Source organism: Galleria mellonella, unplaced genomic scaffold, assembly GCF_026898425.1.
Source record: "Galleria mellonella isolate WM207_F2 unplaced genomic scaffold, CSIRO_AGI_GalMel_v1 utg132, whole genome shotgun sequence".
NCBI lineage: Eukaryota > Metazoa > Arthropoda > Insecta > Lepidoptera > Pyralidae > Galleria > Galleria mellonella.
The window spans coordinates 4,764,256-4,877,299 of NW_026441989.1; the positions used below are offsets into that span (position 1 = coordinate 4,764,256).

The following is a 113,044-nucleotide window of genomic DNA, read 5'->3' on the forward strand; positions in this document are numbered from 1 at the left end:
GGCGCTTGAATGGGCGGCGGCGCGGCTGCGCGCCCGCGGCGCCTCCGCCAGTCCGCACACCGGCGGCTCCGCTGCCCCACGGTCGGCCGCACTCCGCTGAACAACAATGCTCAAAAACACGCCGTGACTCGAAGAACATACCCGCGGCGCTGCCGGCGATGCTCGTGAATCGGACGGCACTCGTGGCCGTCGGCGAGCGGTCGTGAAGAAAGTTCGATTTATGAAAACCATTAAAGGATTGAATTTTAAACCGATCATATTTGATAGATCCGAATAGGCGGGAGTGCGGCGTAGGGAGGCGGGGGTCGGTGTCGCGCGGGTCGGGGCGGGTGATGGCGCGGCGCGGCGGGGCGGCGGCGGCGGCGGCGGCGGCGCGCGGGGCGGCGGCGTCGCGGCGCTGACATGGGGTGGCGGGCGCGCCGCTCGCTGTTGGCGGCGCCCGCGGGCCTGCTGCTGCTTCTGGGCCTGCTGTGGCCGAGGGGTAAGCACCATACCATATAGCTGCAAGACTTAAAAATGTAACCACCATCCCAATGTCTCGGCAAATAAAAAAAAAAACAAAAAACTTATATTCACCAAGTGAATATGTAATATAGACATGACCATATAAGAAAAGTCTTTTTAAATCAAATCTTGGTTATAATAAGGATTTGACAATCAATCCGTAATAAATGGTCGAATGTATACGGGTGAACGGTAGAAATTATTTCTGTTGTGGCTTCTAACAATAAAGACTCAGTTCATGTCTTTAGATTTTTCACAATTTAGTTTTATATATTTATAGACATAATTTTTTCTCTATAAGTCTACTAAAAACAAACTATTTCATTTGTAATACAAAAAGGAAATAATCTCAAGTATATAATCAAACTTATTCTATAGCAATAAATAAAAAAATCAATATCCACTTTAAATATGTATTTTGACCCCCTAAAGACAAGGAAGATAAGGAACTATGCCCCGATTTGGGTCTTTGTACATTACCTATAAAAATATATTTTACAAACAAACATTAAAAATTGTAATAAAAATTTTGCTATCTTACGTTAAAGAATAAACAGCTTAAAAATGTTAAAAAAGCAACTTATAAATAATGTACTAACCATTATATAATCTACTTAAAAAAAGCTTACGTCAAAATAAATTTTGAATAGTTCTTAATTTTTCACACACATTTTGTGAAACGTTAATTAAAATATTTAAAATAAATAAAACACAGAAGCTAAATTACCGTCATAAAGTTAAATACATAAAAAATTACTTCTTTGTACTCTACTCGCACAGATAATGTAATGTTTGTAAAACAAAGATTTCTAAATTAATAATCAAGTATTATTAAAATATTACGTATTTTTTGTACGTGTTATGTAACCACAAAAGTAACAATTCTATCTCCACATGAGCAGTTGAGCTCCTATTTTTCCTGAAATGTGCTTAGTCACAAATAATATCAAAGAATTTCATGCTGTCGGAACAAGCAAAAATTTTACCACAAAAGAATACTCCACTCGGCTAACAGTGACACTCGATCGATCAAGATATACTTGAAGAGCATTTAACAGACAAGCGACAAAGTGTTTTTTGAAAAGAGAATAAGCATCTGATAACATAGACCGAAATTTAGGGCGACAATCTGATATATAGGCCTTTTGAAATATAGTTCTGAAATCATTGTTCTCACGAGCAAATTATTGTTCCCATTTATTATAAAGTATTTAATATCTTATCGGTTCTATCTTTTTAAAATACTATCAGAGTTTTATAGGTATACTAGTTCAATAATTAATTGTAATTGTTAATTATAGAAAAATACCTACACGCCTTGGCTTCGTACTAATAAATATAAAGGAAATTTGTATTTTATATTAGCTTTAAAAGGCACTAAACCTTAAGTTACATTATTATAATTTACATAGGCATCTCTGTTTTTTTAATAATAATATATGGCCTGTATTACTCGTTGATCATGTAGCTTTCTATAAATGAAAGAATTTTTAAATCAATTTGGTAGCTCTTGAGTTTATCCATTACAAACAAACACAAATACAAACAAATAAATCTTTCCTCTTTAAAATATCAGTACAGGAAAATTTCATAAAGAATTCATTCACTTTTATGATGGTTATTAGTATTTTTTTTAAATTGTGGGGTATTCGTTTCCCTTCCAAAGTACTTTTAATTAAATTTTATAATACCCTAAACTTTTTTTAATCTCTGCATGAGTCGGACAATTTATAAGGTTTTAGTATCGTTAGATATAATTTGATGGTTATATCTTTTTCATGTGACTTATACACATGTTAAAAAATTGGGGTTCAAATTTTATAAGAAAATAACTTCAAGTAATGTGTAACCAGATAGAAAATAGTTATTATTATTATTGGAATATGGTAGTTATATCTTAATAATAGTTCTATTACGATTTGTGAGTAATAAAGTGCCAAATGTCTAATCGTAAATAAATGTTTAAAAAATAATCATTGTGATTGGGCAAGATTTATGGATGATTTTGTATGAAATATAAAAATAAGTTTACACTCAAATTAAGAACCTCTTGGAATCAATTGAAAATATCAAATGGTGAATGCGCAGGAGCACGCGGCGGCTACCACGAAAAGCGGCTGCTGCACCACCTGCTGGATCACTACAACGTGCTAGAGCGGCCCGTGGTCAACGAGAGCGACCCGCTGCAGCTCTCTTTCGGCCTCACGCTCATGCAGATCATTGACGTGGTAAGGTTTTTTTCTCGAATTTGTTATATGACATACGCAGTTTTTGTTTCTAATGTGCAAAATCAATGTATAAGTGAAGTCTTACTATGTGCCAATATGTTCACGCTGGTGTAGCAGGGGACAGTTCTCGCTATTGAATTTGTATATGTGCTTCTCTTTGATACGGTTAGCATATCGTAACGAACGTATCGTTTACACTTGTACTTTAATCTTACTTTATCAAGGTTGTGCCTCGTTACTGGAAACATTACTGGATCGACCTCCACGCAATTTCCCTGGAAAGAATCGTGGTACATTCGTAGTGAATTACATTACATTAGATCAACTGGCCTGACTTCATTATCCTTTATCATCTCTCACTGATACTCCGCCAACATAAACTACTACAGCGAAGTTAAGATTCCTTTTTTCATTCAACATACATGGGGTACAACATTTGTGTGTGTGAAATGTATTTTGGTAGAAACGGCTGTCTTGATATCTCTACAATCAAAATAATGTTTTATACACAGCATATTTAAAACTTGATATAAAAGCTCTACATGAATAATATATAATAAATGTCTGATAGAAGCACAGTGTCAGGCAAAAACATATTTATAGAGTTTAGATTGCATTTAAATAGACGTGGCAATTGATTGCATCTATTTCACGTGGAAATTGTTTGCACAAAGTAGATATCTATGGTCAGAAGAATTTACTTTATAAGATTAAAGTCAAAAATAGAGAAACACATAATGGCCACAAAAATTTGCTAATTTACACACCCCTGGAATAAGAAGTTTTAAACTTAGTGTGGTTCTTCGGAGTGGGATATGAGAGGGAAAGATATCAATCATAGAAACCGCAGATTTATTTTTATTATATGTATTTTTATTGTATGTATTTTGTCATTATTAATTTGTGGAATCCTAATAACATTATGAAGTGTTGCACAAGTAGTATTTCGCAGTTAATAATTCTGAAAAATATACGAATAGGTAGTACATTCATAAATATTAATTCTTTATATTAAAATTAGGAACTGTTATTTCAGTTCCAATTATATATTTATATGTGACCCAGCACAGAATTAACCACCTCTCCCTTTTCTCTTCCTTTTAAGCGTCGAGAAATGGGCAGCAGCGTCTTTCTTAAAACATCATCAAAGCCTAACTGCAATTGCCAACCCACCTACCAAGTGTGGTAACTACTGGCAAATCCCTTCTTATGGGGGAGGCCTATGTTCAGCATCGGACAGTTAACGGCTGATATGATGATAATGATGATATATATTTCCGTACAAACAACTTGTACAGTTGTAAATAAGATATTTTGTGTCATTGACCTTATAAAAAAAACATAAAAGCTCTTAAAGAAATGAATAAATTAGAAGTTTTGTTCACAGGACGAGAAGAACCAGCTATTAATAACAAACATCTGGCTTAAACTAGTAAGTATATATTGAATTAATTAAATTCTAAAAGAAATTTATATTTCCCAATTCTTAAATTACCTATATTTTTAGCATTAATAACACTGGATCTACATTACTAAGTCCAGTCAACTATCTAACTGCAGCTTCTATTTTCTTATAATTACATATTACTTTATAAGATTGAAAAAAAACTTATTATACCATGTTCGACTACATATAGTGAGCAAATACACAACAACATTATTATGACCTTATTATTGTCACTTATAATTAAAAAAAATATAATTTTCTCCGCAAAAAAAAAATAACAACTTCGGTCTTTACAAAATTAGTATGGGACAAACACTTGAACAAACCCTATCGATCCCAATATCGTAATTGATTGCGTTGACAATAATATCGCCAAACATACAAAAAATACAGACGATCTAAAATGAATTTCCTTTATAAAGTCGCTTTTAAATTATGACAGAACTTATTGTAAGAAAAAGAGTACAGTAATAAACATACATGTATTTGTGATATAAAATAATAAGTTTAGTGAAAAAACACAAGACACGTTTTATGAAAACCTGACACAGGACAAACCAAAAAATAATACATTGTTCTAAAAAACCTCAGTGTCAACAGCCAGTATTAAAACTAACAGAACTAGCAGTGATCTGTCACCTAATATTTAAAGTTTATCAATATCTAATAACATTAGTGAATTGAGCAAAACAGGAAGTATCTCTAATATAAAATAGATACCGTGTTTGGAACAAACATACATGTGTCGATTCGTCTATTGATTTAAACTATAGGCATAGTATACAGTATCGTCCATTAGTATGGATTGAATGTAATTCATTACCAACAAAACAATTTTGTAATGACAAACAGTTATCATAACCTTCTTCAATTTCAGTTTGTACGCGATGAGTATTAATCAATATATTTTTGAGTTATTATTCAAAATAGGATATTGTGAAGAAAACAAATTAATATAAATTATTTTAAATAATTTGTTTTTATTTAACTAATAATCAGACAAAATATAAAATATTGATATGCTGACAACTAACATAAGTAACGAAAAATTAATTAAAATAAATTTATATGATTAAAACTGAGATATATTTTATTTTATTATACTTGTTGTTTTTCATACAGGAATGGAATGATATGAACCTGAGGTGGAACACTTCGGATTTCGGCGGAGTCAAAGATTTACGAGTACCGCCTCACAGGCTATGGAAACCGGATGTCCTTATGTACAACAGGTAGATTAACAACATTTATTAAAAAAAATCTTTGTAATGTAAAGATTATATTAGACCCTATTATTTTGTGAACAAAATAATGGAATTATTTTAATGCAATGTTGTGTTTAAAGCGCGGATGAAGGATTCGACAGCACATATCCAACGAACGTGGTGGTACGAAACAACGGCTCATGTTTGTATGTACCACCAGGCATTTTCAAAAGCACTTGCAAGATTGACATCACCTGGTTCCCTTTTGACGACCAGCGGTGCGAAATGAAGTTTGGCAGTTGGACTTATGACGGATATCAAGTAAACAGTTTCATTTTTAAAGTTCTACATAAAATTTAACAACTTTAACTTTGACTAAATAATGACACCCACTAATTACTTTTGTTATAGTTGGACCTTCAATTACAAGATGAGGCAGGTGGAGATATAAGTAGTTTTGTTACAAATGGCGAATGGGAACTCATAGGTTTGTCTCACACTGTACTCTTTAAGTAACTTGTACTATCAATTAATGACGAAATTGTAAAAAGTCATCATTTTATTTCTAACAGAATTCCAGAATATTACTTATATGCCTTATACAGAAAGCAAATGTTAAATCTATTAAAACACAACAAAATTCCTAATAGTATAAAGTCTTTCTTTACTACTTTTTCTACTACTGATGTCTGTAATATTATCCTAATACATACTTACTTATATTTGAATAAAATTTATCCTAATTCACGTGGGATATTTCGTGAAAAGATCAGTTCTAACAGACGGTAGGAGAGCCATGAATTTCTATACCAACCTCAGTGTAATAAATAATAAAATAATTACTTTGTAGTACCTACCTACAATGTAATATGTAGGTATTAAAAATAAAACAGTGTAATAAATAGTTGATTACTCAATGAGGTTTTTCTAACAGGTGTACCAGGCAAACGCAACGAAATATACTATAATTGCTGCCCGGAGCCATATATTGATATCACATTCGCAGTGGTAATCCGACGGAAAACACTCTACTATTTCTTCAATCTGATTGTGCCATGTGTCCTCATTGCGTCTATGGCGCTACTGGGTTTTACATTACCACCAGACTCCGGCGAAAAATTATCTTTAGGTAGGTGTTTAATATTAGTTTTCTTGTAAACACATGTTTTGTTTCCATTTTACAAGATTTTTTATTACACTGTCAAATGTGCAGAATCATAATATAAATTTATCAGTCCGAAATATATAGTGAAGACAATAAAAGATCACATTATTTATTAGTAAAAAAAATACATTATATTATTATAAAACTTTGATTTTGATATTTAAAAGCATAGAAAAATTATTTTTCTTCATCTAGATACGATCATATGTTTGACATGACAATACCTTGTAATATACGAGTATATACAAAAAATTATATATTTTCAACTAACATCGAAAAAGGGAGGTTTTACTCCAGCTGTATTCTTTTATATGAAACATGATAATTTCATCAATTTTAATATATATATATATATATATATATATATATATATATATATATATGTACTCTTTATTGCACTAAAACATACAGTAACAACAATAAGTTAATAACAATGTTAGCAATGACCTTTTTTTAATCAAAACAGTACACTCTCTTGGTAATTCCATATTAATTATATCGAATTCTTAATTATAATTGTCGAGTTTTTTTTTTGTATAATTCAGCAATAATTTAGGCTTATTACTAATAATCCCCTATGACATTTGTATTTTATCTAATACAGGTGTTACAATTTTACTGTCACTGACGGTGTTCCTGAACATGGTAGCTGAGACCATGCCGGCGACCTCTGATGCGGTCCCGTTACTGGGCACGTATTTTAATTGCATCATGTTTATGGTGGCATCTTCTGTCGTCTCTACTATACTTATCCTCAACTACCACCACCGGCATGCAGATACACATGAAATGAGCGACTGGGTTGGTATTTATATGTTTTGTACGATTGGATCATCTTCCGATAACCATTTAAATCTATATATTTACCTATCTAATAACAAGAGAAACAGACTGACTGAAACTGTTGTACAATGCACAGCAGAATTATGGAGTTTGCTCAAAGATACCATATATAAAATAAGTGATCACGTAAATAAATATTTTTCTAATTATTATCACTAAGAAAAGATTTCTCATAATTACTATGTAAACTAGAAAATTAGAGAGTAGCTGGCTTATAATAAACTTACATTTTAATATATAAATATTGTTGAACATATTTATACCTTTTATTACCTTTTTGACCTATCAACTGTACTATAAAATCTTATTCGATTGCCAATTAAATTTTTACTCAAATAATTTAACATTAATAATTAATTAAACAATCTTTAAAAAAATATAAATAATCATATATTTAATTTCTATACAACAAATACTTTTTTTAACAAAACAGGCTTAGCTTACTGTAGATAAATGATAAAATTTTGTGCTTATACTCGTACAAACATACCTTGATAATAATTTCCTTTTTTCTTTACTTACTAAGTTGTTCACTTTTAGATTCGCTGTGTATTCCTGTATTGGCTGCCATGGATCCTACGCATGTCGCGGCCGGGCTCGGCGGCGACGCCGCCCCCGGCGCGGGCGCCGCCGCCACCCGACCTGGAGCTGCGCGAGCGCTCCTCCAAGTCGCTGCTGGCCAACGTGCTCGACATCGACGACGACTTCCGGCACGCGCACGCGCAGCAGCCGCCCTGCTGCCGATACTACAGGTCCCTCGACGATCTACACGAACACTACTCGCCGTAAATAGCACGGTTAAAGTACTACAACCCCGCCTCGAACGATCCGCAGTAAACCCGACCCTAACAGCTTAATTAACGATAGTTTACATTACTCACTGTCATTTTATAATCATCTAAAGCTTTCTCTTGGGTCTTGGGTCTTTTCAAATTACATCTCTGAACATAATCTCTGAGCATAAATCCCGTAGTACCCTTCGTTCCTCAGCTCTACCAGTAGATAGACCGTAAGTATGAACGGCGGCTACAGAGCCCTGTCTGTTACAGGGGGGGCGAAGAAAACGGCGCAGGGTTGGCTGCGCACAGCTGTTTCGGTGTCGACTACGAGCTCTCGCTCATACTCAAAGAGCTTCGAGTCATCACAGATCAGGCAATTAGCACATTTTATTATCATATGTAATGTGAATAAGTATAAGTTTCATAAATATAATGAACACAAATGTCTATCTTAATCTCAAATTTAAGAATTGAACATTATCGAGATCATTCTATTTCAGATGCGCAAAGATGACGAAGATGCGGACATTTCGCGCGACTGGAAGTTTGCCGCCATGGTCGTGGACAGACTGTGCCTTATTATCTTTACCCTGTTCACAATCATCGCCACGCTAGCCGTGCTGCTGTCCGCGCCACACATCATGGTGTCGTAGCGACCCGCCCGCCTGCGGCTGCGCATGCGTAACGTTCTGTGATACCGCGAATACTTGTTAAGTTGTGATGTGCGAAACGGCGCGGGCGCTGACGCCGCGGTGCCGAAGTTGCCGCCGCCTGCCTCGACGCCCGCGCCCCCTGTAGATATAAGTTACCGCTGACTGCCATCCCCTGCGCTCAAACGAACCTCTACTACTACTACCTTCCTGAATTCTCTATTATCGTCTGACCTATCCCACTCAAATTGAGGTACTCCTTTCCAAAATATTACAAGTGGTCGTCGTTGAACCTAAGAAAATCAAGGTAAATATCAGAGATACGTAAGGACTAGCAAGTCAGTAAATGCTTGTTAATAAAATGAGTGGTTTTCAGTTGGCACTGTAATCAGTTGAATTCGTGTCCAGCGTCTACTGTGTAACGGTTTGACGAGGAGCCGACATTCCGGAAATGCTTTAAAAGGTCATACCTATATTAGAGTAGTCGCCGAGAGGTCTTCATCCATGACTGCGGCAGAAACTGAAAATTTTAGCACAAAAACGTCTTCCTTCATACCATTGAACGACCTGATCGCATTTAAAATTTAAACTTTGTTAAAACTTTCTTGATTCTTAAAATCTATTGTACAGTTTAGGGTTTGGGCGGTAATGCAAAGGCCCTTTGTTTCCTTCTTATTCGATTCCGTGAATCGTGGTTATGATCCCTAACTTTATTTTCGGATGTATTGTGTCAGTAGCTAGTATAGAACTTTACAAACAATGTTGATTCAATTGGTACAGGTTGTGATATGCCTCGTTGTGAACGGGTCGATATTGTTATAAATGGTAAAATATCCATGGCTATATAGCTTAATAAAACGTTCGTTAAAAGTTGTAGTTAAACAAAGTATTATTTTAATAAAGTCATACCTGAATCTTTCGGAACGACTTATACAAAATAATTAAATAAATTACATAATATTCACGTTTATACTTCTTTCCATACAGTTACAGTTATTAATATGCTGAGATAATATTAGCTTTAATGCAAATTTTCTTCGTATCAAAGTCTTGATTGTGGTTAAAATCATACTTTCAGGTAAACATTTAAGATTTAATTCACACATTTCTTCACAATCTTCCCAATAATTAGATATATTTTTATTTTATCGTCTTATTAATGTGAATACAAATATAATGCTGAAAGTACAGGTATGAATGTTGTTGACAATTGTATGTTAACGAGTACGTGTACTGCCATCTCAAACAGCTATCACTCATTTGTGATTAGGTTGGATCAGACCTGTTACACATAAAGAAAAATCCTAATCATTGTCTAATTATAGGTCCGTATAAAACTATATTATTTTTAGAAAACATTGTCAACCTCTTAAGAGGAAAACGTCGAATCGATAGAGCGATTGCGTTGATACTCAAACGTTAACAGTATCCACGCAAGGCTCCTACTATGTTTTCCTCATCTGAGGTACATTACCAATAATTGTAGACGGTCCTTTGGAAGTTGCGGAGCGACTATGATTATGACCCAATGTTTTCAGTCACCCTATTTATTTATTGTTGTTTAATCTGTCTCATCAACCACTCGATAACGGTTGTACGACGACTCATGACCCGGGCAAAGGACGTCGCGTACCGGGCGAACGTACACTGCTGCATTTTGTACCGCATCTTACGTAAGGTTTACACTTCGGTGCGCCACGTCCTTTCGTCAGCATTGGGACGACCTGCTGTCTCCAAGATTTGTTCAATTGTTAGGGTTAATACTCTGAATTGCATTTTGTTTATTAAATATAAACGAAGGAAAAATGTATTTTATTTATACTTCTATCATATTCCTTATTCAGAAAACAAAACTGTTAGTACAATGAATCTATTCAAGAATAAAATAACTAAATTGTCATATAACCAAAGCTACCTTATTTATTAAGGTACTATTAAACGTATCATCATTATATCGGCCTTTAACTGTCCACTGCTGAACATAAGACTCCCCTTTGGGGGATTTTGCCAGTAATTGCCACGCTTGGCAGGCAGATTGTCAACTATTACTACTTACAAAATCTATGTCAATTTTATAAAATCTAATGTTTACATTTATTTTTGAAATAGAATATTACTCTTCATGAGATGAAAAATATTACAATAGTATACATAAATATACATATTAAAAATATTTTAGAATACAACATTTGATCATATTTTATGAAGATTTCAAGTCATAAAATGTACGTTTAAAATAAAATATGAAAATCAAATATAGGGTATATTCCTATTGTATAAATTTACTTCTATTCACACGACACGATAAGAATATCAATTTTGAGCGAGACCTTGACCTAAATATAAATGTACTCAATTTCCTGGAGCTGTAGTGCCGAGCCGAATGCCTGTGAACAATCGATGCTATCCCATGGGATAACTGCACATGCGCAATATCGTCAAACGAACACTCCTCAAACACTTTAACAATTATGAGGACTGTAGAAAATTAAAAAATGTAATTTATATTCCTTATAATTTAATTAATGCCATACCATGTACTAATATAAGCAATAGATAATTTTTCTTGTTATATTGATAGAAAAATATTAATAGAAGTACAAGACAACTGTACTAGCTATATATTTAGGTATTATTAAATCAAATCAAAGACATAAATTAGGTACTCCACGGTAACAGTAAAATAATAAAATTAATATAAATCGTTTTCATATAAAACAGTATTATGTTGTTATTATTATATACTCAAATTTTAATCACTTTCATCAATATTTTCATTTATATTTAAGGGGTTTTAATCAATTATATAAATTATACTATAGAATTAATTAGAGAAACGGTTTGGGCGGGCAGTTAGGCATGCAAGAAAGTGCAGGGCGCGGATTGCAGGCGGCGCGGCAGCCCGGTGCGTGCGGCAGTGCGCGCCGCCATGAGGGGAGGATCGCGCGTGTGCCTCCTAGCAGCTGGAATCCTTACTTTGCTTTATTCAGGTACTTTAACACTTAAATTAATATCAATCTTAGATTAATATTAACCTTAATCGTTTCACTCCATACATACTCCGTAACATTATTCCCGCTTCAAAAACCAGTAATAACTAAACCAGTAAAAACTAAGCGATATTTGCATCTTCAGTAATGTTTAAATTAACGTAAAGTGAACTGTTATAAAGTAAATATATAATTAAATTTCAGATATATTTCCAAAAACACCTAATAATTAAATAATATTGTTATAATTATGTGTGTATTTTATTTAAATATAAATACTATTAAATATAACGTTATTTAATTAACTATTCGTCAAACATATAGGTTTATAAATTTAATTTAATTTAATTTTTATAAATACATTATATAAACACAGATGTGTACACTTGTCTTTAGATAGGTACGCTTCTTATTGATCTGTCGCCGCAGCATCACGAGTTACATCTAATGCCAATTAAAAAAACTATCAACTATGTAAGATTAGTTATATATCTAATATAATATATTCTGAATATAATATATAAGTATAGTATAATAGTCTATTCTGAATACAATAGAAGCAGTTTGCAAAACTAATAACAAAGGTCTATATAAAAATCTACAAATATCCCTTCTGTCGTTATTTGCGTTATTTTAATAATATAAATTATACAGTACGAGCACATTATTAAACACTCGCATATTACAATATTTCAGGATGGTGTTCGGAGGACGAGGAGCGGCTTGTGCGCGATCTTTTCCGTGGTTACAACAAGCTTATCCGGCCTGTACAAAACATGACCCAAAAAGTCGATGTTCGTTTTGGCCTCGCCTTCGTCCAACTCATCAATGTCGTAAGTTCCTAATTATATATAGAATAATTCGTATTTAATTCCTAATAAGATTCCTTCTCAAATAAAGACGTAATTCAACATTATTTATTTTTTATATTAATAAATAAATAATGTTGATTTCTCAGCATTTATAGAATAACAATGATGAACTATTTAGTAATAATTGATCAAAGTTTACTCTACTTCAAATTTTAATAAAATTTAATGAAATTTAAACCAAGTTTTCTTGAAATTATTACAATATACAAAAACACTATTTGAATCGAAAATTTCAATCAATTTGTCAGATTTTTTTTATTTGTATTATGTATCGTAATCAATTATTTACTTAATTTATAATATTTATGAGCAATACTTTTTGTAAACTTTTTAGATGAAACTTAATTCATATATAACTTAATAATATATAATACCAACAATTGATATACAAATATTAAATTATATTTTTATAACAAACAGAACGAAAAGAATCAAATCATGAAATCAAACGTATGGCTACGTTTAGTATGGATGGATTATCAATTAATGTGGGATGAAGCAGACTACGGCGGCATCGGCGTTCTCCGGCTACCCCCCGACAAAGTATGGAAACCGGATATAGTACTTTTCAACAAGTCAGTATTCATATCTTCTGTATTTTGTAATAAGGTCTCTTAACATGGACCATTTTCTAATATTACTAATATTTTACAGTGCTGATGGAAACTACGAGGTGCGATACAAATCTAACGTTTTGATATATCCAAATGGTGAAGTGCTTTGGGTTCCTCCAGCTATCTACCAGGTATATTCTCCATTAAAACAAAATCTTAGTTTAATAATTCACAAATAATAATAATAATAACATCTCTCTTCTTTTCAGAGTTCCTGCACTATTGATGTAACATATTTTCCTTTCGATCAACAAACATGTATCATGAAATTTGGTTCTTGGACATTCAATGGGGATCAAGTATCACTTGCTTTGTACAATAACAAAAATTTCGTTGACCTCTCAGATTACTGGAAATCTGGTACATGGGACATCATCGAAGTACCAGCATATTTGAATATTTATGAGGGAAACCACCCCACAGAGACCGATATCACGTTCTACATAATAATAAGACGGAAAACCTTATTTTACACTGTCAACTTAATCCTACCTACAGTATTGATCTCCTTTCTTTGCGTACTAGTCTTTTATTTGCCCGCCGAAGCTGGTGAAAAGGTAAGCATATTTTATTATAAAAATTCTGTGTCAAAAAATATGTATTATATCTCCCTACTGACTGAACGAACGAACTGAACTGAATAACTAATTAACTAATATTGGATTCTACTGCGTCATATCTAAAAACCATACCTTTTTGCAATTACATTATATTATGTCGGTCTGAAAATTGATCTCAGTTACAAGTGACAGAACATCATATTGTGCACAAGAAAAGCAAATCATGAGGAATATGTATCATGAGCTGCATACCACATACTTTATTATCTATTTTCGAGTGAGTAGTAGAATAATGAAATAATAACTTTTCAAAAAGGCTTAAGTTTATATGATTAAAAAACATTGTTAATGTTAGTGATGATTACCATTCAGTTTCAGACAGAAAACCGTCAGTTTATATACCATTTCCAGAATTATAAAAAGTATTGATAAGATCACAATAAAACTGTAATGGGAAAAGTTTATTACATTGGTAATAAATTCTCCATATTGACAGATTCAAAACTGTTTTTTGCTTTGGGTGGTTTACTTGTTGATTACATGGTATATTATCTTAATTTCTTTGCTTAATCAAAGTTATTCTAATGTATTAAAACACAAACATTTAGAAAATGCCTTTTTTCCAGGTTACATTAGGTATCAGCATTTTGCTGTCACTGGTTGTGTTCCTGCTATTGGTTTCAAAAATTCTACCGCCTACTTCTTTGGTGCTGCCGCTTATCGCTAAATATCTCCTGTTTACTTTCATTATGAACACAGTCAGTATTCTTGTTACGGTCATCATTATTAACTGGAATTTCCGAGGTCCAAGAACACACAGGTAATCTACAATATCCATTTAAATACTTTTCAACCGACTTAAATTTGTATGCATAAAAACCTGTTTACATAAGTGTCTCTATTCACAGTGTGGTGACAGAGTAAATTTACTATTCAAGTCACCATTTTTTTACAATCCTTAGAGACAGCTAGAAAATAAATCACAATACCATAACTGAAATAAATATACCATGGACAAGTCCATATCCATGAAATAAAACGGGACGTTAACAATTTTTATAATAATAATATAGTGTAATATAAAATAAATATTATCTCCAATAGAATGCCTCTATGGATCCGGAGCGTCTTCCTACACTATCTGCCGGCAGCTTTACTGATGCGCCGTCCTCGCAAAACGCGCTTGCGTTGGATGATGGAAATGCCCGGCATGGGTGCTCCGCCTCACGCTGCTGCTCCACACGACTTGCCTAAGCATATCAGGTATATTATATTGCTGTTTGATAAAGTTTCAGAAACCACTGTATCCCGAAAAAATCGAAAAGAACTATCAACTGATGAGGTCGAAAGGATAATTATATTACTATGTTAATATTAAATTAAATATATAAATAAAATGTTTCTAACTAAAACAGTTGTCGAAAAATTACTAATAAAACTTTTAGAAATAAACATAATAATGCGATCCAGTTTTTAACCACAATTATAACACTAAGTAAGGAAATCCTTAACGCAATAGAAGCAATAAGCAATTATTAATAGATTACCTATTACATATAAGCAACACAATAACACATTCCACAAGACCAATTTAATTAATTTTTCATACAAAAATAAAATATCAATTTTTATCTAAAAATCCTACTTAGTTACAAATGTGTATGGAACCCTAAGTTTACATGAGTAGCGGGATTATTTATATTAAGATATCTAGCAGACCTTAATAATTACATTTTAGTATACAAAATCGCATTTAACTTTTACAGTGCAATAGGAGCAAAACAAAGTAAAATGGAAGCAATGGAGTTATCCGATCTGCACCATCCGAACTGTAAAATAAACCGCGCGGCTGGCGGTGGTGGTGAAGTGGGTGCATTAAGTGGCCTCGGCGCTTTAGGAGGCCTAGGCCTAGGAGGTGAGCGAAGGGAATCAGAAAGCTCTGACTCTCTACTATTGTCACCTGAAGCTGCCAAAGCCACAGAAGCTGTCGAATTTATTGCAGAACACTTGCGCAACGAAGATCTATACATTCAGGTGAAAATTTTTATTAAGTCTATTTTTGTTATCTATTAATTTTAAAACATCTAGAGAATAGATCGCAGTCGCGTGTCCAGCCAAGTTCAAAGAAAAAGGAACTGACGATGCAACACTCGAGTGTAATATTACACGAATCATTTCAAACTATTTTTGACCCCCTCACAACTCGAAACCTATTTAACCTACGCACATGGAAATGGCACAATTATGAAAGACTCTTAGCTTATCTAGAATCCATAATATTATAAATGTTGCTCAAATAGTTGTTGATATATTAACATTTAAAAACCAGCATTTTTATGATTGATTCACTGACAGATCAAAAACCTAACGCACTTCCAAATGACCTAAAACCTTGATATTTGGCATCAAGATATATACTATTAAGCTTATAAAATGAAAAAAATATGAACACTGAAAATTATTAATAATAAGTAACCAAAAAGATATATTCATCGTATCTCTTTTGGTATTTATTTCACTTGGGAGGTAATTTAAGGTCAAGATTTAGCTTAGCTAGTTTATTAGTAATGCATTGTGTAATAAAATTTATTAATTTATAATACCTATTTAAAAACAAACATTGTAGCAGCAGCAAAAACAATAACTTATTATATAAATTCATTTTATAATGTTGCATTTTCTTGTAACGTGTAAATTTTAAAAGATTTTTTACACAGAACTTGGCACGCATATAAATCTTAATTCTTTTCGGTGGATTCGAAACGACGTATATTCGTAATATTTTGAATCTCACTTCACATTTATATTTTTATATGCTTTTGATGAGATATATTTATACATGGTCGCGTACAACGCGGTTTCAAAGATGTTTTTTCCAACGAACGCTGAGGTTATGAAATAAGCTCCCTGTTGAAGTTTTTCAAGAGACTATAGCGTGGTCCTCCTCAAAAGGGGGAGTAAAGAAGTTTTTTCAGAGTCGGCAACGCGCGCGTAGTACCCCTGGTATTGTAGCCGTTCATAGGCAGTACAGTAAACGCCTACCATCAAGTAGGCCATTTGCTTATTTGCCACCTCAGTGATATAAAAAGATCAAAATGATGACAAACAAGTATCTGAACTGTGTAATGGAGACGGTTAACGTAAGCTATAGACGCCTGTAACACCAAGGTGTCACACCCTGTCCATCTTTTCACAAAACTTCATATTTTACTCTCTCTATAGTCTAGAAAAAACTTCGACAGGAAGCCCATACAACAATTTGAACGTTCGTCAAAGGTAACTCCACTGAAACTGCACTATCATTTGCTAATTCTATTTCAAAGGTGTGAGGATGAACCTTAGCAATCTATTGAAGAATCTGTTGCCTATTATAACCCTTAAATTTTGAAATATTCTCGTTATTTTTATTTCAGACTCGTGAGGACTGGAAATATGTTGCGATGGTAATTGACAGATTACAACTGTATATCTTTTTCATTGTAACTACGGCAGGGACCGTTGGTATTTTAATGGACGCACCGCATATCTTCGAATATGTAGATCAAGATCGAATAATAGAAATATATCGAGGAAAATAGATATTAATATCCACATTAAATAAGTATTTAATTATCTTCCAACAGTAGGCAAATTCTTTTAAACTGTTATAGGCTTCCATTGCTATTTTATTCTTCCAATCAATTTACAGCATAAAGTTAACTGTTTTGTGTACGTATTTAATTAATAAATAAATAAACAACAAAGAAAAATGTAACTATAAATTAATAATATAAAAAGTTTTATCAGAAAACTTCGTATGAAAGTCGTCTAGTTAGGTCCCTCTGTCCCACTCGTGTTTCTGTCGTCAAGTGGCTGAGTTTGCATAGTTGTTGCAACTGGATGAATGGGATATAATAGTCAAATTACAGGGTACGGAAGAATAATCTTAGTCCTGAAAAATGGCAACGCGTGAGTGGTACCATGAACACTATATGATATCCATGGCACTGTTCATGTCTATAAGGGGTTAATTCTTTGGAGTAAACCATCAGCTTGCCATTTCAAGTTGCATAAAAAATTCTTTTGCACAGATAAAGCAACAAGTGGTTAGTTTATTGGCATTTTATCTAGAAAAGTACCTATATAGATTCCATTTAAATATATGATGTATTTTGTTGGCTCAAATAGGTACATCGAATTTGTTTTGCTACATATGTAGGTAACTGTTATACTCATTATTCTATTAGTTATAGGTCTAGTATATAGGTCTAGTATTAGTATACCTAGCTTCAAATGGAAGTATTAATAAAATGGCTGTGTTCGAATCTTAAAAAGCAACAATAGGTACAGATAATTTTACATAAGTTTGTATTTTTATCAACGCAGTGTAATTGTAATACTTAGATAATAATAAATAAGTAAGTACCTATTTATCTTAAAACATTAAACTTATTTGAAATAATATTGTTCTATTTCTTATACTTATTATGTGTATCTCAAACATATTGTTAAAAATATATATTAATTATTTAGGTTCTGAATAACTGTATTTAGATCAAAAAAGGCCAATAACCGCCTAATGCATTTCTAGTGATGAAATACAAATAGTCCCAAAATGGTCATCACTTGCTTAGTCCCATCATAAGTACTTTATGCATAATCTTAAACACTGGATATAATTTATTTAAATAAACTTGTTTACGACTATTCTAATCATTTTTTGTCATGATTCTACTGTATGATTACGGACGTTTATTATCTATCGTATGGAAAAATACGAATCATACGAAACTCAATTTTTTAAAATTAGTCAATGTTTATATATTTATAAAACATTGAATTAGGTAGATATATAATTAGAAAAAAATATATGACCAACAAACGCCAAACACGTTTGTCTTCTTAGTACCTAATCGTTAAGTGAGTTTACTATTCGCCAATACATTATGACTTTACAAAATTTTTTTTTATGGGTGATTGAATGATAATCGAGTCTGCGCTATCGGTGTACCGGTACTAGTAAGAAGTAATAGGTGAGAATGAAATCAGGTCATTAGGCCCATCGTGATAAATTCACCAAGAATTAACCACGGTTTCTAAGGGGATCGCTGTTAAATCGACCTGATATTACTGGCACCGCAAATCGCTATTCCCGATTACTAACAATTCCTTAAATGAATATATATTGTTCATTAACAAAATAACTAAATAAAAATAATTTTAAAATACTTATATCCAATAATAATAATAATAAACTTCGCCGTTTTATAAATCTTTTAAATGTTTCAAAATAAGATTTCACGTATTCGTGAATAATGCACTTATAATGTCTTTTATCGTAACGATTGTAAAATTTTGTCATAAACTGTTATTTGTCAAACGTACAAAATACGTACACAAATAGCCAAACAATATAAAACAAAATAACAAATACATGTACAATAACATTTTAAAATGGGTATGCAATGCACCTACTTACCTACATTGTAACTAAGATTGTAACTTATGTTCTTCAGGCAAATGTAATAATTTAAAATTATTATTAAGTATCAGTTTAAGGGATATTGTTCTTATAAGAAAATAAATTCTTTGAACCCAAAAGCGGTCCAGTCATAAAACTTTGTTTTATTATAATAAATATCAGTAATATTGGGTATCAAGTATCTAATTCTAAGCAAGATAATTATTGCCCTGAACAGTTCTTTCTATTTTTTTTTTAATTCTGCATCTGCTTAAAATCGTTGACTCGCAATGAATACTTTTACAGAAGAAGTAGCTTTCAAATAATATTCAAAAAGACAAAATATTCAAAAATTCTCATTATTTATAAGCCAACAGACAAGTGAATTCAAAGGAGTTGTTAGTAAGTAGAACGCTAATTCCAATTGCTAACAATATACCATGTAAGATCGACATCCACGCGGTCTCCCCTGGAAACCATGATAGGTAATTTTTATCATATTCACCACGATGGGCCAACTGACCTAATTTCATCTTTATCGTTTTATTCTTCACTGGCACCCAATCATTGTATACCATTACCATAGGCGATTGCATCATTCTATTTCAATCCGTTAATGAAAGCCAAACAACATTTAACCACCGATACTTTCTAATTGAATAGTTGTAAAAATGTTTGATATAACTTAATTATATATTTACATATTTCCTTTTTTATATTACCTAGAGAAAGAACTTTTACCTCAGTATGTTAATTTGTATTAACTACTTTTTAATTTCATTGTATTTAAAATAAAAATACAGAATTGGGATTTTTTATATCTCCTATAAAATTTTGCCCATATTATCTGTAAACACTTGAGGTGCCTTATACTATGCCTTAGAACATGCCGGGACTCTAAAAAATATTATTTATTTTACACTAGCTTCTGTTCAGGACTTCATATGTGTGAATTTTGGATATGAGTTATCTTTCTCTAGAAAGTCTGTTTTGTTGCGTAAGAAAAATAATTTAAACCCAGAGGGTATATCAAGATTAACATATCCTCACCATATTTTATGCTGGATCTCCAGGAACATAAAGTGACCAACTATTTTTGTTCAAAAAGAGTACACTTTGCAAGTTTTTCATTGGTTAAAAAAAAGAAGGAAAAACGATATATATATTTTTTTTTACAACACAGGGGGCAAATATGTTATATATGTTTAAAATAAACTTTTAAACATATTTAAAAGTTTATTTTCTTATAATTATGTTTTTAAAAGAAAATAAACTTTATTTTCTTTTAAAGACATATTTTTAGTGTCAGAGTTCAGAGTGGTTTTTTTTTTTTTGCTAAATAAGGATATTCGTCTAATAATGTAACCACATCAGAACAACTTTCATTTTGCATATTAAATTTGACTGTTAAGACTACATATGTTTTTACAAAAAGTTGCGACTTCTTACTGCTCCAATAATCATTCTCTAGTGAAAATACGCTTTCAAAAGCAGCATTAGTGCCTGGACAACATAAGGAAATTTCTATTAAAACTTTAAAATTTTCATGTGGGGTATGTTCTACTCTAAAATGATGAAAGATTTCTACCCATCTTTTGTCAAGTTCTATTTTCTCATCGTTCCATTTCTTCAATTTTTCATTTAAATATAAATTTACTATTCGAATTTCTTCAAAGAGAAAATTGTCAGTAAATATTTAATTAATAATATTATATTTTAATAAAATCTAAAAAAAATGTTTTAGAAATACAAATAAGTATAAAATCATACAAATCAATACTTTCAGAGTATAGGATTTGAAAAGAGAACGGTTTGCGAAAAAGGACTACAAAACTCAGTAAATGGTATAGTTGGTAACCTTAAGGAACATGACTATGAAAACCGGAATTTGATACAATAGTTTTTAGTTATGTTAATAACGCAGACAGACCGCCAAAAATTGTAAAATCTTTTGGCTTCTTTTACTCTTATATGAATATTTCTCAAATATTCTACATTCAAACATCGTCTAATTACAATTTTATTATATAGCCTTCACCTCTGATAAAATTAGATATGAAACAATATTGAAGTAAATATTTTATAATAAAAATTAACAGAATCAATTCGAAATCGACATAGTTTTTGTGTTACATAAGAGCACATGTCTCTCCACCGGCACCAACCACCACCGAGATAAACAAAATCGATTCGTAAAAAGGAACTTAGTATCACCTTTACTGACGTATTAATTTTGAGATTGTCTAAGAAGTTTCAAAAAATAAAGTTATATCAAATACGAAAAAATAAAAAACAATTATAATTATTTATATTTTAATTTCACTTCATAATAATTATAAGACAAATTTACTATAACCTAATTAAATCTAGCTTAAATTCTTTACCTCGATCTATCAAAAATAGGAATTATTCCAAATCCAAAATTATATGAACATTATACTCCTAATATTAACAAAGATAGTCACGTGTATATTAACTCTTATTATATAACAACATTAACTAAATATAATTATTTTAAAAATTAAGTAAATTGCAAAATATTTAATAGCATTTAAATCATTTTGAATCTCTTTCTAGGTAGAATATCGAATAATACAAGTCCCATTTTCCAACGTATTCATAACTAACGTAATGAAACTAAATACAATATTTTAAAAAAAGTATATAATATAATAAAAATGTAGGCGAGTTAATTGATACTTAATCGTCACTATCGTCGTAGACAGGTGAAGTCGGAGAATATGTAGGCGAATTGGGGGAGTATGTTGAGGGACCAGCGGAATTTGGAGAATACGCAGGAGATGAAGGTGAATAGTTAGGAGATGTTGGGGTATAAGTTAGGGATGTCGGCGAATACTTTGTCGATGATGGTGAATAGCCCGGCGATGACGGCGAATAATTCGGTGACGATGGAGAATAATTTGGTGAGGACGAATAACGCATACTTCCAGGGTGTTGCGGAGACGACGGTGAATATGCTGGACTAGTAGGAGAATACTGAGGACTTGTAGGTGAATATTGCGGGCTCGTAGGTGAATAAGTAGGACTGCCACCAGCAAGTGACGGCGATGTAGGTGAATAATTTGGTGACGTCGGTGTGTATTTTGGTGATGAAGGCGAATAATTTGGTGAAGTTGGAGAATATGCCGGAGATGTTGGTGAATAAGAAGGACTCGTTGGTGAATAAGCAGGGGATGTCGGGGTATAATTTGGTGAAGATGGTGAGTAACTGTGCGAAGCTGGACTATAAACTGGGCTTGTTGGAGAATAGCTAGGAGACGTGGGCGAGTAACCAGGGGATGTTGGAGAATATGATGGACTTGTTGGAGAATATGATGGACTAGTCGGCGAATATGACGGACTAGTTGGTGAGTAACTAGGTGATGTGGGTGAATAACTTGGGGAAGTTGGAGAATAAGCTGGACTAGTAGGTGAGTAACTAGGAGAAGTCGGTGAATAGCTAGGTGATGTTGGCGAGTAAGAAGGAGACGTGGGCGAATAACCAGGTGATGTGGGCGAATAACTTGGAGAAGTTGGCGAATATATAGGTGAAGTAGGAGAATAGTTCGGAGATGTAGGAGAGTATGAAGGACTGGTCGGAGGGTAATGTGACGATGTCGGTGTTAGACTGGGAGAAGCTGGCGCATATACAGGACTTGTAGGTGAATACGATGGAGACGCTCCTGCTGGAGATGCATAGGGCGACAGCGGCGGCCCAGGAGAGCCTGGAGATCCAGGTTGAGGAGACCATGCGCTGTATGCTGGCGACAATCCAGATGCATCTGATGCACCAGAAGGTGAGAATGATGGGCCACCAGGCGTCATACTGCTGCCAACTGCAATTAATAAATTATGGAATTATTTTATTAAATTGTAATGTCAATAGAAATTGTCGTGTCCTAGTGGCATAATACCCAAAATTCTAGACCCCAATAGTCATAAGTTCAAGTCTAGCCAATAGCAAAATCTAAGACAAATTAAATTTCCAACTAATTTCCCGGTGAGGAGAACACCGTTAACAAACAAAATTAATAATAATGCAAGCGGTAAATTTGCCACCGACCGTTATATATTCAAATATGCTGAGTGGTACATGTAGAAGTGTTACGTTAAGTATTATTATAACCATCAACAAATACTTCTGTCTCATCTAGAATTATACCTATGTTATTCTTAATTCTTGAAAGCGAGTAGACTTTATAATAAAAAAAAGTTATGTTATACCTTGACCTGGAGACCAGACACTACTGCCATATCCAGGTGTGTTCTGTGTAGACCATGGAGTCATAAGGGGTGTCATGGATGGTGTTCCAACACCAAAGTACATTCCACCACCAACTCCCATTCCAACTCCAAGTCCTCCCATCTCCATTCCGTGCTTGCATTTCTCAGCATCAAGTAGTAAATCGAAACATCCTGAATAGATAATTTATTTATAAATAAATAATAATAAACAATTACCAATAATATATCTACTAAGAAATTATATCTTACCAGTTCCCATTCTCGGCAATTGTCCCATAATAATGTTCTCTGATACACCTCTCATGGGATCGACTTCAGCATGGCCGGCTGCCTCCAACAACACGTCCACCGTTTCTTCGAAGGAACATCTCATCAAGGCTCCCGTATCTTGTCTATTAATGCCGTGACGTGTAATAGCCATGAGATGACCTTTTGCAGTCATAACGTCACAAAGCAAGGCAAGATGACGGTAGTTCACGTATAAACCATAGAATTGCAAAACCGCATTCATTTCCTTCTCTACTGATTTACGTACAGCTTCAATGCCTAATACTTGGAATATTTCACAAATGTCGTTACTGAAAGTTCTGATAGGATCAACATCACGTTCCGAGAGTACTTTCATTAATGAAGTACCATCAGTTTCAAGTAACCATTCAGCAATAGCCTTAAATTCTCCTTGTTCTGTAATAATAATTCGCTTTTTGGCTTCTGTTTGAGGCAAATGCATGTACACTTTTGCTATGGCCTCTATGCCTTGCAATGTCATATCCGATAACATGTTAGCTTCTATGCATCTCAAAAACATGTCGTCTTCCATTTTGTCTACTGTTTCTTCATCATTATCTTGGAATTTGTTTTCTTCATTATTCATAATTCTTATACGTAAAACAAGCTTTTCTGCATTGTCATCATTGAAAATACAATTTAAGTCATCTCCAAATCCAGCATTAATTTTTTCAGCTATTTGTTCCATAGTAAGTTTCTTATCAGTCATCCTCTTCCGATCTAATTCAATACGTAATAGCCATGGCGATATTTTAGTAGGATCAAAATCAGGCATTTCATAATACACGTTTACAAATTCTTGATCTTCAGCAATAACAGTATTTTGCGGCTCAGGATCATAGTAAATAGCCGTATTTGCTGTAACCTTTCGCAATGTTGTGTGCTCTAATCGACAAAGAACATTTTTAGCCTTTTCAGCATCTCTAGCAGCACCTCCTGTTAAGAATACAGTTAAAGACGGTGCTTTTGGTTTCTTAGAAATGTTAATAATTTCTTTTAGACGTGGCACACCAAGGGTTACATTTTTAGACGATACTCCAGCAAAATGGAAAGTGTTCAATGTCATCTGAGTAGCAGGCTCACCAAGAGACTGAGCAGCCAATGCACCAACCATTTCACCAGGATTTACTTGGGCTTGTTGGAAACGGGTTTCTATTTCTCCTATTAGCCACTCAAAAGCTTCGCTAGACAATCTATATTCTTCAGATACAAATTTAGTGCATAAGGTAGACCTGACCAAACATTGAAACAACAATGTTGCATTCTCATTAGCTTGTTTAGATAAACGGTCTTCTCCTGCCACAATCACACACTTTTTAAGAAGGTCTTTTACACCTTGTATAACTTTTATTGGACTTAAATCTGTTGGCATTCTTTTGTTTATGTGGAAAATCTTTTGTACATTCCAGATCATTCGTTTAAAATTACAAGGCAACACAACTTTTGACTCCCCACTGGGGAAAATTTGGCGAAGAATTTCTCTGTCTTTAGATAATTGTTCCCATTCACTTTCTAGGTCAGCAATAACATAACCTGACTCTGTTAATTCTTTAATAATATCTTCATTGAAAATCCTCTTGAGATATCTCTCATTTGAAGGATCAAATTTGAATTTCTTTTCAAATGCCTTGTTAGACAATTTCACAGTAGGAAGATTTTGGAATTCTACTGTTTCACCAGCCAATCCGTCCTCACCATATCTTAACTGAATAAGTTGGCCAACAGAATTACGAACTGTCCCATCGTAATGTACCATTACGGACTCCATAGCCTTTATAAGACGACGCTGAATATACCCTGTTTCGGCAGTTTTGACAGCTGTATCAATGAGACCCTCACGACCTCCCATAGCGTGGAAATAAAACTCGGATGGCGTTAACCCAGCAAGATAAGAATTTTCTACAAATCCTCTGGATTCTGGACCATAGTCATCTTTAATAAAGTGCGGCAAAGTTCTCTTCCGAAATCCAAATGGAATTCGTTTACCTTCAACGTTTTGTTGACCCACACAAGCAATAACTTGAGAAATATTAATATTTGAACCTTTAGAACCAGCTACTACCATAGCCTTCAGATTGTTATATTCTGTCAAGGATTTTTTAGCTGAACCACCAGTTTTGTCACGAGCGTCATTCAAAATACGATTTACTTGATTTTCGAATGTTTGTCTGAGAGTATTACCAGGTGTAGGCTCTAATTCCATGTTGTGAGCTTTCTGAATAACTTCTATGACATCATCTTTGGCCTTCACAATAGCACGCTGAATCTCTTGATATGTCTGTGGATCAGCAATAGTGTCACCGATACCAATAGAATGACCCTCCAATAAAAGCCAGTTATTAATTACTGTTTGAATATTTCCATAAAATCGTCCTGCTACTTCATGGCCTAATTCTAACATGCAAATATGCAGCAAAGAACCAGCTGAAGCACCAAGTGACTTCTTACATAAGATTCCCATAAGAAGCTCTCCATGTTCCACCACTACTTTAGTGTCTCCTGGTGAAATCCATTTATATGGTCCATCATCTTCTTCATCAGGATGTGTAGAATGGGTTCTAATCATATTTACATTACCAGGAATAATAAGAGTAAATATTTGTTTTCCAGTCCATAAAGGTTGTGGTTTTAAAATGCAGGGTTGTGGAATTTTGCCATCCCATGTGGGAAGGAACATCAGTAGATTCATTACCTGTTCTTTTGTTAAAAAGACATCGCGTTTTGTCATTTTTCTTACAGCTGTCAAAGTATCCTGCACAATACCCATTACAGGTTTGTTAGCTTGTGGAGTAATAATCTGTCTTGGTGTAATGTGAATATTTTCAACCTCCGCACGAGTTTCCATAGACTGTGGTACATGCAAATTCATTTCATCTCCATCAAAATCAGCATTGTATGGGGACGTACAACTCAAATTCATACGAAATGTTGACCAAGGCAATACTTTGACCCTGTGACCCATCATACTCATTTTATGTAATGTAGGCTGTCGATTGAAAATAACGAGATCATCATCTCGTAAATGGCGTTCCACTTTATAACCATATTGTAAGTGCAAATCAGATGGTTTGGGATGAAATCTTAAATCTATTCTTTCACCATTGTCTCGTACTATATATTTAGCTCCAGGGTATTGTGCATTTCCTCTCCTAACAAGTTCCTGCATTCTGTCAATATTAAAAGGAGTCACTAATTCAGGGAATGTTAAATTTTGTGCAATTGATCGTGGTACACCAACTTGATCAATACGTAAATTTGGATCAGGTGTAATGACAGTACGAGCTGAAAAGTCCACACGTTTTCCCATAAGATTTCCTCTAATTCTGCCCTCTTTTCCTTTGAGACGTGCCTTTATAGCTTTCAAAGGTTTACCAGACTTCTGCATAGCTCTGTAAATCACATAAAGAAATTATAAAATTGAAAACACATTAATTTCAATAATTTTTTTGAACTTTTATAATATAAATTACTTACTTTGGCATACCAGGCATATCATTATCCACAAATGTGGCAACATGAAACTGTAACATTCTGATATTCACAGCAAGCACATGGGCCGCTGCTCCAGACTGTTCATTTCTCATTAATTCATTGTTTGCCTTTATTATGTCAGAAAGTTTGTGAGTCAGATCATCTTGATTTTTAGCAGCACCAAACATAACTACAGCAGGTCTTACTGACAATGGTGGAACAGGAAGTACTGTAACTATCATCCAGTCAGGTCTAGCAAATTTGGGATCCATGCCTAATATGAAAGATTCTTCGTCTGAAAAAAATAACTGTAATCACTACAAAAGACAGGAGAGATCAAAAGTGCCATTTACATTCATGATAATTATTATTATATTAAATAATCCACTTCTCATTTTGCTATATTTATTCTTTTAGTTACTTCCTATATTATTCTGAATATAACAAGTGGTAACACAATCTAGCTGCAATTTGGAAAAATTAAGTGAAAAGTAGCAACTATATATAAATGATAAAATAAACTGTAAAATCATTATTTTAAACATATTTCGGTTTTTACCTATACTAACAGCAATGTTATATATATGAATTAATGTGTATACTTTATTTTTTTATGGGTGAAAATGGTATGGTAACCCCACCTTCGCTAACGGGATACGCTAGCGGAGCACCAGTGAAGGGTGATTGATGAGAATGAAAACAGGTCAGTTAGCCAATCATGATGAATTCATCAGGAATTAACCATGATTGTATCCAGGGGGAACCGCGAGGAATGGGATTCTCAGTCTCCATTACTAACAATCCCTTTCCCCCTGTATACTTTATTTGTATTACACAATATAGGAAATAAATAACATGATTAATATGATGATACAATTGTATAAATAATATAGTAAGGCAGTCTTATTGCTGAAAGCAATTTTTTCAAGACAACTTTAGGGTAAAAGTCTAATTGTCCTACAAGTAGGTATGATAAAATTGTACAATTAAAGAAGTTTGAAATAACAGCTTAAACTTAAACATTAAGGAAAACAATTACAGTGGATTTCATTTATTACGACCTTAGTTGTAGCAACCATTTACCTATAGCGACGTTAAATTTAAATCCCTTGAATTTAAAGTATTTTTAGTACAAAATTAATGAGGCTATAGCGACTTTGGATGTAACGCCGAATTCGGGTGTAGCGACTGTTTCTAATGAATCATTTGTAACAAATTCCTAGAAATCCCATGCAGATATTGCGACCGAAGTAGGCCGCCGAAGAGACAACAAGATTTCTTTCTTTCACAAACATTTCTAACCTTTTGTTTACATTCATACAGATGGTCAGCAAGTATGGATACCTTTACCTATTGGTTATAACTATCAGCTACGTAGGTAGGGAAATGTGTACGTTTCGGAGTTGAATTTATGGTTCAGTTACAAAGTGATATTGAATAGCAACTGAGTTTAATAAACTTTTGGATAAGTATAACTGCCTCGACGCACATTCACTGTTAAAAAAAAAAGGCGAAAATCATTTCAAAATTGAAAACAATGCTGACTTGTACGAAGATACTATACATGTGTACATGTCTATATCTCTTTATCTTTGCCTATAACGACTTCCAGATATAGCGACGAAAATAGAGTGGTCCCTTTACCGGCGTTATACCCGAAATCTATATAACTACCTATTTTATATGTAACTTACAAGTGCAATAAAGAATATATATATATATATATATATATCTGTGCCTCTAGTGAGAAAGGGTATAACTCAAGTTATAGCCTTTTTCTTTTTTAGGCTACTTTAAATAAGCAAATTTTTCTCTTTCGAATGGTATAAGAATCGTTACGATATCTTTAAAAACAATAGAGATAGTAAACATGTAAAAGGCTACAATTAACAAAATATTTGTGGTAAAAAAGTCATAATTAGAAATAAAACTACAATATTTTACAAAAATTATTTTTGTAAAATGAAACAGTTCGATTTGAACCCTTTTACACCATTTAATAGCGATTATTTTTTTATATCGTAAAATACACATCATTGTTTTTCTTCAATACTTCAATAAAATAGTTTTAATTCAACTTAAAACTATTTTCACATCATAATTTTAATATTTTTGTTAAGTGTGATTAGGTATAATAGAATTATTTTTAAAACTATAGGTTTTACACAAAAACCGACAATTTCATAAGAAAGAGGAGAAAAAATTACTATAAATGCAATCATTGACTTGTTCAATTAGCAAATAATAAAAGCAGCAGAATTTTTTTTCTTTATTTAAAATAGTTTTTTGGCTCTCCTGAAAAGTGACCATTTTGAATTGAACCCTTTCTCACTAGAGGCACAGATATATATATATATATATATATATATATATATATATATATATAGCTGACTCGGTTTTACCATATACATTATTTTTAGAACTATACATGAAAATTTATTGTACTACAATTATTATATTGGACTACCATCTTGCAACCCTATTGCAGCATATAAAAATCGCGATTAAAAAACAGGAGTTGATCGTAAAACGGTGAAAATTTGAGGTTGTATGTATTTTTCAATGCTAAATCATAATAAAATAAAAATGGAAAAATTTGTCAAAAAAAAATTTTTTTTTGGGGAGGGTCACCCTTATTATTGAGGGGTATGAAAAATAGATGTTGGCCGATTCTCAGACCTACCCAATATACACACAAAATTTCATAAAAATCGGTAAAGCCATTTCGGAGGAGTTTGGTAACAAACACCGTGACATGAGAATTTTATATATAAGATATAATTACAGGCAAAATATTATTAACATAAAATAAGCTATTATATAAGTACATAAATAAAAAAAATTCAATTTGTCAAATGAAGAACCTGTCAGATAGAAAGAAGGTAATCTTTTACTTGTCGCCTGAAAGCTTTAATGGATTTTGCAGTTCTAATAGGAACTGGTAATAAATGTTATAACTTAACACTAGAAGCAGTAAAGCAATTATGAAAAAATTTAGTAAAATGAGGAGTCATAAGAGAAAGGGTTTCAGAAGAATGTAGTGTTAAAATATGAGTAGATTGAGAGATGAAGAGATGAATTTAATTAATTTATATATACATATATATTACCTGTGATATGTTTGAGAATTTCCCATACTCTTTCTGCTGTTATAGTAATTTTCTTTTCCTGAGTATCTTCATTAGCATGCTTCCATTCTGCTGTAAGGTCTAACCCTTGTCGCCTGATAGATGGCTGATAATGACCACACCCACCATGGCCTGATCCTCTTTTGCCTTCTTCTCCTTCTTTCCCTATATCCATATCTTCACCCCCTTCACATATATTTTTACCTTTACACAAGTCATATACATATGTCAATCTTTTACGTGGCTGTCCTTTTGATTTCATAACAACTTCCTTTATTTTTGGATTAGTCTACAATTAAAAAATACAAGTTAAAATATTTTCAGACAAGCTAATAGATAAATAAATCATTTATCTCTACAGCAAATACAAACAAGGAAAGTTAAAACAGTAAAAATATCAATTTCATAATAGGTAATAAATGTTAACAAAATATATCTTACCGGGCTCACTAGCAATTTTGAACAATAAAAACAAACGCATCTTAATATTTTTATTGTCTTTGTTATAAAACCTATGTGAAACACTGGCTTTGCCAGATCAATGTGTCCGAAATGTCCAGGACATTCTGTCATGTTTCCAGCACAAGTCTGGCATCTGGAACTCCTATCAATCACCCCTTGTCGAGGATCCATAAGTCCTCCAAGCTTGGGTCTTCCACCTTCCATTGTTTCGGGGAAGCGTATCCCCCCTTCTGTGACTGACATACGTCGCTAAAAATGATATTTCTTTTAATACACAAGATACACTTTAGACATAGATACTTGATATATACAGGTAGAGGAATCTACAGTGCTTCATTGTTCTTATTTTACACATATACTATTTCTAATATATTTCATATTAGCTGTATTCTACAGATTTGTTAGTGTAGATTAAAATTGTCATAATATGTGTTTACCCATTTTATTCAGGTACAAAATATAAATCATAGAAAAGGTGTCTACTTGAAACTTCTGATGCATTCATATACCTGCAACTAATCAGCTGTGCATGTATCACTGTTTTAATTTGTGTAGGGCATAAATATAAACTAAAATAAATTTATGTAGTACTTAGACATACTAATAATAAATAAACATTACTTGACTATGATACTATTCATATCTACAAGCAATTAAAAAGATAAACTAATGTATAAACATAATATTAAGTGTATATTAAACACAAACTGGTAGAAAACCATACGAGATATGCATGATGATATCAGCTCAATTCAAAGGGAAAAAGGCCTAAATAAACATTTCCTTTTTATTCAGTTTTGCTCTCCTTATCTTGTAGCCTTATTCGAGGCTTTACATACATCCGCTTTTACGTTCATGTTTAGATTTATGTACTACTACAGCTTGTGTTCTTTTATAATATTGTGCAACAAAAACATTCAAACATGCTTGTTCCATGTGAGTTTTTTCATATTACAAGATACTGGACTGATGAAGTATCTGTGATGACAATCATGAATGACAAAAACCATTAATTTCCTATATATTTATTTCATCACGTCAATACAAAGTTGGAATTACAAGCTGATAAGACATAACTTCATATTCATAATGGAAGATACTTATTCACTGGCATACACGTGTGTATGCCAGTGAATAAAATAAAACCAAAACCTAAAAAAAATTAATATCATTAAAATTAGAACTTACGATTTCATCTGGAGATAATATACCAAATTGTACTCTTTTTACTTGGCGCAATGGCGCCTTTGAGTCATTGGTCGTAGCCATTTTGTTGACTAAACTAAAGATACAGATTTGGTGATTTTACAGGTACTCACTACCATAGATATTTTTGTCTATGATCGTAAACTTCATACGATTTGACATTCATATTTTTTTTTGTTCTGTTTTTCCCGCACCGATATAATAAATCTGCTGTCATCAGTCAATTTCTGGTAATAAATTATTCTTGTTCCATTTTAGTAAATCCCATAGACTTCATATAATATACTTTAATACTAAGGTAAATGAGAGTTCTTCTAATGTTGAAATCTAAATAGAAGAGATGAATAATACTAAACGTTTTGTATGGTGATAAACTGTCGTTGCTAAAGATTTCGAAATAGAATACATGGAATGCTTAATTCACATTGTGTGTTGCTCGTTGTATTTATGACAATGCCAATGCGTTAGAGAGAGAAAAACACAACGGCCTTTTTTATAAGTTCGTAGACTAAGAACAAGGAATTACATAGAAGGAATGATAAAATAAAAACATAAATAATATAATTCCTCCTTTCTTTTTATGCAAATATAATTAGTAAAAAGAGGACAAAAGATACACCATCAGTTACTATTTGTCTCAATTCATAACAGGCTAGTGTATAAAAAATGTGTATGTAAAATGTTTGTTCATATTGATATTTATTTATCATTCTTTCTATGTAATTCCTTGTTCTTAGAATTGTTATAATATTGTATAAATTTAACTATTTCTTTTTCAGGTAAAAGAGCCACATGCTATAATAGGTACAGTAGCAATGTACGAATCCGAATGATTTTATTATTCAAATAATTAGTAATTACTAATTTTTTAATGCAATTACTATACTAGTAACATACTAACTCGAATATTACGAGTATTCGAATGATTTTACTAAATAAAAACTAATTGCAACAATATCCTTCATCTGTATTTACTACCACCAAGTCCATCCACTACTTATCATTATGTCGAAAATAACGACGAAAAAAACGGCAGTAAATACATTAATGTCATAATATAAGTAATAATAATTCCTTAATTACTTACTTTCCTGCTTATTTAAATAATAACTATTGCAATTTGGTATAAATATATTATATTTATACCAAATTGCAATAGTTATTATATATATATTATATATATTATAATAAATATTTTTCCTAAAATTTTATTTACTTTAATTACTTTTAGTAAAAATTTATATTTTTTTACTAAATTTAAATTGACAAAATCACACATGCCTAAGTTATGTTCGTGTCGATTTGTACATCAACGACTACTAATAAATATAAAATTAATAGTTGAATGCCCGACTAATATAATCGGACTATATTAGTATTTGGCTAACATTAGTAGTTGGATGAATAAAATTAGTAGTCGGATTAGTAGAATCGCGCATCTATGGCTATAAAAATTATATAATGGCTATAAAAATATACAATCATTTGCCAAATAATCTAAAAGAAGTGCCTAATAATAAATTCAAATTATTATTTAAAAAATGGCTACTTGAAAATGCTTTTTACAATTTGAATTAATTCTTTGCTCTTTGACATTTTTTTATATTGACATTATAAATAATTTAATTAATATATAAGATGATCATTAATATATTCTAATGGTGACCATGAGTTAGTTTGTGACTGCTGATTGACGTTCTTTATTTTATTTTCAATTTAATTAACGATTTTGTTGTGTGATTGTAAAATAGTTCATGTTATGTAATTAATTATATTGTATGCCCGATGTATGGATAGGCTGTTTTTCTTTAAGACGTTAATAACATCATACGAAAAATTTTAATGTACAGCTCACAATAAATATTTATTCTATTCTATTCATCGCTACTATACAGAAATACAGACATATAAATTTAATTGCTATTAATTTATTTTGTATTATCTAAAAGCAATTAGCGAATGGAGGTTGCTGCTGCCTCTACAAAACTAGGAGAACAAAATTTTGCCCATTACTTTACGAAAGTAAATTTCATAAATAGAAAAAAAAGACATAACAAATAAACCACTTATAGATAGCGAATCATAATAAAACAGACCAGATTTTTAAGTTAGACCATCAGGAATACAACACTGAAAACCACATTCAATTTAGTACCGTAGTTTTTGGGTGACGCCAGAAATAAAAAAAAAATATTTCGGCTTCTATTCCTCTTTTTTATATTATGGCTCCATCGGGGCTGTAAAGATTTTGCTATTGTCTAAGTTGGAAGAAACACTGCAATTTTATCGGCGATACGATAAGATTTTCTTGTCCATTGCGTCGTTGCGTATCTACACCAGGGATTTTTCAAATGGCATGGTTTTTATAGTTAAAAGGAGATATTATAATTGAGACCCGTCATTCAAATTTTTCTTATTATCTGCTATTGAGTCACACTAATTTTAACGATCACCACCTTATTACTGATGGCATTAAAAAAAATATGAAATCGTAATACATAACTAATTTTTACATTAAATAATCGTTTAAAAGTAATAGTGTAGTGCCTATTTATTAAATAGGTAATAATAACCTGTAAAAAGCGTAAAATCAGCGAGCGTTTAGAAATTTGGTGAAGGAAACATTGACGTCCATATAAGGATGATTTAATCTACATACAATGGTGGGACACCAATGATATGATATGCGAGGTTGAAAGCAGGTCAGTTAGCCCATTACGACGAATTCAACGATTTTTGGAGGTACCATGCACAGATCGAAATAAGAGGGAATATTGTATGGAATAGGATTGTTCATCCCTGTTACTAATACTTCCTTTCCCTCCTATGTAATCAAATCAGATGCCCCATCGTGATTAATTTAATAGGATTTAGCTACAATGACTTGACGGACGGACTTGAGGAGGAACGGGATAGAGGTTAACCTGGCAGGATCTATTGCTAGTAATGGGGTTATTAGTTTCCATTGCGAAAAAATCCTGTTCCCGTGTCTTTCTAATCTAATATTAAAAAACAAAAAATATGTATTATCTATTTTATTGCAAATTTATGTTAATGTAATAAATATACTTTGGCAGAACAAAAGATCTAGCTCTTACAAATACATATTACACAATGGTGTCACGCCACCCTTACTGTGTTACTAATTATTCAAATGCAAATAAGTTCATTTACACCTTAGTACTACTGGAGGCGTTATTTGTGTTAAATTCTAGAAAATCTTTTAATAATGTAGTGCGTCTTTTTTCTGCTATATCCATTTGATTTTCTAAATCACCACGATCTGTTGTCTCTGCTCTTTCCACTTTCCAGGACAAATTTTCGATTTCTGCTTCCAATTGAGCCTACAATGGAAAATACAGTATTATCATTAATTGGCTGACCCTTTACAACAATAAACTGGAGCTGAAATATTTACATAAATAGGTATAGCGGTCACCGCAAGCGGTCGCTACCTAAGAAAAAGTAAATACCTACTAAGGACCGACTATTAAGAACAATTTAAGATTTTATTCCATAAAAAATGGCGTACTTTAATTCCTGACAATAATATGGAACCGTTTTGTATCTATTTGTATATGGATTGGCGAAGATATCGCGTAACATACATACAGAAACAGTCAAATTGAGACTTCGTCGTTTAAAAATTATAAGTACGAGTATTATGCATATACGGTATTACTTAAGCAAAAATAATAGTTATGCACAAGCCAGATTTTGGAGAAACAATAGAAGTATATATAGAAATTTGTCTATTTCTTAAAATATTTACCGTGAATTATATTATTTATTAATCCCATTATTTATTATTATAAAATAATCATCATCATTATATCAGCCTTTAACTGTCCTATGCTGAACATAAGCCTCCTCCTTGAGAGGGTTTTGCCAGTAGTTGGCACGCTTAGCAGACGGATTGACAACCGCAGTTAGGCTTTGGAAATGTTTTAAAAGGGATGCTGCTGCCCATCCCTCGCCTTCCCTTAGTTGCTTATGACGACGCTTACTGGAAAGGAAGGGGTGGCCTATTCTATGCCTGAACCACAATGCAAATACATATATAAAGATAATTAGAGATCCAAGTTGATCAAATACAAATTAGGTAAGCAATAGCTGGGAGAGGATGATAATTTGAGAAACATTAATGGGAATTTAAACATTTATAAGTAGTTATGTAATTAATTAAATTATTTAGTTCATTTTTTATTTAATCTTTCGTCTTGGCTGATTTATCAATGCACATCCTAACCTTATTCATCCACTTAGTAACTTTACTAATGTTATTTTTTAGAAACTATAAAGAGCACCTAATTCCATGCACTAATTATTAGCAATATTGCTGTCGGTCTGTCTAAATAAATTAGTAGCTTCCATCTATATAAATTGTTTTGCTTGTAGTTTCAAAGTACAACTGTCATTTATCACAAGACAACCAACTGCACGCTGACAGGGAGTGACACAGTCCGAAGTTTTAAAATCATATCACCATTTATATACTGTTTTCAAAATTACTTCTAAATATTCAGGTATTCTATGCTCTAAATTGATTACATCGGAACATCTAGCTGAACCTAATATTTAAGAGATTGTTTCAAACTAATTTATAAAAACATAATTTAGCCCATTGAAGCGCCCTTTGCCGACTTAATAAATTTTATAAATTGCTTTTACACGAAAACTTAATTAATTTTCTAGTAAACATAAATTTAACTATTACTGTAAATCAATATCTAAGGTTATAAGGTCGCATATACAGATACCTAATTAACGTTTTTTGTCTATAGTTACCAATTATTTAGTTTCAATGTACAAATACACACATCTATGATCAAAACGCACGCAGATGATGAGTGGTCAACTAGTTCACCATCCTAATATTTATAAATACAGTTTTCAATATCATATTGTAACCGCGTGGTCTGTATGACATTCTATCGTAACATCTAATAATTCAACGACCTTGGCGCAGTGGCAGGCACGGTGTTTTAGGTAAATAAAATTTAGAGTCTCTAGATGCTCATCGCCCGATTTTTTACGACACAGGTGTTATCCTAGTTTGAGAAACAGGTAGTTGGTGTGTTTGTGTGACTCTTATTATTGTAAGCATTTTCATTCATTACAAAATTCCAATGTAAATATACAAAACAAGGAATAAGTAGAGTATGAGAAAGGGATAGGCCGCAATAAGATAGGAGTTAACTTATAACATAGAACCATAATGATCAAACATACATACCTGCTGATATTCAAATAGTTCTTTTCTAGGGCCCACTTCCATATAATAAGCATAGGGGTAAGTGTATTGAAGGGTATATCTACAGCGTTTTAAAAGTCTTGCCGCATCCCACAGATATTGCCAGTCTATCCAAGTTCCCTCACCAGCCATTACCTACAAATAAAATGTAATTGAATATAATATTTTTTTATGTAACTTAGGACGAACAATTTGACGGCGCCCCTCATGGAAAATGGTAGCAGTAACATGTTTTTAAACAGTACAGGCTTTAAAAGTCTAATTTGGGCGGTCCCCAGAAGTATCAAGATTCAAGGGAGGTCAGCGAAAACTTAGCATCAAACGGAACTTAGAATGTACAATACTAAATCACTGATAATTTTTTTTTCTTTATCTTCATCAAAGGAGGAGGCGCTGGGCTCAGTCAATATTTGGATCGGGGGCACCTGAGTAAATGTGGTGACCACGTTATTTTTTTTCGCCAACACTAAAAATCACTCAATGCGCCAGACCGGCCCTGTTTGTAAATACAAAGAAATTACAGGATAATCATATCAGGCGTTAACTATCCACTGCTAAATTTGGAGGGAAAGGGATTGTTAGTAATGGAGACTGAGAATCCCATTGCTACCAATATACCCAACCAGGTCGAACTCCTCGTAGTTCTCCCTGTTAAATATCATGGATAATTCCTGAGTTCATCATGATGAGCTAACTGGCCTGTTTTCATTCGTATCTATCACCCTTCACTGGTGCTCCACCGGCGTATCCCGTTGGCGCAGGGAGAGTTACCATACCATTTTCACCCATAAAAAAAAAACTATCCACTGCTGAACATAAGCCTCCCTGTAAAAGTTTTACTAGGGTGGCTCATTCTATGCCGGGACCACACAACAATTACAGAATGATGGTGTCTTGAAAGGCAATGCATAAGTTATTGTGCAGATGTAACAGTTATGATGTTATGGTACTGTTCACATCTATAAGTAATAGTTGTCACTTTCCATATTACCATTCCAATAAATACAGTATTAAAAGTGATATATATATAGTACCTTTTGATTTATACGACTCTTTAGACTGGCTAATGTTTGTTCCTCCAGTTTTAATGACCGAGCATGGTTCTCCCATCTTTCATAATAATGCAAATATTTCTTCAGAGCTTCTCTTGCCTAGAAATAAAAATAATTATTGGTCGAGACCTTGTAATAGGATAGCTTAATACCACTACCAGCCACATTTTTTATTTAAAAAAATAACACTTTCTTATAATGTTAATTCTATATAACTGAATTACAGCATATTTTTTAAAAAACAAAAAAAAAATACATAACAAAGATCCTAAATAGTTAGTGATAAAAGAGAAGTTTTAAAGACAAACAATTTATACAGAATATTATACTATTACTATTTCAAAAATGTTATTTATATAAAAATAACTGCTAAATATTCTCATTGAAAGTGTAAATGTATTAGTTATCCAGGTAATAATACATAATATTAAATATTTTATATAATATTAATAAATATATACAATTTTTTATTACACTATTATCTTATTATGATCAAAGTTTGATAGGTATGTAAACTTATATTATTCTCATACTATTTATCACAAAAATATTAATGTACTCTTAATACTATCTTTTTTCTTTCAATTACTCTATATGGAAGTATTTTAAAGGTATGAACATTTTTATAAATACAAATTTTAAATACCATGATTTATAATACTATTAGCTGTATCCTGTGGCTTCACCTGCATGAATTACTATATAAAGTATTCTTTGTGCAAAGTTAGTAATCTAACCTACATGTATATTAAAATTCATTCAAATCCATCCAGGTTTTACGTGATAGAGTAAAGAACATGCATCTATCTATACATCATTACAAACTTTAGCACTAGAACATTAATAGGATATATAGTACCTGTGCATGTTGACTATCATTAGCCAAATTTGGGTCCTCCTTGTACCGACTACATTCATAATACTCAGATCCATGCGTTTTCCAGTCACCTGAACAAACCCAACAAAAATCATGTCTGCATGCACCACATTGCATATGATTGCAACCTCCATTCTTTTCTATACAAATCTGACACTTCGGGCAATCCTGAAATTAAAAATATGTATTATATTTTATAGTATTTAAGTAATATTATCAATGACTGTACCGTGTGGTCCCAGCATAGAATAGGCCACCCCCTCCTTTCTCATAGGTGTCGTAAAAGGCGACTAAGGGAAGGCGAGGTAGGAGGGAGGAAGCAATGTCCCTCTAAAACATCTCCAAGTCCTAACTGCAGTTGCCAATTCCGCACGCCAAGCGTGGCAACTACTAGCAAAACTCCCCTTAGGGGAAACTTATGTTCAGCAGTGGATAATTAAAAGCTGATATGATGATGATAATCAATAACATTAATAATTTATATTAAAACTATAGATAAAATTGAAAAGGGAAACTTTTTCTATAGATCTGATATACCCACGTGATAAACTTTAGGTTAGACTTCATTATTATAAATATACACAAACCTTTGTATGAGCACTTATGTAGTTAGCAGTTTCTGAATCATCAGCACATTTAGTAAGCCAACGGCGAATGGTGGCACAGTCAGTGGGTGCATGGTGAGGTGCACCACACGAGAAACAAGTAAGAAGCTCGCAACCACGACACTCCACACGACGAGCCCCCTCGCGAGTCCAAGCTTGGAATATCCACTTGAAATATTTAAGTGTCATATTTATAACTAGCATATATAATATTAATATTTATAGACAAAGCAAATTAATTAAATGAAATTAAAAAATATTCTAAATATTCACCTGACAATTAGGCCCAGGACAAAATCGAAGTTGAGGGTGAGATTTGACATGGTCTTTAAACATGAATTGTTGATAGCGTTCCCTTAGAGTTGGTTTAGTAACATGTGATAACACAAAATCTTCAGGTGCTCTCACTTCACAATCTTGTGCCATACATTGTATAGTATTTGATACTCCTAAAATGGGATATTTTAATAAATTTGTTTATTATTGACTCATACATTGGTGTATAAATGAACAAACAAATAATATCATATATATTAAGTGCCACAAAGAAAATAGACTTCAGTTGTGACAATATAGTTATTTTGATTTGAAAATGTAAACTACTGAATCTATTTTATATATATAATTTCTATGGGACCAAACTGTAAGTATATTCTTTCAGATAAAAAAATAACAAATTTACCAAACTGATTTAGAATTGACAGAGTTAACAAACAAGTTAACATGAGGTAACAAACATAAAACAATACAACAGAATTGAGAAGTTCTTTCTTTTTAAAGTTAATGAAAATTATTGTTAATTTTGGAACTGAATTTTGAATAATTTAGTACTGAGCATTTTCTATACTATCCAGGACATTTACTATTACTGTGCTACTTACTACCTATGGAATAAATGACAACCATCCATCACATGGAATACTATAATCATCATATACAAATTTAGGCATTACATTAGGTAAATAAATTTGAATAAGGTGTATGGGATCCATTTTCAAGATAATAAAGTATAAGCCTATGTATGTCTTATACTTTTTCATTTACTAGCTATGTCCTGTAGCTTCACTTGCATGAATTAATATATAAAATATTCTATGTGCTAAGTTAGGATATCACCTTCCCATATACCAAATTTCAATCAAGCCAGCAGTTTTTGTGTAAATCAATAACAAATAAACAACCATCCATCCAGTCTATCCATTGTTACAAAACTTTCATATTTATAACTCAATAAGAATGAAAGTTAAAATTTGTTTCCTGTGTCCAAAACACAAACAAATCATATAGCAATTAGTGATATTAATTAATATACAATGGTGGTAATTAATAACATATGATAATGTCTAATTAAATAACCATCTGTCCTCTACTTAACAATATCTATTGTTCAAACTTTTTTATACTTATCCTAAATTCTATCATCCAAAACTTCCTTTACAAAAATGTATTTTCCTAAACTTTATTTTTAGCCAGTACACTCTATATCATACTAAATGTACAGCAATAGGATATGGCAAGAAATTACAGGATAAAGAAACATAACACCTTAGTCCTCAGGAATGCCAATGTATGATCATGAATTATGGATGACACAGAATACTCTGTTATATGCTATTATTCATGTCTATGGGTGATGGGTTACCACTTTGCATCAGACCATGAGCTTGTTTGCCATTCGGTTACATAAAAAAAATCATTCACAAAATATTTGCAACTGTTTAATAATAATTCGACTGGACTGTTGCTAGTTCAACACCTCTAATTGTATAATAAGAAATATAATAGTTTTTTTTTGTGATTTAGATTCCTTATTTTATTCTTTAATCCTTATGAATATTATAATTATAAAAATGAAATTTAGTATACACATATTATATGAGATGGAGAAGAACATAGGTTACTATTTATCCAAGTCAGTGAACACATTTTGGTCATGCAAACAGAGTTACAGGAAACAGCTAGTAATTAATAAAAAAATCAATCATTAGTCATGTCTTTTAACAGACTAGTACACTATGCATCAATGCAATATGTATTGTATTCAGACAGATTATAATGAAAAGATAATAAACCACTAGTAATACACTACTGAAATAAAAAAATGCAATGTGAATATTGATACTTCCTCTTCTCAATGTAAAATATTTCAATTATCTTTGAATTTACATTAAGTAAGCCTGGATGTAAAATTAATCTCAAAAACTTAATTCTGTTCATACCTTGCATTATTTGTACTTCAAAATGCATGGCCCAGCAATCATTGCAAAAGTAATGGCCACAAGCTAAAGCGCTGTATTTGTGTAGCAGTGGAGTATTTGCACAAACAGCACAATTTGTTCGGGAGCTATTCGCCTGGCCCACCGGTAGGCGGGGTTTTACGCGACTGTATACTAATACCTCGTTTGCATTCTCCCTATACTTATTTATGATTTCTTGAGCATTCCATCCATAGGCATGTAACATTACCTACAACAAATATAAATATATTCAATTTGCAATGTAGGAACAAATAAACAAATATAGGTAAGTGCACAAACCTTGGCGAGTGAAGGCGTTATTTGAAGGCTATTGCTGAGCAATTCAATCGATTCATTCAACAGTTTCTCTACTTCTTCCACTTTCAAGCAAGAATATAAAAAGAATTCCGGATCTGATTTACTTCGATCCACAGTTTCCATATCACAGTCATCTTGCTCGCCGTAGTAATCGTAATCATCACCATCGTTATCAGAATATTCCATATCAGATTCAGCAGACATTTTTCTAGGTAGTTGTTTCAAGGAGAAATTAAGAAATACATGCTAAAATGAGTATAATGGGTACCATGTAAAAATGTGCTTATGCAGTCCCTTACTGTAACAATTAAAATAATCTTACTTGTTTTGTAAATAATAAAATCCTAGGTACTTATGTATTTATACAATCAAGCAGGTAGCTAAGTGGAAAGAAAGTACATAAATACATACAAGTACATAGGTAACATAAATGGGGTGAATAGGGATCGGAGTATAAATAGGAACGAACCAGGAATGAGATTTGAAATAGAGAAAATAAATTTTATTGACTTCATTAACGTGGAATAATTTGTCAATCATGTTTAATCATAGTTAATAAGTTCTTCATAACGAACGAACTATCCTGGTTTCATCTCACCTATTATCCTTCACCTCTACTCCGCCAGTGTATACCCATAGTGTAAACGATGTCACTATTCCATTTAAAAAATGTAACACGCCCTTTTATATTAATATTTTTTTATTCCGCTCTTTTGTATTGTGCTCTTTTGTTTGTACTAAAACTACTATATCAATTCTGGAAAATGCTCTTTTAAAGATTGCTACTTTAATTTTTCTTTAAATTCGAAAGTAAGCCATGGTTCATATAATTATCCCTCATTTTTATAACTAGGATTTGCATATCTATCCGAGGAGGAGCAACTAAAACTTTTTCTTATCTGCATAAATCAGACTGTTCAACTTCTTGAAACATTTTTCCAAATGCAAAATGAAGTATGATTGATAAAAGTAATGCTGTACAACACCGGTTAGATCTTATATTTTAGATGAATGCACTAAAATTCCTTACATACTCGTACAACTCTATTAAACACATTCTGTAAGTCTAAAACACTACAGATAATCATATATTAATAATATATCAATCATATATATTAATAAATTGCCTAAAAACCTTTATTGTTAAATAACATAGGTACAATAATTTTGATAACTCTATGCTTTTTCCCATATTCACCCCTCTTCTGTTCTAGGTCACCCCTTATCTAGTATAAATCATAGACTTAGTATAATGTATTATGTACTAACATACAAACAAGATATGAATGAAACATGAAATGATAAAATAAGTAATAGTTCTTAGAATTTTTAAAAAATGTTATACATAAATTATACATAAATTGTGTCGAATATATAATCCAGTAATATAAAATTTGTTATTGATAAATAATTGATATATTAAACATTTTCTATAATGTTGGAGATACATAGAATACGTAAAAATGACAATTTGCTAACAAAATAAATATAAAGTAGAAAGGTCGAATTCGTGCCTGTTCACCCCTTTTTTATAATAATAGATACTTTATCTATTCCAAAAGCATATAAAAAAATAAATTTGATTGGATTACCTAAATAAATATAATTTATTTATTTCTTTAAGTATTAATATCAAAAATGTAATTAAGTAGGTATCTATCTGCCTAGGTATATCTTTGGAATTACATCATTACATCATATTGTCATAGAATAAGGAGCGTGGACCTATATTTATCCATAGATAGTACGTCTATGCACTTATTAACTAGTTGTTAAATTTGTCATTTCTGTTTGTCAAATGTCATGTTTTTGTCAATATTTATCATTTCTGACCTGACTTACAGGCAAAGGTCACCTTGATAAAGTGTGGGATAGGTTTAAATTCACTCAGTTTACTTATTCGGTATTTTCTAATTTATTGTGGTACGTAACAGACGTAATGTTTAAATAATTGCGGAGCGCTATGACATCTTAAAACGCTTAATTTTACAAAGAGGATATCAAACTGGTGCTGTGTTACATAAAAAATATTTGTGTTTATATCTTTCTAGTTATCCGGAAACTTTTTAGCCTCAAAATGGACGGAACTACACAGAAATTCATAGAAAGAGGTTCCCATAAAGGGAAAGGCCTCGCTGTATTTACTAGTGGTGGCGATTCCCAAGGGATGAATGCAGCAGTGCGTTCAGTAGTGCGAATGGGTATCTACCTTGGAGCCAAGGTGTACTTCATTAGGGAAGGTTATCAGGGCATGGTGGATGGTGGAGACAACATCGAAGAAGCAAATTGGTCTTCAGTGAGCTCTATCATTCATAAAGGTGGTACCATTATCGGATCGGCGCGGTGTATGGATTTCAAGTATGTTCATTAATTTAGTTATAAAATAATTATAAAAAAACTAGTGCTAGTGTATGGATAAATAAAAAACATATGATTTTCGCGAAACTATAACTCAAGTGTTGTTTATAATTTTTAATTATTTTTCTTTATAGCAATTTTATTTCTTTATATTATATCTTTTTATTATGTTAAAATGAAATTTATTTTTTTTAGACAAAGAGAAGGGCGTTTGAAAGCTGCATTTAACCTTATATCACGTGGTATTACTAATTTGGTAGTCATTGGTGGTGATGGTTCACTCACTGGTGCCAATCTTTTCCGGCAGGAATGGTCAAGCTTACTTGATGAGCTGCTTAAAACCAATAAAATTACTAAAGATCAAAGAGAAAAATATAAGTACTTGCATATTGCAGGAATGGTAAAGAAATATTATATACTTACAATATTAATATATATTTATCAAAAAACTATATAACTTAGGAGGTCAACAAATAATGAATGATTGAAATGATGTTGATAAACGAAAGAAGAAGTAGTTTTGCACCCTGGTGTTTCAGCATATATCATTAGTACTGGCCAGGTTACAATTACATTATCCATTAAAAAGAAAAACATTAAACTTATTTATTTATCATATAGGCCAGATTTGTTATAAAGTTTTGTTTCAAGTTTTCTATCTCTTACACTGGTGTATTCTACTTTATTTCTTTCTACACTTTGGACATGAAGAGAAGTAGTAACACATTGTATTCTTAATCTATCACTATAAGGATGCAAATATTTCAAAATCACAAGCAATTGTTATTTAGGTTACTACAGCTCGTTAATACAAGCTTGACACACCTCTATACAAGAATATAATCACATGTTATTTCACTGTAATACTTTGTATCTATAAAATAGATAATGTGACAAGATGGCACTATATCTACATATAATTATTACATGTAACACTTATGATTTAAAAACAAAAGTCATGAAATTTTGAATAAGATTTAGTTTTCATGGAATTTGACCAGATATTTCAAACAAATCACAAATTAATATTAACTATCCCAAATTTTTGGAGCAGTCTATTTTAGAAATGGCATTAATATAAGAATATTTTTTAATTTTATTTTATTAAATATCTGATGAAAATTTCTCACTTTCAGGTAGGATCTATTGACAATGATTTCTGTGGTACAGATATGACAATTGGAACTGATTCAGCTCTACATCGCATCATAGAAGCTATAGATGCTATTGTAAGCACTGCTTACTCTCATCAGAGGACTTTCATTATGGAGGTTATGGGAAGGCATTGCGGGTAAATATTTATATGTAATTAATTTCTTCAAAAATATATAAATATGCTTTTGTTTTGGACACCATGTAATCCTATTTTCTGTGTATTTTCTGACATTGTAATAGATATATATAGTAGAACTTCGATAGATAAAACTTCGATAGCTATTCAATATGTAATAAAAATATACAGTAGAACATAGATAACACAAACAATGTTAAATGGAAACCATCAGTAAGTGAAAAAATGTCCCTCTCTTTTGTAAATCCCTAAATATGTAATATGTCGAATTATTTAAACATTGTAACTTGAATGAAATAAAACTCTATGAGTAAATGTACTTAAATATTTTACTTAAAAATAGTACTTATTACTATTTACAATGTAACATTTTTTAGATCCCGAAATTTATTATTTATTATAAATTAAACTACGTCTTTACAACTCAAAAAATATAGTTATCATCTTTTTCAAAGTCCAATTTCTTGTTACCAAAATTGTGGAACTACTTAATTACTTGTTAAGTTGAAGTCTCATTAACTTGAAATTTTCAGTATTTTCCTTTAAATTTAAGTTATCGAGGTTCTATCATATTGGCAACATTGAATCATATTACTATCAGTAGAGGGAATAGGTGTATTTTAAGCCAATTCAGCAATAAATTTACTTAAAGCTAATGCACACTTATTTATTTAGATATCTTGCTGTGGTCACAGCCCTGGCATCTGAAGCGGATTTTGTTTTTATTCCTGAAGCACCACCTTCAGTTGACTGGAAAAATAAACTCTGTAATAAGTTAGAACAGGCAAGCTCAGTTATTTGTGGATGTTACTTTTCCCTTTTTGTATGTAAATAATTTGTCCATGCACGCCGCCTTCCACTCATATCTTCTATAATTCAAGTATCTTTTTAGTTTTCTTGCAGTTTACACCGCCTTGTGTACGGATGCTACTTATAGTTTTATTTGTGAAGATCCAGCGCCCCTCAATTGGGACCAAAAGTTGTGTGAAAAGTTAATTGAGGCAAGGAATTTACCTTTTCATATGGGAGCAGGATCACTAAATATCAACTTACCATTTCACCATCTTGAATTGGCAAATTCCGTTGGTTTTATACTTAGACGAAATTTTAAAATTTTGCGTGAAATTGTTTGTCATATGGCTACATCTTTCATAAACGCTTTAAACTAAATATGGGAGCGACATTTGCATGTTCCATTATGCGGGTACTGCTTGTTGCAGTTATCTGGCATTAGTGGCTGCTCTGGCGAGCGAAGCAGATGCAGTTTTTATTCCCGAGGACCCTGTTCCCTATAATTGGGTTGAAAAGCTATGTAAACGATTACACCAGGTATGAAGGGTTAATTGAGTGGCACTGTAATATAACACACAATTTATCTATTGCAGTGTAAAGATAAAGTTTAATAGGCCTCTAGATCACTTAATTACACTATTTAATTTTTAATGTATTTTAAATTGTTTATTATTCCTACACGTAATAATGTTACGATTTTGGATTGTTGGTGATAGTTTATATTAAACCCCATAGTCGTTGTGTGTTGTTTGAGTTATTTTCATTATTTTAACCATATACATTGTACTATTTTAAGAATTTTCTTAACTTCATTATTTTATGTGTTTCTTCTGTCTTATGTATATCTGTCTATATTCATACCTGGTCCTTTACAGTGTATTTAAGGAAAATCGAGTGCCCAAAGTATCTGTTCTTATATCTCTTTCTTTATCTACTTTTATAACTTATGCATGTAATATTTGAATTTTTCCCAAACATTCCATCATGTATCAAAGTAGACCTAGACTAATCTACCATGATCAGTAAATAGGTCAGTCTAGGTCTACTTTGATACTATTACATCCTTCTCTTTTCGCATTCATGTTTTCAATCCGATTTTTATACCTTCCCCATCTATAGATATGTATATATATTTATTTTCATTTATGCTATTTGCACTTTCAAATTAAACATGCTTTCACACTATATAACTCTTTCTCCACAGATTTTCCTTCTTACTCTCATTTCGTCCGCGTTTATTTCATTTTTATTCTAATACTTAATCTGTTCTCGATTTTGTATATGAGCGCGGAGATGATTATAAAGTTTCTGACTTCCGAATATCTTTCCACTTTTCTTTCTATGTTAGCGATGCTATTCCCCATGTTAGGAATGCATGCATGTCATGCATATTAGGAAGGCCGATGGCCCTACTAAGGCCTTCGGCCTTCCTAGCATGCTCCTTTTCATATAAATTGACTGCACAGCAGTAGTATGGCATTGATTCTAATGTTCGATAACATTTCCAAGTTATCTATTATATAATCTTTAGTTAATTACATTATATCTTATTTTTGTTCCATCAAAAAAAGGCATCAAAAAGGCAAATCATTGTTAGACAAAACATAATCCTTGCATGTTAAAATTCAAATGTAAATGCTTTTTTTTATTCGATTTTTATGAAAATCTATCAGTATCTCTTAATCTGTTTATATGTTATTTATATATGTCTTGATTATTTTTGAAAAACAAATAATTTTAATTTTGTTGATGTGCATGTTGCAATGTTGCAATTATTATCGCCTACTAATTGTTTTTAATAATGTTATTTAGGAGAGGAAATCTGGTCAACGGTTGAATATCATTATCGTGGCGGAAGGGGCTATCGATCGCGAAGGGAAGCCGATCACTGCTGAACTCGTGAAGAAGGTGGTCGTGGATAATCTGCAACAAGATACACGTATTACGGTCTTGGGTCATGTGCAGCGTGGAGGATCCCCCTCTGCTTTCGATAGAATTCTGGTATGTTTTTATAATTATTATTTTATCTCAATAAACAGTTTGTTAATTAATGAATTCCATTATTTCATATACACATCTTGTACCTACTGTGTACTGCCGTTTGTACATTTTCAGGTTGTTCTTTTTCTTTTAATAATTTTGTTTCTAATATTAATTCTTTCGATAAATTTGGTAATAAAGATTATTTTTAGGAAAAAAGAAAACAGTGAGACCCTATTAATGAATAGTAACATTAGTTCAATAGAATAGATTTCGTTAATTAACATACTGTATTTCCTCCCTAAAGTATGATTCATAATAAATTTTAACAGAGCACACATATAGTAAAGTATAATGTTGGCAGCTACATAGCATATAAGAGGTATTAGGATTCCCGTAAATGATATTCTGCAACACTTCTATGCACATGTGTCTCCATAGTTTTCTTTTGTGATGTCTATAAGCTATATGTACTTTCCATAAGACGAGACGTCAACTTGTTTATCAATACCTTTAGCTCCCTATCTGGGACTACCTACAGGTGACCTACATACAATAGATTATGCTCATTGCCCCTCTCCCTAGCAGACCTTACTTCTCTGTATATTAAATATGACCGTTCGTAATACGAACGTACAATTTCCCTTTAGTAGCAATGACAAGGATGGATCACGCTGTTTTTATATAAGAATGTGTGATTAAACATACCACTTGACATGGCCACATTGCGCCGAGCATATTTATCATTTACTTGTTAACATTTTATTGCACCAATATTGATAAATAAAGTACACAAAAAGAAAAAAGAATTTAAATCATATTTGCCTAATATACCAGGGGGCGAGTCTACCGCTACCTATCTTAGGATTAATTTTATTTTTTAACTGTAGTCGAGAAATTACCTGAATGACATTTTAATTAATGTACAAAATATTTGATATGACCAGATGAGAACATTTGAGAAGACCTATCAAGGGGTAGTCAACCACTTAATGTCTAGTTGACTATGTTGCATTGTCTAGAAACATATAATAATGTTTAAAAATAAGTAGAATAGCATTATAAAATAATGTGTTCCAACCAATTAACAAATGCCAGTTATTCATCATCATTCTAAGAGTTAAAAAGGAAATATAATTTTACTTTACCTACGTCACAGAAGGAACTTACTATTAAAATTCCGTATTATCTTCGATAGTGTGTTGGCTTTTACTACAATACATTATCAGTCATCCAATCGGACTTCACTGTTTATAATAAATAATAATGACAGAGTATAGATAATGACAATCTTTAAGTTAATTTATGTAAAAAAAAAGTTACATTGCCCGTAATTTGAACAGCATGTTAATAAAATAATTTGTCACCGGGGAAAATTTCCGTACAGAGTTCAAGCTTATCACTAGCTAAAAATTTATACCTATATTATTAGGGTTGACACATGCCACGAAATATATATTTTTTGTATCTTATAATTTTAATTATCTATGTAGCTTTTATCTAAACGTATATGTATACATTAAGATAAAAGTCCAAATCTCTTGATGTGAACATGTCGCTGAAAGATCACATGCACGCTGTTCCGCCGTGTGCTATGTTATGCATGTCATGTATTGCACCGTAGTTCTTTAAAACATGAACTTTACATATTTTTTCTTTGTGTGTATTAAAATGTCATATATACAAATGAAGAACATCTGAAAGAAATTAAATATACATTTAAACACATGTACCTACCAGACATAACAACATTTTTACAACTCTCATGTAATTATCTGAAAAACAGTACCTAATTAAATAAATTTGATAATAAGGTTATAAGGCCAACAAAATAAATTAACCCACTTTTATGTTTATGTAAATAATAAATAATATACATAATCGATCCATAAAATCGATTTTGAAATTAAGTACTTGTATATAATATATTTTTGCGTGCAATAAAATAAATATTATTACAAATTGAAATAGAGCGATAGCATTCGTGACATTTAAAAACTTTCCACAAGGATATGCAAAGCTGAATGTATAAGAATATTTTTCAACCTCACAATTAACACCAATTGATCAATTACGTGACCTAATTAGTATGAAATATTAAATATTGGATATTTATATATTGGATTTCAGCTAAACTTTATAGAGAACTAACTTTTAATGGCGACTTCGTCCACGTGGCCGGGGCAAAAAGTAGCTTATATAGTACGTGTATACCAAATTCCATAGCGATTAGTTAAGCCGTTAAAGCGCTATAATGTAACAAACAAACAGACAAATAAATTTTCTTTCACTTTTTATAATTTTAATAAAGATTATAAAATACGCCATTTCACTGATTTAATGCGAATGTTTTCTGTTGAAAATTACAAATAAAATTATAATGAAATAAAACTATACGTAAGTTTGATGATATTAATCGCGTCCGCAACCATTTAATATTGAATATACTTATTTTATGTTTACAACACAACCCTAGTAAAGTTGATATCATAGACATTTATAGATATCGTATAATTATTGTATCAATATTAATACTACAAACGTGAAAGTATTATAAGATCTGTTTTTGGTCTACTTTATTTACATGACTGAACGGCTGAACCAATATTTATGAAATTCAACATTGATTAATCTTTAGAACCTCAAGGAAGGGTTAGGCTATAATTTTAACACAGCTGGCCGAGTAATCTGTTGTAATTTTATCACTATTCTTTTATATATCTTTTATCAGTTTTTATTATATTTTGAAATTAATAAAAGTAAAATTTCATGTTATTGTTATTATTATGATATATTAATTTTTCTTAATCATAATATTGTACTTATATATTAACGGACTTACCGTTTGTAAAACTTTTAAACACATTCCCTTATATAACAACCCTCATTCATGCTCTGTAAAACTGCCTAATTATATTATTTTGATAATGAGGTTACAAGGCCAAGCAATAAAATTAATTGAACTTTGTATTCTTATTAATAATCTACCTTTATAATTGATGTATTAGATCGATAAATATTAAATTTATATATTTATTTATGGTATACCAATAGGGAATTCTAGTAATAATGGTATCGAAATTATGCATTTCTGTGTTTCAAATCTAAAATATAAATATTAATTGCTAACATTATTAATAAACCTAGTACTCATTTACCTTACAGTATGAAATTATTATTCAAAACTAATCCAGAGATCATATAACAAATATGACATTTAATTTAAAAACACGTCTTTTCCAAAACAACAAAAAAGTAATATTGTGTTATTATTTATTAATGATAATTATCAGTCGGTCAATGCGCTCTCGATAGGTCACCGTCGGCAAAGCATAAGATATTGCTCATAAAGCTAATGTGTGTAACTATATAGATACGTGAAAAACCTGATATTTGTTATTATTATTTATATATATTACAGAAAGAAAATAAAGAATCATGAAATATATATAATATTTCATGATTCTTTATTTTTTTTCTGTCTATCTCTGAAGCATTGCATGCTTTTATAACTTGTCGTAATGGAGTTTGTTAGGATTTTATCGTATTTATTTATTTGATTATACTTTTGCATACATTGAAAATGTCTACACGGCGGACTTAATGTCTGATGGCATTCTCTACCAGTCAACCGCCACGCCAAACAGAGAGAGCAAATGGCGGTGCACAGATTAAAAAAAATAGTAAATTAAATAAATATTGTATCGATGTTATTAAAAAGGTAAATGAATGCAATCGTGTAGATTTTATTAATTTTCCATTATGACAAAAATGAATGAAGATATTATAAATATTACTGATATAAAATTGTAACTAAATGATGTCTGTCAATTTAAGAATAAAACAATATAAGGGGTTATATAAGATATATACTTTTGAAATTTGTCGATATATCTGTCTGTGTTTTTATTCCGACATCATGCAAAAAACTTTTATATTTAATTAGATGTTATTATTACAGTTGTATTCTTGAAGGTCCTTAACTTAAAAGCTGATGTATATTTTATGTTGATATGCTATCTGGAAGGTCTATTTAATTAGTTTTTTTCGGAAATCGTAAACGCATACAAAGTAACGGGCAAGAACTATAAATATAATATCTTCGTACAATGTATGTCATGGTGATAAAGTATTGTTGCACTCCTTTTTTTCTAAGTTCTACATAAAATAGTTTTTGCTGATACCTAATAAAAAATCTACAGTTAAAAGTGTGAACTAATTAAAGTAAAATATTATCTAAATACTTTTCAAATTTTACTTTTACAAATGATAATGTCTACACATGTACATCCTTTATCAACCTGTCCTTTGTCACCGAATGAGTTTGTTGATCAGAGTAAAGGCTAGAATCTGCTATTTCTGCTATTTAAATCAGCATTAAATAGGCAAGAGAACTAGATAATACGAATACATCATATTGCCCGTTCTATAAGGACTTTTTTACTTCCTTGTTTTTATTAAAAAATCAAAAAATAATTAGTAATGACATAAATTAAAGTTGCCACAAAAAATGACATACTTAAATAAATAAGTACAGATAAGACATGCCATACAAAATGAAAATATTAAATCAGACAAAAAATACAGAAGAATAACAATCAACAAAATTTTTAAATCTAATCTAATTTTTTTTTTGTGTATGTGTAATGTTTGTATTTTTGTATTGTGTGTAATAACCTTATTATTTCTTGAATAGTCTAAGAACTTAAATGACAATTCAATAATATTATATATAATATGCATTGCTGGGAATCAGTGAATGCAGGTGGCTCAGAACCATTCCTTATGACAGTCTATGGGGGAGGTCTATGCTTAGCAGTGGACAATTAAATAATGAAATGTATAAAAGAATATCTATTATAATATTGTATAAAATTATGCTTACACTGCATTAACATTGTATACAGACATTTATGGTCTGGATTGGTTATCATACACTTTGTTAACAAACCTTTAGAGATATTGTAAGACGTAAATACCTGTTACAAATTTTTATTTTATCACAGGGTTGTCGTATGGGTGCTGAGGCAGTAATGGCTTTGATGGAAGCAACTCCGGAAACTGAACCCTGTGTGGTGTCCCTAGATGGCAACCAAGCCGTGCGGTTGCCTCTCATGGAGTGTGTGCGACGTACAAAAGCAGTCTCTCAGGTATCTAACCATTTTACAAAATATTATCAGATAGATAATTATTATTGTGTTATGGAATCACGCATAAGTGGATTACGACGAAATGTAGGTTATGAGACGTAATTGTCTTGCTTTGTAGCTGTTTTTGTAGGAAACATTGCTATGTCTATGGATGAAAGGTTTAAATTCTGCAATATCAGAAATATTACGCAGGAGAACCTGTTGCTAATATTCTGTTTATATTTAATACACTAATCAAGTATATTAAGTCTAAACATAAATATTAAATATAATTTCAGTGTTATAAAATATATGTATGTACACATATGATTAAGCATATCATTTTCAAGAATGTTAAAATTTTAATAGGCCATGGCAGATAAAAATTGGGACTTAGCAGTGCAACTGCGCGGGCGCAGTTTTGCTCGTAACTTAGAAACCTACAAGATGTTGACCCGCTTGAAGCCTCCTAAAGAAGCCTTCGACGAATCTGGGAAACCTGTCGTAAGTAATTAAATATATACCTTCATATCAGATTTATTGCAGGGTAGACACCTAAACTAAGTATTAAGAGTCTCGTTCTTTACATACGTATTCCGATTTCGAGGAATTATGACCAGTATCTTAATAATAATAATATACAGTCCATCTGATTATGATACGTTGTTTTATACCTGTGTTGATACCTGTACTGCATCCTTTCGCTTTCCCATAATCTGTTTTATCATCTTTACACCAGACATTTTTTTAGGTGCCTGCTACATCCCTTCAACACAACTGGCTCTCACAATACCATATCGGTCCATCAGCCCATTTCCTCAGATTATTATTGCTGGAATTTGACCAAGTTGAAAAGTGGTCTTTGGCTTAAATTTTGACTGCAAATTTCTTTCTCATATGCACTGTTCAATGTACTCGCGACATTTGTCTCTTTTAATATAAATAATTTCATTAAAAAATTGTAAATAAACGATAAGACAGTTATATCCGTATAAATTTTTATTCCGTTATATAAACTTCACTATTAAATGTAATTATCTCATTAAATAAATTGGTTGCTGTGTTTTTGTATAACTCGATCGACTAACATGACCTTTAGATAGAACAACAAAAAATGACATATAAACATAACCGTTGCAGACTTCCTGTACGTTATAAAGTGAACTCTTCTTAAATTAATGCGTAATGAATGTAGCATTTTTTTTTACTACGAATGAAATTATCTCCAGATTTGAATTTTCGTAATTTTGAATTTTTAGTTTTCAGTAGCAGTTAAAATAATAACATTATTATTATTAATGACTTGTAATATCACCTTTTTATCTTTTTATTATATGGCCCTACGTCGACTTAACGACGTTTGACTCAGAAGTTTGTGAATATAATGGCACACATGATTTTGTTTTATCTATAACTTTTTGTCACAACGATTTGAGACTGCTCGCAATAGTAACACGAAAGAATCATGAAAAGAACAATCCAGCTACTTATGAGGTCATTCATCCTTCTTTCATTATTATCATCAAATTAGCATTAACTGTCCACTGCTGAACATAAGCCTCCCCTTGGAGGGTTTTGCCAATAGTTGCCACGCTTCGCAGGCGGACTGGCAACCACACTAAGCCTTTAGCCTTTAGATGCTTTAAGAGGGACGCAGCTGCCCATCTCTCGCCCTCCCTTAGCCGGCTCTTACGACACCTACAGGAAAGAAAGGGGTGGCCTATTCTATACCGGGACCACGCGGCGGTCATCCTCCTTTATCTTAATCATTTTAGATTCTTATCATATCATAGCCTTTCCATACCCACCAGCTTTCAAAATATCTTATGTGATATAAAAATACAGTACATTGGTAGTATCTTGGCGAATTAAAAACTGATTTTAATAACTCTTCTTAATCGAAATACTCGAATAATCATATGTTATGTTATATTGATTTTTTCAACATCGGAGGCTATTTTGTAAAATTTAAAATTATACTTGGTATAATCATGGTGGTTACAGCAACAAAAGCCGCTTTATACGAATAGAAACAGGATTTGACTTAAATAATCCACCACGCCAAAACAATAGGTAACTATTTAATTAAAATTACGTCCTTAACTATGCCTATTCAATTAAGTAGATTATACAAAATTAATCTTATTATAATTAGAATTGAATTTTTTTTTTTAATATCCCAGGAAGGTTATACATTGGCGGTGATGCACGTGGGCGCCCCTGCTTGCGGTATGAACGCAGCTGTACGTTCCTTTGTGCGTAACTGCATCTACCGCGGCGACACCGTGCTCGGTATACATGATGGTATCGAGGGACTCGTCAGCGGCAACATTGTCAAGATGGAGTGGTAAACTTTATACTCCCTAATATTATAAACTACCTGTAAATAGCACAATAAGTATCCAGTGTTAATTCTGAAATAGAATCCATTTGTGTGCCAAATTTTATATATTCGAACATTCATGTGTAATAATTCACTTGTCGGGCTAAATGTGGGAAAAATTCGGATAAACTAATTAAGCATCCGAACAACCTTATACTTTACTTTTCACGTTTTATAAAAATAAAATCTGTGAGGCGTCGTTTAGTTTGCTAAAAGGATAATTTGTTAAAAGGATTATGCCCTTTAATAACATTACAGTCGTATTTTTATTTTTTTTATGGATGATAATAGAATGTCTTTTTAAACGTTATCTATTTTATCGGTCATTTTACATATCTATATTATCTATAAAGTGTTATAATAATAATCATGTTTAACATCATCAATACATTTTAATATGAAGATATTTGGTGGGGTCCCTGCGTTTTTTTATATATTCTTTATTGCATCAGAAATAGAGTAATAATAACTATTATTAGAATTAATATGAGCCGAGATGAATCTCTAAAAGAGGTACCTTCCAGTCAACCCATTACAGTGGTATAGGAAGTGTTGAGTTGGCATCAATAGTGCAAGGGAGAATTAAGTATTTTATAATTTTTTTAGAGGTCATAAGCAATGGTTAATAATTCAGGTCTGACGTCACCGGCTGGGTAGCTCAAGGCGGAGCGTTTCTAGGCACGAAAAGAACACTGCCAGGAGATAAAAAGAAGGAAATAGCTGCTCGACTCAAACAATTCAATATTCAAGGGCTTCTCATTATTGGTGGATTTGAGGTAGATTGCATTACATTGTTATTATATGATAATTATTTTTTAATAATACTATATAGGTAAATACCAGTTTAGTTTTTAATAAAGAAAGAAAATATCAATATTTGTATTATTGTTGATAGTTCTCTTAAAATTTAATCTTTTCAAAATACCTAGTAAAAATATATTTATTGACTTAAAAGTTGATTGATAATGAGTTATTTTTTTTTTTAATTTAGGCTTACCAAGCTGGATTAGAACTGTATGAGGGTCGTAGCGAGTACCCCGAGTTCTGTATTCCGCTGGTGATAATCCCCTCGACAATAAGCAACAATGTCCCCGGCACTGACTTCTCACTTGGCGCTGACACCGCCCTCAACGAGATCACTGAAATTTGCGACCGCATCCGACAATCTGCTCAGGTAATCTTCTCATTCAATATTCTTTATTGCAAAAAACATTTTTTAAGCAACTTAGAATGCAAGCACGGCCCACCTTACGGAAAGTGAACAGAATATACTGTTTCGCCAGTGATATCCCCCATGCGTTGCCATTCTTGAAGACTCGGGTAATATTCCTCTGTACCATGTAAATTCACTACCATATCCCACCCTTCAAACCGAAACACAGCTATGCAAACACAACTGCTTCGTGGTAGAAATACAGAGGTGCCCAAGCAAATGGCTTTTGTACAAAGTTTCCTGCAGGTAAATTATAAAGTAATAATAACATTTAGAAACAATGTAAGTAAAGGTGAACTTATCTCTAAAAGAGATCTCTTCTAGTTAACCTGACAGTTACATAGGAAGTAATGAGTGGGCAGCAGTAGTGCAAAACAGCAATCTAAATAACAATAACAAATCTTTACATTATTTACAAATTACTATATTTCAATTTGTAAATTGTAATTCTCATTCTTTGTTTCTAACACAGGGAACAAAACGTCGAGTTTTCGTTATTGAAACTATGGGAGGCTACTGCGGCTATTTGGCTACTTTGGCAGGTACATAATTTATCAGAAAATTTATATAATTATATAGAATATAATTGATTATACGGATACATCTACGTAAGTTATTATGAATGAAAATATTTTCTTATAAATCTTTGATTATTTATGGAAAAGTACAGGTATGTGCATGTATAATTTCACCACCTATGTATATATATGTGTTCAGGCTTGGCTGGTGGTGCTGACGCAGCATATATATATGAGGAGAAGTTTTCAATCAAAGATCTACAACAGGATGTGTATCACATGGCGTCGAAAATGACTGGCGGTATCCAACGAGGACTTATTCTAAGAAATGAGAAGGCCAATGATAATTACAATACAGACTTCATTTACCGCTTGTACGCTGAGGAGGGCAAAGGACTTTTCACTGCCAGAATGAATGTGCTCGGTAAGTGAAGAGTTAATTTTCACGGGAATTAAATGCTGATTACAGTAAATATCTAAAATACATGATATCGATAAAGTACCAACAAATAATAGGTTCATTATCATTTATCTCTATTATCGTAAAAGATAAAGTCATATTTTAGGGTTATAATCGCTTACATGCATAACTAGCAGATTAAAGAGTTAATCTGAGAGTTTAAGTAACAAATAAAAATATATTTATTTATGGCCGGCCGTCAATTATATTTTTATGCTCTGTTGTTTAATATTTGAATAAATATAAGTACCAATGAAATTGTTATTTATTTATTCTACGTTTTTATGTTTATCCAATTTTAGGTAGTGATTTTTATAGCCTTGAGTCTAATCTGTTCATTAATTTTTAGCATGTATATATTTAAATATTTTTGTTCATATTATAATGAGTGTTTTTTTCTTAGAAGAACACTGAAAGTAATAGAAATTAGTATAAAAATTGTGACTGAAAGGGATGTAAGATATTATGTTTTGATGAGCGAAAAGTTGAAGAGAGCAAATAAACTTGAAAGTTCCCATTTCTTTTGATATTCGGCCGCGACTTCCTGCATTACTATATTTACAAATATGTGTCTCACAATTCCAGGACACATGCAACAAGGTGGTTCACCGTCGCCCTTCGACCGCAATATGGGCACAAAACTGGCGGCAAAATGCCTGCACTGGCTTGTCGAAGCAATACAGAAGGGTCCAGCCAACACACCCGACTCCGCCTGCTTGCTGGGCGTTGTTAAGCGGCAATACAAATTTACACCTCTTGAAGAACTCAAGGCTCAAACCAACTTCTCGTATGTTGTCTTTATTATAATTACATAATTACGCACTATATCTTTTATCATCATCTCAGCCATTATTCATTCACTACTGAACGTAGACCTCCCCTATAGACTGCCATAAATAATGGTCCTAAACCACATTCATCCACTCCTTGCAATGTATTTGAGGTCGTCACTCCATCTAGTGGGGGTTCCCCTACACAGTATTTGCTCGTATGGGGTCGCCACTCAAGAACCTTTCTTTGTTTATCTCTTTATATTATTACTTAATAGCTTTTGCCTGCAACGTCGTATATGTAGATTTTAAAAGTAGAAGAATCAATGAAATATGATTATATATTATATCACTCCTAGATGGTATATCAGTATCATATCAAACTATATATATATATATATATATATATATAAAATCTATATAGCTATCTTTACTTTCCACACTAGACCTCTTTATATTGCATGCCCATTTTTTACAATAAAAAATAGGAAATCTAGACTTCAGTCTAGACCGATCCGAAATTTCTATGTACTTTTACTGTGTCACTTGTATATGTCAATAGTATATATTCCATTTTGCTTGGACAGTCCCATTCTAGGACTAATTAATGAGTATTTATCCATATCTCTCGATTCCCCAGTATCTATTCCTAATTCGTCCACAATTTGCTTTTATGTTTTTACTTATCAAGTTAATATGAACATTAATTAATTACCTATAAATTATTTTAATATAATAATATTTATTACAGACAAAGAATCGCTAAGCAACAATGGTGGATGAAGCTTCGTCCTCTGCTGCGTATTCTCGCCAAACACGACTCTATATACCAAGAGGAGGGCTTGTATATGACGGTCGAACAAGGCGAGATCGATTCAGACAATGTCATATAAATACTCAAATTGGATAATGATCTGTGACATACAATTAGAATATAATAGTCTAATTACATTTCACATGTTATAATCAGAGCAGTTTATTTCGAATAATTATGATGTTGCATGGGTGCTTGCATATATTGAACCAACTTTAGAACAATTTCATATTTCACCGTAAAAAAGAATGTATGAAATATATACAAATATACAGTTGATATCATTATTGTTTAGCTTTGACATGCATGTGAATTGATTAAAAAAAATTGTAAAGTAGTATTGACTAGTTATATTTTATGACATTAAATTATTAGCACCTTAGAATTAAGTACGTTGGGTAAAAAATTTACAAATAAAATTAATAAAAAAAATCTAGGGGGTTTAGAAATATGTATGTTTATAAAATTAAGTTAAACAAATAACATATTATCTACACTTCTCTTGTGAAACATGAATAATGTAATAATTATGTATTCAGGTCAGCTAATTAGACCTATTTGAATTGTATTAACTGATTCATTTATGTCGTAGGATTTTTATTCCATGTAGTGTTAAAACTAGATTTATTAAAATGATAATTCATATTATTTATTATGTTATTATTCAGATAACTAAAATATCTGTTTCATCCCAAAAACAAAAAAAAAAAAATACTACATGTAGATGTAGGCTCTAACATAATTATAAGTTTACTATAATAGTAAAATGAAATCGTTTATAAATATTGAAATTTTGTTTATTTAGTTCGTAATCTTTAGGTTAGATTTTTTATAAAATGATTTTTTTATTAATATATATTTCATATTTGCAAAAATAAATATGTTGACTTTATTTAATTACATTGTGAGGTTAGTTATGCACCCAATAGTTATGAGGGCCAGTAGAAAAATCTTAAATGATGCAACCTTAAGTTTTACATTGACACTTCTCTGGCGGCACTGATATCAATTAGCTGAACAGCTAACTCATTGTTTCCGATATTTGATAGGCCTTATATAACAATATAGACACCATCTTTATATTATGACTTGATTATATTTAAATCCTAAACAAAAACCTAATCGTATTTGTTCTATTTATGCTGATTTAGTTTCTGCTTTCTAAAGGTTTGAACGAAATAGAAATATGCAAGCATACTTGCTTGTATTAATATATTTCGCATGTTTCACTACAGTGGTGATACACAGTCATTACGCAAATTACGTAAAACCTTATATCATACTTATATATAATACTTGGTCCATCGTTAAACACCTGCTTTTTGTTTTATGCAATTCAGAATGGCAAAAAAGCTGACGGTCCACTGCCGGAGTCATGCAAACGTAACTGTTTCACGGTAGAAACACGAATGGGATAGAGGTGCCCAAGCAAACGACTTTTGTACACTCTGGTAACACCACTGAACTGATACCTATCTGTAATATTGCACCCTCTACTGCTCCTAAGGATACCCACAGATCGAATTTCTTGGTCATTATGAATAATTTAAATATATCATTTACGTGACTACCCACTTAATAACACTTGTTTATACCGCTGTCAATTGCAATTTTTCTATTGGCGGTATTCGTAAGGAATTCTAAGATAAACATCAGATAATTTTTAATCATAGTTATTATTCAAAGTTAATGAAATAATAATTCACCAATAACGACAAAAATCAACAAAGACGAGGTAAGTGTAAATGGGTTTCCTACATATACCAAAATTAAAACAATGGAATAACAAAATCTTAGGAATAATTTTTTTTATGCAACTTAAAATGGCAAACAAGCTGACGGCCCACCTGATGAAAAGTAGTAACTGTCGCCTACAGACATGAGCAGTATCATAAACAGAATAGAGTATACCGTTTCGCCTATAATATCTCCCATGCATTCCTGAGGATTCAGGTATTATTCCTCTGTACCCTGTAAATTCACTGCCATATCCCACCCTTTAAACCAAAACACAGTTATGCAAACACAACTATTTCACGAAAGGAATACGAATGGGACAGAAGTGCCCAAGCAAATAACTTTCGTACAATGTCTCCCTCTAGTAATTAAATCCAATTAAAAAAAACGTCTTTTTCAATTTTTTAAAATCATCAAAATCAATTTAGAATTGGCGAAGGTATCAGATAATATATATACGATTTCGATTTTCGGGAACCAGTTTGAGATATTCGAATAGTTTCAAGAGATCAATATCTTTATTTAAGGTAAGAAACATTTGGAAATCCTAGATTAAAAATGAATAAAATTTTGAATTTAAACATTGAATTTAATTCTCATTAATATTTATTGTACCAGAGAAAAAGAATTGTACAGTCCATCGAAGGTACATTCTATTATAATTATTATGATAGGTATCGTTAATTAATTAGTGTACGCTTAAATAGTTTTTCTTGATTAAAATTAACATGTATTGTTATTGTCCATTATTATGTTCTAAATAATTCTCATTTAAGTTACCATTTTTAACTTTTATGATGTACCATATGTAATGGCTTTTGCTTTTTATATCATAGATTAAGGATAGTATGTACCTGTAGTTTTTATATTGTAACCCAATGTAACTTAGTTTCTGTTGTTCCTGAGCTAATTATAATATTATTGCATAATATCCTAAATATTTAAGTAAACATATTTTAGGATAATTTGATGTAATATCAACTTACAAAAATTACTAAGTAAAAATTAAATTGTTTGTTGGCATTTCCGGTTGCCAACACACGGGGTTGCGGTGCGGGGCGAGGTTGACGTTTGACCGCGTAGCAAGTGAAAGTGTCACGTCGTTCGGTGTTCTGTCAGAAATATTTTTGTTTCTATTTAAAAGTCTTATTGGCTACTAATTGGTACAAAATTTTATTTATTTTCAGGATAAATATGAATATTAATATTTTCTAATTTATAAAAAAATATTATTATTAAGAATACTAGTAGTAATCCGTGTAATAATTTCAGATATAGGTTATTGCCGGGAAAATGGGTGTAAAACCTGCAATAGGAAGAAAATCTAACAAGAACCCACCAATTTTTAGCCACGACTTTGTAATACAGAACCATGCTGACATAGTTTCATGTGTTGTTATGTTGTTTTTAGTCGGACTTATGGTGCAGGTACGTATTCGCTTTATGCCACGTAGACCGAATTTTATTGTTATTTTCTCTAGTGGTACCCATATTGAGCGATTTTAACAATGAAAATTATTTTTTTATTATAGTCGACAAGTCCCGTAGCAAGTTTATTCATCAGTCTTCATCATAATGTCAGTGGCGTCGAACCAACGCGAGAGTCTCCAAAAGGAGAACCCTTTTTCTATGAAGCTGGATGGAAAGATGCATGTGCAGTATTCTTTTATTCACTCGTCTGTATTGTGATGCATGCTATACTTCAAGAGTATTTCTTAGATGTAAGTATTTGTTTACCTCTGTGATAAATAGCATACTTTATTTATTTTTATTTTTAGTGTAACATTATAAATGCAGGTTCTTAGTATTAAATTGTATTAATCTCAATGCTGCATAATATGTCTCAAGTTTCATGAAAAAATAATAGCTCATCATTTAGGTATAAATGACACCAAAAGATAAAAATGTTTAAATAACTAATTGCAGAAAATATCAAAGAAATTTCACCTTTCAAAATCACGACTGAGTGCGCTTAATGAATCTGGACAATTGGTTGTGTTTCATCTGGTGACTCTCCTTTGGGGAGGCGATGCTATTCTACGGGAAGGTTTCATCTTCAACATATCACAGCTGTGGGACCGTGAGTATCACATAATTTTAATAACTCATATATGTGTCATTATATATAATGGTGTTTATTGTCAAGGAAATGTTAAGGGGAAATTTATGAGTAAAAATTATTAAAATCTGGCACATTCAACTTTATTGAATGTTTTTTTTTTTTTTTTTAAAAAAAAGGACAGTAAGTAGATACAGTACTATTGCCCAAAATGGTATAGAATAAGTTGCATATAACTAAAAAATAATAATGACTGATTATACACTAAAACTATGTTACATGTAGTTTATTAAGTTTCTAAATACATCCATTAAATTCTACAATTTTGGTCATAATTTAATGACAACAGAATTTTTTGCATTTTTAATGTTTCTGTTTAGTTTTACTTTTAATGATTATTAATAAATGGATAAAATTATTTAATTATATTAAAATTTGAATGGTACAGAGTAGTGTTACAGTTTTATGGGTTAAATACAAATACTTGGATTTTTAATTGAAAGTAGATTAACTACTTTATTGTTTCTATACATTTATATTTCATCATCATATCAATATTCTATTAAATATATTCTTTTAGATAGTTGGTCAAGACACATGAAATACTAGATGACCCTAGAATTGAGACTTGTAGTTTTCGATTATTATTTTGTGTAATTAAAGATAATTTGAGGCAAAATTTTTAAATAGGCAAGTGGTTTTATTTATTTTTTACTGATATTTAATAATTTATCACAATTTTTGTCTTTATTCTCTTGAATGGTACAACTTTGTAAAAATACATTTACTACCAAGAAACATGGTGATTGTATGAATTATAATTCATTTAGGAAAAAATCAAATATGATCTGACATTTAACATAATAATAAAAATGACTCACCAATTTAGAAATTTTATCTTTTAGAGTTCCATACCTCCTCAAAAATGGAACCTTTATAGGATCACTTTCTTGTCTTTCCATCTATCTTTCTGTCAAGACCCTTTTTCTTAGGAATGCGTGGCGATATCAAGTTGAAATTAATATCATATACTCAGGTCTCTTAAAGCAGTGAAAAAATCAAGATACTGCCCTTTATCTTATATTTATACTTTGCATTTGCAAAGAAAATCAAAACTTATAGGATATTTCCCGTTGACCTGTTGTAAAGGAAAAAATCCGAAAACTATAAATTTATAGATATTTCACAAAAAAAATTTAAACATGAAGATTTTTTATGGAATGTGCGAATCGGACTTGCACTTGACTGCCTTTTTATATTTTAATTACAAAATAACCAACAAAAACCACAAGTTTCGATATCAGCTGCATCTAGTATTTGTTGTCTAATTTTATTTAGTGAACAACCATCTTATTTATTTATTTTAAATCTAACCATAATGAAAACTGAAGCCACTATTGATTAATTATTAAATATCAGATTATATTTTTCATTAGTAATACTGACATGCATAATTGTGATATTATTTTTCAAATGTCATTTCATTATTAACTCCATTATTCACGGTTGAACTCTGCAATAAAGCTGTTTTGTTGCACCTATGTAAACTTTGCCCATAGTTCAATATGTTTATTTAATGTAATATAATGTAAATAATGTATATATCTACCTATAACTACATTCTGTCTCTGTATCATTTAGGTTATCCTGAGCACCCTATGAGTTTCTTGTTAAAGTTATGGTGGATAGTACAAGCTGCATACTGGATACACACCGTCCCTGAGTTGTACTTCCAGCGTATTAAGAAAGATGAATGGGCAGGACGTATCAGACATGCTGCTGCGGCCTTCGCTTTTGTGGCATTGGCTTATGGATTCAAGTTAGTATATCAGATCAAATAAAAAAAATATCAAATTACTGAGTTTTATGGCACTTACTTTTTTATGTTTCACCCACTGGTTTCTTTGGTACATAATTGGTTTGATTCTTGGTCTGGGGTTGTATTTTTATTGTCTTCTCTAAACTCTTATAATAAAGTGCCCCAGCAATGCCACCAAATAATGGTGGCTTTTAGTTTACATGGATAACCAAATTTAATATTTTAAAAATTTCCAGATTTCAGCGAGTGGGAGTGTCTTTAATAGTACTGCACTCACTGGCTGAATTTGTGGCCCACATCTACCGTCTAAACACCATTCTTAGGGGAGAACGGGAAGACTTTTTAGATAAATGTGAGCTTTTTTAAGTCTTTATATTTTATAAAATACTGTTATTTTAGTTTTTTTTGTAACTAAATATCGAAACAAATAAAGCGGCTGCTTACTACCCTCTTTTTTATAATTTATAGCTGTTTGTATGTAATTATGCAAATGATTTACATTAATAATTCTGTAATAATAATATTGACAATTTCAACTGTATACTTTATTCAGATAAAAAATAAAAGGATCTATGTCTGTATATTTAAAAAAAAAAATGTTACATTTCAGTTGTAAGTTTGGTGAATGGCAGTGTGTTTGTGAGTGTGCGTCTCTGTTCGCTCGTCTTGGGCGTGCTTACGTTCTACTTCGGGCTTGCTGGTGCCGCGCCACTGTTGCTACGAGTCGCTGCACTCTCTTTACTTGTCTCCTTCCAGGTAAAAGGCACTTTATTCTGTTATATATAAGTTGAGATCGAAATAATTAGCATCACAGCTTTGGCTTTTGAATAAGTATGGAAGCTTTATATTTTTTGTTGTTTTACATTTTGCAACCTTTCACAAGTAGAACAGTTCCTTAAAAGAATGCTAATTGTTTCATTTTCACTTGTGTGTTTCGAGGTTGATGTTTCTGGTACTCTGGTATTTTTTACTGAATAATAGTTAATTCTTATATTATTTCATTCGTTACAACAATATGTAATATGATGGTATGATAGAGGAGTCATACAAAAATTTAACTACATAATGAAGTTAAATAATTGTCGATAAATTATAACAATGAAATTAATTTTCTTTTATATTTTTACCTGTTTACGTTTGCATGTTATTTGGCGCATATGCATTCTTTCAAATTGATACACCTGTCACTTATTGAAATTTTAAATGTTCAAAATCAGATTCAGAAGGGTTCCTTTAATGTTTTGTATAGCTTAGGCTATTACTTTATGATCAGATTGTCACAGTCGCAATAAATATTTATTTAAAATATAAACTACACACTAATTGTATGAATTGCATTATGATTACAGTTGAAAATTTATCCTTATGATAGGGTCTGTCTGACATGAATCAAAATTCATACATTCTGAGTTATCTCTTGTTAAATATGTTAAGTATTGTTACATTTGCTTATCCTAAAGTACAGGATTTACCTATTTAGGGAGCAGAGTTTTACCTATATTTAAAATGTAACATTTATTTTGAAATAAATTTTTATTATTATTTAAAATCTAATTATTACAATAAAGTATTTTTTTTGCAGGTGTACTTAATGTACAATTTTATATCTGAGGCGATAAAACAGAGACAAGAGTCGCGACAAGTAGCACAGAGCAAGCCTAAAAAAGAGAAGAAGGAGAGACCTAAAAAAGAGAAAGGTAAAAAACTAATATTATGAAAGTTGTTGAATAATAAGTATTGTGAATAATACTGAAGTATAATTATTTATGTCGGCTGTATTCACATATTAATACGCGAGGAAAATTGATATAAATAATGTAATAATAGATACAGCATACTTAATTATGCTCATAACGATAATTGCAATTTATTTTGTTCCTAATTCTAGCTAAATCCTTTTCGAACATACATATATTGTGTTGTCTTTCCGTCTCGCTTTCAGATACGTGTTACTATGTTTTTTCTCTTATTCCTTACCAATTTATGTATTTTTAATCTAAGTATTACTGAATTTAACATACATATAAACCTACATACATATAAATATTATGGCGCATCTAGCTATTATTTTGTAAATAAATTAAAATTTTTGTTTTAAATATTGTATTATATTGCTTGTACTTGTCTATAGGCGACAGTTACCATCTTCCATCAGGTAGGCCGTCAGCTTGTTCTAAGTTGCATAAGAAACATTGAATTATGATGACTGCGGGTTGATGGTGATAAACGATCTCAACACTGTGTCACGTGCGCGTTAAGTAGCACATATATCATTTATTAAAGAATTTTGTAATTACTAGTTTTTATTTGCAATAACCTCCAGGTCTCATGGAATATATTGTTTATCTATGTTCTCCCTTCCAAATAGTACATATGTGCTAATTTCATAACAATTGGTTGAACTGTTAAGTTGCCAAGAGATAACAAACTTTCATATAATATTAGTGAGGATCTATTACGATAATGATAATATATGTATAAGTTATAATTAAATATGTATAAATATATTTAAATTTAAAGTAATATTGAATAACTAATATTAATTTATATACTAGTGAAGAAAATCGTGAACGAGGACTCAGACCTGCCCGAGGTGGACCAGAACACAAACAAGACGTTGCGACAACGACAGGCGGCCGCCGCCGCTAAGGCGAAGTGAGGGCGTACATTCATCTACTTACAGTTGACTCTAATCATTTCAATTTGACTCTAAGCTAAACGTGTTAAGTTGTTCTCATCTCAAAACTGAGTCTTTCCACAACTAAATCTCATTTTCTTCCTTAAGTCTTACCATCAACTATTGTCGAAGCACAAAATGCGAAGACAGACTGTTTGATAGCATTTACGCGTAATTAAAATTTTGTGAGTTGAGTTATCATACCTTGTTATATTTATGTAGACATAATAAGACTTTGGGACAGAACTATGAACTCTATGAAAATTATTATTTGTACTAGCTTAAAACATGGAAACAGTTTGTGGCGTTGAATTTTTTTATAATATAAAATTATGGTTTCAAGCATTTTAAAATCTACATTGATTCAGACTGCGAAACATACTATCGTAATTAAACGTATAGTGGATACAGGGTTGTAAAAATATCTCCTAAAGTGTAAAATAAAATGAACTCTAGGTTAAAATGTTGTTTATATGAATATATTGAATAAGAATTATGAAGTATTGTGTGTTCATACACATTAAACGATGAAAATTCCATTTTTTGTTTGCATTTTAATAAATATATATTGTTTCTAAAGGATTCCGGTACAGATTTATTTTTATAGTTAAATTGTGGAAACTTCTACATTTATTTTGCTGATTTATTTAATACTTTCAATTTATTTAAAATTATTTGGTGCTCATCAAATAATATATTTTTTACTCAATGTTTTCAATGACCTTAATGTATATCATTCAAGCAGGTAAATTGAGACTTTCTTTGAACTACACAATGAGATTAAATAAATTGTTATTCTTAAATGTGATACAATAAAGGAAATTATACTTTCTACTGTGAATTCTGCTCATAAATTATTATATCATTTTCATGAAAATTGTCAATTTTAAATGCTTGATGTTATTATTTCTAAATAAATTTTGTAAGATTAATTATCAGTTTATTATTATTTACGTTATATTCCACTATTCATCCCTGAGTTTATTGTGTACTTTATAGACGTATCAATCATCATTCAATAATTGAAACGTGGCAAAACTTATTTTGATTTAAAAACTAAACCACTGAATCGATTTATAAATAACGAGTTATGAAGTAATAAATAAAAAATGACCGAATTGAGAACCTCTTTTTTTTTTGAAGTCGTTTTGTTGAAAATGCTAAGATTTTGAATTATACAATAATAATATGCAGAATGTTCAGTTGTGGATACCATATGACTAAAATGTTAATAAAAGTAGGTGCATTACCATATTTCATTACTATCGAGGCCGGATATAAAGTAAATAACGGCCGTGTAGTATTAGAAAGATGAGATGAAGCTTTCAGAACTGATTTAATCCTTTATAAGGAAACAATATCGTTAGGTAACTACGATTTCGGTGGTATCCATAATATTACGAATACAAAACGACCAAATGTGAATCTGTATAATGATTTTGATAGGAATGAAATTCACAGACGGTTTTTCACCTGCAAATCTCGTGAATAAAACTGCGGATTGTAACAATTTTCGGAATAAAGTTTCTCTAGTATTTGTTTGTTTCTAAATAGGTATTGATAAGAGTCGCATGGAGTTCTGTAGGTACCTATATAAACATCAATAATGAGTTATTGACAAAGCAAATCATTAGTCGTAGGTACGTAGGTTACCAAGTATACCATTAAAATAAGTAATAAAAATTAAGACATGGTTATTTGCTAAGTTGTCACCACTGATTATTGTATTTAACTACCTACCTGCATAGGTAAGCTTCTTTAAGGTTCTAGTACGTAAGTGCATAATTACATATATAAGAATCTAAATTGAATGCGTCGTGTTAGTATAGGGGCTTAAAATGTGTAGCCGTTTTTAATCTATGGTTCATTGAAAAAAAAAATGTTTAGTATCATTGATAAAATGCTCTCTTAACTATACTACTGCTATCGATTTCAACAGGTATAGGAAATAGCAGTCCTATTGCTATTTTTTTAATGAATAATAATGTAACCCCGCCTGCGTTATCGGTATACACTGGCGGGGCACCAGTGAGAGATGATAGTTGAGAATGAAAAAGCAGGTCAATTAGCCCATCGTGATGAATTCACTTGGAATTAAGCACGATGGTTTCCAGGGGGGACCACGTGGAGGTCGACTTTTTTGGGCATATTGCTAACAATGAGACTGGTAGTCCGCAATATTAACAACCCCCCTCCCCCCATCCTATTGCTATTAGTATATTCTAGGAAATTGACCTCCACGTCAACCTCCTAAGAAATTGTTGTGGTTATTTTTTCTTACTGTATTAGTTTTTATTTATTCCTCCTGGTTTAAAAATATTTAATTATTAGCTTTTACCCACGGCTTTGCCCTCGTAAATTATGTTAAAAAGTACCTATGTCATTTGCGTTGGCAAATTTGCTAAGCTGATGAACTGTGATGAAGTAACAAATATCTAAACATCTTTACAAACTTTTACATTTATAATATTACTAGGATAATGTAATTATATCTAGCCGATGTTTGTACAAAGGAGATATTTAAGAAAAATTGGTATGGGGGATGTTTATAAAAGCAATAGAAGCCGAATTAAGAATAGAAACAGTATATTTTCGAAATTATGTCTATATGTTTGTATTTTTTTTTATGGGTGATAATGGAATGGTACCCGCGCTATCGGCATACATCGGCGAGGCACCAGTGAAGGATGATAGGTGAGGATGAAGCAAGTCAGTTAGCCAATCGTGACGAATTCAACAAGAATTGTTCACGATGGTTTCCAGGGGGAACCACGTGGAGGTCGACCTAATAGGGCATATTGCTAGCCTTTCCCCCCTGTATGTTTGTATTAGCGTCCCTAAGACCCTGAATTCTTACTAGTGTAACAATGCGGTTGGCATGTTAGGGTTGCCAGATATATATAATATGTTTTCTCCAAATCGATATGGTTTCCAAGATTTTTACCTTATCACAGTTGTAAAGTTTTTCACTAGCTTCTGCCATGTGCCACAAAATGAATAACAAAAAAAGAGGCCATTCTGTATCTACTTTTCTCCCTCGTTCTCATATTCCATACTCGGTTCAGTCGTATATATTTAAGTGCATTTATGTATCTTATATACCTGTGTATAGTTTAGAAGCACTAAAATTGTCCCCCAAAATTTAATTAAAAATAATCCAAACTTCTTTAAATTTACTTCACTTTTATCAAAAATGCCTCAAAAAAATTAATTTTTCCAAAATTTTGCGTTCAGAATAAGTTTTGCCCAAAATTGCGAAAATTACCCAATGTGAACACTCTGCCGCGTGTACTAGGTAGTGACGCAGCTATGGCTAACCGATAAAGTAAGATGATCTAATAGGTATTCACACTCAAATACAATATTACAATAAACTGCTTATTTTATAGACAATTGTATTTATTTTAGTTCTTTGCTATAAATTACGTATCCTACATTTTTATTACAGTACTTGTAATGAGTAATTACATGCTATAACTACATATTTCTGCTTTTGTCATTTATGTAGAATCTTATATACTTAAGCTTGTTTTACTAAATGTTGCATGAAATTGTAAATTATAATTTAGTACTACAAAGACAAAAAAAAACAAATCTATCGATAATAGAAATAATGTTTTAAGTAGTCCTTGTACATATATAAAAGTCCGCGCAGAAAAATAAAAAAAAGAACTCTCTGTTTTATTTTTTTAATTTCTACGCGGACTTTTATATATGTACAATACGAGGCAGTTACGTATAATAATAAAACACATGTAAGTGAAGGTAACAGATACGATACTTTCTTGTCCCTTCTTTCTGTTTTCTCCTAACATGGCTAACAGGGGTAAAGGCATCGTTTTTTTAATGGGTAAAAATATAATACTGACCCCGTCTGTGCTATAAGTGAGAGATGATAGGTTAGAATGAAGCAGATCAATTTGCCCACCTTGATGAATTATTAACTATGATGGTTTTTAGGCTCTTCCTAGAGATCATCGCGTGGAGGTTGATCTGGCAGGGTATATTGCTAGCAATGAGGTTGATAGTCCCATTACTAACAATCCCTTCTTCCCCCCAACTCCAACCAGGTTGATCTTCACGCGGTTCCCCGTGGAAACCACCGTGGTTAATTTATTATTATGATGATTATTTATTATTATGTTGAGTTCATCAGAATGGGCCAACTGACCCACTTCATCCTCATTTATCATCCTTCATTGGTTCCCTCAGCGTTTACTGATAGCGTAGGCGGGATTACCATTTTATTTGCATCTATAAAAAAAAAAAATACATGTTTAATCTCAGACAGCAATTATTCATCACACTGACGTCGATTTTCAGTCACTGACCCTAAAATGATTTAAATCTGACGTCTCATTTGAGTCGAAGACGTCACCTTCCAACTTGGGATATAATTTTGGAGGCTCTTTTTTTTAAATAATTTCTTATTATCATATTCTGTTGTTTAATTTAAAAACTGATGAATATTATATTCATTTCAATATACAAAAGTTTGTTTTCTAAATTGATGTGACTGAGAATCAAACCCGAGCCTGTCTACCACTGCGTCATGGTGGTAGTTGATATTTAAGTTTGGAGAAAATGATAAAAATTAAATAATCTATTTTTCATAATTTTTTTCATGATAATAATAAAACTATAAAAAAAACATGTAAAAATGCTGGACAAATAGGTATGCTGACAGATAAACATTATAATATATAATATATATATTCAATCGTTTAAGCATGGTAATAATCATAATTTTCGTATATTAGATAGTAAAATAAAATTCAAATTGAGACAGATTTATCTTACTTAGTTATTTATGATTACATAGGTGGGTGTAGATAAGTATTCTAGGAAAATGGCTAGGCATTCCAGAAGGTAATTCCTTCATTGCAAAGTTTTCGAGCTAAGAAAACTATATATTTATCTACGTGTAATATGAAAAGAACTACATTGTTAAAAAAATATAAATAATTCTAATATTTTTATAATAGATAAAATAACATTTTCGCCTTTAGTTTATGCAATAGATATCTAATTTATTATTTTGGGTTTATTTATTTGTAACGGTTTATTCCCATTATATAGGTATGATAAGTACTTAGTAATTTTCATACACAGACCAGTAAGCTTTTATAATTGAATTGATTATCAATTTTCAAGGCTTATTATTAGTTTGTTGTTTCGTTTTGCCACTACCCAAAAACCGTTATACAGTACTAACTTTCGCGGAGATGTGCAGGCGCCATGGTATCCATCAGTCGCCCGGTAAGTTTGTTAAGAGTGAAGTTGCATAAATAGCTGAGTACGGACGAGCAGAAACCAGTTCCTTTCCAGCACTTGCGTGGGCTTGTTGTCAACATGCAGACCGTCACATTCGTATTACTTGTAGCCGTTGTGGCCATGGCTCTGGCAGGTTAGTGCCCCACAGTTTTTATCGCCGACTTCGATGAATCGCATTCCAGTGCTTTTAATTTTTGACAGTTTTTTTTTTTCAACCAAATTGGTAATATTGTTTTCGTAAATAACTAAATAATTGACTGCAGTGGCGATCGCTAACTTCATCATAATGAACAAGGGCCGCGGCTTTTTTAAGGGATCAAATAAGATGTCTTGTTATTTACCTGAACATTATTTCTAAGGATATACTACACACAGAGAGAATATATCATAGTTTAATAATTGCTTTGTGCAATGTCATAATTAATTGAATTTAGTTGAAATAATTTAATTACTACTTACGAATTCATCTCCCTCATTAGGTAGGTATGTATCTACCTTTTAGCCTGAAAGATACTTCGATACGTCCACCTTTGAAATACCATAATCGAGGTGAGGGAAGACGGATTGTTAGTAATGTAGATTCAAAAGTCCCATTGCTAGCAATATATCCTATTAAGTCGACCTCCACGTGGTTTCCCCTAGAACCATCATGACTACCATCACTCAACTTCAAAATTCAAAATATTTATTCAAATTCAAAATATTTATTCATTCTCCACAATACTTAATGTATGAACAAATTATTTACTTAAAAATACTCATAGTGTATGTATTGTGGAGACTGATGGCTGAACTAGGAAAACCTGTACTACAATCTTCTTTTCATTTAAGAGTTTCCTCTTGTCGGTGCAACTAATTCATGCATCTTCTTCCAGCTAGTTCTGTCCCAGTTCATATCCTTGACCTCCCTATAGACACCTAGTGTTTCTTTTATCTGTCCCTTGTAGTTATTCCTCGGTCTTCCTCTTCCTCTTTTGTCCTCTATTTTTCCTTCTACTATGCTCTTTAAAAAAATCGTCATCTCGTATAAGATGGCCTAGCATTTTGCCTCTTCTATCCTCTGTGATACAGTAATCATGATTACTTCTTGGTAAATTTGTCATAATGGACAAACTGACCTGCTTTCTGATTCACCGATCATCACACAGGTGGTATTACCATTCTATTTTCACCTTTTAAAGAAATACATACCATATTCAGATTGTCTATAATTTAGTTGGTAGGTACTGTTATAAACTGCTCTATATAATATCATCTATTATATATTAGTATAGGTAATGTCTATATTTATTCAATGTGGAGATGTGTTTGATATCTCACAATATCGAATAAATCTTCATACCGTTTGATAATCGAAAACATTAGTTATATATGGAATTATTATTTTGTGGTTTGAAGGACAACTAAAAAATTTCAACCTCCCATTAGGTACCTTTAAATTGATAATTGGACGTGCCGCCTTAATTTGGAAAGTTCAATTTTTTTTATTGTTTCGATTCTTGTTTAAGATAAATATGTAGATAAAATCAATGACAAATGAATTATTTTATCTTTTATGTCCTTTGTTATCATTGCACTTTTCAAAAGTTTACTGTTAAAAAATATCTATAGCAATAAGTCAGTTTTCCCGCCACATTATTATTCAATAAAGTTAAAATAACCGAAAATAAGTATCTTACCTATATCTACATTTAGCAATACCTGAAATAATTAAAATATTAATTTTTAAAAACATAAGAAATCATATATTTACACTAGATGAAAACATTAGCTTTAGATCACTATCAGAGCATCTTGCTTTTTAGGATCAAATATTTAGTACCTATCATCTAAGTCGAATAGGCTTTATAGGTACTCGCAGGTAATTCGTAAGGCAAATATTGAATAGGGTGACCTATTATCAAATGGAGAGGAAAATAAACGTTTCAAGATTTACTATTATTCTGATAGTCATCAATATGGGAGAGGTCTTTTTTTAGTTGGATAATGATAAGCTTAGATGATAATAATAATTTTGATTAGTTATTTTAACAATGTATTCCCTTTGCATATTTTGCATCCACGTTTATTAAGTTTTTTTGTTAAAGAACATTGTATGTATATCTAATAAGTATCTATATGTATTTCTTAAATTTCAATATGACATCATCAAAGCATAGAGTCAACCTTGTGTTCGATAACTTATTATTAATTTTATAAATATCGATTTTGAATAAGTAAAATTGCGATGGTCACGGTACTGAGGTCAAATCAAGTTCTTTTCATATTATACTACGTTATATACCTACCTACTCGTTTACTTTGATAATTCGTTCGTGATTGTGATGATCTCACAACTTCTAAGCTGACTAAACCTTCCTTGTAAATCGTGCTTGTTTTTTTATATATATTATTTATACACGTTAAGTCTTACCTTTATTTTATAAATACCTTTTAAGCGCTTATTTTTCTTATTTAGTTGTTATTATCATGAGTTAATTTTCATTCAGTTATAATATTAATATTATCATGTAATGAACGTGTCCCAGAATAGATACAATTTAATTACTAATGTATGTATTATTATAAATATAAGAATCAGTTCATTTGTTTTTTAGCTTTTGGTGACTTAACGGTCTAACCAATCGTCACGAAGTTAGCGTAATTACAGGTAGGTAGTATTGACATGAAGAAAGACATATGTAGGTAGGCTATTTATGTCTTGATTCGTCCGCGTGACTGGAAAATGTTGATTAGTATTAATCGATCAGCATTTTCCAGACAAAATCACAGGCACAACCAGTTTTGGTACATTCTTTGAATACGAAGTACAAATTAATTAACAGTTATGTAAAGTTTTTTTATTCAAGTGAGCATCACGTTCAGTGAAGAGTTAGAGGTTTAACTCTACCAGAGTTAAACCTCTAGCACTTACTAAACGTAAACTCATTGTATATTTAACTAAATGTATTCCATAAATGGGTACAAACCTGTTTAGGTAGGTGTTTAGGTAGGCAGCATTTTTTATTTATTTTTTGTTTTGCTGTGATATTACAGGTCAAAAGTAGACACAAAAAAAATAAAATCTATCTATATATATATCTTAACTATAGAACTGTTATAACCACCGACTGTTTAATATATTTAGGAATAACCAGGTTTTATCTGTTTTAAGTCGTAAAACAGATATAGTATGTCAGATTTGTTATTTTAGTACATAGGAACATTCAAGTAATTCTGATTGGTAGATGCTTGCAAAGTATATTAGTGTGTAATATATACACAACAAGTAACAATTTTGAAAATGTAATCATTAGGTCTAGGTAAGTTAATCTAAATTAATCTTGATGAAATTTAATAGATATAGTGTGATAAATGGTCCTGAGTTAAATTGTTGTCATCTTGCAGAAAATTAAATAATAAATATGTTAGATATTTCACTCAGATAACTTCATAAAGTTAAACTCTGTAGTCTTAGGGGGAAAGGGATTGTTGGTCATGGAGAACGAACAGCTCCATTGCTCGTCAATATATATTAATAGCGCCGACAGGCTTACCATTTCAATATCATTAATTAAAAAAAAATCCTCGAATTGTTAAAATCACTGTTGTACTTGTAGCTACTCAAGTGATGACTGGCGTTGTGGAAAGTGGTAGAAATCTCAGAATAACACTCGTTTACGAGTACACGATTAAAAATTGTTATCTTAAAAATGTTTGTCGTATGTAGCGAGTGGGTTTTATCATTGTCTCATTAGAAAAATATTTTATATATTTTTTATATTCACATTTTCAGAAGGCCAGTTCTATGTACCACGCGCGTATTACACCATTGACGCAGAGGGGCATGCGTCTGCGCCGGTACCGCTGCGTCGCTTGCGTCGTTCCCTGAGTCCATATCCTTATATGCATAGTGGAGCTGATGCCAACGCTAATGCAAATGCTGAGGCCGAGGCGGATTCAAGTGAGTATACTAGATTATTTTTTAAATTCTCTATATTTATTCAATATCATCTATAACAGAGTTTAAACAAACATGATAGACCGTGTCGCCTAGTTTATAGTGCAAAAATTTTTTTTATTATTTATTCATGTATAAGTATTTATATAGGTACTATATCCCTCTATTTTCATTAAAATGTATGTCATAAAACATTCATTTGGTGGAAATGGTTATCCTCACATTTAAACAATTAAAATTATGCTTTATATACGTACTTATCACAAAATATAAAATATTAAAAATTAGTTTTTTGCCCGCTAGGATTTCAGAAGTAGGTAATAAATGAAACCGACCATTTCACGATCGCGATAAAATATGCATTAGTTTTTACGTTAGATCTTCAAGCACAACACTCTGTGAACCGCATTCATTTTTGTGCAGTAAATTTTGGGTTATGCCGAAAAAAATATAGATAGATAAGATTTCTAAAAAATATTGTTTTGACCTTTATTATTATTATTAAAACTCTTCATATTAATTTTTATTAAATATCTCTCATATAATAGTAATAATAATTAAATACGATTCTCTATTACTGGCCTATTTATAAACAATGGTAATGAATATTTATAAGTTCAACATTAGTGGTGGAGAACAATAAAAATAATAAATTTAGACATAGTGACATGACATTGAAACATCAATATTAACTTGGGTTTCTAAGTTGTAAATTAGTTAAAAGCATTCAGCGTAGGTACTGTCAATAGGTCTCTATTAAAGGAAGCAAAATAACATTGACCCTACATTGTGAGTCCAGAGTATAACAAATTATTAATATCGTTTCTCTTTCTAAAGATTTGTTAGGTAATTTTTATTATAATCAAATATGTATAAATACACACATTAGTATGAACCACTAATATTAGAGATTGAGTTTCTAATAAATAAAAATTACTCAGCTGTGTCAGCAAGTGTTGTATTGGTTCCTACTATTACCCACCGAGTCCATTTTTCTAAAATAAAATAAAAACCAACTTGTCTCTCAAACAATACATTTAGAAAAATTCAAGTAAATCAGTCAAGTGGTTAGAGATTACCGTAAACGTGCATGACGCAGCATTTTTATTATTAATATATTTGTATTAGGTATATATAATATAATGTATTCTGTTATTTATAATTAAATGTTATTCTAATTAATATATATCGATAGATTGAAAATTAACTTTTAATAGCTATATTTTTGTTATTCTCACATACAGTTATTCGTTCATAACGGAAACCAATAGTTTGGCGATTCATGATAAAATTTTAAAGTCACGAATTCAATGGGTATAAGTAATTAATAATAATAAAGCTGATTCAAGTTTAGATAAGTAAACAAATGATAGAAACTTTTTAATTACAAAGCATTTATAAAATTTCGTTTTTATTTCTTATGCAAACAGAATGTATTTTATCAAAATTTACTATGTAAACGGTCGAAAAACAATGAAATTTCCGTGTAACTCATATACATATATTTGCGGAACTTACTTTTTAAACTATTAGTACCTTCGTGGAATACAACGCTGAAGGAGTTGATGTGCTAACTCACATTTCTACAACTAGTAAGAAGGAACTGATAGGTTTCTTAAGAAAAGAGTTATCGTTGCTATCCAAAAAGGAAATGCAGTCAACATTCTTGATTCTTTGATAACTGAAAGAGACATTTAAATTTAGAATAAAATTCATTCTTGTGAATTTCAAGTCTTTTTTTGTTAATTAGTTTTCAATTATGTGCTACATCATTGATTTAAATAAATAAAAAAAAAATCTCTAAGAACACAATAAAAGATATTGAACATAGAACGCATTTATGGCTATAATAAAATGATTCTGGGTCTCTTCAGTATGCAATGCCCATGTTATTGGTACACAGTTCGTAGAATACTGTATCTAGAACAGTGTAAGCAGGAACTTAATGGACATTGTGGTCACGTTCCGAAGTTGAGAGCGCCTACGTTACCTCCCGCCGGCGTCGCTTCGCCGTTCACCTAACGGTCCCCTCTCATAGACACCGGTTAACTAAACTTTACATACGGTCAATAAAAAATGATTGAGCTATTTGTACCCACTTTCTTATAGTATAATTAGACTGATTGAAATCATGTTTTTCCGTTATTCTCCAATTTGCTCTACATAAAATGTGTAATTAACCATTACAAAGTCAAACTTTAAAATTAGAAACTGTATCTATAATTCGTGTATCATAAGTTTATCTACTTAAATGAAAATTAAATATATTTAGTAATATTATAGGTAGTAATAAGTATACTATTTTATAAGCACATCCATTTTAGTAATAATTTAAATATCGAATGTCTTTCCTATGAAAGTATGTATATATGTATTTATGTAAAAATCTATATCTTTATATTATAATCTAAGCTTTACATATAATTACTTTAGATTATATATATAATTATTTAGATTATATAGAGATACATCCAGGATCAAAAACAGGTCAACTAAACATTTAGTCAACCAACTGTTAAATTAGTGGATTCGATTTGTTTAAACAATGTCTTATAATACAATAAATAATTAGTGCTATTCTTCAATGCAAAAATTTTCATAATGAAATTAAAATTTCCCAAACGAGGTGAACTTTTAGATATGAATTTATTGTATTAATTTTAATATAATAGTGAAAGAATGATAGTTAAATATAAATTAAATTTAAATATTATAGAACAAATAACACTAATGATATTTAATGTATTTTATATTACAACCTTTACGTATTGACTTTTAATGTAAAATAATAATTTATAATCTGGTATCTTCATTCATGTACATATGGGTAAAAAGGTTGTCCTCATAATAGTTTTAAATCATACAAGTGATTATTAAAAGACCCACACCATATTGATATAGGTAGCTTCTATTAAAAATTATTGGTTATTGGTATACAGTTCATTCAAAATAGCCTAACAATAGAGTAGCGAACCGGCATGGAATAGTTAAGGTCAAAGCCTTTTGCAAATTTTTTTATTGTATAAATTAGTTTATATATTTTGCGTAATAAATTATTGTTATTAAATAATAAAATTAATATATTTAATATTTCAGATGGCGGTAATTCGAATGCCAACGCGAATGCACATGCTAAGGCCCATGCACGATCAGGATCTGGTGGTTGGGCAGTGCCTCCGTTGGGTTTGGGTTCAAATTTGAACACATTGAGGTAATTTTTATCTTTAAATTTAATTTAATTTATTGCTAAATAGGTATTACAGTGAATAGATCAAGTTCAATAATTATTTGTACTCTATGAATTAGTGTAACAACTAAAGTTTACCTATGTTGTTACGTTAAAGTTGTTATTTATCTATGTACCTACTTGTACAACAATTAGTCTATTACCTTAAGGTTGTCTTGAAAAGATTGCTCTCAGCAATAAGACCGCCTTACTGTACTTATACAATTGTATCGTTGTGTTTGTAAATTGCCTTGCTTATTTCTTATATTGTATAATGCAAATAAAGTATACTCATTCATTCATTCATTCATATTTACACGATATGATTGACTAAAAGTAAAAATAGTTAATATGTTTATGAATTAATATTAGTTTTTTCTTCATAAATGGGCTAATTAGACAGTTAAAGCATTTGTCGTTTGCAGGCGTTGTGATAACAAAAAATATAACTTAGATTTAAAAAAAAAAGAAAATATTTTGTGTTTTATGAATGTCAGTTTACGAATTCATGAGTTTACAAGTCATTAAAAAATTATAATAATACTACTTATACGTATTCATTGACTAATAATGAAAATTTTCAGATATACTTTTATCTGAATCTTATTCTGCGTGTTCGGGAATATCTATTCACTTATACACTCACACAAAATAGCTCACGTCCGTCTTCATCTCGTAGAGTACGTGTATACCAAATTTCATGACTATTGGTTGAACCGTTAAGAAGTAATAAACATTTTTTTTTATTTATAATTTTACCAGCGATTCGCCCCGGTTTCGGTTAGATAGAAAGATTAATTAGAATTTGAAATATGTACTTAGATCAATAGTATATAACCACAATAATTAGATTTTTCACTTATACCGTGATATTTTTCTTACATTTAGTATCTATTATAATGTAACTCAAGATGTGATAGATTATTGTAGTTTTTATAAGGATTTAAATTTTTTTCAAATAATATAAAGCATATGTTACTCGCTATTAATGTAGCTTTCTTTAGTTGAAAGTTTTTAAAATCAGTTACGTAGTAATAAATAATATATGCTATATAAACTTTTTTGTGGGGAACAGCAGTAATTATGTGTGATTGGGAACCTTTTACATATTGGCAGTGGGGAAAATCTATGAACCGTATCAACATACCATATCAGCCGTTATCTGTCCATTGCTGAACATAGGACCTTCTCCATAGACTGCCATAAAGAACGGGACCATTTTCTGTGGAACTTTATCATTAAGGGGATTTTACTAATATTTACCAGTGGTACTACGTAACGTACTAATGGTAAGTTACCACGGAAAATTGCATCCGCAGTTTGGCTTTTGGTTATGTAAAACATAACCAAAAGCCAAACAATACAATACAAAAGAGGGACGTTGTTGCCCATCCCTCGACCGTTAAGTTCCTTTAGTCGTCTTTTAAGACACCGAAAGGGCGGTCCATTAATGTTTTATCAATATTTAATGTTTTGTCTGTTTAATTATAAATTAGATCAACAAGATGACTAACTTATTAATTTTTTTCTGTGTTCTATAGGCAGTAGGCGAGGCGACGTATCATTAGACTAACAACTCGGTGTCGGCTCCATCCATCCTGAATTCATTTTCCATCAGTTGCGCGCCACGCACGAGCCCGCCTCAGCGTACCCACAATGCCGTGCAACTGCCGGAAGATAACTAATATTTATTGTAATTAATATTTTAGTTTTAATAAATGTGACTTAACTGTTATTGGCTTCTTCATTTTTAATCAGCACTAAAAAGTTATAATACATAACAGGCAATATAAATAGAAAAATATGAAGAATTTTCAACTATACTTTTATAATCTATGGGTGAGTAAGTGTAGGTTTACGATGGTATATATACAGTGTATATACATAGTATTACTACTCACTAGCTTCTACGCGCAACTTCGTAAGCGTGTATTTTGGAAGTATACATCTACTTTCAGATTTAATTAAATTTATTCATTTTTAATTAAACTATTAGAAATACTATAGTAAAAACCACATTTAAATTGATGCAGTTACTTTTTCTTGACGCCGGAACAAATATACAGATAGTCTAAAGACAGACTAAAAGAATATTGTTATGACTTCTATTGCTCTTTTCCTAATATATTTTTTTGTCTTAAATATCTCTTATACACAGACATCGTCTAGTTACAATTTTACTATATTAGTAAAATTTATGAATTACGAAACAAAAAAAGCTGCTACGATTCTTAGTTTTCCTAAATAAGATTATACTTGTTTAATGTTTCATGTATTGGACTACGTTTTTTAACGCTTGATGGAAAATGGCGATCTTCATCTAGAACAATAACTGCAATATGGTTTTAATAAAATAGACCGTGACACCTATTGTACTGTTTTTGAAGAACTATTGTATTATTTTTGATAGGGTTAAAATGAAGTGATAAGCCAGTCTGTGCTGGTAGGATACCAGTCAGCGATGATAAATGAGAATGAAGTCAGGATAGTGGGCCTATCGTGGTCAATTCACTAAAAATGGTTTTCAGAAAGAGACCACGAGAAGGTAACTGATTGGGTATATTTTTTTGTTTATAATATATGGCTAGCAATGAGCTCCGCATTACAAACAATCACTCCTCTTCCCGTGTAATGTAGTGTATCCTGTAATTTTAATGCTTCATTTTCACTGTAACATTTCATAGGAACAGTCATGTAAGTACAGTTACTTAGCGAATACACAAACAAACATGAGTGGGACTGATATAGCTATAAATTTTTCTATACTAGTAACTATGCAGATCATGTGCTATTTTCACCAAATACGTAAAATATACAGGGTGATATCGAACCTACTTATAAAAATCTATACTTGCTATAGAACACATATTTAGATAGAAATTTCATGTCAGTTCTTCGAGCTATGTGAATAGTTTATTGACACTTCAGCTTGTTTATCCTTCGGGCTATGTCGGTCACTTTGTTTTTATTTTTGCGGATATCTTTATTTCGGCTGTCACGCAAAGAAACACCGAGCATAGCTCTCTCCATAGCTCTGAATTTGCATATATAGCTTTTGCAAAGGGGCAACCATGCAGAACAATGTTTCGGTTCTGGTAGAACACTTCCTTAAAATTTAAAGGCCTACGTGAATCTCGTGCAGTTTGCTTTATAATAGTTTACAATCCAAATTATTTAAGAATTTATTTTAGAATAATTTTCAATTTTGACAAAATGAATATGAATCCATAGGAATTTCTGTAAGTAGGAGCTTCGATATATTTGTTTAAAAATAGCTATTTTCTTTAGTTCCTGACATTAAATAGGTAAGTACTTTATTTACAAATTTTTGTTTAAATTAACATCTTCGATTTCCGACTAGTTAAATAAAATTATCAAAAATGTATTGCTGCAATTTTATTTTTTATGAAAATATATTCCGAGACTTTTCAACGCTTTTTGCCATTTTTCTATATTTTAGAATTTAGACACACGTTTAAAAATTTTAGTAGCCTACTATATATATATATCTTATATATATCCTTAATCATTAATATGATAAAGGATTCAAAGAACTAATTAGATACTTACGGAGGCTATCACGTCATTGAAAGGTAGGTATGAACAAATATAAATAAGTAAAACCAGAAGCATGTCGAACAAACTTTAATAGGGTTCCGTTTCTCTGCGGTGTATTTCTGTTTATGTGATTTAATTTTTTAATATTTATTTATTCGTATTAACAGAAACAATTTAGCCATGAAAGTATATATTTTTTTCATGCAAATACAAACAGTAAAAAATTTACTTAATATTTTTTATTTTATGTACATTTACTTAATTTTTTCCATTTCATAGCATTTGTCAATAAAGATAATGAAACTTTTTTTATATACCACAAAGTATTTTATATTGAGAAGATTGTAAAGGCCGAAAACCGCTTAGTTATAAATTATTAATTTGTACATATAATTATTAATTAGTACATGCTATTTTTATACCTTTTTACCATCTATGAAAAATTCTAAAATGAATTATTTATTATATTATACAACTGATGTGAGGGTTCTTGACTTGTTGTTAAAAGCTTCTATACCGTCTTTTCAATGAATATCAATAGTACATTGGTAATATACCTATCTAACTTTATATTCTTGAGGCTAATGGATATTCTATATTCTAGTCTATATTCGTATCTTTATAATATAAAAATAATAGTAAATATTAAAATATTAGTATAAACTGGCATCTTATATTTCGGCCATACACGATAGCCGAAGCTACATTTAATCATATCTTTATTTTATAAATAATGATATTAATTAAATTCAAGAAGGGAAGAAAAGCAATTGTTTTACTCTCTAGAATTTTCATATTACGGTATTTCATGACGAAATCTGCAAAGATATGATTAAATGTAGCTTCGGCTATATACAACCAAAATATAAATTTTCAGTTCCTCTTATAATATCGCAACTAACTACAACTTCATCATTTGACTACGGAATCTTAAAAGTTTTTATTGCGTTTGTGAGTCACTTGAGATTACGGAAATACTTACTGTAATTGCCGGAACGCTCTCGTATCATAATTTATTATATTTTTATATAGATGTATATTTAATATATTTTTATACCACGTAGCTACAATACGTCTCTTTTGAATATATTTAAATATGGATTGTAACATAAAAGTACATAGTTGATACGCACAGAACTATCCGACCATAAATCAACTTTTTAAATTTTTTATTACATAATGCTTTTGCATTATACATTCCGTTGTTTTCCTTGCAGTGTTGGTCAGCCATATCGTCGGTCTGGACCGGTCTATGGTGCGAGGTCGGTCAGCGCTGGCTCTTCGGTCGATCTCGACTCCTCAGGTGTAGGTTATTATGCCCAGTACGCCTCTGTCGACTAAATGAATCGTTCAACACAAATCATTACATTACCCGATTTGGCACCAAAATGTATAGTAATTACACATATCATATTATTTTTCTTGTCAGCATCGTTAATTAAGTGTTGTGAAATAATAATATATGGATGGTACATACCTACCTTACCATGTTTCATTTGATTAAGATTTATTGTATGACATTATATGAATATTTTACGCTCGTTGTTTATTATGCCAAGCACCTTATAAAATAAAAGTAAATATTTACAATGCAAATTAAATTTCTTTTCAAAATTCTTTTTATATTATTATATTTATATTGGTATTACTTGATTATGTTATATGATATTACTAAATTAAAAAAATCTGGTATTGTAGGTGTTCATAGGCTACAGTAATCACTTACCATCAGGTGGGCCGTATGCTTATTTGCCATCTCAGTGGTATAAAAAAAATAAAAGAAGGCGAAAAGTAAAAAAATTACATGATAATTTATTACATTATGAAAAGTACGACAAAAAACTAAGTAACTATATAATTCTCTTATTTCACTTGTTTACTATGTAATATGCAACCTATGCCCTCGTGGGGATAAGTGGCATTTTTTATAAGTACGTGTCATTTATGTAAGAACTTTTAACAATATTTTTTCTAATGGTAAAAGTAAAATCGTTTCTCTCTATGTAACCTACTATATTATTTGTTATTTAGAAATATACCTATTTAAAATGGTATTTACTAATTTACAGGTATTTTTCTTAAGTAAATTTTATTTTAAATTTTTAAATATTGAAATCTATGTATTGTATGTATTGATATGTATCATTACTAAAAGGATGAGATGAGTAGAATAAAATAAAAATATAATTCATTTATAGTGGATTTATTGCGGTAGATTACAATTAAAGACAATAAATAATTTAGTTAGTAAATAAAATGTGTCAGTACGTTTTAAGAGAGCTTTTTGCGCTGGTAAATATAGTTCAGTAAATACCTAATAAGATATGTAAAAGAAAACATGAAACACGTAATTTTAATCTATACCAAAAAATTGAATTAAATGTTCTGCTGAAAAATAATGTAAAATTATATTACCTTATGAAAATATATAAAAAAAATATTATAACCATACCTAGATAATGTAATATCTAATAAAGTTTATAGATGTCATTTCTCTATTGAATTACTAGGCGTATAGTGAAATTGGAAAATGCTAACAATATATAATTTTTTATTATTTATATATAACACATGTAAAATCAGTTATTTCTGACACCGTTTCGTTGTCGCTTGCACTCTATAAGTAAATAAAGACCTCAGGCAGTTCGCATAAAAAATAACGATGCATTGTGCATGCGACACAAACTATTATCTGCACTTTTTTACATCACGTATTCCAATTACGTATTTCAGTAGTGACAGGAATAGTTAATAAATATTTAAGTACAGATAAATAACTAAAGATCCTCCATAAAATACTTAAGCTATCATTGGTATTTGCAATTTATTTGTGAGGTAAGTCAAGTCTGTACTGCGGCTTGTTGTAGTGATATCCTTGGTCCGGTTGCGGCGAGGGGGTTGGAGCAGGTACTGGGAAAGGTGCAGGCGCTGGCGCTGGTACAGGCTGCGGTCCAATTGGCACCTGGGGTGGTGTAACTATTACAGCGTCATCAGTCAAAGCAACGTCGCGGCCGAATGGACCGAAGTTCTGTCCAAATTGTCTGGGGAGCTGTTGGGCAAATTGTTGGGCTTGGTAATATTGAGGCTCAAACCTGGCGGGTGGACCATATTGTGCAGCTAAATCATTATATTGGCCTAGGGCACCCTGTTGCGGTAACTCTAAACGGCCGAACATGTTTCCCAAAAATGGGTATTTATTTGTTAACATGCCCCATAATCCTGTGCCGCCGACTTGATTGCTGCCACCCTGCCTATTCCAAAATAGGCGTTGTGATGGTTCTGGCACAAAGTTGGGATTGACAGCTGCTGCGTAGGGATCATTTGGTCCAGTGTTGTAGGGAGCTACTCTTTGCGTGTAGTACCCTACAGCACTACCTGAAAGTCAAATTATTAAAGTTGCATTTAGTATTTTATAGACAACACTAATAACACATTTAATATTATTTAAGATTAAAATGTTTGACATTATTTAATAATGAATCTAATTAATTACATAATAAATTGTATGAAAAGGAACTAATTAATTAGCACATAATTTTTCCAATAAAATTAATACTATCACTTCACGTACCCACGACACTGCACAAGAGTAAAACGGCGAACGCATTCATTTTCATGCGAACTACTGAACGTCAACTGTGTGCCATTGTTGCTCGTCTTTGCATTTATACCACCTCTATTTACTCCCAAAAGAGGACCTTGAAGTAAAATTCTCGTAACCCAATATTGAAAGTGTGAGGTAATACGAAGTAGGGGCTCACCCAGCGGCCGGCCGCATGTGGACAATAGGCGCGACAACTAGGTGATTCGTGCTACACCAGCCGCCACATGCACGAACAGGGTGTTTCAAATCTCCATACGATATGCAGGACAACGTCCACTACGTAATGGTCTTGTATTGATTTGTAATGCTAGCTCAAAGTGACAATGCCCCGAAATCGTAAATCGAAACGTTGTTTTTCTGTGTCAGCAATTCGTCAATTTTAATAATCAATTCTATTAGATAATCGGCTTTCTTGGATATTTTGTTTGGATAACTGAGTGTTATTTCATTATTAATTTAATTACAAGTGTTAAGTTAGATCAATATATTAAGACGAAAATACGCGTCTTGAAGTGATATTTTTGCCAGCGTGAATTAGCAAAAAAGTGTCCTTTGTGTTAATGTTTTATCTGTACGTAACTATATTTAATTTTATTTAATATTTATATTTTACTCATTTAATAATAAATATTGTAATTATTTAAACGTCTTTAGAATGGATATTGGAAAAGATATTGACATTTTAAAAATAGATAAATATTTTATTAAATTTTTATTTACGTACATAAAATATTAAAGTTATAGATTATTTGTATTGTAAATGAAAAATTTAGAAATGTGCTACCATTAAGTAGATCTATTCTAAGTGTATACCAAATTTTATAGTGACTACGCTAAGAGAAAGCATATTCAGTTTTTGGGTTTGCATAAATTATTTGATAGAAATCATCAAGAGAATACTTTCCCCTAGGGAATACAATCTAGTATAAAAATACGAGTATTATTTTAATGTTCTCACATATCGCGTGGGGGCATGATCGATTTCGTACCTAGGTATGGCACATGGACATCTAACATATTTTCATACCTACTTTGATAGTTTCGTCCAATAGGTGCACAGGTTTAGAAGAAAAATTTTAGAGTAATATGAGACCATTATTTATATACGAGTAGACATTTATTTTGTCGTGTTAGATAAAACATACATATTAAATTATTTAGAAAAATAGGGATTTAACAGTATGTTATTCTTTACTGTTTTTTCCTGTAAACCTTTTTGCATTCACTTTTCTTCCTTTTCCAATTTATCCACAGTCATCAAATGCGTAAATTGTAGTATAAGTAGTATCGGAGCAGGATCCTCGTGAAGTGCAATCTAATCGCCTAATTCTTTAATTCAATGTAATAGGTTCTAAGTACATTGAAAATAATAATCTACAGTTATGTACTCATAGTGAAAGAATTTAAAAAGGTACAGTGAAAGGTAGAGAATTTAGTAAAGTAATTATTTAAAAAATATTTTATCACTTAATAAATTTTTTTACGATGCAGCACTCTCACATAGCTCGACACCGTTGTAACCCGAGCAGTTCTAACATTCCTGTTTAAAATTATTTCAAAACATTAGAATATATTGTATTCGTATTGTATAATCCATAGACTTAATAATACTATCATATTCTAATGTTCGAAAGATTTTGAAGTATGAGATATTATTTAATCGCTTTATTAAAATCGTATACGTAACCAGTTTTTTATTAAATTATAATAATAGTAATATTTAATCTAGAAGATCCTATCGAATGTAATTCGTTATATTTAGTATAATAAATGTTGAGCCAGCACTATTTGCGTTTTCTATATAAGAAACAGATAAAATACTTATAACAAATATTGATTAGCTTATTCTATATTAAATCATACCCTCAAATTATAAAGTAGATATATCATAAACTCATAAAAATATAATAGTAAAACATGTTACATAGGATAAGACCTACAGTGCTCCAACAAACAAACGAAACATGTTATACTTATTAGTAACAAATTTCACACATGCTGTGAATGATAAAATTTTGTGAAAAATGCATTGAACGCGTACGTGTATGTTTACCTAACATAATCGGTGTTATTCATAAGATAACAAGTGTTTGTCTTTCGTCGCGGTTTGTCGCAGTGTCACGGTATTGTCGCCGAACTCTAAAGCGTTTTGCGAAACGTTGCTCAACCACGCGTAGAGTCGTGAGCTTTAGAAGGCATCTACTTTATACGATACTCACGGAATCTATTCTTTTGAACAGACTAGATAAGAAATTAAAATGAACAAATTTCCAATTGGCGATTACACAAACAGGAGAATATATAATTATGCACCTATCCTTTTAGATTTCTATTTTCCTGCATCTTTCTTAATTTTTATTTCGATAAAATAATAATTATGAAACAAATAAATGCAGTAAATTCCATTTACATGAAACCTTTTTTATGTATTTGTAATGATAGCGTTTGAAATGTTCTGTAGTCATAAATTCACCTAGTCAGACATTTTGCTAAATCTTCATTTCAGATCTTGATAGTTCTTAAATACTTTGAAAACGTCTAGATCATACTATTTTATTATTTTATTTTAACAAAATATTTTATAATATCAATCACAAACACGATAGAATTCTCAATTAATCAGAACATATCCTGTAAGATTTCCGTCTATTCTTTTATCCAACTTCAAAAAGAGGAAGATTTTAAATACGGTAGATTTTTGAATGTTTATTACCTCATAACTCCATCAGTTGTAAACTATTTTTTTTATATGAACGGATATAATTATAGATTAATGCCTAAGAATTTATATCAAAATCGGTTCAGTAGTTTAGGTTTAGGTTTGTATAATTTAATTATTTAGAATCGTAACGATTTTTGGAATAATTAATTAGGTAAATTATATTTACATTTATTTAAATTAATTTACAAAATAAAAGTGGTTTCTATTAACTTCTCTTAAAAACTGCTATGTCTATATATAATAACACATAACTATATAATAATAGTCTTTTTTAGTATATACTTTATGAATTTATAATTTTAGATTAGTAGTCGCAGGTGCAATTTTCTTGCTGACATTACTTTATCAAATTATAATTTCTTAGTTTGTTGTTTGTTAGTTTTTTCGTCTTTAGATCAGTCAAGAGTGTCAAATATTTACTTACTTGTGAAATCTAATTTAGCTACGATTAAATAACCTTTACCTTTACCTAAGTTTGTGTAAACGTTGCAATAAATAAATTTATGTTTTGGTCATTATTAAAACTTTTTTTAACATTAGTTATACTTTATTAAACAGAGTTTAATATGATAGAAATTTTTAAACTTTGTATTTTTTTTATACCATATATACTCGTATATTGTAAGGTGTAATATGTTTGCCAATGGTTGCTTTCTTGTGGATCTCATATTAATTTGCCCATGTGGAAATATTTTATGAAACAAAATTAAGTGACTATATATAAATATGTAGTTAAGTCATCTCTATATTAAACAATTTCCATAAATATTTTTTCTTTCAACTTATCTCTTGATCTGACCAAAAGCTTGAAATTGATTGGTAATAGGGAAAGTAGCTTGGGTCAGGCCGCATGTCACTGCAACAAACAACCTGTGGCTCGAGGTTCGTGTTGACATAGATCGAGCTTCTGTTTTATGGTAATTTTATACTCGTGATTAATTATCGTAAACATCAAAGGTTACAATTGTATAACAAATTAGAAATATCTGAAAAATTCTATAAATGTGCTGTGTACGCAATACATTTGTTCGGTCAAGGAGAATGTATCGCGAATCTTACTAGCTTAGTTGTATTGCAGTAGTTACTTTATTCTTTCAATTGTTTTTCTATTCGTATCTATTTTGTATTTTACATGAGTTTAGTATACTTATCTATTATTGTGTGTAATATAAACTACTGTAATTAAATATTAAATTGTATCCCTATATTAAAAAATATTCTCTACTGATGAAAATGGTAACCGTTGTATACAGACATGAATACTACCATGGACATAAGAGAGTATACTGTGTCGCACATACGTTCATTCATGAGGACTAGGTGTAATGTCTCTGCACCTCTGCATCTTTTCTTTGTCATAAGATATTATAAACAAATTTTAATAATAATCTTTAGAGTAATTTAAATAGCTAGTTATATAAAAAGTCTTCCAAAAATATATAATACGACGAGGACTTAAGTAAAGCTAGTGTTCCCTTTTTTCTTTGGAGATTAGGAAAAAAATAGTAATTTTCACATTTTCAATCGCAAGTATATTATGCTCAATAAATAATAAAATAAAATTTACCTAGATACGTGTGAAGTAAACTCTTTCATATAAAAGAATCTTATGAAAAAAATTACCGTTTAAAAATAGAGTGAAGTTATTTTCAATTTCGTTATTTGATTAAATCATATACCAAACAAAAATACCGGTCATGATACATAAATAATCTTATTTCTTACTAACATAATGAAGTTGTTATTAAACGTTGTATATATATGGAAGATATTAAGGAAAAATAATTCGAGGGGGTCTTAATAATTTTATAAATTTTGTCTTTCTGTTTGTTTATCTGTAGGTTTGTTCCAGCAATATTAAAAAACTACTGCACTAAATTAGATTCGGTTTTCACGATTGTCTGAAATCTGGTGTATGTTTTATCGTGATACACCTAAAAGGGGTCTATTTTATTGCTTTTCCGACTTCTAAAATTCACGCGTACGATGCGTACCTGGCAAAAAGCTAATGCTACATAATAATATAATGACTTGAAATGCGTTACAAAATATATTGAAATATGTGGATGTAATATAAAAAATGCATCAAGGACTTATTAGATAAAAATGCGTTAGACACCCAAACGGCGAAGACAAAACAAACTTTCAAAACATGGAAAAAATATGGGAGATTGTGGAACTTCTGTTAGTAATAGTGGTGGCCAATCTTCGAGTGTTGGCAGTCACACATTCTAAATAGCGGAATTCAACAAAATAATTCTAACGAAATAACCAGTAATATGGACTTCCGCGCGAGTCTAGTTCAGGAAAATATTTATATTTAGTGTTATTAAACAGGTATAGAAAAATAATGAAAAAAAATTTTTACTCAATTTACCCAATTTAAAAAAAATCAGTTTCTGTTCGCTCTAAGCGAAAGATATAGTCAATGATATGGATAGGAATATTTAAGTGTAATATAGGCGGTTTATTTCTTTTTGAACATGACAGATTAAATTTCAAATGTGGAAGTTCAAATAAGTATGGATATATTATAAGTTTATGTTTGGTCCTGTATATAAACAAGAACGCACACCGTAAGATTCTTATTATGTAATGGCCGAAAGGTCAGGTGGATGATAAAGTCATCTGATACACTTGCCCATTACAGAGGACAGTTACAAAGTTACAGATACTCAGACTAGAGAGGCTTTTGACAGATGACAATAATAAACAAACATCGCGTGGCACCATCGGTCACGAGGCCAATACGACAGGGAAAGATTTGTATGTCATGAATTAAATTAGTTTAATTAAATTAAATATCAAGTTTGGACGTTACATAATAAATGATAGTCAACGTTTTTGTCATTTAGTGTAAAAGTAATATGCATGTAGCAAGCATTGCTCTTCTGAAAGAATTTAATATAAGTAGGTAATAACAGAATTGCTTATTTCATATTTGAATTTCTATATTACCAGAGGTAGATTTTGTACAAAAATCGTTTGCTTGGGTACCTCTATCCCATTCCTGTTTCTACCGTGAAGCAATTATGTTTTCATGGCTGTGTTTTGGTTTGAAGGATGGGATATGGCAGTAAATTTATAGGGTACAGAGAAATAACATTTTAGTCCTCTGGTATAGCAACGTATGGGGGATATCATTGGCGAAACAATATACTCTGTTATGTACACGGTACTGCTTATATCTATAGGCGATGGTTGCCACTTAGGTGGGCCGTCAGCTTATTTGCCATTCTAAGTTGCATAAAAAACACTTAGATTAATACAATTATCTCCGTTTCACAGAAACGTTGAACTTCTCATAAAATTATTTTAGCTATTCAAGTGTTTCGTCTTATTCTTTTAAGTTAAATTCCTAATTTGAAAGAAAATTATAAATTACTCTAATAGTTAACTGTTATTTTGAACTTCCTTAATTGTACATTATTGTCATACCTACTTGTACAACAATTTATTCGTTATCATAAGGTTATCTTGAAAAGATCGCTTTCAGCAAGACCGCCTTATTATATTTATACAATTGCATTGTTACATTTATTAGTTGTGTTGCTATATTCTCTATGTTGTATAATGAAAATAAAGTATACCCGTTCGTTCCTTCATTAAAATAGGTTTGTAAAACTTTTAGTTTATATGAATATAGTTGGCTATCTTCCTTCATACCAAATAGATATTTAGTCACTAGTGTACTTTGCCACGATCTATTTCTACGTGTATGTCTATTCGTGATATTTGGTTGCGGATGAAAGGCTTGTCTGCAATGGGTACTAACAGTCGCACTGTTATCAATACTGGTATACATACTCTGTCAAATTGATCTTAATTATTTTATACAAATACCATTTCATTAGTTTCTGGCGAATTTATCACGCTAGCTAGTACACAGCCAACGTAAACAAATAAAGTTGATTATTACATTTAAAATATAATTTATTAAGTCGTTAAGATACTAAGAGGTAACAGACAAATAAAGAAACGCACTTTGAAGATAGACATTATCTAGATACCTATGTGCTAAGCCAAATTTCTATTATGTATTCTAATCATTTCTTTACAATTCAGATCATCTGTACCCTATAGTCACCGAATGAATGTTCGGTTGCTTACTTTGAAATATAGCATAATGATACTAAGTTTGTAAGCAAAACATGTGTCGCGAGATCTATGGGTCATTAAAGCTATAAGTAGTACATATACATTCTTTAACATCACGTGCGAAATACTTATTGGTAGTGGAATAAATGGTTTTAAAATAGAATAAAATTATTCAATTAAATACCGTGAATTGACTTGTATTATGTATAAAATTAATTGTATAAGATTTTATTAAGTGCCTACTTAAACTACAGAGTTAAGTGTACCTAGTGGCAGAATGATTTCATTAAATAATCGCAAGAATATTGCTAGGTATTATTATGTAAAAAATAAGATAAAAATAAAAACTATTATTTAATTACTGATGACTGATTAGATACGGAATAATCATTTTGCGATTCTATTTTTGGTATGTAGGTAAAAAAAAACTAAATCTGACAAAAAATCAAACGATTTTGTTAATGGTTTTACGGTTTTAATTTCTTTAGTGCTAACATTTTTTGTAACATAAAAGATGAATACTAAATAATTATATTAGCCTTAGATCATATATAAATGTATAACTCTGAGTACCTTTCGTAATTTTATTATCATTTTATATCTATGTTATAAGGATACTTATTACTATTTTGATGTTTTACTCTAGACTAGATTATATCGATCTCATCAGCTCTCAGCAGTATTAGCAATACTTAGAAATATATAATTTTAAACACGGGACCCGGCGGATAATATGCGGGAACCGTAGCTGTAGTCGTAGCGCATAGTGTTTGCAACAACAAAGGCTTTTTTGGTGGATAAAAATGGAATGGTAATCCCGCCTGCGCTAATGGATACGCTGGCGGAGCACCAGTGAAGGGTAATCGATGAGAATGAAAACAGGCCAGTTAGCCCATCATGATGAATTCATCAGGAATTAACCATGATAGTTTCCAGGGGGAACCACGAGGACGTCGACTTGGTTGGGTATATTGCTAGCAATGGGATTTTTAGTCTCCATTACTAATCCCTTGCCCCTCGGCTTTTTTGGGTTAGGTACTGCTAAACTTTGATGAGGCAATAAAAACTTGAATTAACGCACCCAGTCATTTTATTCCCATATTTCACTATTTCTATCAGAATACAATTATGAAAACATACTTGTAATAATTAGACTGTAGAAATAGATCAAAGGAAAATACAATAAAGAAAAATAAAGTAGAAAAATATATATAATAATAATAAACACGAAATAATATATAGACTTGTATAATGAACACAGTTCCATTACTAGGTAAATACTCGTAGATAATGTGTTTAAGTAATGTTAGATACAAAGCTATTTCTATCATATTATGATTGAGCGGCCCTGACAATCCTTTGTTTATTGTGTGGGCGAGGATCAGTTCACTCAGTATATTACTCAGTTCTAATAAACTCCTTCCATACTTCCTTTTACGAAGTAGGACACGGTTTACTGTGACTGGACTCATTAACTAGACCTCATTACGAAAGTTAATGAGATAACTAAAAGATAAGTACGCGTGCGTCTTAGAAAAACTGCGACATCAAAAAGGAGGAAATTCTTAATACTTGTAAATGAAATGTATTATTTTTTACTTCTTTATTAGTACTTATTTTATTCCACATATCATATGTTAGTTTGTCAATTTAAAACTTTAAATTATTTTAGTTATATAATTATGTGTTCTACAAAAAGGCCTACCTATCTGCCCAAATTGCAGTAAATTAGTATGGGCCGATCATGTAAGTAAATCCTCTGAAAAAAATAACAGGTTCATGATTTCATAGTCCAAATACAAACTAATATTCACGTAACAGTATTATTAATATGTAATATTATTATAATGTTATAATTATTATAATGTATATAATTATCTAACATTGTTAATATGTAAAAAATATAGTCTATCTATTATATACACATCTAACATCTATAACGTGCTATATATATCAAGAACAAGAACTTAAAAAACTATTTAAAGATAAAACATTTCTTTGAGATCACTGCCAGCTGGGGGGTACTTAGGATATTTGTTGCATTTCCACACTGAATAGCAATGGAAATGCGTTCACTGACAAAATGACTTCTGGTCACCAGAGGCTTCCACCAGCCTGCGTAAAATCTCTTTGAAAAGATTCATGGCCTCGGGGCCACGGACCCAGATTTTCAACTCCAAACACCGCAAATATATATCCATTTCCAAGGGATAAATATTTACGGCACTTGATAGTCTCCTGGTGTGTTGCGGCGGCACTAGCCCTCTTGGATGTACTTGGAAGGTGAGACGGTAACGGTGCAGGTGAAATCCCATACAAGCGGACGTCCCATCCTCCAAGGTACCAAGGACATCCCGTCAGGTCTCTTGCAAGAGAATAGCAGGCATGCCCGCAATGACAAGAGCCTGACAGAGAATGTCATTAATAGCTGAGTGGCGCAGCAAGCGCCCATCACTCTTAAGGCAAGAAGGAATAATAATGTTATAATTATTATAATGCTATATTTATTATATTATATAACAAGTCTACCAACCCCCTGAGAAAAAACGATATCACAGACGTTGCTGTTTAACTTTATTTCATACATTTGGTAGCGAAAATTTAACACGTATCAATAGATTCTTGTGTCGCTTGTCTTAGGGGAGCAGATGATTGTAAACGCATCAGGGATATCATATACAATATTCGATGATGTTAATGGTATAGTTTCTGTTACTACAATCCATTAGGTAATAATCAAATGCTTGGATTTGATTGAAAAATGTTTGAATTAATTCATAGAGAATTTTTCGTCGATTGCTTTATGATGTTATGTGGTAAATCATTGTAAACATTGATATAAATTTGTGACTGAGTAAATGAGAACAAAATCGTACTGATTTGGAGAAAAAATCGTAGACTCTCCAATTTGTATCTTATATAAATAAAGATTAATACTCTCATCTAGTTGGCTAAATTTACAGAAACCCATGTGGTTATAAATTTGTTTGGAAAAGTACGCATACTGCCTTGAATAGAGTTCAACGAGATTACTATTGAGTATACGCAAATACTTTATACAGAATCTCGGAATACCTATGCTTGACAGAATACCCACTAAACATATTGGACTATATACTTATCCTTATCGGAGGTTTATAGGTAGGAAACCTACTGTAAAATTCTACAAATCCTTTTGCATTCTTTTCTTTTGATCTGCGAACTAGGTTTAACTCGAGACTTCGTTCGTGTGCGTTATTTTGTTTACTATTAAAAATTAATATTCTATCAAAAATTTTCAACGTATCGAAGTGTTTTGCATACATTGATAACTAATAGTTTATATGCATAATTTGGTAGTTTTGTTTTGTATTCTTATTTTGTGTGTAGGTTTTATTGTTCATTAATATTATTTTTATATTAAAAATCAATGTATGCTGTTTCATTTCTGTTAATGTGGATTACAACTATAATTGGATTGTAAACTTACAATGCTATTGTTGTATTCTATTAGAAAAAAAATTTTAATCTGTTGGTGTACCAAAGAACTAAATAAACGAACATTTTATCTTTTATAAAAACTATAGTTAGTAAGTAGAATTACTTATTATAAAATACATAAGATATGAATTAAGTAAACAATTTTCCATTAACTCGCGCCACTCGCATCTATATGTAACTCATTCATATCATATTCATTTACTTATGATTGTAACATGTATAGCATTTTGAATAAACCAGTTTGTAGCTTGCTATTGTTAGTTTTTGTTAAATGAGTCACAATGTGTTTCCCAAAGTATGTATGAATATCATTTGGCAATTAATTTGCTATGGGCGTTTCAAATCACCTAATATATATTTATTTTTATTTAAGCTTTTAATGCTTTTTTTTTAACATAAAATAATATTTACATATGAGCATTCTTTCCGAATCTTGTAGTGTTTATAAAGCTGTGTATAATGTTAAAAAACTTACAAATAAGCATTCTGATATTTATTAATTTATTATTGGTAACGTTTGATTGTTTTTTTATTTGTAATAGAGAAATTTAAAAAACTACTCAACCAATTTTAATAATTCTTTTATCTATAGAAACATGGCCGTTGCTAATGGGAGTATTAAAGGGCAATGGCCTTTCTTTAAAGGCCCAATACCCTACCCTTTTTTTAAGTCACTTAATTATAGCTTCTGCCCTATTTAAAAGTTCTTTTGCCCTACCCTGTATAGAACGCTCTATAATCAGCGAGTAACATCGGCTATATATTATTTTCGAAAATTCTGTCTACCTGTGCGGAGCCAGGCCGGATCAATCGCTAGTTTAGTATACTATTATATTATTTGTGATATAGATTACGAACAGTATCTGCGATTCCTTTCTATGGATCAATGATTAATTTTATTCAAACCTTTAGAGCAGTCCTTTAAACCTTGACTTAATTATTGTAAAATGGCTACGACGATTCAGTTTATTAAGTTAAATACTGGTGGCAATAATGTAAAAAAAAATATATTATTTTCTTGTTAATATCTATGAGGATCTAAATATATCTGGTTATCAAATTACAAATTTTATGGATTATGTGAAACAATATCTAACAATAAACTTCTAAATATAATGGGGGTATAACCAAGATTATTCCAAAATTGACCAATAAAAAAAAATTAGATTAGTTACAATTTTAATTTTAGTTAAAATTTTGAAATCCGAACTTTACTGGGCAATACAATATGCCTACTATTTCGCTTTCGAAGATATTTTCTTTTATCTTGCTTAATTTATAATACTAATTGTAATGTAAAAATAAATGATTAATGAAGGAAAAATACCTATCTACTTACTGCTCTGCTGAGTTCCTCTGCAAAATTATTATCATTAAGTAGTTGTACCTATTACCACAACTTCTGCGAAGTACATTAACTACCACGCGAATAAAGTTTTTTAAATACTTACTCTAAATTTAGACAACAGAATAAGTTGCTTTACTTATAGGATAAGCTTTCTAGATAGAAAAACATATATACTATTCATTAAATATTGATTCTGATTATTCCATGGTGACTTGAATAAATATTATACGAATATATATATATATATATATATATATATATATATATATATATATATATATATATATATATATATATTAAGATAGTAAGGTATACTATTATATATTCTGCGTTAATACCTACGTTTAGTTTAATCGATTGTTCTCTTTGAGTTATGAATTATTTATTTGAACAGCATCCGTAAACAGCTAGGTCGTGAACAATGATAGAAGTGGATGATCGTATCATCTTATGTATGAGACAGCTTTGAGATTTATGCGCGATGAGGATATGCAACCTACGAGTATGTTAGTTATTAGAAGGTCGACCATAATGAGAGTAATCATTGTAATAGGTATGTTTATGTATTAATGAGTACCTAAGTAAATATTCTTAAGTCGTTGATGATACGTATTAAGTATCTACTAATAAGATAGAATAGTTGATGATATTACAATCAGAGTATTTAAGTTATATCTTATTTAAATACTCAGATTGTGATATCATTTACTGATATCACAATCACAGTATGACTGACTTAGCAGGAATTGCAATATCTGCATAAAGTTTAATATATCTACAACTATTTTTTTAACTCTCGGTACCTAATAAATACAGAAGGATTGAAATCCTCCTTCTTAAAATAAAAATATAAAGGTAGGATAGGTAGATATACTGTCGTACTTGAAACAGAATGAAGAGTTTTATGATGGCTTTTATAGTAAATAATTATTAGTATAAAATAAAAGAAATTTACGTATAAAAGTAACATTTAATTTATTTTTAATATATTTAAGGGGCGTTCCGATGATATGTTGAGCAATTTTTTAAGTTAAAAATGATGAACACCGATAGATATTAAATGAATTTGTCACAATGGGCTAACTGACTTGTTTCATCTTCACCTATCATCCCTCACTGTTACCCTGCCGATATATACCGATAGCACAGGCGGAGTCACTATTTCATTTACACCCCTTAAAAACTCCCTTCACACAACCATCAATAAATGCTACTGATATCAAATATGCTCTATATTACTTTCCATGCCTGCTAACGCGGATCATCGGAACACTCCTTTGTAAATAACTACTTGAAATTATAGATATGTAATACCAAAACTTAATATATTATTAATATTATCACAACATAATAGATTTCCTCTACTTAATTACACATTAATAAGTCTTGTTCAATTTTAAAACAGTTCAGTATGGGTAATATCTTTTTGTAGTATTACTAAAATTATTATCTTCCATAACCTGAAACAAAATGACAATTATTATTGAAAAAAAAAATATAATATAATATAAGCAAGTAAAATCTACATATAATAGATAGATTAAGTTAAAATAAGCAGTAATTTTAAATTTTTCACAGAATACAATTCTCGATGATAAGATAGAAACAAGCTAAGGACTTCATTCATATTATAATAATAATTATTGTATTACGTAGTTAAAACTAACTTAATTTGTAAAAATATCATTGTATTTAGATTTTTATAAACATATAAACTAATATTTATAATAATATAGTTATTAATGAAGAGATCAAACCGAATGTCAAGATTCTCTAGAACGACTTTGTAAAAGTATGCAAGCATTTACATCAGTTTTCAAGTTGGGCTAATGTCTACTCAATTATAAAATTTAGTTTCTCGTGAGAACGAAACAAACAAGCACATAAAAAAAACATCAATTCCAGAAATGACAGATTCGAGTGCTTTTCTGTGATTATTATTATAGCCTACTTATTTTTTGTGAAAAATAACTCCCTGTTACATATATTATGGTACAGAGTATCGTTATCCAGTCAGTCAGATTCATTAAGAATATATTATATATTTTTGAAAAGGTATCTTCAGTATAAATAGGAATGTTAAATCTAATTGTTATATTATTAATAAACATGAAAACGCATTAATTATGGTTTACAATATATTATTTGAAATTAACAAGTAAATATTTGAAGTATCAATGGCCACTTCGTTCGTATGATAAGATTATTTTAAAAGTTATATTACATAAAGAGCTCATGTGTCGGAAAAGAGATTGTTAAAGTATTGGAAACACACGAGAGAAAAAAATATACTTATATTTCACTAATTTATAAAATAATTTATCAAATAGGTAGTGACAGTGGAGTTTTATGTTAATGCATTAGATTACGTGTTTTTTTTTCCTGTCATGAAATAGCTATTTATGTATTGTGTTGATGCCTTGAATGGTACAATATTATTTTATTTTTCTCTCCTGATGAACAGCATCGTTATTATTTTCAGAATACTAAAAATAAATAAAGATAAATTATTAAATAATTTTACCTCCTTTAGTAATAACTCCAGAACTGGCTTGAGCAGAAGCTGAACTGCTAGCGAAACTGCCAGCGTTTCCAAATGCACCTGCATTGGCACCGCTCACTGCACCGGCTGCACTTTTTGCTGCCGCGGTAGCTGAGCTTAAACCTCCATGTACGTCATCAAGCAGTCCAAACTTTGATAACCCACTATTGAGACCAAAATTGAAATTACTGTTATATCCACCACTTCCTGTAGAACCACATCCACCGCCACAGCCATGATTAGCTTTGTTTCGATTACTACTGTCATAATTTCCACTACCAAATGCACCTGCTGCTGCTCCAGCAAAAGAAGCAGCTTGAGCTGCAAAACCTGTGTTAGCTGCATTGATTTTATTATCGTGGAAAGAATGTGTTTCTTTATTAGGTCCAATATGATTAGTACCAAGTGGGGACTTGGTCACACTTCCACTGCTAATTTTACCATTATCATAAGGTTTTAATAATCCTGGTGGACCACCAAATCCACCTGAATAAGCGACCGCATTAGAAATAGCAGTGACAGCAGTATTGATTCCAGTCGAAAGGTGACCATGATCATTTTGAGAAGATTGTATTGTTGTAGAAGTTTCCGGTGAAATAGCGGGAATATTATTGTTATTATTTGAAGCTCCGACACCGGGCTGAGAAACACAAGTTCCCGATGAACAAGATGCTGGTTTGTTAGATGTAGCTTCAGGTTTATTTTCATTGTCCTTAGATGTGGGTACAAAACCTCCTGAAGGTGGGAGATCATAATTATTAGGTTTTAATAGTCCTGGAGGACCTCCAAATCCACCAGTATAGACAGGACCTTTTTGTGAATTTGGGATTTTTTCATTCAGGTTAGCAGTTATTCCCGTAGAATGGGATGTTGACGAGGCACCATTATTTGAAGATACGTCATTATTAGAAATAGATCCATATATATTAATTGGTTTATTATTTGGACTATTATATTGTGGCTGGTTAGGTTGTAAAGGTACAAATGCAGGAATTGATTCCTGTGAGTTATTAGGATTACTACATTTTCCTGTAACACAACTTTTCGAGCCATTAGAAGTACCTTTTTGAGGATAGCTTGGGTTATTGTGTCCTAAGTTTTCTGGGTTATTTGTTCCTTCAAAATATGGTTTTTTATTATTATTATTAATAATTTGTGTAGACGGATTAACACAATTACCAGATCCACAATTTTCATTTGTAATGGAAGGGGACGTTCTACATTTTCCTGATGCGCAGTTTTGTGTAGGAAATGAAGAATATCCTGCATCATTGGAGTCTGTAGATTGAGTAGAAGGAACATTCCCACAATTGCCTGTTGCGCAGTTCACCGGTGTATTAGGGAAAATACCTTGATTAGTAGTAGGATAATTAAATCCCGGAGGACTGTAGTCAGATAATTGTGTTGATGGCACCTTGCAGTTTCCAGAGACACACTTTTCAGTTTCAGTAGGATTTTCGTGACTGTGTGCTGGAATTTTGTATTCTGTGGAAATCGAGGAAGGATAAGAACTACATTTGCCCGATACACAATTTTGTGGTTTACTGGGGGAATTTCCTTGAGAATAGGCAGGAATTGTAGAAACTGTATTACCAATTCCTGTAATTGGACTTTGAGGATAATTTCCACAATTTCCAAATCCACAGTTCAATCCAGTATTAGGGAAAAGTCCTTGAGGTTTTATCGGATATTTAGAACCAGGAGAACTATATTCTGCAGTTGATACAGCAGGATTACCGGGAATACTGGGAACTGAGGTATATGGTCCCGTAGATTGTGATCCAGGATAGTTGTCACAATTTCCCGATGTACAACTTTCTGGATTAGTCTGATAATATGTTGGTGTATTAGTAACTAGAGGTTTATTAGCAATAACTGAGGGAATTCCCTGATTTAAAGAATTTTTTCGATCGTGGGATTCTAAATCACCAAATGCTGTTGGTTGACTAGATGGATAATTACCACAATTTCCCGAAGTACACGATGTTGGACCTTTCGGACTAATATAATTCGTTGATGGAGAGTTATTGTTAAAAATAGCAGGAGAATTTGTGTTTTCTAAAGGATTGTTCGGATATGCATTGTTAATGGGTCTATTAGTATCTGAATTTACTGGAGTTAGATAAGTTTGTCCAGGTTTACTATTTACTGGCTGACAATTAGGAGATGTGCAAGCAGGGCCTAATTTAGGAGTTGATAAATAATCTGCAGGTTTATTATAAGTAGGTGATGTTGCACTGCTAGATGCGCCAGCGTATTTATTTTGATTAAAGTCTGTATTAAATGTCGGATTCGAGTCCGAAAAAGTCATTGGAGCAGAGGTCTCGCCATAAATAGGTGATTGATAACTTGATTCTGGTTTTAATTTGGGAAACGAAGGTCCTGTAGTGCCGACTGATATATCATCAGACTCATCGTTACCAGATGGTGCTTCCGTTTCTAATAAGGGCTTACTTGGTGGTATGCTTGTCTGTGATGTCGGAGTACATTTTCCAGAGGTACATTTATTATTATTGAATCCAGATTCAGAAGAACTTGCGATTTGAATATTAGTTCCACATTTCCCATTTGCACAATTAGCATTATTGTTATTATGAATACTTTCCATTTCTAAATTTTTATGAGGTGAATTATCCAAAGGTAAATTGGTACCACATTGCCCTGAAGCACAATTATTGGAAGAACTAGATAAATCGTTACATCCAAATCCTTTACAACTCGGTGGTTTAAGGTTAACACAGTCACCTGCACAAGGTTGCTGATTTCCATTCTTGGAATAATCTGTGTCTCCTACTACAGCACCTGATTGAGCCGCAGCACCAGCGTTAGCTACATTGTATAACTGAGAATTGTTGGGAACTCCAACTGAACCATATTTACATCCTCCTGTTGTACAACCTCCGTTAGTAGATGTTCCCAAATTATTTGATCCCGCTGTACCTATATTGCCTGCACCAGATCCAGTGAAGCTAAACGAACCAGAACTGGAACTAGCACTTGATAAAGCAAAGCTAGATGAAGAGGATTTTGAAAAACTTCCAGAAAACCCTGCTCCATTTGGAATGCTGAGTGGTAAACCGCCCAGACCACTGAAGGTACCTGCAGCGGCATTTGCTTCCGCTGAAAATTATTAAAAATTAATTTATTAAGGTCATTTTGTAAATGAAAAACTTAAATAGTAACCTAATATGTACAACTAAATAACCTAATATGTACAACTAAAGAGAGAAAAAGATTGTCAGTGATGGCTATTGCTAGCAATATACCCTGTCAGGTCAACCTCCACGCGGTTTCCTTCGGAGACCATCGTGGTTAATCTGGACAAAATCGACACAATGGGCTAACTAACTAGCTTTAATCCTCACCTATTATCCTTTACTGGTGATTCGCTAGCATATACCGATGGCTTAGGCGGGGTAACCATTCCATTTTAAAAAAAATGTAGGTACAACTAAACTTTTATCTATCTAAGCTAATCTAAACGCTATAAGAAATGAATGATGGAAAATTCTTTATTGTTCTCTTCAAAGAATGATATAAATTATTAATATTAACAATATGTACACAAACAAAATGAACAATTAATTACTAAAAATTACATAAGAGCAAGATAAAGAAATATTTTTGTATGTTACGTAATATGTTAGACTATTTTGGGCTGATTTTTTGCAACTGACGTTTACTCTCGTGTTGTTAAGTATACTTATTGTAAGTAGATTGTAGTGATTGTGATTTATTTAGGAAGCACCCAATAAACTTCTTCCTCTAGTTCGTGTCAAATTTTATTATCGTATTAGGGATATTTGCAACACTGTTAATATGATAACTCATTGATTTTAATAAGTTTTGAATCCTTCCGTCTTGCTACATTACATTACCTTTCTATTCAAAGTGTTTATCACTTAAAGAACATTTCAATATTTAACAACATTATAAAATGTAAATTTCAATAACATAATAGGAAATAAATAAAATCATTGTACTTTATTAATTCACATTTAAGTTCGAAGAAACGAGTTTAATCAAAACAATTAATACCAAAATACTCGGTAACACCCTAATTAATAAAATGTAATTAAAGAAAATTATCATAAACAACTAAAATAAATAAATAATATGTACAAAATTTTAGCCAAATCTAATACCGGTAAGTACTGGTTCGTAAGTTGTTTATATTTGCGAGATTTGCTAAACAAGTGATAAGCTAAATGAAAATCTAACGAAATCATAAGTAATAAAATAGGTACTGTTTACATGAGATTAAATATGATATAGTCGATGTAGAACCAACCTTTAGCTGATGCGCCTGCACCCCCAATAGCACCGTATCCATGTGGGACACAACTCACTGCAGTTACAAAGGTCAACACTATAGCACATACGAGCTCCATCTTAGCGAAGCTCCCGAACTAAAATATTGTTGTTCTGCAATCTGAGGCCTTTATAAAGCGATACACAAATAGACACTTGACTGTAATATAACAAAAAACCTGTTGGCGGTTACTGCGAATCTGAGGTTGTGCTCGCGTAGGCTGTGTTGTTTCCCGTATTTATTTGAGCAGTTATACCTACCTCGATGAATATTTAATCGAGTTAAATGTACGTATGATGTACTCTCGAAAATTACGTACTAATTATTTCTCCGGAGAAGCTAAGTCCGTGGGGAAAAACGTTGATCATACATGTCACGCTATGATTTCACGTCATACAATTATATTAAAATATATACAATTAAAATTTTGGTAATTTATTATTCAATCATGCTTAAACGGCTAAACGAGTTCGAATGAAAGGTATAGATTCATACTTTTCATTAAAAGTCGTAATCCGTGTGGTCCCAGCATAGAATAGGCCACCCCATTCTTTCGCGTTGGTGTCATAAGAGGCGACTAATGAAGGGCGAGGGATGGGCAGCAGCGTCCTTCTTAAAACATTTCCAAAGCATAACTGCGATTGCCAATCCGCCTGCCAAGCGGTACTACTGGTAAAACTCCCCAAGGGGGAGGCTATGTTCAGCATTGGACAGTTAAAGGCTGATATGATGATGATTCAAATTCGTTTAGCCGTTTAAGCGTAATTATTGTACATATCCAGATTTTTTATATACCACTGAGGTAGCAAGCAAGCATACGGCCCACCTGATGGTATGCGGTTATCGTAGCCTATGAACGTCTGCATTACCAACGCCATCATATCCCAATTATTATTAGTTTCTACGCTGCTGTCATTCGTAGCACAACGTGACGCCAATACTTGGGTACTACATAAAGCTAATGTTGTATATGCATAGACACTACGTCGAAAAGTATATCATGTATTGTTTTTGGTTACTAAAAAGCCAACTAAACAATTTCTTAAAATACACAGAAACCGAGGAAACTACACACGTGAATTATGACGCAAGATAAGTTAATAGATTAATAAGAGCTACAACAAAGTAACAAAGTTCAGTAACTGTTGTGTCATAACAACATTGATTTGGATAAAGATAAATTTAGACCCCCAGAATATTGGGTTCTTTCATTTAAAAAACATAATAAAAAACGATACTAAAATCTAAAAAAATATCAAGTAATATGCAAGAAATAAATTGTAAAAATTCATACTTTGATTATTACTTAAGTATTATAAATCCTCTGCCTGCATTTATGAAACTTGTTATCCTTATATTTACATCCTGTTACAAATGGTTGTAAAAAAAAATGAGGAGTCCAATTTTATTTTGATCCTTTTTTGACCGCTTAATTTGGTGTTAAGTAGATGCAATGTAATTCACATTACTGTGTTCGTACGAGTACGATACATTATTTTAATGAACCTGCTGTGTAGTTTTATTGTAAATAGACCGTGAAAATCGCATTGATAAATTTAATTTCAGTTTAATCAAAGTTCGATCTCTAGAATCTCGATGTTTTCTGAATTCTTTTTGATGATAGTCAAGTCATAGCGTGACATGTATGATCAACGTTTTTCCCCACGGACTTAGCTTCTCCGGAGAAATAAATAAATTGATTGCCAATCTTTTTTATCACAAAAAAAAGACTCTAATTGGAGGAATTCAATTTAACCAGATAATTAAAGAATTAAACTAATAAACTGATTGTAATAAAATTTCTGTTTGGCCAGTATGTATGTATATCCTTTCAGATAAAAAAATATTTTTCAAATCGGTTTACAACTGACAGACTTACGGAGTTAACTGATAGAGAACCAGAAGGTCCATTAGTAGACTTTGTACTCCAAAAGAAGAATCTTTCTGAGTTGGTTGATAATGAATAGATCCAAATCGATGTGATTAAATTTGACAGATCGATTAGGAAACTTTAGATAGAATGATATAAGTAGGTACTATTTTTTTTATTATGTTTAGGATGACAAATTAACCACCTGATGGAAAGTGATAACTTTCCATTAGGAGGACTATCAACTTAATTATCATGTAAGTTACTACCGTCTATAGACATGAACAATATTTAAATAGTCTTATTTTATTTTTATATGCAATTAATCTTTCGTAAGGATTGGAACTTGTATCTTTTTGTCCTTTTCCAAGCTGCACACTTAATATAATATCCTTAATTACTTTATCTAATTTTCACTATCAATACTAAGTATAATTTTAAATCTGTAATTGGGTGGCATATATCATGCCAAGAGGTGGAACACCAATGACAGTTCGTGAAGGCGTGTCGTGATACCGCAACCGCTGGCGTGCGTATTATTCCCATGTCGACATCCGGGTGACGCTGCTTCACACATGCTCATAATAAATTCTCTTCACACATTCCGTTTTATATTTCTAAGAGATTGTATAGTATGTACAATCAGTTTTACATATACAAGGTATAATAGAAAGTCATATTGATAGGTAACAATGTGAAATATATTAGTATAAAGTTTTGAAAAATTATACTTTCACCAATTATAATAAATAGGAAATACGAAAACAATTTTTAAATATCTTCCAAAAGGAGGAGGAGAGAATCTCTTTATAATTTTTTTTTATGTTTTATGTTACATTCGTCAATTCTGAATTGATTTTGACAATCCACTTTGTAATCAGTAGGGCTTATTCTTGTTAGTCTGGTATTAATTTTGTGAAGATATTAAAATGTATTATAATAGGCATTTACATACAACATTAAACAAAACAATTATACAAGTTAATGCAACAAAAAACGATGTACCGAAGAATACCCAATATAAAATGCAGCTTATGTATGACAAATGGTAATACAGAGGTCAAGGTCTTAAGAGTTCGCCTTGTTCTTATATAGCGTAGTTACCATTTAAATTTGCAGAATCACATTGACTCTATATTTTACATATTTAATATTAATCCTACCTAATATAATAAACGAGAAAAAGAGTTTTTATGGTTGTTATGCCTTCGCTACTGATCTAGGTTGACTGCTGAAGTAGGTAGCGGAATCAAATAATACACTGTCAAACAAAATCTGATAGAATATTTAAATAATTTACTCAAGAGGCTTATATTGATATAGTTTGTCACAGGAATGGCAACGAACGAGAAATTCTATAAGTAAAACTTCATGTATTCTGTGCTATTCATGACGTAGTTCATTACTATAGAGAATTTTGTCATTTTCTATCATCAATTCCTTTATTGATCAAAAATGTAAAGTAACTATAGCCAAACATTATGTATCTCTTACACTAACCGATGAGAAAAGGATTGTTAATAATAAATCGATAGTCCTCATTGCTAGCAAACCATGCTTAGTTTAGCCCCGGATACCATTATAATCATGATGAAGACGGTGTCAGCACTATCCCCATCATTTCACCCTTCGTTGGTGCCTTGTTGTTATACATCGTTAGAATAGGCGCCAGGTGGGTGTTGTCACACCCGCCAAGTTCTATTCTATCAGGGAAAGGGATTGTTAGTAATGCGGACTACCAGTCCCATTGTTATCAATATACCCTGACAGGTCGACCTCTACATGGCCTCCCTTGAAAACCCTCGTGTTGAATTCCAGGTGTATTCATCACGATGGGCTAACTGACCTGCCTTTTTATTTTCACCTATCATCCCTTACTAGTGCTCCGCCATTGTATACATCGTAAGCGTAGGCGCGATTACCATTTCATTACCATTCATTAAAAAAAAACTTCCATTCTACCAGGCAGGGAAGGATTATATACGCAACCAGGTCGACCTCCACATGGTCCCTCCTTGAAACCATAGTGGTTAATTCTTAATAAATTCGTCACGATGGGCTACTGGGCTACTCTATTACTCTTCACAGGTGCCCTGCCAGCGTATTCCGTTAGCGCAGGCGAAGTTGTCATTCCATTTTTACCATAACAATGTTCCATTCTACCTTTGTTCATAAAAAAAAAATCACTAACTGATAGACATCTCACGTACAGCCTAACCTATTTTGAGGGAATCATATAGATTTAGCGTGAAAAAGCTCTAAGGACTTTTTTTAAAAAACGCGAGATCACAGGTTGGCGTAAGTGAAGCTGTGGATATTGAATAGTATTTTAATAGATGTAAAAAATACCTCGCTGGTTTTCACATTTCATATTAAATTCAAAGAATTCAAGGAAGAATCTAAAAATAAAAATTATTTATATACGCTATTAGAAAGGAGGATTCGAGTCGAGTATCCTCGTTTTGCGGTTAACATGTTAAGTGTAAGTGGCTTATCAGCTAACAGCTAGCGGGCATATCGATTCCTATTCGTAATGATATTTGATAGGTATTAAAATATGCAAATCATTGGGTAATTTTGAACTGGTCGTGTCATTAAGTAATGTATTTTATACATATTTTCATGTTTTAAGTTGAGCATATATATAATTATGAATGTCGGATATATATACAGTATTATAATAAAATTTTGATTACAATAATGTACCTACATGATTACGACTATATTCTTTGATGGGGTAATACTATGATTTGTTATCGATGTTTCCTATCATCGAAGAGTTAATCGGAAATTTAAATTGATTTGATTATGTCAAATGATATCTACTTAAATCCGGGTAGTATATTTTTCTGTACTGGTATTACATACTGACTCCATAGCCACTTAATGGTAAGTGATTATTATGACATCTATGTGGGCCATAGGTCCAACGCAAGGTTACATACAACTTAAGGCCTTCACTATACCGCCTTATATAAACACATCTTTATCAGTTTTCATTGAGATTGCCCTATTTTATTTTACCAATTTACCGACAACACGGTTAATATTTATTGCGTATTTTACTTCAACTTATAAGTACTTTACGTACTCATCCTCTTTTTACTCATTAAATATATATTAAAAAATAAAAATAATATTTTTTAATATAATTATATTAATATTAAGAATCAATATTAATAATAAGAAAATAAAAATATTTTTTCTGTTATTTCCAATGCAATATATGTGCATGCATCAATGTGTGATAGCATTAGTAGTTGCCGGGATATAGCGCTATGACAGACGCACGAATTTGCATCACGAGTTCTTTTGTAGCTTTATGGTAAAGAACCCTAAAAATGAATAGGATATTGAGTAAACATACTTTAAAAATTTATTTATATTATACTATGCCCATAGGGTAAAAATTACATTCTGTATATAACGATTAAAAAGGTTAATTCTTCATTAACCTTAGGCTCCAATACGAGTATAAAATAATAATACTGCAATTCATGACGCGTACTCAGTAGATATTCTAATTATAAAATATTATTTAATGCGGTAATTTGGTGTACCTATCTTTTCGCAAACGTACACATATGAAGACAATGAAATGCATACAAAAAATGGTTTAGAACCAATTTACAATGATAAATAAGTTGACGGCCCATCTGATAGGAAGTGTAACCGTCATCTAGACATGATATAAGTACGTACTATGTTCTCCATTTATTAGTTTGTTTTGTTAGTTTCAATTCTCGGCTTAGGCTCATTATTACTCCTTATTACATTTAGATACTCTCCCTTCATTCTCCAAGTAGAGTTTATTTCCAATCTTCTTCCTGCCTTTCTATGTAAGCAAGCAAAAAATACTATCCTAAAATTTGTAACTAATAATTCTTAAAATTTTTTATTATAAATGTAATAGCGAGTTTGTTTATTTGTTGCCACCGCTTAGTGTCTTAATGATTTAATCAATCTTTATGTAATTTGGTATACACATACTATATGGGATGGTACTTACTATGGTAGAAATCATATATAAATAACTACTACTAAATAAATGTAAGGTAGGTAATGGTAATGCAGGTAGGTTTCATAGGTAAGTTTTTATATATATATATATATATATATATATATATATATATATATATATATATATATATATATATATATATATATTTTATTATATTTAGTCTGAAAAGCAAACTGACGCAATCCATTTGATAAAGAGTGGTAACCGTTGCCTATAGATTTGAAGACCTATAAGTGTCTCTTTTGCATTGTTGATGCATTTGATTATTCTCATAACCAAGGCAAAACATTAGTATGCTATCATACATATATGGTTAATTTGCTTAAGAAACCTAGTTCATTAGATGTGGTCTAATGAACATTTTAATTAATTAACGCGAATAATAAGTATTACAGGTAATTGTCTTGAACAAAATTAATCACTAAGGTAGGTAAATAATTAAGGTACCTTCTAATAAATCTATATCTATTCTTATACCCACGAGTATAAAGAATATACTGACATACACGAGTATACTGAAATATTTACTCTTATGGTCTTTCTTTTTTAGGGGAAGACAGCCATGTGGCTTGGTTTTAATTGGAGTTTTCTGTATTTTTTACTTTATTT

General features: G+C 31.4%; 9 protein-coding genes across 15 annotated transcripts; 5 read left to right on the forward strand and 4 right to left on the reverse strand.

Annotated features, from left to right (window-relative positions):
- Window positions 1-347: 347 nt before the first annotated feature.
- LOC113518249 (neuronal acetylcholine receptor subunit alpha-7) lies at window positions 348-10,621 on the forward strand. 2 transcript variants are annotated; one of them, XM_026903077.3, is made up of 11 exons: window positions 348-481; window positions 2,593-2,732; window positions 4,120-4,164; window positions 5,302-5,411; window positions 5,525-5,705; window positions 5,796-5,871; window positions 6,319-6,513; window positions 7,154-7,350; window positions 7,933-8,177; window positions 8,442-8,544; window positions 8,672-10,621. In XM_026903077.3, the coding sequence occupies exons 1-11, from the start codon at window positions 403-405 to the stop codon at window positions 8,822-8,824; spliced, it is 1,524 nt and encodes a 507-aa protein (XP_026758878.3). In that variant the 5' UTR covers window positions 348-402; the 3' UTR covers window positions 8,825-10,621. The 2 variants fall into 2 exon arrangements, with proteins under 2 accessions (XP_026758878.3, XP_052759008.1); XM_052903048.1 differs by having other exon boundaries at window positions 7,933-8,144.
- A 1,046-nt stretch (window positions 10,622-11,667) lies between these two features.
- Window positions 11,668-19,504, forward strand: LOC113518248 (acetylcholine receptor subunit beta-like 1). Its single transcript, XM_026903076.3, has 9 exons — window positions 11,668-11,811; window positions 12,508-12,644; window positions 13,104-13,258; window positions 13,338-13,428; window positions 13,507-13,854; window positions 14,484-14,677; window positions 14,962-15,120; window positions 15,624-15,891; window positions 17,271-19,504. The coding sequence occupies exons 1-9, from the start codon at window positions 11,751-11,753 to the stop codon at window positions 17,433-17,435; spliced, it is 1,578 nt and encodes a 525-aa protein (XP_026758877.1). The 5' UTR covers window positions 11,668-11,750; the 3' UTR covers window positions 17,436-19,504.
- Window positions 19,505-21,593: 2,089 nt separating this feature from the next.
- On the reverse strand, window positions 21,594-32,237 carry LOC113518402 (DNA-directed RNA polymerase II subunit RPB1). Its single transcript, XM_026903308.3, has 7 exons — window positions 32,080-32,237; window positions 30,871-31,140; window positions 30,412-30,718; window positions 27,305-27,596; window positions 23,792-27,219; window positions 23,522-23,713; window positions 21,594-23,133 (listed from the first exon to the last, which is right to left on the reverse strand). Exons 1-7 carry the CDS (start codon window positions 32,158-32,160, stop codon window positions 21,998-22,000), a joined length of 5,706 nt encoding a protein of 1,901 aa, XP_026759109.2. The 5' UTR covers window positions 32,161-32,237; the 3' UTR covers window positions 21,594-21,997.
- A 2,880-nt stretch (window positions 32,238-35,117) lies between these two features.
- Window positions 35,118-42,856, reverse strand: LOC113518109 (potential E3 ubiquitin-protein ligase ariadne-2). Of its 3 annotated transcripts, XM_026902878.3 has the most exons (9): window positions 42,763-42,856; window positions 42,423-42,686; window positions 42,105-42,351; window positions 40,159-40,334; window positions 39,868-40,053; window positions 39,263-39,448; window positions 38,386-38,502; window positions 37,334-37,486; window positions 35,118-35,441 (listed from the first exon to the last, which is right to left on the reverse strand). In XM_026902878.3, the coding sequence occupies exons 2-9, from the start codon at window positions 42,642-42,644 to the stop codon at window positions 35,268-35,270; spliced, it is 1,461 nt and encodes a 486-aa protein (XP_026758679.1). In that variant the 5' UTR covers window positions 42,645-42,686; window positions 42,763-42,856; the 3' UTR covers window positions 35,118-35,267. The 3 variants fall into 3 exon arrangements, with proteins under 3 accessions (XP_026758679.1, XP_052758143.1, XP_026758678.1); XM_052902183.1 differs by lacking the exon at window positions 42,423-42,686 and having other exon boundaries at window positions 42,763-42,844; XM_026902877.3 differs by having other exon boundaries at window positions 42,423-42,840.
- A 1,396-nt stretch (window positions 42,857-44,252) lies between these two features.
- LOC113518571 (ATP-dependent 6-phosphofructokinase) lies at window positions 44,253-60,796 on the forward strand. 4 transcript variants are annotated; one of them, XM_052902163.1, is made up of 15 exons: window positions 44,253-44,363; window positions 44,492-44,798; window positions 44,994-45,198; window positions 45,935-46,089; window positions 46,765-46,873; window positions 48,694-48,882; window positions 53,868-54,011; window positions 54,360-54,494; window positions 56,174-56,337; window positions 57,008-57,149; window positions 57,365-57,547; window positions 58,059-58,128; window positions 58,304-58,528; window positions 59,150-59,351; window positions 60,086-60,796. In XM_052902163.1, the coding sequence occupies exons 2-15, from the start codon at window positions 44,518-44,520 to the stop codon at window positions 60,225-60,227; spliced, it is 2,346 nt and encodes a 781-aa protein (XP_052758123.1). In that variant the 5' UTR covers window positions 44,253-44,363; window positions 44,492-44,517; the 3' UTR covers window positions 60,228-60,796. The 4 variants fall into 4 exon arrangements, with proteins under 4 accessions (XP_052758123.1, XP_052758120.1, XP_052758115.1 ...); XM_052902160.1 differs by lacking the exon at window positions 46,765-46,873 and adding an exon at window positions 47,310-47,418; XM_052902155.1 differs by lacking the exon at window positions 46,765-46,873 and adding an exon at window positions 46,982-47,090 and having other exon boundaries at window positions 44,254-44,363.
- A 2,112-nt stretch (window positions 60,797-62,908) lies between these two features.
- LOC113518287 (translocating chain-associated membrane protein 1) lies at window positions 62,909-69,372 on the forward strand. The gene is made up of 9 exons (XM_026903135.3): window positions 62,909-63,048; window positions 63,158-63,313; window positions 63,418-63,606; window positions 63,812-63,965; window positions 65,586-65,763; window positions 66,000-66,115; window positions 66,374-66,519; window positions 67,346-67,460; window positions 68,319-69,372. Exons 2-9 carry the CDS (start codon window positions 63,179-63,181, stop codon window positions 68,420-68,422), a joined length of 1,137 nt encoding a protein of 378 aa, XP_026758936.2. The 5' UTR covers window positions 62,909-63,048; window positions 63,158-63,178; the 3' UTR covers window positions 68,423-69,372.
- A 4,322-nt stretch (window positions 69,373-73,694) lies between these two features.
- Window positions 73,695-85,976, forward strand: LOC113518407 (uncharacterized). Its single transcript, XM_031913335.2, has 4 exons — window positions 73,695-73,847; window positions 77,490-77,657; window positions 80,751-80,865; window positions 85,656-85,976. The coding sequence occupies exons 1-4, from the start codon at window positions 73,793-73,795 to the stop codon at window positions 85,777-85,779; spliced, it is 462 nt and encodes a 153-aa protein (XP_031769195.2). The 5' UTR covers window positions 73,695-73,792; the 3' UTR covers window positions 85,780-85,976.
- Window positions 85,977-86,607: 631 nt separating this feature from the next.
- Window positions 86,608-88,162, reverse strand: LOC113518385 (uncharacterized). Its single transcript, XM_026903284.3, has 2 exons — window positions 88,010-88,162; window positions 86,608-87,813 (listed from the first exon to the last, which is right to left on the reverse strand). Exons 1-2 carry the CDS (start codon window positions 88,053-88,055, stop codon window positions 87,263-87,265), a joined length of 597 nt encoding a protein of 198 aa, XP_026759085.2. The 5' UTR covers window positions 88,056-88,162; the 3' UTR covers window positions 86,608-87,262.
- A 12,484-nt stretch (window positions 88,163-100,646) lies between these two features.
- LOC113518215 (GATA zinc finger domain-containing protein 14-like) lies at window positions 100,647-106,760 on the reverse strand. Its single transcript, XM_026903019.3, has 3 exons — window positions 106,524-106,760; window positions 102,215-105,352; window positions 100,647-101,150 (listed from the first exon to the last, which is right to left on the reverse strand). The coding sequence occupies exons 1-3, from the start codon at window positions 106,621-106,623 to the stop codon at window positions 101,137-101,139; spliced, it is 3,252 nt and encodes a 1,083-aa protein (XP_026758820.2). The 5' UTR covers window positions 106,624-106,760; the 3' UTR covers window positions 100,647-101,136.
- Window positions 106,761-113,044: the final 6,284 nt, after the last annotated feature.

Coding starts and splice junctions, on each gene's coding strand:
- LOC113518249 (XM_026903077.3), top strand. CDS start 403: ATGGGGTGGCGGGCGCGCCGCTCGCTGTTGGCGGCGCCCGCGGGCCTG. Junction 5,412..5,524: donor GATGTCCTTATGTACAACAG/GTAGATTAACAA, acceptor TTGTGTTTAAAG/CGCGGATGAAGGATTCGACA. Junction 7,351..7,932: donor CACATGAAATGAGCGACTGG/GTTGGTATTTAT, acceptor GTTCACTTTTAG/ATTCGCTGTGTATTCCTGTA.
- LOC113518248 (XM_026903076.3), top strand. CDS start 11,751: ATGAGGGGAGGATCGCGCGTGTGCCTCCTAGCAGCTGGAATCCTTACT. Junction 13,259..13,337: donor GATATAGTACTTTTCAACAA/GTCAGTATTCAT, acceptor AATATTTTACAG/TGCTGATGGAAACTACGAGG. Junction 13,855..14,483: donor CCGCCGAAGCTGGTGAAAAG/GTAAGCATATTT, acceptor CCTTTTTTCCAG/GTTACATTAGGTATCAGCAT.
- LOC113518402 (XM_026903308.3), bottom strand. CDS start 32,160: ATGGCTACGACCAATGACTCAAAGGCGCCATTGCGCCAAGTAAAAAGA. Junction 31,141..32,079: donor TATTATCTCCAGATGAAATC/GTAAGTTCTAAT, acceptor TATCATTTTTAG/CGACGTATGTCAGTCACAGA. Junction 30,719..30,870: donor CAAAATTGCTAGTGAGCCCG/GTAAGATATATT, acceptor TTTTAATTGTAG/ACTAATCCAAAAATAAAGGA.
- LOC113518109 (XM_026902878.3), bottom strand. CDS start 42,644: ATGTCTGCTGAATCTGATATGGAATATTCTGATAACGATGGTGATGAT. Junction 42,352..42,422: donor TAACGCCTTCACTCGCCAAG/GTTTGTGCACTT, acceptor TATTTGTTGTAG/GTAATGTTACATGCCTATGG. Junction 40,054..40,158: donor GTCCTGGGCCTAATTGTCAG/GTGAATATTTAG, acceptor AAATATTTCAAG/TGGATATTCCAAGCTTGGAC.
- LOC113518571 (XM_052902163.1), top strand. CDS start 44,518: ATGGACGGAACTACACAGAAATTCATAGAAAGAGGTTCCCATAAAGGG. Junction 54,495..56,173: donor ACGAATCTGGGAAACCTGTC/GTAAGTAATTAA, acceptor TTAATATCCCAG/GAAGGTTATACATTGGCGGT. Junction 57,548..58,058: donor GCATCCGACAATCTGCTCAG/GTAATCTTCTCA, acceptor TTTCTAACACAG/GGAACAAAACGTCGAGTTTT.
- LOC113518287 (XM_026903135.3), top strand. CDS start 63,179: ATGGGTGTAAAACCTGCAATAGGAAGAAAATCTAACAAGAACCCACCA. Junction 63,607..63,811: donor TTCAAGAGTATTTCTTAGAT/GTAAGTATTTGT, acceptor AACTAATTGCAG/AAAATATCAAAGAAATTTCA. Junction 65,764..65,999: donor GCATTGGCTTATGGATTCAA/GTTAGTATATCA, acceptor AAAAATTTCCAG/ATTTCAGCGAGTGGGAGTGT.
- LOC113518407 (XM_031913335.2), top strand. CDS start 73,793: ATGCAGACCGTCACATTCGTATTACTTGTAGCCGTTGTGGCCATGGCT. Junction 73,848..77,489: donor TGTGGCCATGGCTCTGGCAG/GTTAGTGCCCCA, acceptor TCACATTTTCAG/AAGGCCAGTTCTATGTACCA. Junction 77,658..80,750: donor TGAGGCCGAGGCGGATTCAA/GTGAGTATACTA, acceptor TTAATATTTCAG/ATGGCGGTAATTCGAATGCC.
- LOC113518385 (XM_026903284.3), bottom strand. CDS start 88,055: ATGAAAATGAATGCGTTCGCCGTTTTACTCTTGTGCAGTGTCGTGG. Junction 87,814..88,009: donor ACTCTTGTGCAGTGTCGTGG/GTACGTGAAGTG, acceptor TTTGACTTTCAG/GTAGTGCTGTAGGGTACTAC.
- LOC113518215 (XM_026903019.3), bottom strand. CDS start 106,623: ATGGAGCTCGTATGTGCTATAGTGTTGACCTTTGTAACTGCAGTGAGT. Junction 105,353..106,523: donor TGCAGGCGCATCAGCTAAAG/GTTGGTTCTACA, acceptor AATAATTTTCAG/CGGAAGCAAATGCCGCTGCA.